We start from the raw sequence: 138662 nt of genomic DNA, 5'->3' as shown, positions 1-138662 counted from the left end.
GGATTCTCGTAAGATCTCCTGGTCACTTTCTTCAAATTACAGGGGTATGCAAAAATCACAGAGATATGCTAAGTAAAACTCTTTGTTACCATAAATTATAAACAATACACATACAGGATTCCAAATACAAACATCAGTTAAAACAATGACAGCTTAACACCATGTAATGCAACATAATGTTATGGATTGTATTGTGTCCCCCCAAAATATGAGTTGCAATCCTAATCCCCATATCTGTTCATGTAATCCAATTTGGCAATAAGATTTTCTTTGTTATGCTAATGAGGCTTTATCAGTGTAGGGTGTCTTCAGAAGCTAATTACTAAAACAAAAAACCAAATGTCATTGAGTCCATTCTGACTCACAGGGATAACATGGGTTGCAGAGTAGAACTTTGTTTTATGGCGTTTTCAAGGTTGTGAAATCTGATCCATACTAAGATATAGAAAGAGCAATGTAAACACTGAAGCAACCACAAATGGATTGAAGAGAGATGCCATATGAAGATATTCAAGGAACACCAGGGCTAAAAACGCTGAAAGAGGCAGCAATCTTTCCTGAGAGCCAACAGAGAGAGCCTTCCCTTAGAGCTGGTGCCCTGAATTTGGATTTCTAGCCTCCAAAACTGAGAAAAAAATTTCTGATCTTTAAAGCATTCATGTGTAGTATTTCTGTTATAGCAGCACTGGGGAACTAAGACACACAGATATGTAGTATTTTCAGGTAGCATATGGACATAGTTTTATAAAACATGAGACAAAAGGAAAACAAATGCACTTCTGAAAAATGTATATAAAGAGATAATAATAGAAAATAGGATGTAACACTTTTTGTACACTAGATGTATTTCTGAGATTGTAATTTGTTTAGGTTGTAACCCTGGCCACTGCTTGAGAGTATACACGATCTGTATTTTGGCAGAATTAGCCTCCATCAACTTTTCAAGTCTCCTACAGGTTAAACTGGGAGTCCCTAGGTGGCACAAAAGGTTAAGTGCTCAACTACTAGTCAAAAGGTTGGCGGTTCGATACCACCTAGAGGCATCTCAAAAGGGAGGCCTGGTGATCTTCCAAAAGACCACAGCCTTAAAAATCTTATGCAGCAGTTCTACTCTGTACACATGGGGTCACCATGAGTTGAAGTCAACTCGATAAACACCTAACAACAACAAGAACAGGTTAAGCTTAGTTGACCACTTTTACCTTAGTTAATTGTGGGACAAGAGTTTATTAGCTGTTGCTGGAGGTTCATAGTCATCATCAGTTTATCACTTGTCACATTCCATTCAGTGCATTCTTCCCATCTTCCCCTCTCCCCCCTAACCATTCTCTTTAAATGTTGGTGTCTTTAATAGCGGTCTAAACACTTTTTGACATTAAAAGTTCTTCCCATTCTCCAACATTACAGGAAATAAATGACCCTTTTCTTCAATATATTGGAAAGCATGGGATATATAACTTACTTAGTAAACTGGTGAATTTATAGAAATAGAGATGGTATGAATTGAATTGTGTTCCCCCAAAAGGTATGTTGAAGCCCTCACCCCTGTGAATGTGACCTTGTTTGTAAATAAGGTCATTCTGTGAAGATATTATCAGTTAAGTTACTGAAGTCATATCAGAGTAGTATAGGTCCTAATCCTATATGACTGGTGTCTTAAAAAAACAATGACAGATCAGAAACAAAAAGTGACTCAGGGAACAACACCCTGTGAAGACACATCTACAAACAGAAAAAATGACCAACCAAACAAATGAAAATAAATAAATAAAACAACAAAACAAAAACAATCATCAAATATTGCTGGCAAGACACCTGAAGGTAGGAAAGGGAGGAGAGATGCATGGAATATTTACTTTACTTTCTCAGAGTCCTCAGGAAGAATGTTGGTTTTTTTCCTTCAACCCTAGGAAACCACAACAGAAGAATTAGTATCAAACTGGTAGATGTTGGAAAGTGCACATGGAAGCTCGAAAAAACAATGTTAAGAAAAAATTATAAGTTTTAACTCTTTTGTTTTAGAATCTCAAAAGCATTTTATAATTATTTCCTGCAACATTTGTGTGGAATAAGCAAAGTAATGTCATAACTACTTGAAAATAAAAAAGTTTTGAAAATCACAACCAAAACCCAAGCCATCGTAGTATCTGAGATCATATCATCCCAGAAATTAGTAATTATAGAATATTCTAAGCACTGTTCATGTACAATAGGAAGAGAAAATAATAAGCACATCTTTCAAGTAGTTCTTCGTTCAAGGTTGACTATATGAATTGTAAGTAAGTCTGAATAAGGTCCAACATAGAAATAAGGCCTTAATTTTTCCCTAAATGTATCAGTGAAAGTATAGATAAGAGACTTATTATTCAGATTATAAAATGATACTTCTCCCAATTCATAGTCCAGAAAAATACCAACCCGTCTGGACTTAATTTCATTTAATGTACCAAAAGTATAAGACCAGAGCCGGATTCGCCAGCAGCCATCTTTTGGGGATGGCGATGTAATTGTACCTCTGGGAAAAGATTCCTTACAAATGCCTATGGCCCATTCACCCTTGCTTCTTACTTCTACCTGCCAATAATGCCTGCCAGAAACAAATCCCTGAGAACTCAGAAGAGCTGGGAGAAAAGAAAATTTCTTGGAATTTTGAAGATTGTTTGGTTTCATCTTTCGTAATGTCACACTTTTCTCTCTTCTGAGATAACAAGATGGAGGTGTGCAGTGTCAATCTCTAGTGTCAACTTTACCTTAAATAAGTTAATCTTTTTCTGTAGGTTAAAATATTGCTCAGGAGGACTGATGCACTTTTTCTTTCATTCATACGAAAAGACTGCTGGAGTGCTCAGGTTTTCATACTTGTTGTAAATACTTTCAATACCTGTGAGTAATTCCAGTTCTGACTGCACACACTTTTCTGCTATTTCAACCAGCAGATTTCTTAGTGTTGAAATATGCTCTGAGAACATCGCTTTGTTTTCACTTAATTTTTTTTGAACATCCTTCTCTTCAACCTGTAATGTGAAAAGAATTAAATCCTTCTCTTTTCCCAAAACGTCCCTAACTTGTTCAAAATCAGAGTATAGTTCTCCCACCTGACTTTCGACCTTCATCCTCAATTCAAACGATTTTGAAACTTGGGTTTCTAACTCCATTCCAGCATTTCCAACTTGCTTCTTAAGGAGCTCAATGTAGTATTTGAGCTTCCTCCTGTGACTAGTTGCAGCTTGGTCGATGGGCATGAAGTGGTGATTCTGGTTCTTGGAGACCTTGCACTGGGGACACAGTAGCTCCAGGTCCTTCTCACAGAAAAGGGACAGCTCCTGGTTGTGCTTCTCACACAGGGGTTTCTCTTCTTGCCATTTCCTCTTGCTCCTCATGATGGGAATTTGCTTAACAATATCAGTCCTGTTACATAACTGGGTGTTCTGCTTTCGATTCCCATTACAGCAGTGGTGGAGGCAGACAGGACAGGGGAAGATGTCCTGTAAACCTTCCCAGCTCTGGTGGATGCAGAGGTGACAGAAGTTGTGGCCACAGTCAATGGTCACTGGATCTTTCAGGTAATCCAGACAGATGGGGCAGCAGGCCTCTGCTTGGAGGTCAGCCAAAGAGGCTGCAAAGGCCATTGTGCAGTGAGAGCTTTGGTCTGGGGGAAACTAAGGTCAGAAAGGCCTGGTTCTCCAGGAACTAGAAAAAGTGAGAAGCTGATAACCTTAGTCCTCCCTCTCCTTCCTGGAATGCAGCACCTTTGAAGCTACACACCCTCAAGTGTGTTTCTGTCTTTTTCACATCAGTCCCAGAGGACACTACCAAGGGGAGACACAGCACACAACCAATCAGATATCTCTGGCACCTTCTTGTTTCTCTTTGTGCCCAGACAAATTTAAGCACAGTCCTGGAGTCCTATGAGTCAGGAAGCAGCCTGACCAAGTCACCAAGCAGTTCTGGTGGGCAAGAAAATATTGTCATCAAAAACTGAAGTTCAATCAAGAGTAAACTCCAGGAGAGGTGAGGCCAAGATGGCAGAGTAGTCAGACACTTCTGGTGGGCCTTATTACAACAAAGACCTGAAAAAACAAGTAAATCAATTATATATGACAATCTAGGAGCCCTGAACATTGAAGGCAAAGTCGAGGAATTAGACTGAACAGCAGAGGGAGGGAGAGATGGTTCAGAAGCAGTGAGGAGTTGCCAGACCTGATCTGGTAGGAACCAGCACCCTGTAGGCTGGACCTGCTGACTAGCGCAGTGAGGCAAGCAGTGGCATTCAAGACTCATTTCCCACATCGGGAGAGACCAGGCAGAGGAGAGTTGGCTCCACCCTCCAGAACCAGTGAGAAGCAGCTCTCAGTCAGCCAAAGATAAGTACATCAGTCTAACCTACCATGTGGATCAAAAAACACTCCATTTGGGAAGGACCTCTCTCACTGCTCCCTCCCTGCTCTGCATTGGTCCTGGGTTTACTTCAGTGATTGCCCATCACCACTTCCCTTGGGTCAGATGTAGGGCCCATCATGTGCCCTGAGCCATTCTCCTGGTTTGGGAGAGGGAAAAAATTAACAAACAGGAAAAAACAACCTGCCAGCTCTCCTAAGCCAGGAACTCAGGGCAGGTACAGCTCCTTTGCCTAGGCACAAGCATAAGGGGTCTGCGAGCTTTGAATGCCTTTCAGTCCAGCATAGATCTGTGTGGGCCCATTTCAACAGCATAGGCCCTCATTAGCACAGTACAACAGGGTATATACCTGAAGCCTAACTTCACTGCATCAGCTATATGGTGGAGTGGCAGGTTTGTGACATGTGACACTTCTCTGCCCATTAAGCAGGGTCCTCCCCTACCCACATCAGAAGCCTGAGAACTGGTGGCTCCACCCATACCACCTAGCAACAAGGATCCAATAATAAGTTGTGCCTCCCAGTCCTTACAGCCAACAGCATTGGGTGCCCATAGTCTGGCTGCAAAGCCCACCCACCTATGCACTCTAGGGAACAAGGACATGCTTTCCTGCCCGACACCCAGAGGCAGCTGCCAGCCCTCTGCCTTGCTTAGCACATGACCCCCTAATGCAACCAGATACCTGTGCCTACTCCAATTACCCCTTCCCATCTAGGACTGTAGGTAAAAGCCTGCAGCACACACTTGGTAACCAACTATCTGGACACCTGAGCTGAATCCATACTAGAAAAGTAAACAGACTCCTGGGCTCACATACTTAGTAACAAATCTAACCACCTCGTGACAGGACATTAGAGCTTCAAAGGTACCAATAATCAAACTAGCTCACACAAGCAGCCTACTTGGGAATATCAAAATAAAATAAAACAAGAAGCTAGGATGCAGTAACCAAACACAAAATAAATAAATATAATAACTTACTGATGGCTTAGAGACAATAGTAAATATCAAATCACATAAAGAGGCAGACCGTGATGGCTTCAGCAAGCTCCCAAAACAAAGAATAAAGAAACCTTCCAGATGAAGGGAACATCCTGGAATTACCAGAGGTGTAATACAAAAGATTAATATACAGAACTCTTCAAGAGATCAGGAAGGAGATCAGGCAAAACACAGAACAAGCCAAGAAACACACAGATAAAGCAATAAAGGAACATAAGAAGATTACAGAAGAACACAATGACAAATTTAACAGGCTGCAAGAATCCATAAAATGGACAGCCAACAGAAATCCAGAAGATTAACAATAAAATTTCAGAATTAAAGAACTCAATAGAAAGTCATAGGGGCAAAATTGAGGCAATTTAAGTCAGGATTAGTGACATGGAAGATAAAGCACTGGACACCAACTTATTTGAGGAAAAGTCGCATAAAAGAATTTTAAAAAATGAAGAAACCCTAAGAATTATGTGGGACTTTATCAAGAAGAATAGCCTATGAGTGACTGGAATACCAGAATAAGAGGGGATAACAGAAAATACAGGGAGAATTGTTGAAGATTTGTTGCCAGAAAACTTCCCTGATATTGTGAAAGATGAGACGATATATATCCAAGATGCTCATTGGACCCCATATAAGGTAGATCCCAAAAGAAAGTCACCAAGACATATTATAATCAAACTTAGCAAAACCAAAGATAAAGAGAGAATTTTAAGAGTGGCTAGGGATAAACAAAAAGTCATCTACACAAGAGACAGAAAGAGCCACATGAACCACAGACTACATCATCCTGAGACAAGAAGAACTAGATGGTGCCTGGCTACAACCGATGACTGCCCTGACAGGGAACACAACAGAGAACCCCTGAGGGAGCAGGAAAGCAGTGCAATGCAGACCCCAAATTCTCATAAAAAGACCAGACTTAATGGCCTGACTGAGGCTGGAAGGACCCCGGTGGTCGTGGCCCCCAGACCTTCTGCTGGCCCAGGACAGAAACCATTCCCAAAGCCAACTCTTCAGACATGGATTGGACTGGACAATAGGTTGGAGAGGGATGCTGGTGAGGAGTGAGCTTCTTGGATTAGGTGGACACTTAAGACTATGTTGGCGTCTCCTCCCTGGAGGGTAGATGAGGGGGTGGAGGGGGTTAGAAGCTGGCAAAATGGACACGAAAAGAGAGAGTGGAGGGAGAGAGCAGACTGTCTCATTAGGGGGAGAGTAATTGGGAGTATGTAGCAAGGTGTATACAAGTTTTTATGTGAGAGACTGACTTGATTTGTAAACTTTCACTTAAAGCACAATAAAAATTATTTTAAAAAAGTCACCTACAAAGGAGAGTCAATAAGACTAAGCTCAGACTACACAGCAGAAACCATGCAGGCAAGAAGGCAATAGGATGACATATACAATGCCTTAAAGGAAAAAAAAATTCCAACTGAGAATTATATATCCAGCAAAATCTCTCAAATATGATAGTGAAATTAGGACATTTCCAGACAGAAGTTTAGGGAATTTGCAAAAACCAAACCAAAACTACAAGAAATACTACAGGGAATCCTCTAGTTAGAAAATCCATGTCATCAGATAACAACCCAACACTAGAACACAGGACAGAGCAACCAGATATAAACCCGGATAGGGAAGTCACAAAAATAAATTAAAGCCAAGATGCTGAAAATAGGGAAACAGAGATGTCAACACGTAAAAGATGACAACATTAAAACAAAAGAGAGGGACTAAAAAATATAGTCATAGATCTTTCATATGGAAAGGAAGTCAAAGTGATATACAGAAATAAAAGATTGGTTTAAACTAAGAAAAATAGGGGTAAATATTAAGGTTACCACAAAGGAAATTAACAATCCTACACATCAAATAAAAAACGAGAAAAACACGAAGATTCAGCAAATACAAAATCAACAACAATAAAAAGATGAAAAGACAAGACACAAAGAAAAATGACTCAGCACAGAAAATTAAGTGGAACAAAGAAACTGTCAACAACAGCACACACACAAAAAAAGACATCAAAATGACAGCATTAAACTCATACCTATCAATAATTACTTTGAATGTAAATGGACTAAACACACCAATAAGGAGACAGAGAGTGGCAGAATGGATTTAAAAGAACACGATCCTTCCATATGCTGCCTATGAGAGACATACCTTAGACTTAAAGACACAAACTAAAACTCAAAGGATGGAAAAAAATATATCCAGCAAACAATAATCAAAAAAGAGCAGGAGTGGCAATATTAATCTCTGACAAAATAGACTTTAAAGTAAAATCCACCACAAAGGATAAAGAAGGGTGCTATATAACGGTTAAAGGGTCAATACACCAGTAAGACATAACCATAATAAATTTTTATGCACCCAATGACAGGGCTCCAAAAGACATAAAACAAACTCTAACAGCATTGAAAAGCGAGATAGACAGCCCTACAATAGTAGGAGACTTCAACACATCACTTTTGGTGAAGGACGGAACATCGAGAAAAAAAGCTCAGTAAAGACACAGAAGATCTAAATGCCACAATCAACCAACTTGACCTCATAGACATATACAGAACACTCCATCCAACAGCAGCCAATTATACTTTCTTTCCCAATGCACATGGAACATTCTCCAGAATAGACACATACGAGGCCATAGAGCAAGCCTTAACAGAATCCAAACCATCAAAATATTACAAAGCATCTTTTCTGACCATAAGGCCATAAAAGTAGAAATCAATAACAGAAAAAGAAGGGAAAAAAACCCAAATACATGGAAACTGAACAACACGTTGCTCAAAACTACTGGGTTATAGAAGAAATTAAGGACAGAATAAAGAAATTCACAGAATCAAATAGGAATGAAAACACAGCCTACCAGAACCTTTGGGACACAGCAAAAGCAGTGTTCAGAGGTCAATTTATAGCAATAAATGTGTATATCCAAAAATAAAAAAGAGCCGAAATCAAAACATTAACCCCACAACTCGAACAAACAGAACGACCAGCAAAAGAAGCCCTAGAACACCAGCAGAAAGCAAATAATAAAAATTAGAGCAGAATTAAATGAAAGAGTATAGAAAAACAATTGAAAGAGTTAACAAGACCAAAACCTGGTTCTTCGAAAAGAACAACAAAATCAATAAACCATTGGCCAAACTGACAAAAGAAAAACGAGGAAGCAAATAACCCAAATAAGAAATGAGATGGGCAATACCACAACAGACCCAACTGAAATTAAAAGAATCGTAACAGATTACTATTAAAAATTGCACTCTAACAAATTAGAAAACCTAGAGGAAACGGGCAAATTTCTAGAAACACACTACCTACCTAAACTAACACAAACAGAGGTAGAACAACTAAATAAACCTATAACAATAGAAGAGATTGAAACAGTAATTTAAAATCTCCCAACACAAAAAAGCCCAAGCCCTGACAGTTTCACTGGAGAATTCTACCAAACTTTCAAAGAGAGTTAACACTGCTACTACTAAAGGTATTTCAGAGCATAGAGAAGGTTAGAATACTCCCAAACTCATTCTATGAAGCCACCATAACCCTGATACCAAAACCAGGTCAAGACACCACCAAAAAAAAAAAAAAAAAAATTACAAACCAATATCCCTCATGAATATAGAAGCAAAAATCCTCAACAAAATTCTAGCCAATAGAATTCAACAACATACAAAAAAAAAAAATAATAACTCACCGTGACCAAGTGGGATTCATACCAGGTATGCAGGGATGGTTCAACGTTAGAAAAACAATCAATGTAATCCATCACATAAATAAAAGACAAGAGCCACATGATCTTATCAATTGATGCAGAAAAAGCATCTGACAAAGTTCAACACATATTCATGATAAAAACTCTCAGCAAAATAGGAACAGAAGGAAAATTCCTCGACATAATAAAGGGTGTTTATATAAAGGCAACAGCGAACATCATCCTAAATGGAGAGAGTCTGAAAGCATTCCCCTTGAGAACGGGAACCAGACAAGGATGCCCTTTATAACCACTCTTATTCAACATTGTGCCGGAGGTCCTAGCACAGTGATTAGGCTAAAAAAAATGAAAAGAAATGAAGGGCATCTGAATTGGTAAGGAAGAAGTAAAATCATCTCTATTTGCAGATGATATGATCTTATACACAAAAAACACCAAAGAATCCACAAGAATACTGTTGGAACTAATAGAAGATTTCAGCAAAGTATCAGGATACAAGATAAACATACAAAAATCAGTTGGATTCCTCTACACTAACAAAGACAACTTCGAAGAGGAAATCTCCAAATCAATACCATTTACAATAGCTGCCAAGAAGATAAAATACTTGGGACTAAATCTAACCAGAGCCATAAAAGACCTATACAAAGAAAACTACAAGACACTATTGCAAGAAACCAAAAGAGACCTACATAAGTGGAAAAACATACCTTGCTCGTGGATAGGAAGACTCAACATTGTGAAAATGTCTATTCCAATGAAAGCAATCTACAGATACAATGCAATCCTGGTCCAAATGCCAATGGCAGTTTTTAATGAGATGAAGAAACAAATCACTAACTTCATATAGAAAAGGAAGAGGCACCAGATAAGTAAAGCATTACTGAAGTAGAAGAACAAAGTGGGAGGCCTCATACTACCTGATTTTAGAACCTGTTATACTGCCACGATAGTCAAAACAGCCTGGTACTGGTACAACAGATACATAGACCAATGGAGCAGAACTGAGAATCCAGAAGTAAATTCATCCACCTATGAGCTATGAGCAGCTGATATTTGACAAAGGCCCAAAGGCCATTAAATGGGGAAAAGACAGTCTCTTTAACAAATGGTCTGGCATAACTGGATATCCATCTGCAAAAAAGTGAAACAAAACTCATACCTCACGCCATGCACAAAAACTAACTCATAATTGATCAAAGACCTAAATATAAAACCTAAAATGATAAAGATCATGGAAGAAAAAATAGGGACAATGCCAGGAGCCCTAATACATGGCATAAACAGAATATGAAACATTACTAACAATGCACAAACACCAGAAGAGAAACTAGACAACTGGGAGCTCCTAAAAATCAAACACTTATGCTCATCAAAAGACTTCATCAAGAGAGTAAAAAAGACAACCTACAGACTGGGAAAAATTTTTTTGGCTACGACAAATTCAATCAGCATCTAATCTCTAAAATCTACAAGATACTGCAAAACCTCAACAACAAAAAGACAAATAACCCAATTAAAAAGTGGGCAAAGAATATGATCAGGCACTTCACCAAGAAGACATTCAGGTGGTTACCAGATACATGAGTAAATGCTCACGATCATTAGCCATTAGAGAAATGCAAATTAAAACTACAATGAAATGCCCTTTCACCCCAATAAAGCTAGCATTAATCCAAAAAATACAAAATAATAAATGTTGGACAGGTTGTGGAGAAACTAGAACACTTATACACTGCTAGTGGGAATGTAAAATGGTACAACCAGTTTGGAAATCCATTTGGTGCTTCCTTAAAAAGCTAGAAATGGAAATACCATTTTATCCAGCAATCCCACTCCTTGGAATATATCCTAGAGAAGTAAGAGCTGTCACACGAACAAATATATGAACACCCATGTTCACTGCAGCACTGTTCACGATAGCAAAAATATGGAAGCAGCCTAGGTGCTCCTCATTGACAAATGGATAAACAAATTATGATATATTCACACAATAGAATACTATGCAATGGTAAAGAACATCGATGAATCCATGAAACATCTCATAGCATGGATGAATCTGGAAGGCATTATGCTGAGTGAAATTAGTCATTCACAAAAGGACAAATATTGTATGAGACCACTATTACAAAAACTCAAGAAAAGGTTTAAACACAGAAGAAAACATTCTTTGATGGTTATGAGGGTGGGGAGGGAGGCAGAGGGGTATTCACGAATTTAGATAGTGGAAAAGATTTATCTTAAGTGAAGGGCAGGACAGCACACAATACAGGGGAAGTCAGCACAACTAGACTAAACCAAAAGCTAAGAAGTTTCCTGAATACAACCAAACACTTCAGGGACAGAGTAGCAGGGGCCAGAGTCTAGGGACCATGGTTTCAGGGGACTTCTAAGTCAATTTGGCATAACGAAGTTTATTAAGAAACTGTTCTGCTTCCCACTTTGGTGAGTGGCATCTGGGGTCTTAAAAGCTGGCAAGCAGCCATCTAAGATGCATCAATTGGTCCCAACCCACCTGGAGCAAAGGAGAATGAAGAACACCAAAGACACAAGGAAAATATGAGCCCAAGAGACAGAAAGGGCCACATAAACCAGAGACTCTATCCACGTGAAACCAGAAGAACTAGATGGTGCCTGGCTACCACCAATGTGTGCCCTGACATGGAATACAACAGAGAGTCCCTGACAGAGCAGGAGAAAAGTGGGGTGCAGAACTCAAATTCACATGAAAAGATCAGACTTAATGGTCTGACTGAGACTGGAGGGACCCCAGAAGACATGGCTCCTGGACTCTCTGTTAGCCCAGAACTGAAGCCATTTCCAAAGCCAACTCTTCAGACAAAATCAGACTGGACGATAAGACATAAAATAATACTCTTGAAGAGAGTGCTTCTTAGCTCAAGTAGATACATGAGACTAAATGGACAGTTCCTGTCTGGAGGTGAGAGGAGAAGGCAAAAAGGGATAGGAGCTGGTTGAATGGACACGGAAAATCTAGGGTGGAAAGGAGTGTGCTGTCACATTATAGGGAGAGCAACTAGGGTCACATAACAATGTGTGTATAAATTTTGGCATGAGAAACTAACTTGAATTGTAAACTTTCACTTAAAGCACAATAAAGAAAAAAAAGAGTAAACTCCATCTTTATACAAACTTTACATTAGGGTAACTAAAGAGTTATTGAGGGGAAATGTCTCTAATTTGAATTAATTCCAGCTAAGAAATGCAGTAGTAATTATGAAATTATATACTAATCTTATTTGGGTTTTGCTTCAAATGGCTGTATAATAAAAACAAACATACGAGAACATCAACAACAAATACAATAACCCACAAGTGAAAACAACTCAAATGGCCAACAAATTGGTGAAAAGATGAATAAATTGTGGTATATACTTACAATGCAGTAGTATTCAGCAATAAAAATGAATAAAGCATTGATTCGCAGAACATGGAGGAAAATAAAAATATTTGTTTGTGAAAGGAGCCAGTCCCTCTATTCCCACAAGATAACATATACTTTATTATAACATCTATATATTACACCAAATTCTAGAAAATCCAAACTAATCTACAGTGACAGAAAGTAGGTGAGTGGTTGCCTATGTGGGTGACTGGGGAGAGCGAAGAATTACAAAAGGGCAAGAGCAAACATTTGGGAGTAACGGACATGTTCATTATCTCGATTGTGGTAATAATTTCATAGGAGCTCTTTTGACGCAGTTGTTAATCGCTTGGCTGCTAACAAATGTTTGAACCCACTAGCTGCTCTGTGGGAGACAGATGTGGCAATCTGCTTTACACCCTTGGAAAATCATGTGGGACAGTTCTACTCTGTCCTATAGGGTTGCTGTGAATAGTTTCATGGACATATACATTTGTGAAAGTTTACTAAATTTTACACTTTAATACTCGATAATTTCTTATATGACAGTTATGACTCAAAAAGTTGTTTTTTGTTTTTGTTTTTTTAATGGTAGCAAAACCCTTTCCTGTTATGCATATGAGTTGACATTCAATTAACTTTTGGTTAACTTCCTAGTTCTGTTCCTCTAGCAACCTCACAAGGTGGCATGTTACATAGGTTGCTAGACAACACGGCTTATGGCAAAAATAACCCCTCACTGTTAAATTATATCTGGACTTGGAGAAGCAAAGAAGACACTATAAATGCCTAATGGGGCCACCACAGTTTTGCCCCTTGTTGAGTAGGGTGACTCTTATAATTGGACATGTCTCTTGTAGGGACCATGGAAGCTATGTCTACAGAGTTACAACACCCATGATGCATGAGGCTTTTAAGCCATGGCGATTCCCGTTTTTACCCAGTGCATATATTGTCTCCTTGATCCTGAGTTGTCACTTGTTGGTGGTGTAGCAGGAACAACCCCCAGAAGAGAAGTGCTTAATGTTGCCCAGGTGACAAGCTATAGTTCCTGCCCCACATCTTTCTAAGTGAATATGATGCCAAGTGTAGCCTACAATACTCTTGTGAATCTCAAAGTTTGTTAATTGCCTGATGTGGGCTGCAGCTAGTAAATCATGCAAATGTAAACACTAACTGGATATTTGATGAAAATAAAGAATTTCACTGAATTGAGTGTTTCTTATGCATCTGTGTGTACATGCTGTTGGAATTTAAAAAATATAGTTTCCACAAGATTGTTTATGAGTTTCTAATTGTTGAAGCTACATGAGAGGTACGTGAGGGCTAATTTTGCTAGTCAGTCTACTTTTGAATATGTTTGGAATTTTGCATTATGAAAAGGAGAGAGGCTTCTACTTATGGCCGTAACTCTACGATTGAGAACAACTTTGAAAGGTGAATAAAATACACAAAGTACCTGATTTGGGGCAATGGAGAGCTAACAAGGCTGTCAGGACCTGAGCCACACATTGGATTCCCTTTGTATTCTTCAGGTTAACGAGTATTTCCCATATGGGGGAGGAATACATTCTATTTTCATATATCACATGTATATACAGTATATAAAGCACCTGCATCTGGGCATTCCCTCCCTATTCCTGCACAGAGCTTCAGCCATCACCCTCTCGCCCATGTCTATGTCTCTTTCCTAGATTATACCCACCAGCATACAAATGAGGTATTATTGCTCCCATTTCAAATAAATCCCCTCTTGATTGCAATTCTCCATCCAACTGCCATACCATTATTTCTACCTTTTTATAGAAAACTCTTTGAAAGAATTTTCTATACTTCCCCAGTTTTCTTCCCACACTCTCTTGAATCCATTACACAGCAGTTTCTCGGAGTCATCACAAACAGCTCTTTTCTTAAATGTACCAATGATGGCTAAATTCAATAAGTGTTTTCATTTCTCAACATACTTGACCTATAAAGAGCGCTTGACATAGCTGTCCTCCTGAAACACTTTCTTTCCTAGGTTTCCAGACCACAACACACTCATGGTTTCCTTTCTTTCCGGTCATGGGTTCTAGACTTTTTTGCTAAATTGTTCTTATCTCCCCTAACTCTAAAGTGTCCCAAAATTAGGGGTGACAGATTTTTCAAATAAAAATACAGGATACTGAGTTCAGACAGAAATACTGCATTGGGATATAAAAAAATCTATTGTTTGTCTGGGCATCTTGTATTTTATTTGGCAACCCTAACCAGAACACAGCCTCCGTCTCTGTTTTGTCTATATCACTCTTTAGGCAATCTCTTCTACTTTCAAGGTTTCTAATATCACTTAAATGCTGATAACTCCTAAATTTTAGCTCCAGCTTGGCTGTCTTCCCTAAACTGTAGACCCATGTACCCAATCACTCCTTGTCACCGCTACTTGGATGTCAAATAGGCATTAAAAAAACCCTGAATATTACTATCCAAACCAGATACTTGTGCAATCTTCTTCATAACCATTAATACAGCCTACCAGTTCCTCAGGCTAGACACACTGATTGGTATCATACTTGATCCTTCTTTTTCTCTCACACTCCACATCAAGGTCACCAGAGTATCGCGGAAGTTTCTAAAATACACCCATCATTCCACCACTTCTCATGATTCACAGAGCCATTACCCTGCTCTACATCATCAACATTTCTTTCCTAGATTATTGTAATAACTTTATAATGTTTCCCTGCCTCATAATTTTCCCATTTTCAACACAGTAGCTAATGTCCCTGGTAAAACATAAATTGATTTTTTTTTTTTTTTTTTTTGCTCTATATCTTCCAGTGGCTTCCCACTTTGCTTACTTTCCTGAGTACGTCTATATCACAACATACGGGATCGTACGTGAATTGTACTCCTACTCTTCACTTCCATGACTTCATCTGCTAAATAATCTTCCTCTGATTCTCTCTGCTCTAGCACATTGGCCTCTTTGCCATTCCCTGAACATGGTTCCCTCTGCCTGAATTATTGTTCCTTAGAGATCTTGAAGGCTAATTCCCTTGCTGCCTGTACATCGTTACTCAAAAGTCACCTTCTCTAATTTTTCTTGACTGTCCCCTGTAAAATTCCTGTTCACTCCCAAAATTTCATACCTCCTTCTACATTCATTTTTTTCACTGTATCACTCATCACTATAAGCTCCACGAGGGCAAGGATTTTTGTTCCTCTTTGTTTCACCACTATATTCACAAGGCTAGAACGATGCTTGGCACAGAGAAAGTGTTCAATAAATATTCCTAAAATGAGTGATTGCGTAGGAAAATAGATGCAGTTTAAATTGTTATTCCTGGGAGACAGGTAGGAAACTTTTAATTCCAATTTTCCACTGTTCTCTATTGCTTTTTATATACATTTATTCATTTATATATTTATTTATAAGCAGCATACATGCCTTTCATAATAGATTTCCATTTGAGGAAATGGAAGATTATATGATGCCACAGAATGTCATGTTACATATTGCAAGGTGAGAAAAAAACTGGCTAAAAAGGTCTGGGAGTCCCTGGGTGGTACAAACGGTTAAGGTATTCAGCTGCTACCAGAAAGGTGGCAGTTTAAGTCCATCCAGAAGCACCTCAGGAGAAAGGTCTGGTGATCTATCTCCCAAAAATCAGCCTTTGAAAACCCTGTGGAGAACATTTCTACTCTAACACGTATGGTGTCCCCATGAGTTGGAAAGGACTCAACACCAACTGGTTGAACAGGTCTGTGTAAACATAAAAATGATTTATATTAAATACACATAGGCCAAAAGAAGTTGACATGCACACAGAAATCTTAAAATATTGAATTGGAAACGTGAATCCTAGCTGTTTCTGGGTGGTAGGAGTTTTTAGTGAGAAGTGTTCTAAATTTTCAAATATTTTAACATTTATTCTGAAATAATAACAGTATTAATAATACCAGCTACATTTGAGAATACACTTTATGTTGTACTAAGCATTTCCTGTACATTCTGATTGAATTCTTAATTGAACATATATTGAGATTCTATCATATGCTAGCAATTTTGAGGCTACGATTTAGGAAGTATTATTTGCCTCTATTTTAATAGAAAACAGGATTCAGGGGTTATGAATAATTTTATATTTATAAATAATTTTGGATATATAAATTTGGTATAAATAAATATTAGAGCAAAATTGGAATAGTGGGTAATTTTTAAATTTATGTGTATATATCAATATACTTGTTTCTATGACTCTTTACAATATTTAGCAATTCCTCCTCTGAAGCAGTCTAAAGTATCCACTCTGCCAGTCAGATGGTATTTCAAAAATGAATCTAATCAACTCATCCTCAGTGAAATCTCTCAGAAACCCTGGTTGGGTTGTTGTCCCGTTACACGCCTTCACGCCCAAGTGGAATTAGACATTTCATTCTCTGACTTGGATTAAATCAGGTTTCCGCAGATAAGCTCCCAGAGAGTGGGTTGTGTCTGTTCCGCAGTGACTACAGCACCCTGAGACCTCAGCCCAGTGGGTCTCGGGGAGGAGTCCCAGAACCCAGGCAAACGTGGTCCAATGCAACTTCTTTGCACTCACGGCCTACTCCCAGGGGGTTGGGGTTGCTCGGAAGCTTGCTTTTCCCTGTTTCCGGGATGACTCTCAGGACTTCCTCCTTGAACCACAGGACTCAGGTGAGGTGCCCTAACCTAGTTACCCCACTCCCAGTCGTGGCAGGGGTCACCCTGCTCTGATCCATCTGAGGTTCTGCCCCTTCCCTGTGTCCCTGCTTACCTGCAACACGTGGAGAGCTCACCCCTGGCAGTCCGGTTCTGTGGTCGCTCTGGTCTGGCTGGGGAGAGACTTTATACGCTTAAGGCATGGGTGATTCTTCCAGGACCACCTCCCTAAACCTAGGCTCCACCCTTCTGTGCAGAGCCAACTTGTCTTCTTGATTCAGATCAGACGACCCAACACAGCGGAACTTCTAAGTTCACTGCTAAAGTTAGTACCTGAGCGGGTTCACCTTTAAAACCCTGTGGGGAGTTTCCTTTGTAAAGGGCCAGGGGAAGGGTGGGAGCCTTGGCAAGGAGTTGTAGAAGCAGACTTTTCTAGGGAGTGTCTAAGAATTTTGGATTTGAGAAAGACGTGGTGTATAATTTCCTAAACATCCTTATGTGTTGCAGATTCCTTTGTAATCTCAAACATACCCTGTTTTTTCAGCTACCACCTAAGAGGTGACAGTTGCTGAACTTTAACCTTCAGGCCTGAGCTTTGCCATGATCTCCTTACCAATATATCCAGTCTCTTGACAGCTCATTCATTCAGTCATCCACTCAACAATTTTAGTGCTAACTTAAGGAATTAAGCATTGCGAGCTTGAAAAAACAAAAGACAAAAAGGGTTGCCCTTGAGTCTGACTCATAGTGACCCTATAGGACTGAGCAGAACTGCCCCCAAGGGTTTTCAAGGAGTGGCTGGTGGATTTCAACTGCCAACCTTTTGAGCTCTTTAGCATTGTGTCACCAGGGCTCTGAACCTGAAACACAGAGATAAAAGTTGGTCTCTAAAACCAGGCCACTGGCAGGCCAGGGGGAAAAGACAAAAATAAAGTAATGCCATTTTTTTGCCTGTTTCAGTGTAGATGATGGTCCATTGAGAAGCAAGGATAAGGTTTCCTTTAATCAGGAACACAAATGCCTGTGCCACTGAATATCATCTAGAGCCATCTGCTGCAAAGGTTTTGAAAAATCGAAATGACAGGCATGTTTATATAACTTCACACAGTCAAAAAATAATGCAGTGATTTCCAGTTCTCTAGGTCAGTATTAGTCGGAATCAAAACTCTACAAAAAAAACTCTACAGCTGTGGGTTTTTTGTTTTGTTTTGTTTTTGTAGTTGCCACTACAGGATGTGCCAAGAGATAGCTTTGTATTAACAGATCCTAGTATATCCTGGAAGTTGTCTGTGTAAATAAATGTCCACCTTATTGAAATTAAAGTGGTATTAATCTGAACTAAATTGATATAAATTAAGGTGTTAATTCTTTTAAACTGAAAATAAAAGTAAAATTGTGTTCTACGACTTCTCCCTCCAACCTTTGTTCACTTTAACATATGGCCTTAGAAATTTTCCTCTATCAGCACAAGTATTTCTGTTTTTTGTCCAACCTTTGAGCAGAAGCCTAAGTGGAAAATACACTATTTAAGATGAAAAGATCTCTTTGAAGAACCTAGAGTATATCCTTTCCCCTGGATCAGTGTTAGATTGTCCAACAGAACATGTTTATCATGTTACTTTCTCTTGATAAATAGAGAGAGAGAGGGAGAGAGATAATTGTTTTGTTAATTTGTTTTCTAAATCATTTGAAAGTAAATTTCAGACACCATGGCAATTTCCCCCTAAATACTTCAGTTTCTTTGTTTTGCTTTGTTTTTAATATGGCTGAAGTGTTTTTAATTATTTCAAATATAGCAGTTCCAGAAGTGCTAAATGTCAATTTCTTTTTGGATAAAAAAAAAAAAAAAAAAAATTTTTTATCCTAGAGAGTGAAATAAAGGTTTTTTTAAGAAAAAAAAATCCACAAATTGAAACTATTATAAGTGTTAAAATTACCAGATTCTCAAAGTCTTTTTTATTCAATCTGTTATAGTTCTTCCTTTTTTAAGGCTCGAAATCTTCCAGATTTGGTCACTTGAGCCCCTTTCAGCTGTCTTCTGTGTCCCTATGACAAGTCCTCGTTAGTCCTTGAGCAAGTCCTTGCTCACTGACACAAGATGTTTCAAAAAGACGTGGGCTATTTGGTCACAGACAAAGGACTTTATCACTTATGTCAAGGCAGGTAGCATAAGTTTATGTTTACACTGGTTCTCCATGCTCCCCGACCCTCATGGGTGGGCCTGGATGGATGTTGCACACAGAGTGGGTTTCCATCACAGCTAAGGAACATCAAGCTTAAGATATCTCTTATAAAGGACTACAAGCAAATATGCCAACATTTGCTCCAGAGGGAACCATTATCTTTATTATAATGTACAGCAATCATACCTGCCCTCTGCTCTGGAGCGATATTCTATTCCAAATTTCAAGGCTGCTCCTCATACAAATATGGGGGTGAGGAAGGCAGCTAGTGCCTCTGTTCACAAGATGTACAGAAATACAAGAGAGCCATGGAAAATTTTCTCCTAACACTAAACAGATTGAGAGAAGGCAGTATAATAGAGGTTGAAATTTTTTATGCACTTGGAAACCTAGATCACTGATGAAATTATGAGGAACAGTTTCAGGGGAGTAGGAGATGCAGATGCGAAGGTCTAACAATGATAAAACTTCCAACCAGTCTTCTGGAACAGTGGTTCTCCACGTGTGTTCTCCAGACAAGCAGCCTCAGGAGCACATAAGAATTTATTAAAAATGCAAATTCTTGGGCCCCACTTCCTCCCTGCTGAATCTGAAACTCTGGGCAGGGTGTGGGTAGCCCAGAACAATTTGTGTTTTAACAAGCCCACCAAATAATATTGGTGTATTCTGAAGTTTGAGATCCACTGATCTAGAAGATGTGATCAAAGGAGAGAGACAATTCTCTCCCCACTCTATTGGATAATTCCATCTAGATTAAATCCCATGCAACAGACAAGGAGAAAATCCTATTTTAAGAAAGAAACTGAATTTTTTTTAGATTTTGAGTTTTGTTTTTTTTTTCCCCCCCAACAGGATGAACACTGACAGGAGAGACACTCTGGTTGTATATTGAATATTTTAAAAGAGTTAATTTACAACACTATAAACAATAATAAGACACATCAGAGCATTCTAAAGAGAGTCTTCTCTCTTGACTCCATGGTTTATGTCATCAACCCTAAGGACTTCAACAACCTTATCTTTCTTAAAGAGTCTCAAGTCAGTATTTTTAGCTTACACCTCTCTTTTTACTTCAAATCAGTTAGCCAACTGCCAACTAGATACTTTGATTTTTAATCTCTCAGTGGCACCAAGCTTTCACTGTGTCCAAAACTGAGCTCCCTTTGCCATCAAAACCAACTCTGCCCTAGTGTTTGCTATTTCGATGACTGGGAACACCAAGCCCTTCCTCTTCTCCTCCCTCTAATATCCAATCAATTACACGTTCCTGTTTATTCACTTCTAATCTCATTCCTACCACCCTGATTCAGGATAGCAAATTGTCTAGCAAAATCATCTGAACAACCCAATCTAAGAGCCTCTCCTTTCCCCACCTCATCCATCCAACTCCCACAATGCAGTGAGGGGGATCATATCAAATCATATTGCTGGTCATGGCATTCCTTTTCTTAAAATCTGCCAGTCACTTCCCACTGCTCTAAGGTTAGACTTCCAAATTCTTAACTTGACTACTCGCTTGTCTCCCTTACTTGCCTCAGAGAAGCCAGTTATGCCTGTGTTCCCAGCCTAGAAAGAAACTCCAGCAATGCAAAGAACCTGGTTTTTGAGGTAGACCTCTGACTTCTGAATTTACTCGCTACCACAGAGTCCCCCCAACACAGAAAAGAAGATGCCTGAGGTCCTGAGGGAATTATGCTTTATTGTTAAGTTTGCCACCTGACCTATTTTATTTTAGGTGCCTTTTGTGATTTCCCCTCAGGCTCTCTTTTCTCCATCTTTTTTATTTTCTGTTGGTAAGTTGTAGTGGACACTGTGATGCACTTCCCAGATCCTGGATTCAAAGAAACCACTCATTTTCCCAGCTGCCATGAGTGCTGGGGGCTGCCTTACCCACGATTACACCTCTCCTGAGTGCAGGCTGTATCTAATGACTAGTTCACGCAGTGATGCAAAGGTCCCTTTTCTGAAATTCGGGACAATTCTGAAGGACCGTTCCAGCTTCTGACATTCCAGTGAGATCTGCTGAGGTCTGTATTACAACTGCATTGTAGTTCAACTTCTCCCTCTGCCCAATTCTCCTTCCTTCACTTTCTTAAAGGTATTGTTCCTGTACACACCCTCTGATAGACGAGCAGCACACAAATTTCCATGGCTGAGTCTGTTTCCAGGGAACCCAAACTAAGACAAAATTGCTCAGCAGACCCAAAAGAATACTAACAATCACATTTATGTGTCATATGATTTTACAGCTTAGTTATCGAGGCATGTAGACCCTGGCCTCCATAATGGGATTCTAAAGATCTCTGTAAATGAAATGTGTGTGTTTGTGGAAGCAGAGAAGCAAGGTAAAAATATTACAACCATTCGGTGAGTTAAAGCTAGCTTTCCTAGGGCAAGAAGCAAGGATCTAGTACTAAATAGCCTCTGCTAGTCATAAGGACGGAAACCCTGGTGGTGTAGTAGTTAAGTCCTACAGCTGCTAACCAAAAGGTCGGCAGTGCGAATCCACCAGGCACTCCTTCGAAACTCTACAGGGCAGCTCTATCCTGTCCTATAGGGTCACTATGAGTTGGAACCGACTCAATGGCGAAGGGGTTGTGATAAGGACAAGCAAAGAGCGTAGAAGGAAGTGTGGTGAGGTATTTAGCCTTGGGGATCTTGAGCTAAAAATACCTAGGTTTGATAATTCTTTTGGCTCATTTAAATCTGTGGCTCAGTACTCTTAGCTATAAACTTAATTGTTTTTAGCTGCTGTCAAATTGCCCCGACTCATAATGATCCCATGCACAATGGAACAAAATGCTGCTGGGTCCTGTGCCATCTCCAAGATCTGTTGCAGATTGAACTTTTTTGATCCATAGGATTTCCACTGGCTGATTTTTTAGAAGTACATTGTCAGGACTATCATCCCAGTCTGTTTTAGCCTGGAAATTTCCCTGAAACCTGTTTGGCATCATAGCAGAAGCACTGACAGACAGACAGTGGCTGCACATGAGGCACATTGGCCAGGAATCAAACGGTGTCTTCTGTACGAAAGGTGAGAATTCTACCACTGAACGACAAATGCCCCCTGTCTATAAATTTAAAAAGAAAAAGTATTCATCTCTAGGGTGTGTTATTAGGACTATGGACTACTTTAAAAGAGAACACAGCTCTAAAATTCTTAGCACAATGCAGAACACACATTAGTTAAGATCCTTTTCTCAGAACCCAGGTTCAGCAAGCAACCCTTCCTCAAATTGGCCTTTCTCCTCCCACTTCCAGAAAGAAACTGCAATACCTCCACCCTCTGATGGAGTAAAACCTGCAAAAGCCAGAACTTGTATAAGGCAGAAACGTGTCAGAGAAGGAAAACTCAAATATCATCCACTAAGACGAGGGAAAAGTGGTGAGACTATACCTTGTCAAAGACAGAAAGCTTGTGAGACCCAGAAAAACAAGACAATCCTGTACAGTTCCAGCTTTCACAGATTTCACTGTATATATGCTTAGTATACCATGGACTAAAAGGAGTCTTGGTGGTGCAGTGGTTAAGTGCTTTAGGGTCGTTATGAGTTGGAATTGACTTGATGACAACGAGTTCAGTTTTGCTTTTTTTTTTTTTTCTTTTTATGCCATAAGCTGACAAAAGAATAAACAAATCAGTCTTAGAAGAAATACAACTGGGATGTTCCTTATAAATGAGGGTGGCAAGACTTCCGCTCGCTTACTTTGGACAGGCTTCAGGAAAAACTAATTGCTGTCTATATGCTGCCTACAAGAGACACACCTTAGAGACACAAACAAACTAAAACTCGAAGGATGGAAAAAAATATATCAAGCAAACAACAAGCAAAAAAGAGCAGGAGTAGCAATATTAATTTCTGACAAAATAGACTGTAAAGTTAAATCCACCACAAAGGATAAAGAAGGACACTACATAATGATTAAAGGGACAATTGAGCAGGAAGATATAACCATATTAAATATTTATGCACCCAATGACAGGGCTGCAAGATACATAAAACAAACTTTAACAGAACTGAAAAGTGAGATAGACACCTCCACAATTATAGTAGGAGACTTCAACACACCACTTTCGGAGAAGGACAGGACTTCCAGTAAGAAGCTCAATACAGACACAGAAGACCTAATTGCTACAATCAACCAACTTGACCTCATAGACTTATACAGAACACTCCACCAAACTGCTGCAAAGTATACTTTTTTTTCTAGTGCACATGGAACATTCTCTAGAATAGACCACATATTAGGTCATAAAACAAACCTTTGCAGAATCCAAAACATTGAAATATTACAAAGCATCTTCTCAGACCACAAGGCCATAAAAGTGGAAATCAATAACAGAAAAATTAGGGAAAAGAAATCAAATACTTGGAAACTGAACAATACCCTCCTGAAAAAAGACTGAGTTATAGAAGACATTGAGGAGGGAATAAAGAAATTCATAGAATGCAACAAGAATGAAAACACTTCCTATCAAAACCTCTGGGACACAGCAAAAGCAGTGCTCAGAGGCCAATTTATATCAATAAATGCACACATACAAAAAGAAAGAGCCAAAATCAGAGAACTGTCCCTACAACTTGAACGAATAGAAAGTGAGCAACAAAAGAATCCATCAGGCACCAGAAGAAAACAAATAATAAAAATTAGAGCTGAACTAAATGAATTAGAGAACAGAAAAACAACTGAAAGAATTAACAAAGCCAAAAGCTGGTTCTTCGAAAAAATTAACAAAATTGATAAACCATTGGCCAGACTGAGTAAAGAAATACAGGAAAGGAAACAAATAACCCAAATAAGAAATGAGATGGGCCACATCACAACAGACCCAACTGAAATTAAAAGAATCATATCAGATTATTATGAAAAATTGTACTCTAACAAATTTGCAAACCTAGAAGAAATGGATGAATTCCTGGAAAAACACTACCTACCTAAACTAACACAATCAGAAGTAGAACAAATAAACAGACCCATAACAAAAAAAGAGATTGAAACGGTAATCAAAAAACTCCCAACAAAAAAAAGCCTGGGCCCGGACGGCTTCACTGCAGAGTTCTAACAAACTTTCAGAGAAGAGTTAACACCACTACTACTAAAGGTATTTCAAAGCATAGAAAATGACGGAATACTACCTAACTCACTCTATGAAGCCACCATATCCCTGATACCAAAACCAGGTAAAGACATCACAAAAAAAGAAAATTACAGACCTATATCCCTCATGAACATAGATGCAAAAATCCGCAACAAAATTCTAGCCAATAGAATTCAACAACATATCAAAAAAAATAATCCACTATGACCAAGTGGGATTTATACCAGGTATGCAAGGCTGGTTTAATATTAGAAAAACCATTAATGTAATCCACCATATAAATAAAACAAAAGACAAAAACCACATGATCTTACCAATTGATGCAGAAAAGGCATTTGACAAAGTCCAACACCCATTTATGATAAAAACTCTCACCAAAATAGGAATTGAAGGAAAATTCCTCAACATAATAAAAGGCATCTATACAAAGTCAACAGCCAACATCACTCTGAAAGCATTTCCCTTGAGAACGGACACCAGACAAAGATGCCCTTTATCACCGTTCTTATTCAACATTGTGCTAGAGGTCCTAGCCAGAGCAATTAGGCTAGACAAAGAAATAAAGGGCATCCAGCTTGGCAAGGAGGAGGTAAAATTATCTCTATTTGCAGATGACATGATCTTATACACAGAAAACCCTAAGGAATCCTCCAGAAAACTACTGAAACTAATAGAAGAGTTTGGCAGAGTCTCAGGTTATAAGATAAACATACAAAAATCACTTGGATTCCTCTACATCAACAAAAAGAACATCGAAGAGGAAATCACCAAATCAATACCATTCACAGTAGCCCCCAAGAAGATAAAATACTTAGGAATAAATTTTACCAAAGATGTAAAAGACCTATACAAAGAAAACTACAAAGTACTACTGCAAGAAACTAAAAAGGACCTACTTAAGTGGAAAAACATACCTTGCTCACGGATAGGAAGACTTAACATAGTAAAAATGTCTATTCTACCAAAAGCCATCTATACATACAATGCACTTCCGATTCAAATTCCAATGACATTTTTTCAATGTGATGGAGAAACAAATCACCAACTTCATATGGAAGGGAAAGAAGTCTCAGATACGTAAAGCATTACTGAAAAAGAAGAAGAAAGTGGGAGGCCTCACTCTACCTGATTTTAGAACCTATTATACAGCCACAGTAGTCAAAACAGCCTGGTACTGGTACAACAACAGGCACATAGACCAATGGAACAGAATTGAGAACCCAGATATAAATCTATCCACATATGAGCAGCTGGTATTTGACAAAGGCCCAGTGTCAGTCAACTGGGGAAAAGATAGTCTTTTTAACAAATGGTGCCAGCATAACTGGATATCCATTTGCAAAAAAATGAAACAGGACCCATACCTCACACCATGCATGCACTAAAACTAACTCCAAGTGGATCAAAGACCTAAACATAAAGACTAAAACGATAAAGATCATGGAAGAAAAAATAGGGACAACCTTAGGAGCCCTAATTCAAGGCATAAACAGAATACAAAACATTACCAAAAATGACGAAGAGAAACCAGATAACTGGGAGCTCCTAAAAATCAAACACCTATGCTCATCTAAAGACTTCACCAAAAGAGTAAAAAGACCACCTACAGACTGGGAAAGAATTTTCAGCTATGACATCTCCAACCAGCGCCTGATCTCTAAAATCTATATGCTTCTGTTAAAACTCAACCACAAAAAGACAAACAACCCAATCAAGAAGTGGGCAAAGGATATGAACACACACTTCACTAAAGAAGATATTCAGGCAGCTAACAGATACATGAGAAAATGCTCTCGATCATTAGCCATTAGAGAAATGCAAATTAAAACTATGAAGAGATTCCATCTCACTCCAACAAGGCTGGCATTAATCCAAAAAACACAAAATAATAAATGTTGGAGAGGCTTCGGAGACATTGGAACTCTTATACACTGCTGGTGGGAATGTAAAATGGTACAACCACTTTGGAAATCTATCTGGCGTTATCTTAAACAGTTAGAAATAGAACTACCATACAACCCAGAAATCCCACTCCTCGGAATATAAAAAAAAAAAAATTTTTTTTTTTAAGATACCCTAGAGAAATAAGAGCCTTCACAAGAACAGATATAGGCACACCCATGTTTATTGCAGCTCTGTTTACAATAGCAAAAAGCTGGAAGCAACCAAGGTGTCCATCAACGGATGAATGGGTAAATAAATTGTGGTATATTCACACAATGGAATACTACACATCGATAAAGAACAGTGATGAATCTGTGAAACATTTCATAACATGGAGGAACCTGGAAGACATTATGCTGAGTGAAATTAGTCAGAGGCAAAAGGACAAATATTGTATAAGACCACTGTTACAAGATCTTGAGAAATAGTATAAACTGAGAAGAACACATACTTTTGTGGTTACGGGGAGGGAGGGTGGGAGAGGGCTATTTACTGATTAGTTAGTAGATAAGAACTACTTTAGGTGAAGGGAAGGACAATACTCAATACACGGAAGGTCAGCTCAACTGGACTGGACCAAAAGCAAAGAAGTTTCCAGGATAAACTGAATGCTTCAAAGGTCAGTGGAGCAAGGGTGGGGGTTTGGGGACTATGGCTTAAGGGGACTTCTAAGTCAATTGGCAAAATAATTCTATTATGAAAACATTCTGCATCCCACTTTGAAATGTGGCATCTGGGGTCTTAAATGCTAGCAAGTGGCCATCTAAGATGCATCAATTGATCTCAACCCACCTGGAGCAAAGGAGAATGAAGAACACCAAGGTCACACAATAACTATGAGCCCAGGAGACAGAAAGGGCCACATGAACTAGAGACTTACATCACCCTGAGACCAGAAGAACTAGATGGTGCCCAGCCACAACCAATGACTGCCCTGACAGGAAGCACAACAGACAACCCCTGCGGGAGCAGAAGATCAGTGGGATGCAGACCCCAAATTCTCATAAAAAATAGACTTAATGGTCTGACTGAGACTAGAGGAATCCCAGCAGTCATGATCCCCAAACCTTCTGTTGGCCCGGGACAGGAACCATTCCCGAAGACAACTCATCAGACATGGAAGGGACTGGACAATGGGTTGGAGAGAGATGCTGACGAAGAGTGAGCTACTTGTATCAGGTGGACACTTGAGACTATGTTGGCATCTCCTGTCTGGAGGGGAGATAGGAGGGTAGAGAGGGTTAGAAACTGGCAAAATTGTCACGAAAGGAGAGACTGGAAGACATGTGACAGACTGACTTGATTTGTAAATGTTTACTTAAAGCTCAATAAAAATTATTAAAAAAAAAAAAAGAGCAATATCGAACTTGGGGGATAGCCTGCTCTTCCCTAACTGGAGAAGACAGCCAAGCACAGTTTGCTATTTCCCCACTACTGAAAAGAAAGAAAGAGAAGTGCTTCAAGGAATTGATAGCACTAGAGGCATTCTTAACAAGTTGTTCTTGAGGCCTTTGAGCTGAGGAGAGAGGGGAGGGGGACTTGAGCAAAGTCAAAGGAATTTTTGTGTAAAAGGTTATCTCAAGAACTTAGCAGAATCAGTTATTCAGACTTAGTGAAATGTAACTGTTGACAAGTGGGCAATGTCCTTTGCAACTGCCCAAAAAACCTGTAACCCCATTGCTGTCCAGTCGATTCCAGCTCTTAGCAACCCTCCGTAACAGGCAGAGGAGGGGTGGATAGATGGATAACTCTACCGTGTTAACATTCATTAGATATGTTCCAAATTGGAAGGAAGAAGGGGGGAAGGGGAGGAGAAGCAAGAAAAAGGTTGCAGAGAGAGGAGAGAAACTCTCCAGCTCTCAACTGAAGGAAAGAACCTATTTCCTTTCTACATATCCCTTGTAGGTATTGTCAGTATTTTGTGGTTTTCATGTGTTTCATTATGAAAATGAAACTCCACATCCAAATGATCAGTGAAGAGTTTAGATATGTGTATTACCCTTTCCACAGTAGTTTATAAGTTAAGTTGCCTTGGTAACAGAAAAACCTGACCCAAACTGGCTCAGACAAGTGAATTTATTGACTCATGTAGGAGGATCCCCCAAATGAGGCTGTATCAAAGACTTCAACGCTGTGACTAGGTCCAAGTTCCCTCCCCTACTTCTCACCTGTGCCACCTTGATGCTTGGGGACTCTATTCTGAGACAGGTCCTCTTCTCCTGGTCCCCAAATGGCTCCCAGACTCAAGGATTTCATTTTACTTGGATTCACAATCAACACCCATGGAAGCAGCAGTCAAAAACTCAAATGATGTTTTGCATTAGGTAAATGTACTGCAAAAGACCTCTTTCAAGTATTAAAAAGCAAAGATGTCACTTTGAGGACTAAGGTGCACCTAACCCAAGCCATGGTGTTTTCAATTGTCTCATATGCATGTGGAAAGCTGGACAATGAACAAGGAAGACAGAAGAAGAATTGATGTCTTTGAATTATGGTGTTATCAAAGAATGTTGAGTACACCATGGACTGCCAGAAGAATGAACAAATCTGTCTTGGAAGATGTACAGATAGAATGCTTCTTAGAAGCAAGATGGCGAGACTTCATCTCACATACTTTGGATATTTTATCAGGAGGGACCCGTCCCTGAAGAAAGACATCATGCTTGCTTGGTTGGTTGAATCCATGAGTGTGGAACCCACAGGTACAGAGGGCTGACTTACAACAGAACAAAACGTTGCCTGGTCCAGCATTATCCTCACAATCACCAGCATGTTTGAGTCCACTGTTGGGGGTACTATGCCAGTCCATGTTACCGAGGGCCCCCATGACCTCATGGGCCCTCAACTTCACCAAACATGATGTCCTCCTCCAGCGACTGATCCTTCTGGATAATGTGTCCAAGCAGATGTTTTCCAGAAGGACCGACCAGATCTGGTCCCTGGAGCATGCGTCGACATCCACATGGTGACTGACAGATGACTTCTGCCTGATGCAAGTACCCGCCACAGCAGTCAAACAGGTGCCACAGAAGGGACTGAGCAGGTGTGACACCCCATAATAAGTCCTGCAATGACTCCCAGAAGCCACCAGGACAGGAGCCATCTTAAAGCCATCTTAGAAAGCTGCTGTGCGAGCACTGTAATTAACAAATCCCTGCCCAGATGGGCTATTTCCTGGAAAACCCCACCTATGTTCATGAATAAACTTAAATCCTTTCCTGCTCAAAAACCTTTAAAAACCCATGCAAGTTCTTTCTTTGGGGAGACAGGGGTAAGCATTGCCTAGGCCCTCTTCCTCTCCACATGTAAGCCTCTTCAATAAAGCTTTGCTCCTGTGGAAAATTCAAAAAAAAAAAAAAACTTAACCAGGTGGTGACTCCTAATCTAGCTGCTGTTCCAGGTGTGGTTTCATTGCTTGAGCAAATTAATTCATCTCCTGGGACCTGATGTGCAGCTATTGAGCTGGTCAATGCCTTTTTCTCAATTCTGGTTTTGAAGGAACACTGGAAGCAATTTGCCTTCAGGTGGCAAGGCCAGCAGTACACCTTTACTGTCCTATCTCAGGGGTATATCAACTCTCCAGCCCTGTGTCATAATTTAGTCCACAGGGGCCTTCGTTGCCTTTCCCTTCCACAAGACATCACACTGGGCAGTTACATTGATGACATTATGCTGACTGGACTGAGAAGAGAGAAGTGTCAATAACCATGGACTTATTGGTAAAAACATTTGTGTGGTAAACAAACAAATAAAAAACCCATTGCCATCGATTCCAACTCATAGTGACCCTATAGGACAGAGTAGAACTGCCCCACAGTTTTTCCAAGGAGCGCCTTGTGGATTTGAGTTGCTGACCTTTTGGTTCGCAGCTGTAGCTCTTAACTACTATGCCACCAGGATTTCCTTTGTGTGCTAGAGGGTGGGAAATTAATCCAATAAAATTCGGGTGCCTTCCACCTCAGTGAAATTTCTAGGGATCCAGTGGTGTGGGGCATGTCAAGATATTCCTTCTAAAGTGAAGGATAAGCTATTGCATCTGGCCCCTCCTACAACTAAAAAGGAGGCACAATGTCTAGTGAGCTTCTCTGAATTTTGGAAGCAACATAGCCCTCATTTGGGTGTACGACTATGGCCTATTTATCAAATAACTCAAAAAGCTGCTAGTTTGTTTTTTTTTTTTAATTTTTATTGAGCTTCAAGTGAACGTTTCCAAATCAAGTCAGTCTGTCACGTATAAGTTTATACACACCTTACTCCATACTCCCACTTGCTCTCCCCCTGATGAGTCAGCCCTTCCAGTCTCTCCTTTCATGACAATTTTGCCAGCTTCCAACCCTCTCTACCCTCCCATCCCCTCTCCAGACAGGAGATGCCAACACTGTCTCAAGTGTCCACCTGATACAAATAGCTCACTCTTCATCAGCATCTCTCTCCTACTCACTGTCCAGTCCCTTCCATGTCTGATGAGTTGTCTTCGGGAATGGTTCCTGTCCTGGGCCAACAGAAGGTTTGGGGACCATGACCGTCGGGATTCCTCTAGTCTCAGTCAGACCATTAAGTATGGTCTTTTTACGAGAATTTAGGGACTGCATCCCACTGATCTCCTGCTCCCTCAGGGGTTCTCTGTTGTGCTCCCTGTCAGGGCAGTCATCGGCTGTGGCCAGGCACCAACTAGTTCTTCTGGTCTCAGAATGATGTAAGTCTCTGGTTCATGTGGCCCTTTCTGTCTCTTGGGCTCATAGTTGTCGTGTGACCTTGGTGTTCTTCATTCTCCTTTGCTCCAGGTGGGTTGAGATCAATTGATGCATCTTAGATGGCCACTTGTTAGCATTTAAGACCCCAGATGCCACATTTCAAAGTGGGATGCAGAATGTTTTCATAATAGAATTATTTTGCCAATTGACTTAGAAGTCCCCTTAAGCCATAGTCCCCAAACCCCCACCCTTGCTCCACTGACCTTTGAAGCATTCAGTTTATCCTGGAAACTTCTTTGCTTTTGGTCCAGTCCAGTTGAGCTGACCTTCCATGTATTGAGTATTGTCCTTCCCTTCACCTAAAGTAGTTCTTATCTACTAACTAATCAGTAAAAAACCCTCTCCCACCCTCCCTCCCTAACCCCCTCGTAACCACAAAAGTATGTGTTCTTCTCAGTTTATACTATTTCTCAAGATCTTATAATAGTGGTCTTATACAATATTTGTCCTTTTGCCTCTGACTAATTTCACTCAGCATAATGCCTTCCAGGTTCCTCCCTGTTATGAAATGTTTCACAGATTCGTCCTTGTTCTTTATCAATGCGTAGTATTCCATTGTGTGAATATACCACAATTTATTTACCCATTCATCCGTTGATGGACACCTTGGTTGCTTCCAGCTTTTTGCTATTGTAAACAGAGCTGCAATAAACATGGGTGTGCATATATCTGTTCGTGTGAAGGCTCTTATTTCTCTAGGGTATATTCCGAGGAGTGGGATTTCTGGGTTGTATGGTAGTTCTATTTCTAACTGTTTAAGATAATGCCAGATAGATTTCCAAAGTGGTTGTACCATTTTACATACCTACCAGCAGCGTATAAGAGTTCCAATCTCTCTGCAAAAAAAGCTGCTAGTTTTGAGTGGGGTCCGGAACAAAAGAAGGCTCTGCAACAGGTTCAGGCTGCCATGCAAGCAGCTCTGCCAAGTGGGCCATATGATCCAGCTGATCCAGGGATGCTTGAAGTGTCAGTGGCAGATAAAGATGCTGTTTGGAAACTTTAGCAGGCCTCTTTGGTGAATCATAGCACAGACCCTTAGGATTTGGGAGCAAAGCCCTGTCATCCTCTGCACATAACCACTCTCATTTTGAGAAACAGATTTGGCTTGTTACTGTGCCATAGTAGAGACTGAACACTTAACCGTGGATCACCAAGTTACATGTGGCCTGAGCTGCCCATCATGAACTGGGTGTTGTCTGAGCCACAGAATCATAAAGTTGGATGTGCATAACAGCACTCCATCATTAAATGGAAGTGGTATATACGAGATGGGCCCAAGCAGGACCTGGAGGCACAAGTTGCATGAAGAAGTGGCTCAAATGCCCATGGCCTCCACTCTTGCCACATTACGTTTCATCTCCCAGTCTGCACCTATGGCCTCATGGGAGTACCTTATGATCAGTTGATTGAAGAAAAGAAAACTGGTGCCTGGTTTATGGATGGTTCTGCATGATATGCAGGCCTCACTCTGAAAGTCGATAGTCGCAGCACTACACATCCCTCTGGGGCCTCCCTGAACAACAGTGGTGAAGGGAAATCCTCCCAGTGGGCAGAACTTCGAGCAGTCCACTTTTTTGTTCACTTTGCATGAAAGGAGAAATGGCCAGATGTGCGATTGTATACTGATTCATGGGCTGTGGCCATTGGTTTGGCTGGATGGTTAGGGACTTATAAAGACCATAATTGGAAAATTGGAGACAAGGAGGTATGGCGGAGAGATATATGGATAGATCTCTCTGAATGGGCCAAAGAAGTAAGGTATTTGTGTCTCATGTGAATGCTAAGCAAAGGGTAACCTCAGCCAAGGAAGATTTTAATAATCAAGTGGATAGGAAACCATCCTCTTACCCCAGCCACTCCCATCATTGCCCAATGGGCTCGTGAACAAAGTGGCCAAGCTGGCAGGAATGGAGGTTATACATGGGCTCAGCAACATGGACTTCCACTCACCAAGGCCAAGTTGGCTACAGCTACTACTGAGTGCCCAATCTGCCAGCAGTAGAGACCAACACTGAGTTCCCATAAGGCACCATTCCTCAAGGTGATCAGCCAGCAACCCGGTAGCAGGATTACATTGGTCCTCTTCCATCACGGAAAGGGCAGCATTTTGTTCTTACTGGATAGGACAGAGTAGAGCTTTCCCATAGAGTTTCCAAGGAGCGCCTGGTGGATTTGAACTGCCGACCCTTTGGTTAGCAGATGTAGCACTTAACCACTATGCCACCAGGGTTTCCACACACACACATATATATATATACACAGACAGACACACACATATATATACACACATACATATACTTTAGTGGTTTTGCTTTAGAGAATCCAGCCTAAGACAGTTGCCACTGAGTCAATTTCAACTCACAGTGACGCCATGTGACAGAATAGACCTGCCCCATAGGAGTTTCTTGGCTGTAATCTTTATTGAAGCAGACTGCCCTGTCTTTATTCTGCAGAGATGCTTGTTGGGCTCCTTTTTTTTAGATTGGATCTGCTAAATAAATAAACACTGAATGGATATTTGATGCCTAGGATACAAATCTTTCATTGGGAGTTTGATCAGATGGTTTGCATGAGAGACAGATGAGGATGATGCAGTCATCTCTACTTCTTCCCCACCCCACCTCCCATCTGCCTCCCTTCACAGGTGCACAGGTGCCCTCCGTGTCAGGGACCTTCTCTGTGTAATGCTGGGACATGAGCAAGCATGGAGTGATCTTCTCATAAGTGGAGTACACACTCAGAAACAAGTTTAGATAAATGTGCTGACTTAATACCGCCTAATGTTGGAGAGAGCTTAACTCTTCTATGAGGGAACACCACAATAGTTTCCCATTATGCAACAGTGCAAAGGGCTTCGTGGTGCAAGCATTGCCTTCTGTCAGTTGAACGTTAACGCAAGGCCAGGACTATCTCTCGAGAATGAAGAATTGAAGACCTGTAAACTCGTGGAACCTATTTTAGAGTATTGCAGTAAATGATCCCTCAGCTTCAGACTAAACATTTACCAGTAAGAAAAATGGTTCCCAGGCACCCCCACCCAGTATCCATAAAATCCCCCTCATTAACTGCAACACCATATTTTTGTGATGCCGAAATTAATTAAATTAAAAAAATTTTAATTACTTTAAGTATACAACGATTCTTAAATTTCAATACTCAAGACTGAAATCCATGGTGTAAGCAAGGTCTAGTAATAGTTGAATAGAATTATTGTATTTTCTTCTAAAATAACATGACCACGTAAATAACATGACCACACATATAGCACACACAGGAAGCTAATGTGCAGTGTTGGCAGTTTGCAAAAATCACATAATGTATTATTTGAGTAAAAATAATCTGTGACAAAACAGTTAAGACTCTTGGATATTTTCCGCATAAGCAAATGGCCAGATGGGGTCTTAGGACTGAAAAACTGGTTTTGGAAGCTCGTGTCAGATGGTAGCGGCAGAATCTTGGGAACCCAAAGAGGAAACAAAACAGTTGAGTGGAGTTGGAAACAGTGCGGGGCGGGGGGGAAGGTAGAAACACACAGTGGGGACCACAGTGCGATGACACACTGTGCTGATAATGGAAGCTGCGCTGGGTGGGGGAGCACAGATTTCAGGAGGTGCTGTCCAACTGACTGACTCAAGGCAAAGTTAGAGGGTAACTGCCCAGTGTGGAGCCATGGATCCCCTGCACAGACTCCAGCAAACAAAGTGTGGCTGAGCCAGGGAAGCCCTGGGGAAAGGAGCCCAGCTGAGCTAAGGAAAGTCAAGGGGACATCATGTGGGAAATGAGGGAAGAAAGTGCACCCCAACCAAGACCAAGTACCTGGGCACGCTGTACCTTTGAACCAAGTGAGGACCGAGTAGAAGCTCAGGGAAACCAGAGGTAGGAACATGCTCTCAACCTCCAGGGACATGGTTGAGCTGTGGGAAAGGGAAAAGGCTCCCACCAGGGGAGACCCAAGAGGAAAGGCCTGAGTTGGACAACTGGGGTGAAAGTCAAGGTGCTTGACTGGTCCTTTTGATCTAAGTATCGCTTTTCAGGTATCGCCATCCTGGGGAGGGGTAATTGGGAGGTGGAGAGGAACCAAGAGGGGTACCTGGTGGGTGTCCCTCCACATGAAAATGATGAAAACAGTTGGCTTTAAGCAAAAGTAGGTGCCATTCGCCACCTCTCCCTGTGTCTGTATCTAGACTTTGTGCTATGTGACTTTGTGGCTTCACCCAACAGATGATGAATTGGTAGTGCACTGGTTAAGAGCTTGGCTTAAAACCAAAAGGTCGGCAGTTGGAATCCATCAGCCCTTCCTTGGAAACCCTATGGGAAAGTTCTACGCTGTCCTGTAGGGTCAGTATGAGTCAGAATCGACTTGACAGCAATGAGTTGAGGTTTTTTGGGTTTTCGTGACTTTCACAGAGTTCCTGAGTGATATCAACAGTTAATTCTCTCAGCTGCTAACCCATAAGGTTGGCAGTTCAAGCCCACCCAGAGGTTCCACAAAAGAAAGGCCTACCAATCTAATTCCAAAAAATCAGCCATTGAAAACCCAACTGCACACAATACTACTCTGATGCACATGGGATCTCTATGAGTCATATATTCAACTTTATGGGCAACTGTTTATTTGAGTGACTTGTTTTGAAGAATAGAAAAAACTAGTGTGCAGATTCCCATCTAGGCCTCAAGAAACACTGCCTGCTTCCTCTCACTCTGGGCACCCACCTCCACCATGTGAATAGCCTGGGCTGCCTGCTGGAGGAAAAGACACCTCGTGGAGCAGAGCCCAGTTATCTCATCCAGGGCATCCTAGACCAGCTGGCATGCAGCAGAGCTGGCATCTCATCCAGGGCCATTCTAGACTAGCCGGCAAGCTCGTGAGAGAACCCACTTTGAAGGAACAGCTGCCTCCCAGACCCATGGCTTACACAGATGCATGCGGGCGGCCTGGCCAAGACCAGAAACCTGCCTCGCTCACACAGAAAAAGGGGCTTCTTGTTTTAAGTCTCTGAGTATTTACACAGCCATAGCAAACTCATACAAGGAGTTTGTCCAATGACACTTACTAGGATGTAAAGAGAATGTGAACCCATGGATTTTTTTTTACCAGAAACTTTATATCAATACAGCTGGCAGGGACTACAAAAGGAACATCGTATAAATAACTAGTCCCAATGAAGTGAATCGACATGGTTAACCAAAATAATCAAACCCATTGTCATCAATTAGATTCCGACTCAAGGTAACCCCACGTGGTACAGAGTAGAATTGCTCCACAGTGTTTTCTTGACTGTAATCTTTATGGAAGCAGATTACCTTCCTTGGTGCTGCTAGGTAGGTTTGAACCACCAGCCTGTAAGTCTGAAGTCAAGTGCAAACGTTTGTCCCATAGACATAGTACAGCTTGTTATTTATTCTCACAGAACAGTTTCTGATTCCATGTAGCCTGCTTTGGCGAAAGACATTTGGGCCTTTAATGTTGCCTTTTGTTGCTGCTGTTGTTAGGTGCCATTGAGTAGATTCTGACTCCTAGTAACCCTATGTACAAAAGAACAAAACACTCCCGGGTCTTGCGCCATGCTCACAATCGTTGCTATGCTTGAGCCCATCATTTGCGGCCACTATGCCAATCCATCTCATTGAGGGTCTTCCTCTATTTTGCTGACCCTCAACTTTACCAAGCATGATGCCCTTCTCCAGAGACTAGTCCCTTCTGATAACATGTCCAAAGTATATGAAACAAAGTCTTGCCATCCTTGCTTCTAAGGAACATTCTGGCTGTACTTCTTCCAAGACAGATTTATTAATTCTTCTGGCAGTCCATGGTGTATTCAATATTCTTTGCCAACACCATAATACAAACACCTTAATTCTTCCTCGGTCATTCATTGTCCCGCTTTTGCATGTATGAGTCGACTGAAACTACCATGGCCTGGGTTAGGCGCACTTTAGTCCTCAAAGTGACATCTTTGCTTTTTAACGCTTCAAAGAGGTGTTTTGCAGCAGATTTGCCCAAAGCAATATGTCATTTGATTTCATGACTGCTGCTTCCCTGAGAATTGGTTGTATATCCACGTGAAATGCAATCCTTGACAACTTCAGCATTTTCCCTGTTTATCATGATGTTGCTCATTGGTCCAGCTGTGTGGATTTTTGTTCTGTGTTGGGGAGCAATTCATACTGAAGGTTGTGGCCTTTGATCTTCATCAGTAAGTGCTTCAAGTCCTGTTGGATTTTTGCAAGCAAGGTTGTGTTGCAGGCTGTTAATGAGTTTTTCTCTAATCCTGATGCCGCGTTCTTCTTCATATTGTCCAGTTTCTCAGATTATTTGCTCAGCATACAGAATGAATAAATATGGTGAAAGGATACAACTCCGACACACACTTTTCCTAATTTTAAACCATGCAGTATCCCCTTGTTCTATTTGAAAAACTGCCTCTTAGTCTATGTGCAGGTTCCTCATGAGCACAATTAAGTGTTCTGGAATTCCCATTCTTTGCAATGTTTTCCATCATTTGTTATGATCCACACAGTTGAATGCCTTTGCATAGTCAATAAAACACAGGTAAACATCTTCCTGGTATTCTCTGCTTTCAAACAAGATCCATCTGACAACAGCAATGATATCCCTCTTTTCACGTCCTCTTCTGAATCCAGCTTGAATTTCTGAGAGGTCCCTGTCAATGTACTGCTGCAATTTTTCTGTAATTATCTTCAGCAAAATTTTATTTGTGTGTGATATTAATGATATTGTTTGACAATTTCCACATTCTGTTGCATAACCTACCTTTGGAATAGGCATGTATGTGGATCTATTCCAGTCGGTGGGCCTGGTAGTTGTCTTCCAAATTTCTTGGCATAGACAAGTGAGCACCTCCAGCACTGCATCCGTTTGGTGAGCCATCTTGATTGGTATTCCATCAATTCCTGAAGCTTTGTTTATTGCCAATGCTTTCAGTGCAGCTGGACTTCTTCCTTCAGTACCATTGGTTCCTGCTCATATGATACCTCCTGAAATGGTTAAGCATTGACCAATTCTTTTTGACTCTGTGTATTCTTTCCATCTTCTTTTGATGATTTCCTGCATCATTCAGTATTTTGCACATAAAATCCTTCAATATCGCAACTCGAGGATTGAATTTTTTCATCAGTTCTTTTAGCTTGAGATATGCCAAGTGTGTTCTTCCCTTTTGGTTTTCTCACTCCAGGTCTTTGCATATTTCATTATAATAATTTACTCCATCTTCTGGAGCCATCCTTTGAAATCTTCTGTTCATTTCTTTTACTTTATCATCTCTTCCATTCACTTTAGCTGCTCTATGTTCAAAAGCAAGTTTCAGAGTCTCCCTTGACATCAGTTTTGGGCTTTTCTTTCTTTTCTGTCTTTTTAATGACCTTTTTTTTTCTTCATGTATGAGATCCTTGATGTCATCCCACAACTCGTCTGGTCATCATTAATTAATGTTCCATGTGTCAAATTTATTCTTGAGACCATCTCTGAATTCAGGTGGGATGTCATAATTTGGCTCTCGTGGACTTGTTTTAGTTTTCTTCAGCTTTAACTTGAAGTTGCATATAAGCAGTTGAAGATCTGTTCCACAGTCAGCCCCTGCCCTTGTTCTGACTGATGTTGAGCTTTCGGCTCTTTCCACAGTTGTAGTTGATCTGATTCAGTGGCTAAGCATTCAGCTGCTAACCAAAAGGTTGGCAATTTGAGTTCACCAGCTGCTCCTTGGAAACCTTATGGGGCAGTTCTACTCTGTCCTATAGGGTTGCTATGAGTCGCAATTGACTCGATAGCAATAGGTTTGGTTTTTGTTTTTTTGGCCCCAATGATGCACTGGTGGTCAGTAATGTCATGAATAAAATCCTTACACTATGTTGTGGTGGCCCAAGGGCTATTCACAGGAATATTAGTAAGAGAATTAATTTGCAGGTTATTTTAACCCTCAGCACAAATTTCTTGTATAGATAGATAGATAGATAGATGATAGATGATAGATAGATAGATAGATAGATAGATAGATAGATAGATAGATAGATAGATAGATAGATAGATAGATAGATAGATAGATAGATAGATAGATACACATATTTTTCTACAACATATTAAAAAAGTCACAAAGAATTATCCTATAACCCAGCAATTCCACTCCTAGGTATGTACCCGAAAGAACTGAAAACAGGAACTCAAATATTTGTACATGAATGTTCATAGAAATATTATAGTCATCAGTAGAAGACTGAATAATACATTTAAAAAAACCCAGTGCCGTCGAGTCGATTCCGACTCAGCGACCCTCTAGGACAGAGCAGAACTGCCCCATAAATGCAATATGTACCATTAGCTGTTTGTTAGAGAGAAAGGTCAATCCTGGTATGCTGTGTGAAATGATTTCCAAGACATGTTAAGTGAAAAAGACAAGAAAGTGCAATCAATATGTATGGTAATCTACTATTTGTGCAGGAAAAGTCATTTGTGTTTGTAAATGCATAGAACATCTCTAGATACACAAGAAAATGATGACAAAGATTCCTCTGGGGAGCATGATCGAGGTCAAAAGTGAGAAAGAAAGAGACTTTTGTGTGCCCTGTACTATCTGAATGTGTATTTTTTAATCATGTGCTTACATTTCTTTTACCAAATATAAACGACAGTAAAAAAATAAAATACATGGAATAAAAAAACAAAAGGACAGTTACAATTCAGTTCTCTGCCCTACCCTGAAATTAAGGTTTTTGTTTTGTTTGTAAATATATAACACCACATTTACCAATTTAATGTTTTTCACATATACAATTTAGTAATATCAATTACATTAATTATGTTATACAACCATCACCAGTATCTGTTGTCAAGTTTTCCATCAGCATAAACAGAAGAAATTCAAATGCCTGCCACAAGTCTGAGTTGACTCAAAGGCACCTTTTTTTTTTAATATAGAGTAGATTGGTAGAGGGGAGGGTCAGGATGATGGAGGGTCTGACAGTTACATCAGCATTGGCCAGGGACACTGAGCAGAGCCTGAGAGACAGAATCATCCTGGACTACTACATGAGTCCCACTAGCATAAAGGAAGCTGTATGTGATTTCTTTTATTAATTTTACAGTGTCCTCTGTGACTTGCCTGCTCCCTGTATCTGAATCTACTCTCTAAGTCAGGGGTCAACATGCTATACAGTCCCAGGCCAAATGTGCCCAACAGCTGCTTTTATAAATACAGTGTTATTAGAACATGGCCACGAGCATTCATGGATGTACTGTCTACAGCTGCTTTTGACCTACTATGGCAGCGTTAAGTCTTTGTAAAGGTGAATATATGATATGCAAAGTCTGAAATGTTTACTATCTAGCCCTTTACAAAAAATGTTGGCTGAACCCAGCTCTAAGTCACTGTCCAGAATGGATTTTATTTCCAAAGTAGACTTTCTTATTAGAAAGGAATGAATATCCTACCTGTGTATGGAGCCGAAAAATTGTCATGTCAGATTAAATATGTGAATGTGCTTACCCCAGATACATCCAGTGAATGACTGGACCTGAGGGAACATGTACCATGATAACATTTTGTCAAAAATGAGCCTTTTCGTCTGGGGTCTTAAATGCTAAGAAGCGGCCATCTAAGATGCATCAATTGGTCTCAACCCACCTGGAGCAAAGGAGAATGAAGAACACCAAGGTCACACGATAACTATGAGCCCAAGAGACAGAAAGGGCCACATGAACCAGAGACTTACATCATTCTGAGACCAGAAGAACTAGTTGGTGCCCAGCCACAACCGATGACTGCCCTGACAGGAAGCATAACAGAAAACCCCTGAGGGAGCAGGAGTTCAGTGGGATGCAGACCCCAAATTCTCACAAAAAGACCATACTTAATGGTCTGACTGAGACTAGAGGAATCCCGACGGTCATGGTCCCCAAACCTTCTGTTGGCCCAGGACAGGAACCATACCCCAAGACAACTCATCAGACATGGAAGGGACTGGACGGTGGGTAGGAGAGAGATACTGATGAAGAGTGAGCTATTTGTATCAGGTGGACACTTGAGACAGTGTTGGCATCTCCTGTCTGGAGGGGGGATGGGAGGGTAGAGAGGGTTGGAAGCTGGCAAAATTGTCATGAAAGGAGAGACTGGAAGGGCTGACTCATCAGGGGGAGAGCAAGTGGGAGTATGGAGTAAGGTGTGTATAAACTTATATGTGACAGACTGACTTGATTTGTAAATGTTCACTTGAAGCTCAATAAAAATTAAAAAAAAAAAAAATGAGCCTTTTTCCCCTCACCCATTTCTTCTAGAATCTGTCTGTAGGGTTCAAAACAGAAGTTAGGAGGGGGAGGCACAAGATGGCTGCACAGATAGCAGTATCCTCACGATCCCCCACAACAATGACAAAGAAAACAAGTAAAAACCTGTGAAACCAGCGATCTCAGAACTCTGGACACCAAGGGAAGGGCTGGAGAAACAGGTTGGGCATCAAATTAGGGAAGAATAGAAGTGGGGACCACAGGAAGGTGGGGATTCGCAGACTGTCCACACCCTGCTTGCAGCCCAGCTCGATGTGGCCATAATTACCAAAAAGCCTGGGACGGGAGCAAAACAGAAGACTCAGACTGAGACAGGTCCAGAAGGAGCAACAAGGTGGGCAAAGCATGTACTGGGACTAGGCATATCTGAGAGATAGTAGCACAGGACCACAGCACAGACTTGAGTCCCAGGAGCCACAGGAAAACACAGTCAGAGTAAAGTGGTACACACTGACCTGGGGGAAGTCATGGGCAGAGGGCAGGAAGGACAGAGCATGCACCTCTTGGGAGGGACACAGGGTAGGTGCAATAGTGCAGGCATGGGCAGTAGTATGAGAGTGCCAGGAATAGGATCCAGGATAACTTAGCAGCCACTGGACAGCAATCCATTGGGAAACACCGAGATACCCCCCTCCACCTGAGAAATGGCCCAATGCTTCAGAAATCAATGAGTCTGTCTTCAAAATATCAGCTTACCTCCCTAGAGCTTGACCTGCATCTATTCCTTGGTTAAGTAAAGCCTATACTGCAGTTCTTCCATCTCTTCTGGGCACTCCTGATTCTCCTGCTTTCAGACGCCATGAATATAATGTCATGTAGCCAATTATTTTCTGAAATCAAAGATACATTCGTTCCCTGGAAATGCCACGAAATGCTCTCTGCTACTCACCAGTGAACTTCGTTTAAAAGATAAAGAAATCAAGTTTACTGTGAATGTGTCCTTCTTAGGGAATCTCTGTTGAATTTTTTTAAGTACCTTTTTTTCTAAATTAAAAAAAGAAACAGAACATTTAAAGTATTTCATTTGGTTATGAATTCAGCATCGTTGTAGGAAACCCTGGTGGCGTAGTGGTTAAGTGCTATGGCTGCTAACCAAAGGGTCAGCAGTTCGAATCCACCAGGCACTCCTTGGAAACTCTATGGGGCAGTTCTACTCTGTCCTATAGGGTCACTATAAGTTGGAATCCACTCGGCGGCACTGGGTAGATCACATGAGCTTGGTCTGTATCCACAGAACTACATTGTTCTGAAAAGCAGTAGGACTGGTTTGACTATACTATTTAATGAGCATAACCTAACCTTGAATACTAGCTTTAATCTGCAAAGGGCATTGTCCATAAAAAGTGTAGAAAAAAAGCTAAGGGAGCAAAAGGCCAAACCGATACAGGTACAGACATTGGGATATTTAACCTAGAAACTACAAGACCTGGAGAATATCTGTCAGATTGACTATTTTAAGAGTTCCATATGGAAAAGAGATTACGTTTATTTTTCGTGTGCCTAGGAAGCAGATACAGGTTTGATGGGGGAGATTTCTAGATATGGAAGTCTCCTCTAAGAATATAACATTTGAATAACAACAGGTGCTACCATATTTAATTACTTCTTTTAGAAAATAAATGCCAGTCATTTGACAAAATTCAACAACGATAAACACCAAGGATCCCATCATTGTCTACCTAGGATTCTCTTTATCCAAAAAGACACCTTTAAACTTTTACTCTGATCCAGGCTGGACCCACATACATTTTGTGATTCATATTTCTGAAATTATTCTGGAATTGTGGTGCAGATGAGTGCACCACATATAAGAAAACAAAAAAAGACACATTCTGTTTCTGAGGAAGACCTCTAGTGGTTACCTGCAAAACCACTCTTCTTTCATTCCACTTAGCAGTCATTTGAAAATTCCATTTCATCATTATATTTTTAATTTTACCCATCCCACATTCATTAAAAGACTGCCTGACCTTTGATAGGCCCTATTCTTTGTGCTGGTGATACAAGAAGAACCCAATGTGTCTAAGTAATTAGCTCACTCATGCATTCTTTTCTTCAAGCGTTTGAGGGCCTTCTGTGTGACATGCACAGAGAGAAGCAGAGACTACAAGTTTAAGCTCTATCTCAAGAAACTCTATCTACAGCAAGCGAGACAGAGCATAATCAATGCTATCCAAAAAAAAACCAAATGCAGTGCCGTCAAGTCGATTCCAACTCATAGCGACCCTATCAGACAGAGTACAACTGCCCCATAGAGTTCCCAAGGAGTGCCTGGCGGATTTGAACTGTCAACCCTTTGGTTAGCAGCCGTAGCACTTAACCACTACGCCACCAGGGTTTCCATTAACGCTATACTAGGGGCTGAACAAGAGTACCAGGATTGTACAGAGAAAGGGCAGTTGGGGTGATGATAGAAGTGGAAACCTCACACAGGTGTCTTGATGTAAAATTAAAGAAACTTGAGAGAGAAGTGCATTTTATACAGGAGAGGTGAAAATACAGACGTTAAGTAGGTGAGTGATATAATTAGATGCTGAGTTTAAAAACCAACATTCTGCTGGCAGTAGTAAAATGGCTCAAGGATACAATAATAAGATAAACCCTTTGGACCCTATTGCAATGGTTATAGGATACTTGGTCCTTAAGCCTGGGAAAGAGATCTTTGCAGGAGATGTGGACATGTGGGAGCTGATTGGGTTGGTGGTTGAAGCCAAGAACATGAGTGGCTGTGGCACCTTTTTAAAGAAGCTTAAACATGAACACCATAAAAGAGCTGAAACATAGAAGGGGGTTCCATTAGGTTGGAGAGATTTAATACTAAGGGCAAACAGTCAGGAGACAAGATATATTAAAGATGCTGGAGAGTAAATGATTGATGGTGTGATGGATGAGAAAAGGGAAGGGAACCAGAGCTGAGGGAGAGGGCCAAATTTTTCACTGAGACATAGAGTATGGAAGTGTGATGGGTTTAGAAGCTGAAACTTTTGTGAGGAAAGGCAGTAAATTGAGGAAGTCCCTGCCTGATTGCTTCTAAAAGTATTTATTCATTCACTCATTCATTAACAAGTCCCTATTGAGTACTTACTACGAACAGACATCAGTCTGATTCAAGCTATTATCCAGCCCTCACTAAAATTCCACTAATAATATAATACAGTAGTAGAGACTTCAGTTTTAGGGTCAGATGGAGCTTAATCTCTTCAACTACTTACTATCTATGAGAAAGAGGCTAAGAAATCCCACTTCATATGCCAACTGCATCATGCGAAAATCTCAAATTCCTGTTCCACCTAGGGCTAGGCAGACCTCACAAGTTAAAAGAACACGATCCTTCAGACTGCCCAACAGACTGACACCTGCTTTAAGTTTGGAAATTTGAACAATTCCCAACTTCTTATCTCCTGGCTAAAAGTCTGGGGGTTCCCTCTAACCCCCTTAGAATACCAGCCTCAAGATCAGATCCCCAGCCCCCTTACTTCTCAGCCTTCTTTCAGTTCAATAACTCACTGGAATGACTCACAGAATTCACAAAAAGGTCATCATTATGATAATATAAGAAACAAACAAAAAAAAAATGATACAAATGAAGAGATGCATGGGGCAAGGTCTGGAAGGGTCCCAATGCAGAGCTTTCATGTCCTCAGGACATGCTACCCTCCACATGGATGGATGTTTCTCACCAACCAGGACTTTCCCTTAAGTCTCCAACTTCTGTGCTTTTATTGACCAGCCCTGCATGAATGTTAAATTATGCCTCAAAAGGTTAGCATCAGCCACCACATAGTCCCTCTGATCTTAACTGCCCTCACTCATTAGCTGCAGCTGCAGTCTAACTCACAGTTAGCAATTCTGAACTACTTTATGTTTATTCTAAGATTCAGCAAATAATGTACTGTGGATAACGAGAGCCAGGAGTACTAGAAACATGTAACATACACAGTAAGGGAAAAGGCTAAAACGAACCCTGTGGTGGCAGACTGGAATCAGAGATATGGGTATGATCTTGTGGTTTTTAAAAACATATAGAGATAGGTATAAATATGTACCTTTGTGTATGTAGGAAACCTTAGTGGCATAGTGGTTAAGTGCTATGGCTGCTAACCAAAAAGTCAGCAGTTTGAATCCACCAGATGCTCCTTGGAAACCATATGGGGCAGTTCTATTCTGTCCTATAGGGTTGCTATGAGTTGGAATCAACTCAACAGCAATGGGTTTGTTTTGTTGTTGTTGTTGCTTTTTTTTTGTTTGTTTGTTTCTGTTTGTATACTCACACACATATATTTCCTAGCTCTTTCTACTCTGACGGCCCAGCAACAATAAGCATACCTAATGCCCAGATTTTTGTTTCCAGATACCATTCTCTAATAAAAGGAACCAGGGTTTCTTGAAGAAAAATCTGATTCCAGGACTCAGCCAAGAAAAGGACAAGATGAACCTCGAACACTGGATGAAAGCAATGTACAAATTATAATGGGTCCATGCCAAAAAAAGAAAAATACAGGAACCTACTTAAAGGAGTAATTAATAACCAAATCTGGGACAATTTGAGCAAGAAAAGAAAAAAATTAAATAAATTAATATGGATAAGCCTATACACGCAGTCCCCACGTTACTAATGTCTGACTTCTGTACAGCCTGTAGTTACAAACTACCTCTGTAAAATCTATTACTAATTAAGAGCCCCCATTCCTGCAGGATCTCAAGGCTCACATCCCTTGCCTGCTGGCGGCCTGGTGTGCGCTGGCTGTTTGCTCTCAAACCTCGTAGTCAAGCGGAAGCCGTCACTCCTCCATAAGGCCACAAGCAGTGCCACCCAGCAGTGGGGTCCATGCTCTGCACTTCCCTCTCCCCCTCCCACCACACTAGGGGTTCGCATGTGCAGTGCCCAAGCGGGTGGTCTCCTGGCCTCCCCAAGTCAGGGCTGGGGTGTACCAAGAGAAAATTCAATGAAGCTACAAAAGTTCCTAACAGTAAACAGGTGGTACTTTGGGACATGCATCAAAACATTATTATTTGGTCTGAATGAGACTGGAGGAACCCTCGAAGACATGGCCCCTGGGCTCTCTGTTAATTCAGAAATAAAACCATTCCTCAAGCCAACTCTTCTGACTGGACTTTAAAACATAAAATAATACCTGTGAAGAATGTGCTGCTTAGTTCAAGCAGACACACAAGACTAACGGGCAGCTCCTGTCTGAAGGCAGGATGAGAAGGCAGAAAAGGACAGGAGCTGGTTGGATGGATACAGGAACCACAGGGCGGAAAGACGGAGTATGCTGTCACATTATAGGGATTGCAGTTAGTGTCACATAACAATACATGTATAAATGTTTGTATCAGAAAGTAACTTGAGCTGTAAGCTTTCACCTAAAGCACAACAAAAAAAAATTTTTTTAATTATTATTACTGTATTATGTTAAAGATGTTTTAGTGTATCTGGGAGTGTTTCTTTAATGTTTTTTATGCATACAAAAGTACACTATATGTCTTAGTTATCTAGTGCTGCTGTAACAGAAAATACCACAAGTGGATGGCTTTAACAAAGAGAAATTTATTCTTTCACAGTCCAAATTCAGGGTGCCAGCTCCAGGGGAAGGCTTTCTCTGTGAGCTCTGGAGGAAGGTCCTTGTCATCAATCTTCCCAGGTCGAGGAGCTTCTCAGTGCAGGGACCCCTAGTCCAAAAGACATGCCCTTCTCCTGGCTCTTGTTTCTTGTTGGTATGAGGTCCCCATGTCTCTCTGTTTGCTTCTCTCTTTTATATCTCAAAGAAGATTGGCTTAAGACAAAACTTAATCATGTAGATTGAGTCCTGCCTCATTAATGTAACTGCTGCTAATCCCACCTCATTAATATTATAGAGGTAGGATTTACAACACATGTGAAAATCACATTAGATGACAAAATGGTGGACAGTCACCTAATACTGGGAATCACGGACTAGCCAAGTTGACACACATTTTTAGGGGACACAATTCAATCCATAACACTATATACTACAACAAACATTTGACTGATATTAGATACTAATCATAACTAACTGTTTCAACTTACACACAAATTCAACTTAAAGGCAGACTTAGAAATAAAACTCATTCATAATCCAGGGACTGCCTTACTGTTATAAACAATAAAGAGGAGAGAAAGGAAATCTATTTTTTGTAAAATTCAAATTAATAAATATACAAAAAAATGATTGGAAAAGAAAATACCATTTTAGATCCCCAGGCTTCAGAAAATTCCACTGCCTCCAGCAGCTTTATTAGCTTGTCCCGCAGCTCTGCATTATTATCCTGTTCCCTTTGCCTGGCGCACCCCGCAACTTTAAGTTAAAATCCTGGTGATGCATGAAGTTATATGTTAACACCACTGTACCTCCGAAGTATGATTAAGAATGTTGCTGATGTAACCTGTATAAACTTCCTACTTGTAAACCCTTAAAAGTAACCTTCCCCTCACCCTCGATGAGCAGTCGTTGCAGCAGCAGCTCCAACTGTCTACTTTCCTTGTGCAATGAAATATAGGTACCTTTCCACTCTTCCACCCCGGTCTCTTGTTTACTGGCCAATACAAGTCACACTGAGCAGGACCTGAGGTTCCCACTCAGTAACATTTCGGTAAACACCACAGTAATAATAAGCATAGGTAATAATTATGAATGAATACTAAAATTAGTAGACCATAAAAAAAATACAATGAAAAACAGAGTATCTGCGGTCTCAAAGTTATCACCCTATGAGAAACTAATTATCAAGAGTAAAAAACTTTACAATAGGAAAGAATGGAAGGAAATGTGTTAAACATGAAAACAAAACACTCTTAAACCAAATACAAGATGAGTGTATTTAATTGTATGCAAAGTAACATCAATAACATTAAAAAATATAAAACCACATTTTCTCAAGGCTATTCCCTGTAGCCTTATTTGTAGTAGCCAAAGACTTTCAGAAAAGTACAATTTAGCTTTGACAGAGAAAGTAAAAAATATCGATGAGGACAGCCCCACAATTACAATGTTAACTATCATCTCTCCCAAAGGCACAAAGTAACTTTAATGACCCCTTCCTTGAGTTAGTATTGGTTTCTCACTCACAGAGAGACTCTGTTTTTTAATCGCAGACTTTCAGAAATTTGTTGAGATTACAGCAGTACGGATGAAACATCTCACTTTTAATATAGTCTCTCCACTGTGAGTTCTTATATGTGAACTGAGGGGTGAGCCATGACTAAAGGCTTTCCTGCATTCCTTACATTCCTAAGATCTCTCTCCACTGTGAGTTCTTATATGTTTAGTGAGGGATGAGGCCTGACTAAAGGCTTTCCCACATTGCTTACACTCATAAGGCCTCTCTCCACTGTGAGTTCTTATGTGTTTAGTGAGAGATGAGGAACAACTAAAGGCTTTCCCACATTGCTTACATTCATAAGGCCTCTCTCCACTGTGAGTTCTTATGTGTTCAGACAGGCAATAGGAATGACTAAAGGTTTTCCCACATTCCTTACATTCATAAGGTCTTTCTCCACTGTGAGTTCTTATATGTGTAGTAAGGTGTGTGGAACGACTAAAAGCTTTCCCACACTCCTTACATTCATAAGGCCTCTCCCCACTGTGAATTCTTCTATGTGTAGTGAGGTTTGAGGCTTGCCTAAAGACTTTCCCACAGTCTTTACATTGATAAGGCATCTCTCCGCTATGAGTTCTTCTATGTTTAGTGAGGGCTGAGGAATTACTAAAAGCTTTCCCACATTCCTTACATTCATAAGGCCTCTGCCCACTGTGAGTTTTTATATGTGTAGTCAGGTGTGAGGAACACCTAAAGGCTTTCCCACATTCCTTACATTTATAAGGCCTCACTCCACTGTGAGTTCTTATATGTTGAGTGAGTGATGACACCTGACTAAAGGCTTTCCCACATTCCTTACATTCATAAGGCCTCTGCCCATTGTGAGTTTTCATATGTGTAGTGAGGTGTGAGGAACACCTAAAGGCTTTCCCACATTCTTTGCATGCATAAGGCCTTTCTCCACTGTGAGTTCGCATATGTGTAGTGAGGTTTGAGGTCTGACTAAAAGCTTTCCCACATTCCTTACATTCATAAGGCCTGTCTCCACTGTGAGTTCGCATATGTGTAGTGAGGGATGAGGAATAACTAAAAGCTTTCCCACACTCCTTACATTCATAAGGCCTCTCTCTACTGTGAGTTCTTATATACTGACTGTGAGATGAAGCCTCATTAAAGGCTTTCCCACATTTCTTACATTCATAAGGATCATCTCTGTTATGAGATTTTTTCTGTAAAATGAGGGATAAAGGACAACTACAGGTTTTACGATATTCTTGACATTTGAGCTTATGACCTCTCACATGTATCCAACTGGATGAGAAACTACAGATATCCTTCCCACATTCATTACATTCATAGCATTTCTCACCTTTGAGTGTTGTCACAGGACTCTTAATGGTTGAGATACAAATGAAGTCCTTCCCACATACCTTACATTTATGGGGTTTCTTTCCATTAAGAGCTCTCATAGGAGTGTTTAGGTGAGAGGGACAACTGCAGGCTTCTCCACACGCCTTACACTGACAGGTATTGCATTCAGTGTGAGATCTGGTATGATGGTTATGTGATGAGTGATCCATGAAGGCTTTTCCACACACAGGGCATTCAAAAGGATTTACTTCTGAAGGATTTCTTTTTGGCATAGTAAGATCTGGAATGCCGCTGAAGGTTTTCTGACACCAAATGCCTTCATTACATTCACAGAGGTTCTCTATTGTATGACTTCTGTTAAAAACAGAAAACATGCTGTTGGAAATAAATCTGTCTCCATTTTACCACTACCAAACAGTGAATACTCATGGTTTTTGCCCTGACCTGTCTCATGTTTCAGAGTTAAATCATTTACCAGAAATACTACCATCACTGTCACAATTTTTCTAAAATATGAGGCTTTCCGGTAATTGTGTCCAAGTGAAATATGTTTCAAATACTCGGTATATGACTCACATTTATGAAAATGTATTGTGAAAACTCTTGGAACATTCAACACATAATTTTACAGCTAGGTTTATATATATGTATGTATATATGTATAATATGTACATATACGTTAATATATATGAGGGCTTTGAAACAGTTCATAACCGTTCAGCAATTGCCAACATAAATGAGGGCAGTGTACACACTGCAATGCAAACAAATCTGCTGCCCACTGAATTTCAACCAAGGTAGGAAACAGCAATGCCCCACTCAAAGTTGATGGCCAATCAAGCTGCTCTGAATGTGTGTCACTCTCCACAGTCCTGCCAATAATTCAATCTCCTGCATGAATTGCAAAAGTTTCAGAAGCCTGGTACGTGAGATCGGATTATTGGCAAGTCTGTGGAGAGCAACACACATTGAGTAGGGTATCATTATTTGTCTCTACTCTGGTTGAAACCCAACAGGCAACAGATTTGGTCACTATGCAACGCGTGCGCTGTCCTGGTTTACGCTGGCAATTGTTGAACTATTACAAACTGGTTTGAAGCCTGGGTATATATACACAAATACATATGTGTGTATTTTAATGTCATGACACCTTAGGACTTTCTCCTGAGGCACTGTTTCTCTTGTTTGAATAACACTCACCTCAAGTGTCTCTCCTGTTTTTTATGCTGATCTTTATTGCTATGCAATTTGGATATTTCTCCTAGCATGGAGGACCAGGTCTCATTCTTCATGAATTGCACTATTATATGTTCACTGGATAACTTTTCTCCATCATCAAGGTTTCGAGAGACTGACCCAATAATTCAAGTTGAAGTCCACAATATGAAACAAAAAGGAAAGGAAATTATTAGGGGAAAAAAAGGCTGTCGTGAACAAAGAAAGACTTAGTCACATTTCACTGTTTCAGCACTTTGGCAGTGGTTAAAAAGCAACATACTAGGAAATACTTTCATGAAGATTGACAGTTGTCTTAGTCATCTGGTGCTGCTATAACAGAAATACCACAAGTGAATGGCTTTAAAGAAATTTATTCTCTCACAGTCTAGTAGGTTACAAGTCCAAATTCAGGGGCCACAGCTCCAGAGGAAAGCTTTCTGTCTCTGTCGGCTCTAGAGGAAGGTCCTTGTGATGCATCAGTCTTCCCTTGGTATGGGTGCATCTCAGCACAGGAACCTCAGGTCCAAAGGACATGCTCTGCTCCCAGCACTGCTTTCTTGGTGGTATGAGGTCCCCAACTCTCTGCTTGCTTCCCTTTCCTTTTGTATCTCAAGGCCACACCGCAGGGAAACTTCCTTTACATTGGATAAGGGAGGTTACCTGAGTAAGGGTGGTGTTACAATCCCACCCTAATCCTCTTTAGCATAAAATTACAATCACAAAATGGAGGACAACCACACAACACTGGGAATCATGGCCTAACCAAGTTGACACATATTTTGGGGGGACACAATTCAATCCATGACAACAGTGATGGTGATACAAACAGATGTAATCAGGAGAGCTAAGTAGAAAGATACTGGAAACAATACACATATAACATTTAAAAAGGAACAGTGCCTCCATGACTGCAAGTGTGACATGATTGCTAAAGTCAGAAAAGTAAGTGCAGGTTATCTGTGAAGTTGGGTCCTCAATCCAAAAGAGACTTTTTCAAGCTGACTGGTTCAAATGTAATTCCATCCATGCAGGGCTGGTCCTTCAAAAAATTCTTGCTTTGCTGGTGCTTCCCAACACAGTGGCCCTTGATGAGTCCTATCTCTACTGTCCTCAGATATTTTCCTTGCTACTGTGGGAAAACTAATTGGTATAGCTGATATGGTGCTCACAGAGAAATGCATATCATGAGAGACGACAGTGAAGAGCAATGAGTATTTCCTTGACACTGAGACAATACTTTGCCCTTCAGGATCTCTGAAGATAGATGTGAGTCTATCTGCAGCAAAATAATTATGTCAAACTTGAAATAAACACAGTAAAACTCTTTACAACATCCCAAAACACACATCTCTCAGTGCCCCAAGTGACCCCTGAAGCCAGTGCTTACTAAACTTACTATAATTTAAAGAGTCTCAGGGCTTTTAATCACAAGAGAAATGAAAACTTGCTTTAATACAGAGAGCTTTATATTCACAAGGAAGCCAGAATATGTGAGCTCCACAGACCAAGGGCCTATGCCTATTTTATTTAACAATTTATTCCCGTTCCTCAGCCCCAAATATTGGAGCACAGTCAATAAGCGGAATATTTTTATTCACTAAAGGAATAAACAAGTCTAAAAAAAAAAAGATGCCATTCTTACCTACTGAAGTCAGGTTTCTGAAGGTTTCCATCATCACATGTCTATAGAGTTTCCTCTGAGTAAGATCCAGCAAAGCCCACTCTTCCTGGCTAAAGACCACAGCCACATCCTCAATGGTCACTGAGTCCTAAAACATCCCATACATTCTGGATCAGCAAGGTACCATGCACTTCAATGCGTACAAGAACGAGGGGTGAGGCTGATAGTCCTGGGGAACTGAGAATTCATAAGATTTAACCTAAGTTCTGTGTTCTCCCAAGATCTAATCTAGAGTATAGCCATCAGCCTCGTCCTTTCACTAACTACATTCACGTTCTCATTGATTGCATCCTGTCTCACAGCCTTCCAACACACTGAAATAACCTCTCCACAGTTTGACTGTGACGAACTGTAGTCTTATTCTTCTCTCTTCATGGTCTAGAACAGTTAGAAAACGTAGCAGAAATTAGAAAAATGCTCTCATTTAGATCATCATTTCCAGGTAAACAATTCCATCTCCTTCCATAAGACCCACCAGAATACTCAACAAAACATAAAGCACAGGGTGAAGGCAGGATGAGGTATTAACAACTGGGAAACACTGCAGAATGCCAGCTTTTCCTTTTGTCCTTCATAGCCATGGGAGGACCAGGGGCCAGCACAAATGAACCGGCAACCCAAAGCCCTGAGCTGTCATATTTCTTGAACTCTAGGAGATCAGAAGGTGACAGGTCCATCTGCTGAAAAAATAATATCCTTTTGGAAAATTACGAACTTTAACATGTCAATCACCTATTTTTCAAAAACTCCGTTGTTCTGTCTTCTCCTCTGTCCCTTTCATAGAGATCGGCAAAGGTAATAAAAATTAAAAACAGGTCACGGGAGACAGGAAACGTAAGAATCCAGATCTCGCCACAATTCTCAAATTTCAAGACCTGACGCGACTACACACCAATTATTAGTGACTGCTCTTCTCAACCAACACAAACTCATATACCCTAACATAAATAGTCTAATGTCGTAAGATGACAGAGTGCTACCCCCGCAGAAACAAGAACAGCATGCCCTTGTGTTTGCTGACTAACAAGATATTATGATTCCCATTTTGTAATGACTGCCACAACATGATGAATGTCATCAGCGTGACCAAATTATACATTTAAACATTGTTGAATTGGCAAATTTTTTTATATATATAATTCTTACCACAAAAAAATTAATTTTGTAAGTTGAAGTGCAGACTGTTTACTTGTCAGAATGCCCATAAAGCCTAGAGAACACAAACTTATATAAACAGCCCTCTAGAGGCTCCATTTCCCATTTTCTCACATTTGCAGCCCCTGGAAAGCACACAACCACACACAACCATAACTACCTGAATCCTGACCAATGGAATTCTCTGGTCTGTAACAGTGACCTCTGTGAAATTGTACCAATCCATTGGCTTACTCATGTAGTGAGGAGAGAAAAGGCTTCTAAACTATATTTTAGGTACTAAAACAGAGCAGCTTGAGAGTAAGAAGACTCCTTTTGTCCGGGAAGTGGGGAAATGAGTTGTCTATATCATCTCTAATCAATCCTGGTGTGATGGTGTCACAATGAACTTTGAGCTAGAGCCAAAATCCAAAAGTCTCCTCCACTGCAGTGGGCTAGATTACATATTTTAAAGTTTTCAAAAACCCTAACACTCATTATACAATACAGTAATGATAAAATGTTCCATGTATTGAGCAAGTATGAACTGTGAAAGATTTGGGAAAAAGTTTTCAACACACTTGCTCATTTATATCTCCTTAGTCTCCTAAGCAGGTACTATTTCAAACAGTTCATAGCTGTGTAAAGTTAGGGACAATTAATCATATGCTCAGTGTTGCCCACACAGAACTTTGCTGAACCAGGGTCAGAAGGCAGGTCAATTTGTCTTTGAAGCCTAAATTTCTGACTACGTTTCTGCTCATATGTATACAGTTTTGTTGTTAGTTGTTATTTTCCAATAACACCACAGATGATCTAGAGCCCTGCTGGATACTAGTGAGACATGACAAAGGGAAGATCCTATTCAATTCACATAACCCAGAGCTACTTCTCCTGGCAAAACCCTGTTTCTCAGACAAGACCTTTTCCCTCCAGACTTAACTGTGGCTACTTTCATTTATTAAAACTGATTTAGGTAATATTGACTCAGAGCCTACTGCTGCACATTGGCAAAACAGAAACAGCAGTGAACAAAACAGAGTATCTGGATGAACATGAATCGTAAGTTGAGTGTGGACAGTAAATTTAAATATATTGCAGTGCAATGAATTACTTAACATGGCCCTTCTAGCCATAATCTTTGTGATGACAGAAGATCTAGTTACACAGCAGATTAACCCAGAGGGGATAACCAGCCTGGTGGACTGGATAAATTTTGCAGTGAGATTTGTTTACCCTGAGAAAGGAAACTGCCCCTCTTCCCTTCTAAATACTCAATGGAATACTCCAGAGGAAGCAGTTTATGTGCTGCTCACAGAAGCCATGCTGGAATGTCTTTATGGTGATCAGGATATTCACCCAATGAATACGTCACTTACACAGGTCATGGCGGGTATGGTTATCAAGGGTGCCCCTTCTATATGGACACCCCACGTAACATTGCTACTGCAAAACAAAACAACAATTTGAGATGCCCTGTCAAATCTGTTGGCACAGCTTCCCAGCATGAGTCTTACAAATACAAGAAACATAGGGTGATTCACAGCAGAATAGGAAGAGGCAATGGGGAAAGAACTTACCCCAGCAGGACAGATTCTTTAGATAGTTACTAAGAAATGGGATGAATATAGTGGGCACTGATGGAGTTGAGACAAAGGTTCTACTGCAGCAGGAGGCTGGGTGGACAAATGCAAACTCCCACCGGCCCCCTCAACGTTAAAGAGACCTAAGCTAGTCCACTATATTCACCATGGTTGGGAGGAATTTAATGATGGGAACTCCTGATCACCATTTGAAGCACAGACTCAGCTAGCTGATCAAGATAAGAATTGAGGAGGGGGCCAGGGCCTTCTGGTCCAGCTCCCAGCAGTACTATAATTCCGAAACTTGTCAATAAAATCTTGAATAGACCTAAGGTTAGACTAGAGAAGCATATGGGGATGCAACAGTTGATGGGACTAAGGTGTAAGTTTGGATTAGAATCGGAAGATTGAAACAGATAGTGTATTAAGTAGTTGCATCTCCCTTACCTGAATGTATTACTGGTATAGATATTATGTTTAATTGGGGAATACTCCCTGCACCTAATAATGTAAAACTGAAGGCGTGTAAGTGTGCCCTTAGACCAGTATTGATTGGACATGCTAAATGGGAACCATTAGAATTGCCTAAACCCACTAAAGTTATTAATTTGAAACAGTATAGGGTGCCTGGTAAACAAAAGGGGATTACTACTTTGATTAAAGACATGCTTTTTTTTTTTTTTTTAAAGGCTAGAGTGTTGGTGCCAACAAACTCTCTGTATAATAGCCCTGTGTAGCCCATGAGAAAGGCAAATGGCTCACAGAGGCTGACAGTAGACTATCGAGGCCTAAATAAAGTAGTGCTACCTATGGTTTCAGCTGTTCCAGAAATGGTAGAAAATACAACAGGCTAAAGAAGACTGATACCCAATGACTAGTCTCGCAAATGCCTTTTTCTCAAACCCAGTCTCAGAAAAGAGCCAATCACAGTTTGCTTTCGCATGGGAAGGATCTCAATATACTTGAATTCACTGGCTTACTGTCATAGTTTGGTTAGAAGAGCCTTGGACTTGGTGCAAATCTCAAGTGTAATGATACAGTATACTGATGATATTATATTAATATCCAACACTAAAGAACGGGCTAGGGCTGATTTAAATACAGTGGTGGCCCACATGACCAACAAAGGCTGGTTAATAAATCCAGCAAAAATCCAGGGCCCTGCCCAAACAGTGAAATGCTTGGAAATAACGTGGGCAGGAGCCACCCACGACATTTCACAGGCAACCAAGACTAAGTAGGAGGACCAACATTTGATTGGATCATTTGGATTTTTGAGAACGCTTATTCCACATCTGGGAATATTGCTGGCGCCCATCTATACAACCACTTGGAAGAAAACTGAGTTCCAATGGGGGCCAGAGCAAGAGCAAACTATGTCTGAATTACCAAAAGTGATCTCACCATCCTTGCCTTTAGGCCCTTATGATTCACATTCAGACATGATTTTGGAGGTGTCTGCCACACGTGATTATGGAGACTAGAGCTTATGGCAAAAACTGGAGAATGCCACCCCATGGCAACCACTGATATTCTGGACTAGAAAGTTTACAGATGCTGCAGCACGATACACGCCATTTGATAGCCAATTACTCGCCTGCTTTTTAGGGCACTGACTGAGACTGTCTCAATGACAGAAGGATATGAAATCATCACAAGACCTGAAATACCCATAATATCTTGGGTGACGTAAGAGAAACACTCTAATAAGGAAGGCAGTGCCCAAAATAATTCCATAATAAAATGGAAATGGCTCATTCAAGAATAAGCTGCACAGAGGCAACCACTGTATCCACAAGCAGGTAGCATCTTTTCCCATAGGTCCTACCCTGGCCTGGAACCACCAGAGAAGCTGCCATAGCCCACTGCTACATGGACAGTGCACTATGAACAACTTTCTGCTGACCAGCAGAAGGCTGCTTGGTTCCGGGATGGCAGTTCCAGGGTACATGGGCAACATATGATGTGGAATGCTGCTGCATTAAGACCAGCAGATGGGAAAACTCTAATTGAAGAAGGTAAGAACAAGTCAGCTCAATGGGCTGAAATGCATGCTGTCTTCCTAGCCATGATGGAAGAAATTCACAATGGTGAGAGCCCATATGTCTGGGTTTTTACAGATTCATGGGTGGTGGCCAATGGCCTGGCTATATGATCACACAAATGGTCAATGGAAAATTGGACTATTAAGGGGACACCCATGACTGGCACGGACCTATGGAAAGCACTCTAGAAATTTAGAAGACACATTAAAGTACAACATGTTGATCCTCATCAGAAGAACCCCCCTCCTGAATCGGAAGGAGACTGGAATCAGCCAGTGGACCTGTTGGTATGCTCACTTGAGGTGGTCAATTACATTCATGAAATGAGTGGACATGGGGATGCTGCAGCAATGCAGAGATGGGCTGAATCTAGATACATCTCTCTTGCACCCTCTGAGGCACAAAATACCAAAAAGGACTGCTCTGTATGCCAGCAAGAAAGACAGAGTTTGCAGATGGCTATGGGGGAGATTCCCCAGGTGGAAAGCCCTGCACATAGCTGGCAAGTTGATTATATTGGACTAATGACACCAGAGATACCAAGTGGCTACAAATGGTTCCTCACAGGAATACATATTTACTCTATGCTGGGCTTTACATATCCTGTGACAGATGCAAATGGCAAAAACATCATTAAGGGATTAGAACAAAAGATACTGTACCAATATGGGCCACCAAGTTATATTTCATCAGACCAAGGAACATACTTTGGAGCCCACAGGGTGCAGCAATGGGCCAAGAAACATCATATTAAATGGACATACCATGTTGCATACCACCCTCAAAGTAATGGCTTAACAGAAAACTGGAATAGACAACTGAAATGTCTGTTATCTAAAACAAGGGCAGATAAAGGCACGAAGGGCTGGCTCACATGCTGTGATCATTAAGGCTGTGTATCAACTCTGCTGGGCCGTGATTCTCAGTAGTTTGGCAGTTGTGATGTAGTTTGGCAGTCGTATAATGATGTAATCACCTCCATGATGGGATTTGCTGTGAGTAGCCAATCAGCTGAAAGGGAGTTTCCTTGGGGGTGTGGCCTGCATCCAATACAGGTGGACTTTCTGACAAGACTCATGGGCTTTCGCAGCTGGCTCCTGTTCATCTGACCTGTGGTTGTTGGGACTTGAGCTAACAGCTTGCCTGTTGATCTTGGGACTCATCAGCCAGCCTCCGTAGTCTGGATCCTGGGTTCACCAGTCCCTGCATCTACGTGAGTCAGGAGAAGCCTCCATCTTGACCCATGGACTTGGGACTTTCTAGCTTCTACAACCACATGAGCCATTGCCTTGATATAAATTTCTCTCTCTCTCTATATATATATACACACACATATATTCATATATGTCACAGGATACGTATATGTATATTGACATTTCACTGGTTTTGCTTCTCTAGAGAACCTTGCCTAAGACACATGCCTCATGAGCGTGTGCTCACATTCAACATGAGGGGGGCAAAGGGAGAATCCCCACTGGACAGATTCCAACACTTCTCTGGGGGATCTGGGGAACAGAGGGTAGGAGAGGATGCTGGTACCACTGAATAGTTCTTCCCCACATGACCTAAAAATGCTTTTTTCCTGCCAGATGCTGAAGTCCCAGGACCAGGGATGTGGCTGTGGGTGTCAGAAGCAGGGGTGGTCCCTAAGCAAGAGACTGTAACTATACCCTAACTTTACACCTGAATTCCCAAGGGCCTGATCAGATGGATGTACCTTTCCCCTATCTGGCAAAACTGAGGTTGACAGTGAATACTGCCCTACTGCTTGGTGAGCAAGGTAGCTCACTAGTGTTGTATCTATGTAACCCTACCCAACGTGAATGGGAATGGTATAAGAGAGAAGCACTTGTTAGACTGGTCTTGCTACCAGCAATATGGGCTGGCACAGCAGCTAAACCTGCTGTCCCTTCCCAAGGTTGAAAAGTTTAGGTAAAAATAAATAACAAATGGAAGGAAGGGGTGCTTAACCATTTTCACCATCCATTAAATTATACATGTAAAAATTGTTGAATTGGTAAATGTCGTTATATATTTTTATTACGTTTAAAAAGAGTGAAGGAGAAGGTCGTTTCCAGAAAAATAAATATGGAGAAAATTTGTTACAGTAGAACTTCCTTGCAAGAAATGGTAGAAGAAGTTCTTCAGAGAGAAGGAAAATAATATGGACTAAAAACTCAGATCTACGTAAAAAAGGGAGAGCACCAGACAAGGAATACATAAAGGTAACACAAAATCTTTTATCTTTCTTATTCTTAATTGATCTAAAAGTTAACAGTTTTTTTCCAAATAGTAATAGCAAAAATCTATTATGTGATTACACTTTTTGGATAAGTGAAATGAATCACAGCAATGTTATAGGGACACAAGGGAAGAACTGAGAATACAGTTATAAGGTATTTATGCTACCCATGAAGTCACATAGCGTTACCTGAAAGTGGACTGGGATAGCAGTAAATATATACTGCAACCACACACACACAAAAAAAGTATAATTGATACGCCAAGAGGAAAGTATATGGAATCATATATAAAGCTCAATTAAAACCAGAGGAGGTAGGAAAAGACTGAAAGACAAAAATAAAGAACAAGGACAATGAATAGAAAACACTAACAAACATAGTAAGGAGCCCTGGTGGTGCAGTGGCTAAGCACCGACCTTTCGAACTCACCAGCTCCTCTGCGGGGAGAAACATGGCAGTTTGCTTCCATAAAGAAACCCTATGGGGCAGTTCTACTCTGTCCTATAGGGTTGCTATGAGTAGGAACTGACTCGACAGCCCACAACAACAAACATGAAAACATTAATCCAACTATATCAATAATCCCTTTAAATGTCCATACTCTATATACACCAATTAAGACACAGAGACTGCACTGTTACAACAAAGTCACTTAAAAAGCAAAGACACAGATTTAAAGTAAAAGAAGCTCAAAAGAAGGATGCAGTAACTATATCAGTAATTTCAGACAAAGCAGGTTCCACAGCAAGAAAAATGATCAGGATAAAGAGGGGCATTACACGATGAAAAGGTCAACTTTTCAAGAAGACATAATGATCCTTAATGTGTATGCACCTAAGAACACAGCAACAAAATATGTGAGGCAAAAACCAATATAACTGCAAGCAGAAATAAATGAATCTACTATTACAGTTGGAGACTTTGAAAACCCTCAGTAACTGACAGAGCCAATAGCCAGAAATTAAGAAAAGCCATAGTTGAACCAACAACACTATCAATCAACTGGATCTAACTGCCATTTATACAATATGTCATCCAAAAACAAAACAATACACAATCTTCTCAAACTAACAAGGGACATTCACCAAGGCAGACCACATCCTGGGCCACAAAACACAACTTAACAACTTTAAAAGATAAGAAATCACACCAAGTATATGCTCAGACCACAATGGGGTTAAACTAGAAATCATTAAAAGAAAGATGGCTGGAAAATCCAAACATACATAGAGATTAAACAATACATTTCTACATAACACATGGGACAAAGAAGGCCCAAGAGAAATTACAGAATATTTTAAACTAAGTGAAAATGAAAATACAACTTACAAAAATTTGTTACATGCAGAGAAAGCCATGCTGAGAGGGAAATTCATAGCACTGAATGCACATATTAGAAAATAAAACTGATCTAATATCAATAACCTAGGATTTCATCTTAGGAAACAAGAAAAAAATGAGCCAATTAAATCCAAAGTAGAAGAAAAGAAATAATAAAAATGAGAGAACAAATCAACAAAAATAAAACCAGGAAATCAACAGAGAAAGTCACCAAAAAGAAAAACTGGTTCTTTGGGGGGGGAAAAAAAATCAAGAAAATTGGTAAGAGAGAATACACAAATGACCAATATCAGAAATGAAAGAAGGACCATTACTACTGATTCTATAAACATTAAAAGGATAATAAAGGAATACTATGAATTCTACGTCCACAAACTCGATAGCCTAGATGAAATGGACCAATTCCTTGTAAGACACAATTTAAAAAAATGCACACAAGGAGGAAGAGATCGTCTGAATACACCTATATCCATTAAATAATTAATCAATAAGGAAAAACATCCAAAAACAGAAAGCACCAGATTCAGATGGGTTCAGTGATGAACTCCACCAAACATTTAATCAAGAAAGTATACCAAATTATCTATCTCTTCCAGAAAATAAAAGCAGAGCAAATACTTGCAAACTAATTTTAGAAGGCCAGTATCAAACGTCAAAACCAGACAAAGATATTACAGTATTACAAGAAAGAAAAACTACAGACTAGTATCTCTCATGAACACAAAGTCAGTAAGTTTGGTTGTTTTGGTACTTTATTCAAAATAAAAAACTCTTAAAACTCAACAAGAAAGCAAAAAACCCAATTAGAAAATGAGCAAAAGATCTGAACAAATAGGTGACAAATAATCATATGAAAAGATACTCAACATCATGTATCATTAAGAGATTGCAAATTACAACAACAATAAAATACCACTATGTAATGATTAACCAAAAAAAACAAACCCACTGCCATCAAGTCGATTCTGACTCATAGTGGCCCTATAGGACAGAGTAGAGCTGCCCCATAGAGTTTCCAAGGAGTGCCTGGCGGATTCAAACTGCTGACCTCTTGGTTAGCAGCTGTAGCACTTAACCACTACACCACCAGGGTTTTCATATAATGATTAGAATGGCTAAATGCCAAACCAGTGACAACACTAGGATGTGGAGCAACAGGAAATCCCAAGTCACTGCTGGTAGGAATGCAAAATGGTATACCTAGTGTCTTACTTATTTAGATCTACTATAACAGAAATACCACAAGTAGATGGCTTTAACAAAGAAATTTATTCTCTCACAGTCTAGTAGGCTAGAAGTCCAAATTCAGGATGCCAGCTCCATGGGAAGGCCTTCTCTCTTTGTCAGCTCTGGGGGAAGGTTCTGGTCATCAATCTTCCCCTGTTGAGGCGGTTCTCAGTGCAGGGACCCCGGGGCCAAAGGACCCGCCCTGCTCTCAGCAATGCTTTCCTGGTAGTAAGAGGTTCCCATCTCTCTGCTTGCTTCTCTCTTTTTTATCTCAAAAGAAATTTGACTTAAAGCACAACCTAATCTTGTAGGTTGAGTCCTGCCTCATTAACATAACTGCCTCTAATCCTACCTCATTAATATCATAGAGTTAGGATTTACAACACATAGGAAAATCACATCCAATGACAAAATGGTGGACAACCACACAACACTGGGAATCACGACCCAGCCAAGTTGACAGATATTTTTGGGGAACACAATTCAATCCATGACACCTAGTTTGGCAGTTTCTTACAAAATTGAACGTACTCTTGGAAACCCTATGGGGCAGTTTTAATGTCCTATGAGTTGCTATGAGTTGGAATTGACTCAACAACGATGGGTTTGAGTTTTTTGGTATTCTTATGAAAAGATCACTTAAAAAGTGTAAATTTCATACTATCTTTTGTGTAACAAACTATGGGAAATAATAAGTCCTATTTCTACTTGCTTGCTTTTATATAAACACCAGCAAGATGCTTCAGAAAGTAAAAAAGCTGGTTATTTAAAGATAGTTGAGGAAAGAAAGATTGGTTGGATGAGGACAAAAGTAGGAACAAGTCTTCATAAAGTATACTTTTAAAGTTCATATTGAGTTTCGAATTTTGAAGGTATCATGCTTTGGAAAAATACTATCTCAGTAAACTACGTTGTACTTGTAAACATAAGTCAAATGGGATATTAAGTGTTTTTACTAGGAATTCACATTTATAATAATAAAACCATTTAAAATTTTATCATTTAGGACCCAACTGTTATTGTACAAATCACAAACGTATAAATTTGAGCTCTCTTTCTAAACCCAGTAACCAGGGATACCAGAGTCTATACATCCATTTTCTCTTACCCAGGAGAATATTTCTAAAATGGCTACATAATTAAACACATTAGGGGTTCTGGCACGACTTATTGAATGTAATAGGAGTCTCAAGATATAAGTAAGCTTTAGAGTAACTTATACATCTGTTAAAAAAAGGCATTCCTCTGTGTTTGAAAAGTTTATACCCATAAATTGAAAAATTCTCAGTAGAAACACACCAATGATCTAGAATTTTTCTTCCAAAGTAAACTGTAAACCCAAGAGCTTAAATACACAGATCTCATATGCTGAGCTTCTCTACCAAAAGAGAACACTTAAATTTAAATTCTAATTCAAGACTATGGAGAACAGTCATAAATCAGCAGGATTAAGTACCAACTCTAGGCATAGGTGGGAGAACAAGGACATAGATTGAGGATTCATGCTTTCCATACCCCTGAAAGCCTCGAGGCAAAAGCATTCCCCACTAGGGAAAAAGAAAAAATGTGTCTGTGGACCCCACACAGGATCAAGCTGGACTCACTGTCCCCAGCTTCATGCCTTTGGTGACATCAGGAGAGTGCCAACTCTCTGCCCCCCTTTTTTAGCCCATAACACAATGTGAAAGGTGGAGCTGTAGTTTTAGAACTGCACAGAAAATGCTCCAGTGCCTGGGGGAAGTCAAGAAAACTGTTAAGAGAGACGGGACAGGGATGGGTCTGGAAGGCTGAATCTCAGCCTCCACAACCAGAGCTGCTCTGTCTTCAGGCTCTGAGGAGACTGTCGTTAACACAGAACACCAAGGCCCAGGGTGGGGATGTTCATGTCTGTGGTGCCAGTTCTGAGAGTTACATAAGGAATGTGACCCCAGGGATCCAAATCTTGAAAAGCCATATATGTATACAGGGACAGTGGAGCAGAGTCTCAGGATGCCTCCTAGGGCTCAGTCCCTTGGTCTCCTCTGCAACCTTTTTCCTTCACTGAGGAACCACAGTTTTGCAGCACATAGCTGGTCCCCGAAATTCATATTCCGCCTCACCCACTTATAATAACAATAATGTATTTCTCCATAAAACTCACCATTTCCTGGCTCCACTTTCTGGAAGTCTAAGTGGATGTTGTCTCTAAGCCCAAAAAACCACTTCAGAAAGAGCGATGGGTGTAGAAGCAGAGCACTGGACAATTTGGAGGCAGATAAATAACATTTGGTCCACACACCAGTCAGAACAGTTGAAATCCTTACTTGTGATTTACAGATGTGCAAGGTATAAGTGTGGTATAGTTCCTGTACCACACCTGGGACCTGAAATGGAAGGAGGACGGGGAGGAAACAGTGCTGAGTAAGCAGGGAGTGAGAAGGTTTTGGCTTCCTCCCAAACTCAGGGCAATGCTCCACCCTGAGGGCATCTGCACTTAAGGCAGAACAAGCCCCAGCCTCCAGAGCACACACCTGCATTCTTCATGCAGCATCATGGGCTTCTTCTTTCTGGCAACAAGATCACAGGTGGAGGAATTTACTTATCCCAGAGCATGAGAAGCAACCAGGCCTGGCCAGGCTGGAAAGCCTGAACCTGAGTTCCTCGAGGGAGTCAGGGGTCCAATGTTGAAGTTGTGGATTCACCTACGTAGGTCTGTCCCTTATAGATCAACACGTGCTGTTATTTGATATTAACATCAGTGAATTTTCAGGAAGAAGACATTTTTCAAGTTTTGTCAATGAACTCACCATGGTTCATTCACTTTTACTTATGTGCAGTCAAAATCCTTCTCGTGCTTTTAAAAATTTTTATTTCATTAATAGCATTGTAATATGTGATTGGTATTTTTCCTGTTGCTTTTGGAATTAACATATTTCTTTCTTTCCCTTGAGGTTTTTTCCCCTCTTCGTTCTTAAACCATGCCACTTCCAGTACCTAAGCTTTTGAGAAATCTGGGAGAATTCCTGAAAATTTTGTCTTTCAATCTTATAAGAAATTGATCAACAAATAAATCAGAAAATCATTAAGTTTTCTCTAAGGAGCTGTCTCCCGTCTCCATCCCCATTTCTTGCCACCCTGCTTCCTCTCTAAGCTGACTCCAATTCTTTCATATCTTGGTCTCAGTGTAAACGTTCTCGCTCTTGCTTGATCTTTACACCAATGTTTCCCCTTAAACATTTTATCCTTCCTTTTATTATTTTCCCTAATAGCACTCTCTAATTTTAATTCATATCTTTATTTCTAGCATAAACTAGGCACTTGTTAAGTATATAGAACCTCAAGCCCCACCCCAGAATTGCTGGATCAAAATCCTCATTTTAACAAAATTCCCAGGTTATCCACACTGACATTCAAGTATGAGAAGCGTTCACGGATCTATAAGCCTGTAACTCAAGGAATGAGCATTCTATAAATAGGTGCCCTTTGAACCATCTACATCTACATTATATCACTGTACTATCTTCCTGATTCACAACCAATCTCCACAAATAGGCCTCCTCACAAGCTTCTTTAACTTGTTCATGACAAACTCCTGCTGATATCATTCAATCACTGTTGTCATTTCCAAAATTTATTTTTAGCACAGAAACTGTTTAATGCCAGTCAGTGGCTATCCACTGGCCTTCAAAAAGCCCAGAGTAGTCAGCATGGTTCTAAACGACCTACTTCCTCCAATCTGGCTCACACAAACCCCCACACCCACCATCCACACTTCCTTTTCTCTGCTTCAATAGGCTCTGATTTCATCAAGGTTCTCTGCTGCCTCAGGGATTTACATACTCATTTTTCCCAACTAAAATACTCTTTCCACCCCCATCCATACCATATGCTATCAGCCCTATACAACCATGCTTATAGCTAAATAAAACTAATTTTCTGAATCTTCACATCAATAATTTTCCTTTTCAAGCAGTCTAATCTGACTCTCTGGTTAGGTCCTTTTATTACAGGTATCAGATGTCCCTGATTTTTCATTATTTATTTAAAACTGTCTCCCATGCCACACTATAAATCTATGGACAGATACCATGCATTTTGTTTTCTTGTTCCTTCCAGCCTATGACACTGATCATTGAGAACAAACACAGATTATCACCTGTTGTATATCTCTTGAGCGGCACTATCCAAGGAACTTTCTGTGAAGGTAGACATGTTCTGTTTTTGCTCTGTCCAATATGGTAGCCACTAGCCCCACATAGCTATTTAGCATTGAACATATAACTAGTTCAACTAAGAAACTGAACGTATCCTTTTAGTTTTAATTAATTTTAATTGAAATAACATCTGGACATCACAGCTCTAGTGGACTCACCAGAATGCTAAGCGACCAACACAGCAGAGAGGGTATGAAAGCTGCCATCAGCACAATGCAGAGCTTCAAAACTTTTTGTTTGCTGGAAGCTTATCACATAGGGAAATAGAAATGGTAAAAGCAAAGATAACATTCAACTCAATTTGCTTGTATTTACATGATTAAGATCAGTGTCAACCTAAATTGGATTTACCTCATTCTGAAAACTGCAATGATATGTGAACATCAAAATGAGTGGGAATAACTGAGGAGACAGGAGGGACATTCTCTGAGGAGGTGACATCTGAAGTGAGACTTGAATTACCAGAATTATCGAATTGCTATGGTTAAAAAGTCTTCGCCTGGTACAAAGGCTGAAAGGCAGTGAAAATCTTGGCATCTTTGAAAAAGTTTTTTCAAAATGTGTCAAGACTTATCTAACTTGAGGGAGTTATAAATTTAAGTCAGAGAGCTATACATAAGCCCAACCATGTAGGATCTTGTTGGCCAACATAAAATACATACATTTTGTTCTACATGTGATTGATAGCGTACTTGGTTTACCTTGTTTATTTAAACATGATTCTTGCTGCTGGGTGGAGATTATACCTTCTTGTGACAAGAAAAAAAGTAGAAGAAAGTTCAGAGGCTGCTTCTATAAGGTAGATCTCTCAGAGTACCTTGGACTATTTCCCCTAATCTAGTGAATGGATGCCGATGCCATTTACTGGTTGGGGAAGCCAGGTGAGAAGTAGATTTGCTCAGCTGAGACTTTAAAAGCTCTGTCTTAGACATGTTAGGGTTCAGAGCCATACAGTCCCTAGGGCCCCAGGTGGACAATGGTAAGGGTTTGGTGTCTGCGTCCATTGGTCCCCCAGAGTCCGTATCTCAACCTGCAGGTTGTCTCCTCCTGGCCACAAATAATCAAATTGTGACCTCTGAAACAGGCTACATTCCCACTTCTGAAGCTTCAAGCTAAAGGGAAGAAAGAGCATAGTTCTGGCATGTATTAAGCCTTTGGGAAATAGAAGTTGATATTGAAGTGTTATCTGAGGGGCAATTCTTAGATTTTGAACTAGGAAAATTCAGTAGTTTTACATGAAGGTTTGAATTTGATATATGAAGTGACCACATTACCAGTCATGTCTCCAAGGGGAACTCCAGTCCAAAAACAGAATACTTTTAGAATGTCTATCTCTAAGGAAGGAAAGGGAAAAATAAAAGGCACCATATTCTCCTACTGATGTTGAGATTACACCCATTACCCGTTGTTGTGGAGTCAGTTCAGAGCAGAACTGTCCCACAGGGTTTCCAAGGAGCACCTGGTGGATCTGAACTGCCCTCCTTTTGGTCAGCAGTCATAGCTCTTGACCACTATGATAGCAGGGTTTCCAGTGAGATTACAAGTGATGTGTAATGATCGTTTTTACTCTATGCATTGACACACGTAATATTTTGACAATTTAAAAAAATAAGAACATTTATTTTCTCCACAGACTAGTTTTCAAGGATGTATTCTTGTACATCACATAAATGAAGCATCTAGATAGGCAAATGTGTAGAAACCAAATGGTTACCAGGGGCGGATGAGAGGGAGGAGGGGGAGTTAATGACTAAGAGGTACCAAGTTTCTGCTAAGGGTAATGGAAAACCTTGGAAACTGACAGTGGTGATGGTTATACAACATGGTGAAAGTAATTAATGTTACTAAATTGTACATATAAAAGTTGTTGAAATACAAAAAGGTTTTGTTATACATATTTTACCACACACACACACAAAAGATAGCATGAGATGACACCATTAAAAAAGAAAGAAACTTAGTTTCTTGGTCTGAGTGTACATGTGAAAGGAGGGAAATTTACATACTATGGGGATATAGAGAGGCAAGTGGGTATTTCAAAGATTTAATGCCAACCTTAGGCTATATTAACCTAGAGAAATAAAATCACAGTTGAGGAAAGGCAGTGTGTAAAGAATGAACTTTTTAAGGTAATCGGATCTGGATCACCTTGTTATTAATACAAAGAAAAAAGAAAAAGGACTGCTTCCATGACAAAACAAAACAAAAATCATATGAATTATTCTAAGTAGTAAAAAAAAAAAAAAGATTATGCTAATGGCATTGGAGTTCCCAATGCTTTCTCAAATGTGACACTTAAATTTAGTTACTTTATCATGGAAGCTCCATAGACACAACCAACCTCTCCGAGGAACCAAATTACTGAGCTGAGGGCTGTGGGAATCACGGTCTTGGGGAACATCTAGCTCAACTACGATAACACAGTGTCTTAGTCATCCAGTACTGCCACAACAGAAATATCACAAGTGGATGGCTTTAACAAAGAGAAATGTATTTTCTCACAGTCTAGTAGGTTACAAGTCCAAACGCAGGGCGTCGGCTCCAGGGGAAGGCTTTTTCTCTCTGTGGGCTCTGGAGGAAGGTCCTTGTCCTCAATCTTCCCCTGGTCGAGGAGATTCTCAGGCATAGGAACCCCATGTACAAAGGATAAGCTCTGCTCCTGGTGCTGCTTTCTTGGTGATATGAGGTCCCCCACTCTCTGCTTGCTTCCCTTTCCTTTTATCTCTTGAGAGATAAAAGGTGGTACAGGCCACACCCCAGGGAAACTCCCTTTACCTTGGATCAGGGAGGTGACCTGAGTAAGGGTGGTGTTACAATCCCACCCTAATCCTCTCAACATAAAATTACAATCACAAAATGGAGGACAACCACACATAGCCTAACGGAGTTGACACATATTTTGGAGGGACACAATTCGATCCATTACAAATAGTTTATAAAGAAACATTCTACTACTTTGGTGAGTAGCATCTGGGGTCTTAAAAGCTTGGGAGCGGCCACTGGTCTCACCCCATCGGGAGCAAGGGAGAATGAAGAAAACCAAAGACACAAGGGAAAGATTAGTCCAAAGGACTAAGGGACCGCAACTACCACAGCCTCCACCAGACTGTGTCCAGCACAACTAGATGATACCCAGCTACCACCACTGACTGTTCTGACAGGGTTCACAGTAAAGGGTCCCAGGCAGAGCTGGAGAAAAATGTAGGACAAAATTCTAACTCCCAAAAAAAAAGAACAGACTTACTGGACTGACAAGAGACTAGAGAAATCCCAAGAGTATGGTCCCCAGACACCCTTTTAGCTCAGTAATGAAGTTACTCCTAAGGTTCAGCCTTCAGCCAAAGATTAGACAGGCCCATAAAATAAAAGGAGACTAAAGGGGCACACCAGCCCAGGGGCAAGGACTAGAAGGCAGGAGGGGACAGGAAAGCTAGTAATAGGGCACCCAAGCTTGAGAAGCGAGAGTGCTGACATGTTGTGGGGTTGGTAACCAAGGTCACAAAACAGTATGTGTACTAATTGCTCAATGAAAAGCTAGTTTGTTCTGTAAACTTTCATCTAAAATACATTTTTAAAAAAAATCAGTATTGGTACAATACTATTAACTCAATCACACACTTTTTCAACAGTTTAGAGTTGTGTTTTTCAAACTTCATGTTGTGACCCATTAGTGCAGTGATTCTCAACTTTGGCTACATAGTGAAATCACCTGGGGAGTTTAAAAAAAAAAATTAGCCACTTCAAATTTGCTCCACAGGGTTTTCAATGATGTCAGCTTTCAGAAGCAAATCACAAGGCCTGTCATCCAAGGCACGTTTGGGTGGGTTCAAGCCTCCAACCTTTCAGCTAGTAACCTTAACCTTTTCTGCCACCCTGGGACACCCTACTTGACTCTTTTACTTTGTAAAATAGTTATTGCAAAAGATGAGGTACTTTTTGCAACATTGTAGTGTGGCTGACCCTCTAAGATTTGAGTATTCTGATTAGTTTCATCATACATGCCTCTCATTCGTTATACCTGCTGTTCTGACATCGGGAATAGACCCGGTTTGTGGTCCACGAATTCTTCAACCTTGTAAGAAGTGTGTTTTTTTGGTAGTAAAAATTGTGGTTCAAATTACCAACATCCAATCCAGCACAGATCACACAGACACCAGGTGTGATCTCTATAAATCCCTCATCGTTCATATGAAGATTATCAAGCAACATCACATTTTATATTAGACCAACTAGGATTGTCCATATTGTTTCTCACACAATCCTGATGAAAATTTCTGCCTTAGAGCCAAAGAAATTCCTCCAAACGTGCCTCTTACAAAATGTTTACCTCCTGAAATTGGGATAAATATGGTTCTAAATGTATGAGTACTAGTTCCAACTCATTTTTCTTAATTCTTCACCTGCCTTAAATACTTACAACCATTAAAGGAGGGTGATATATTCCTCACCACAATCTTTATTTTTGTATGACCAGCAATACTCAACAAAAATCCTGCCTGATGAGCCATTTTAGGCAGGGAAATTATAATCAAGAATATGCCCCCTTGGTCTGGAGACCATGGTTTCAGGGGATGTTTAGGTCAACTAATAAAATCTACTAAGAACACATTCTGCATCCTACTTTGGTGAGTGGCGTCCAGGGTCTTAAAAGCTAGCAAGTGGCCCTCTAAGATCCATCAATTAATTGGTCTCAACACACCTGGAGCAAAGGAGAATGAAGAACACCAAAGACATAAGGTAATTATGAGCCCAAGAAACAGAAAGGGCCACATAAATCAGAGACTACATCAGCCTGAGACCACAAGAACTAGAGGGTCCCCAGCTACAATGGATGACTGCCCTGACAGGGAACACAACAGAGAACCCCTGAGGGAGCAGGAGAACGGTGGGATGCAGACCTCAAATTCTTGTAAAAAGACCAGACTTAATGGTCTGCCTGAGACTAGAAGGACCCCAGAGGACACGGTCTCCAGACCTTCTGTTAGCCCAAGACCGGAACCATTCACAAAGCCAGCTCTTCAGACAGGGATTGGACTGGACTATAAAACAGAAAATGATACGGGTGAGGAGTGAGCTTCTTGGATCAAGTAGACACATGAGACTGTGTGGGCAGCTCCTGTCTGGAGGGGAGATGAGAAGGCAGAGGGGGACAGAAGCTGGCTGAATGGACACCAGAATACAGGGTGGAGAGACAGAGTGTGCTCTCTCATTAGGGGGAGAGCAACCAGGAGTACACAGCAAGGTTTATATAAATTTCTGTACTTGATTTGTAAGCTTTCACTTAAAGCACAATTAAAAAAAAAAAAAAAAGTATGCCCCCTTGAAGTAGTAACAGACCAGAATTTCATTTCAGGTACTGCCACTTACTAGGTATTTGTCCATGGGCAAGCCATTTAATTTCTCCAAGACTATTACTTTTCTAAAATGCCACAAATACTCCCTACCTCACAGCGTTGTTTTGAAAAAAGGACTTGTGGTATATAAAGTACTCAACACAGTGCCCAACCCAAACCCAGTGCCGTCGAGTCGATTCTGACTCAACACACGCACAGTGCCCAGCCCTTCTTAAACAGCTCAATGAACGGTAAATACACCTACAGGCCGAGGGGTGACTGAGGCCTGATGGGGAGCTCACCGTAACTGTGGAGAGTGAGAGTGTCTACGTGTGTGTGTTAGCGAGTGGTGACAGATGTGGCCAATGAGTCTGGCTGCGTGCGGCTGGAATGGAAAAGAAAGGGAAGCCTGATGAGCGGCTGACTGGAGAAATGGAAGCAGGGCATTTAGACTCAAGCGAACTACTCCGGGCATCCGTGAGGCCCCTGACTCTTGATCTTTCACAAACTCGTAGGTGAAGCCGACGCTCCTGATCTGAGAACCACACTTTTGCTTAGCAAGGATTCACACCATTTTACCTGTTAATGCACCAGGAGACACAGGTCCTCCCACCTACTCCGCCGTCCGGAATCTCCGAGGAAGCAGCGGCGGCGGCGGCGGCTCCTGGGCTAGAGGAAGTCCCGAGGCTCTGGGAGGCGGAGGTGGAGAGACCAAGGGTGTGCAGGAGAGCGGGAGCTGTGCCCTGAGACCCCGGACACAGGGTCACCTGCTAAAGGATCAGGCCGACTGACAGAGGAAAAACCTATTCATAACGAAGCAGGACTGTGGCCAAACCCGGCCACCGACCAAGAGCGCACACTTCCGCTTCCGGTTTCTAGGACACTTGGTGCTGCAGGGGAGGGGTTCCGTGCAACAACACGGAGGGCTCTAACTCGAGACCGTGGGGTTCAGTGACTGCCCCTTACATTTGGGATCTGGCCTTGGCCGTCTTAATTTCCTCTGCAGAGAAAAGACTAGGTTTTCTTAAATGAGTGGTCGTACCACAAAATGAGACTCTTTACTCTGTGTGGAATAAAGAGGAGAGTTTTACTGAGGAATTAACAGTTCGAACGTTGCTAGAGAGGGCAAAAAGCTTATATACAGTAACTTCAGGAACTTGACAGAGAAAAGTTCTGATTGGTTGACATTTGGAAAGGTACATTTGGTTCCTGGTAAAACAACAAACATTTTAAAGTAATTTACTTCTTACTTCTGACTGGCTGACATTTAACTGTGTCCTGAGCATGTTCGGTACAAGTGTATTTTACAAAGTCCTGGAATTCTCTAACCAGCTAGCTTCCGAAAACAGTTTTTAAAAATGAGCAGTAAACAGTAAGATGGAGCCTACAAAAGAAAATGGAGTCTGAGGTACACCTATGTCTGTGCCTCACAGTCCTACCAAATGCCTTCATTTTGGATAAATGCTCTTCCACAGCATCTATGAACTGAAATGCAGATTTCAGTAATCAAAGATACCTTAGGAGAGTCAAGAAAGTTGGTATTTGCGTATTTTGCCATCTGAAAAAAAATTCACCAGGTTCTTTAGAGAAATACTTTTTTGCTCCTCATAAATATTTCCTCATCTTTAGAATTGTTGAAATTTCTAGTTTGGCTTCTGTTTCATGGTTTGTCATCTCTTGCATATCAGGTATCTTCCCTAGGAGCAGGGTACAGACTGTGCAAACCCTGTCTGATCTCTCCAAGTGATGAGGATCCTACAGAGAGGAGTTTTCCAGGGGGAGAGGCAGGAAGATATAGGTTGTTCTGAGGGCCAGTAAATAAAAGGTGAAGTACCATTAAAGATGACAATTATAGACAGTTTTTATTTTTTTTTATCATATATGTTGTTGTCAGGTATCGTTGAGATGGGTCCGACTCATATCGATCCTATGTACAACATAATGAAACACTACCTGGTATTGCACCATTCTCATCTCACAGTTGTTTTGCTTAAGCCCATTGTTACAGCCACTGCGTCAGTCCTTCTCGTTTAGGGTCTTCCTCTTATTCGCTGACCCTCTACTTTACCAAGCATGATGTCCCTCTCCAGGGACTGATCCCTCCTGACAACATGGCCAAAGTATGTAAGACGTAGTCTCACCATCGTTGCTTCTAAGGAGCATCCTGGCCATACTTCTTCCAAGACAGATTTGTTCGTTCTTTTACCAGTCCACAGTATATTCAGTATTCTTTTCCAACACCACAATTCAAAGGTGTCAATTGTTCATCGTCTAACCTTCACATGCATATGAGGTGATTGAAAACACCATGGCTTAGGTCAGGCCCACCTTAGCATTCAAGGTGACAGCTTGGCTTTTTAACACTTTAAAGAGGTCTTTTGCAGCAGATTTGCCCAATGTAATGTGTCTTTTGATTTCTTGACTGCCGCTTCCATGGGTGTTGATTGTGGATCCAAGTAAAATGAAATCCTTGACAACTTCAATCTTTTCTCTGTTTATCATCATGTTGCTTATTGGTCCAGTTATAAGGATTTTTGTTTTATGTTGAGGTGTAATCCCTACTGTAACCTGTGATCTTTGATCTTCATCAGTAAGTGCTTCAAGATCTCTTCACTTTCAGTAAGCAAGGTTGTGTCATCTGCATATCACAGGTTGTTAATGAGTCTTTCTCCAAGCCTGATGCCCTATTCTTCTTCATATAGTCCAGCTTCTCAGATTACTTACTCAGCATACAGACTGAATAGTTATCGTGAAAGGACACAACCATGATGCACACCTTTCCTGACTTTAAAACACGCAGTATCCCCTTGTTCTGTTCAAACAAACGCTTCTTGATCTATGTACAGGTTCCTAATGAGCAAAATTAAGAGTTCTGGATTTCCCATTCTTCGAAATGTTGTCCATAATTTGTTATAATTCACAGTCGAGTGCCACTGCATAGTCAATAAAACACAGGTAAACATCTTTCTGGTATTCTCTGCTTTCACCCAGGATCCATCTGATATCAGCAATGATATCCCTGGTTCCACATCCTCTTCTGAATCTGGCCTGAATTTCTGGCAGTTCCTTGTTGATACACTGCTGTGGCTGCTTTTGAATGATCTTCAGCAAAATTTTACTTGCATGCGATATTTATATTGTTCCATAATTTCTGCTTTTGGTGGGATCACCTTTCTTGGGAATAGGCATAAATATGGATCTCTTCCAGTCAGTTAATCAGTTAGCTGTCTTCCAAATTTCTTGGCATAGACAAATGAGTACTTCCAGTGCTGCATCCATTTGTTGAAACATCTCAGTTGGTATTCCATCAGCTCCTGGAGCTTTGTTTTTCACCAGTGCCTTCAGTGCAGCTTGGACTTCTTCCTTCAGTACCACCAGTTCCTGATCATATGCTACCCCCTGAAATGGTTGAACGTTGACCAATTCTTTTTGGTACAGTAACTGTGTATTCCTTCCATCTTCTTTTGATGCTTCCTGCATTGTTTAATATTTTCCCCACAGAATCCTTCAATATCGCAACTCAAGGATTGAAATTTTTTCTTCAGTTCTTTCAGCTTGAGAAATGCTGAGTGTGTTTTTCCATCTCTAGGTCTTCGCACATGTCATTATAATACTTTGTCTTCTCAAGCTGCCCTTTGAAATTTTCTGTTCAACTCTTTTACTTCACCATTTCTTCCTTCTGCTTTAGCTACTCAACATTGAAGAGTAAGTTTCAGGGTTTCTTCTGACATCCATTTTGGTCTTTTCTTTCTTTCCTGTCTTTTTAATGACCTATTGCTTTCTTCATGTATGATGTCCTTCACGTCATTCCACAACTCGTCTGGTCTTCCATCATTAATGTTCAATAAATCAAATCTATTCTGGAGATAGTCTCTAAATTCAGGTGGAATATACTCGAGGTCGTACTTTGGCTCTCTTCGACTTGTTCTCATTTTCTTCAGTTTCAACTTGAACTTGCATATGAGCAATCTATGGTCTCTTACATAGTCTGCCCCTGGCCTTGCTCTGATTGATGACATGGAGCTTTTTCGTCATTTCTTATCACAGATATAGTCGATTTGATTCCCACGTATTCTATCTGGTGAGGTACACATGTATAGTCGATGTTTATGTTGGTTAAAAAAAAAAGGTATTTGCAATAAAGAAGTTATTGGTCTTGCAAAATTTTATCACCGTCTTTATCACCAAGGCCATATTTCCAACTACTGATCCTTCTTGTTTCCAACTTTAGCATTCCAATCACCAGTAGTTATCAATGCACCTTGATTGCATTTTCAATCAATTTCAGACTGCAGAAGTTGGTAAAAGTCTTAGTTTCTTCATCTTTGGCCTTAGTGGTTGGTGCGTAAATTTGAATAATAGTCATATTAACTGGCCTTCCTTGTAGGTGTATGGATATTATCCTATCACTGACAGTGTTGTACATCAGGATATATCTTGAAATGTTCTTTTGACAATGAACACAATGCCATTCCTCTTTAAGTTGTCGTTCCTGGTATAGTAGACCAATTCAAAATGTCCAATACCGGTCTATTTCAGTTCACTAATGCCTAGGCTATCAATGTTTATGGGTTCCATTTCATTTTTGACCATTTCCAATTTTCCTAGATTCATACATAGTACATTCCATGTTCCGATTATTAATGGAGGTTTGCAGCTGTTTCTTGTCAGAGTTGTGCCACATCAGCAAATGAAGGTCCTGAAAGCTTGACTCCATCCAAGTCAGTAAGGTAGACTCTACTTTGAGGAGGCAGCTCTTCCCCAGTTATATTTTGAGTGCCTTCCAACCTGGGGGGCTCATCTTCTGGCAGTATATCAGACAATGTTCCACTGCTATTCAGAAGGTTTTCACAGGCTAATTCTTATCAGAAGTAGACCACCAGGTTCTTCTTCCTAGTCTGTCTTAGTCTGGAAGCTCAGCTGAAACCTGTCTGCCATGGGTGACCCTGCTGGTATTTGAATACCAGTGGCATAACTTCCAGCATCACAGCAACACTCAAGCCCCCACATTACGACAAACTGACAGACATATAATAAGCAGCATAATGTGTTCTAATCTTAAGTGTACAACTGGATGAATTTTTACATATCAGTCTACACTCACATAACCCCCTTTGAAATCAAGTTAGGGAAATTTTCCAGCACACAATAAGATTCCCTCTTACACTTTTCTCAGTTGATATTCACCCTAGGAGTAACCAGTGTTCTGACTGTTATTGCCAAAAATGAGATTTGCCAATTCTCGGACTTCATATAATAATACTGTATGAAGCATATTGTGTCTCACTTCATCTAGTCAACATAATGTCTGTGAGATTTTAGCTGTGTTGCTGGACACAGTGGTAATTCGTTTTGTCTTTGTATTTTATTCCAATGGATGAATATACCACAAAGATTTTCAAGATCAATTTTTTAAAAATACTTGTAGGCAAAGAAATGTGTGTCTTAATTTGGAGCCAAAGGAGGTCTATTTCTGTCTTGGTCTGTCATGTGTGGCAGGAGAAAGTGAGACTCATGTAAGAAGGTCAGATAATAGAATTTAGTACTCATAGGTGCCAGAGAGGAAACACCTCCACACAGGGTCACAACATTCCACCCACGGACAAAGCAGCAAGTTAGACCTATAAACAGGGCTAATGTATGGCAAGTACAGTGTACCTCTAGGAGTTAGCATGAGCTGAGGACTTCCTGGTCAGTTTAAAAGTTTCTACTGCTTTAGCAGGTGAAAAGGCAAGAAGAGACAAAAAGTATCATACCACAACTTCATCACACCTTACCCAGGAAAAGTACATTCACTGCGACAAAATGACAAAGGCCCTGGGCCCAGCAGCAGAATTGGTGGACACAAGCACCAGGGCCAACAGCAGCCTGGGTTGAGGGTGCTTAGAGGAACTTCCCTCAGAAAGACAAGAGAAGCCTGTCCTAAAGTAACCAAGAAAAGGTATGTATGTCTTCATGGGGCTAAGTAGGCCTACAAAGGTAATAGAGCTGCCTGTGACTGAAAACAGCAAACTTCGCATACATGATTTCTAAGATTGTGATCCTAAAATGCACCTTTATCTCTATGTTACCTTCAAGACGCCTGATCCCCTCTGACCTCTGGAGTAGGGACCACCATTATCAGCAAATGCATGGGACAATGCTTGGGAATACAAGTGCTGAAATGCTTCAAGTCCCCTACAGAGAACTTAAGAGGCTTTGCTTTGCTACCAAGCACAGTACACACGGACACGCAGACGAAGACATGGACACAACCAAAACAGGAACCAGTTCCAAGGGGCGCGGCCATAGGCCCTCCACCACCAGGAAACCTTTGGGAGCTACACAGGCAGTGTCGACGACGACTCCAAGAGCCAACAAAACTCTGCATAGGCCTCAGCGGGGCTGGGCTGCCAAAGCTGGAGGCTGCCGGGGCGGCCAAGGCGCGCTGCGCCGGCGGCTGGGGCCGCTGAGCAGGCTCTTAGGGCGAGCGGCGGCAGGCGCTGACGTCTACGGCCATACCACCCTGAACGCGCCCGATCTCGTCTGATCTCGGAAGCTAAGCAGGGTCGGGCCTGGTTAGTACTTGGATGGGAGACCGCCTGGGAATACCGGGTGCTGTAGGCTTTTACGCCTCCTTTTTTGCCGCCAACCCACGGGGCACAGGGACACACGGACACGGACAGGGACGCAACCAGGCCAGGAAGCCCGGCCCAGGGGCCCGGCCAGCGGCCCTCGGGCACCAGGAAAGCTTCGGGGGTGGCGGCGGCGTCGACGAGGACGACGACGGCGACGACGACGACGGCGGACGACGGCGGCCGACGGCGGCCCGGCACTCCAGTCCAGTCGGGCCGCAGCGCTTCCCGGCCGCCCCTACTCTCCCCCGCTCCCACCCCCCGCCCGGGCCTTCAGGTTCAGGCCCTGCGGGAGCGCGCCCTGCCCTCGTGGCGGTGGGAGACGCTCCCCGTGGCGCCAGAGCCTCTCCTTGGGGCCGGAGCTCTGTCCTTGTCCAGCGGGGGCAGGCCCCTGGCTCAGAGGGCCTTCGGGAGCCACCCGGGCCGCCTCCGCCCTGCCGCCCCCCCACCCTCCACCCCGACCGGCCTCTGCCCCAACTTGGCTGCTCGGCTGCCCTCCTTCCCTCGGGCTCTGCCCACCCTTCCTGGCTCTGCAGGCCTGCCTCCTGGTGTGCCGGGATGTCTGCCAGTGGATTGGGAGGAGAAGACACCCGGGGCGGGCGGGCCCCTTGCCCTCCCCGGGCAACTTGCTTCGTGTACTCTGGGGGTGGGGGTGGGGCTGGGGCTGGGGCTGGGGCTGGGGCTGGGGCTGGGGGTGCGGGTGTGGACGTGAGACGGCCACAACGGTGGTGGTGGCGGTGGCCGCCGGACACTCGGCCGACTAGCCAGCCTCTCTCTCTGAGGTGTGGCGTGGGGGGGGAGGGGGGTCGGGGAGGCGACGAGGCGGGCGTGGGGGCGGTGGTGAGGCGGCCTTGAGGTGGGGATCTCGTGCCCGGGAGGAACAGGTGCCCTCCTGCCCGGTGTCCCGCGCGGGCCTAGACGTGGCCTCAAGTGGCCTGACCCCGATGAGTGAGTGAGGACGGGTCCTCCTGGCCGTCGGGCACACAGAACTAGGGGAGCCGGGGCCAGTCGAGCTGGGGGCCTCCCCGAGAGGTGCGAGACCGCAGCAGGGGCGCGCGGGGGTCCAGGCCGGGTGGGGTGGTGCGGTGTTGAGCTGGAGGCTATGCGGGGGGCGGGGCGCCGGGCGCGGGGCGGGGACGGCCACGCACGTTTCCTGCAGGGCTGTGGCTCTGGACCGCCAGGGCCAGAAGCAGCCTGCCCGCGGTCAGCGGGGGGTGAGGTGCGGATGGCGGGGGCCGCCCGCCCTCCCCGCGCCGGTCGCCCGTCCCCACCCAGGCCCCCGCCGCCACCCCACCCCACCCCACCCCACCCCACCCCACAACCCGCCCTCCCTCCTCCCATCGGGGAAGCTCACCAGTGAGCTGGGCAGCTGGGCCAACGCGCCTGCCCGACCGCCCTGGCCCCCCACCGACCCTCCCGTCAGGCTAAGCGCCGCCTGCCCCACCTCCAGCCCCCCAGCAGGACCGGGAGCCTACGTGGGGTCCTGACTGGCCAGTGGGCAGGACGTCCCTCGTCGGTAGGCGTGTGGCTCGTGCGTGGTCTTTCGCCGCTCCCCGGTGCCCTCCCCCGCCAGCACCAGGGCTCGGGGGTCCGGTGGGAAGTACCAGAGGGCCTCCGCGGCACCTAGGAGCAGCCTGGCGCGCAAGGGTTCGCCGTGCTCCTCCGAGTCCCGCGTGGCCCTGGAGGGCCACGGCCGGCCAGGAGGGCGACGAGGGGCAAAGGCGGGAGGGACAGGTGGGCCGGGGACCGGGCCCGGGGCCGGGACTGGGGCCGAGAGCCGGGCCCGGCGAGGGCCCCTTGGAGGAAGGGGAGGCAAAGGGAGGCCCGGCCAGGGGACGGGCCGGGGGGTGGGGGGGCGAGTGGAGGCCGGGGCCACCCCGCGCTGGGCAGGGGGAGAGACGAGAGGCGCTCGGCCAGATGTCGGCGGAAGCAGGCGGCCCGAGTGCCTCCCGGTGCCGCCGGGGGCGAGGGGCGAGCAGGCGGCAGGAGAGCCCCGGCCGGACTGAGGGGGGCCGTGGGGCTTGGCAGGAAGGGCAGGGGGCGCGACCCGGGCGGCCTTCCCGCCTGGCTGACTGCCTTCCTCCCGGTCGCCGCCACCTGCCTGCTTGGAGGCCGGACTCTTGGGCCGGCTGGCCGGGACCCGCACCCTTGGCCAGGCGGGGCGGGCCGGGGCGGGCCGGGGCGGGCCGGGGCGGGGCTGGGCGGCCAAAGCTGGAGGCTGCCGGGGCGGCCAAGGCGCGCTGCGCCGGCGGCTGGGGCCGCTGAGCAGGCTCTTAGGGCGAGCGGCGGCAGGCGCTGACGTCTACGGCCATACCACCCTGAACGCGCCCGATCTCGTCTGATCTCGGAAGCTAAGCAGGGTCGGGCCTGGTTAGTACTTGGATGGGAGACCGCCTGGGAATACCGGGTGCTGTAGGCTTTTACGCCTCCTTTTCTCTTTTGCCGCCAACCCACGGGGCACAGGGACACACGGACACGGACAGGGACGCAACCAGGCCAGGAAGCCCGGCCCAGGGGCCCGGCCAGCGGCCCTCGGGCACCAGGAAAGCTTCGGGGGTGGCGGCGGCGTCGACGAGGACGACGACGGCGACGACGACGACGGCGGACGACGGCGGCCGACGGCGGCCCGGCACTCCAGTCCAGTCGGGCCGCAGCGCTTCCCGGCCGCCCCTACTCTCCCCCGCTCCCACCCCCCGCCCGGGCCTTCAGGTTCAGGCCCTGCGGGAGCGCGCCCTGCCCTCGTGGCGGTGGGAGACGCTCCCCGTGGCGCCAGAGCCTCTCCTTGGGGCCGGAGCTCTGTCCTTGTCCAGCGGGGGCAGGCCCCTGGCTCAGAGGGCCTTCGGGAGCCACCCGGGCCGCCTCCGCCCTGCCGCCCCCCCACCCTCCACCCCGACCGGCCTCTGCCCCAACTTGGCTGCTCGGCTGCCCTCCTTCCCTCGGGCTCTGCCCACCCTTCCTGGCTCTGCAGGCCTGCCTCCTGGTGTGCCGGGATGTCTGCCAGTGGATTGGGAGGAGAAGACACCCGGGGCGGGCGGGCCCCTTGCCCTCCCCGGGCAACTTGCTTCGTGTACTCTGGGGGTGGGGGTGGGGCTGGGGCTGGGGCTGGGGCTGGGGCTGGGGCTGGGGGTGCGGGTGTGGACGTGAGACGGCCACAACGGTGGTGGTGGCGGTGGCCGCCGGACACTCGGCCGACTAGCCAGCCTCTCTCTCTGAGGTGTGGCGTGGGGGGGGAGGGGGGTCGGGGAGGCGACGAGGCGGGCGTGGGGGCGGTGGTGAGGCGGCCTTGAGGTGGGGATCTCGTGCCCGGGAGGAACAGGTGCCCTCCTGCCCGGTGTCCCGCGCGGGCCTAGACGTGGCCTCAAGTGGCCTGACCCCGATGAGTGAGTGAGGACGGGTCCTCCTGGCCGTCGGGCACACAGAACTAGGGGAGCCGGGGCCAGTCGAGCTGGGGGCCTCCCCGAGAGGTGCGAGACCGCAGCAGGGGCGCGCGGGGGTCCAGGCCGGGTGGGGTGGTGCGGTGTTGAGCTGGAGGCTATGCGGGGGGCGGGGCGCCGGGCGCGGGGCGGGGACGGCCACGCACGTTTCCTGCAGGGCTGTGGCTCTGGACCGCCAGGGCCAGAAGCAGCCTGCCCGCGGTCAGCGGGGGGTGAGGTGCGGATGGCGGGGGCCGCCCGCCCTCCCCGCGCCGGTCGCCCGTCCCCACCCAGGCCCCCGCCGCCACCCCACCCCACCCCACCCCACCCCACCCCACAACCCGCCCTCCCTCCTCCCATCGGGGAAGCTCACCAGTGAGCTGGGCAGCTGGGCCAACGCGCCTGCCCGACCGCCCTGGCCCCCCACCGACCCTCCCGTCAGGCTAAGCGCCGCCTGCCCCACCTCCAGCCCCCCAGCAGGACCGGGAGCCTACGTGGGGTCCTGACTGGCCAGTGGGCAGGACGTCCCTCGTCGGTAGGCGTGTGGCTCGTGCGTGGTCTTTCGCCGCTCCCCGGTGCCCTCCCCCGCCAGCACCAGGGCTCGGGGGTCCGGTGGGAAGTACCAGAGGGCCTCCGCGGCACCTAGGAGCAGCCTGGCGCGCAAGGGTTCGCCGTGCTCCTCCGAGTCCCGCGTGGCCCTGGAGGGCCACGGCCGGCCAGGAGGGCGACGAGGGGCAAAGGCGGGAGGGACAGGTGGGCCGGGGACCGGGCCCGGGGCCGGGACTGGGGCCGAGAGCCGGGCCCGGCGAGGGCCCCTTGGAGGAAGGGGAGGCAAAGGGAGGCCCGGCCAGGGGACGGGCCGGGGGGTGGGGGGGCGAGTGGAGGCCGGGGCCACCCCGCGCTGGGCAGGGGGAGAGACGAGAGGCGCTCGGCCAGATGTCGGCGGAAGCAGGCGGCCCGAGTGCCTCCCGGTGCCGCCGGGGGCGAGGGGCGAGCAGGCGGCAGGAGAGCCCCGGCCGGACTGAGGGGGGCCGTGGGGCTTGGCAGGAAGGGCAGGGGGCGCGACCCGGGCGGCCTTCCCGCCTGGCTGACTGCCTTCCTCCCGGTCGCCGCCACCTGCCTGCTTGGAGGCCGGACTCTTGGGCCGGCTGGCCGGGACCCGCACCCTTGGCCAGGCGGGGCGGGCCGGGGCGGGCCGGGGCGGGCCGGGGCGGGGCTGGGCGGCCAAAGCTGGAGGCTGCCGGGGCGGCCAAGGCGCGCTGCGCCGGCGGCTGGGGCCGCTGAGCAGGCTCTTAGGGCGAGCGGCGGCAGGCGCTGACGTCTACGGCCATACCACCCTGAACGCGCCCGATCTCGTCTGATCTCGGAAGCTAAGCAGGGTCGGGCCTGGTTAGTACTTGGATGGGAGACCGCCTGGGAATACCGGGTGCTGTAGGCTTTTACGCCTCCTTTTCTCTTTTGCCGCCAACCCACGGGGCACAGGGACACACGGACACGGACAGGGACGCAACCAGGCCAGGAAGCCCGGCCCAGGGGCCCGGCCAGCGGCCCTCGGGCACCAGGAAAGCTTCGGGGGTGGCGGCGGCGACGACGACGACGGCGGACGACGGCGGCCGACGGCGGCCCGGCACTCCAGTCCAGTCGGGCCGCAGCGCTTCCCGGCCGCCCCTACTCTCCCCCGCTCCCACCCCCCGCCCGGGCCTTCAGGTTCAGGCCCTGCGGGAGCGCGCCCTGCCCTCGTGGCGGTGGGAGACGCTCCCCGTGGCGCCAGAGCCTCTCCTTGGGGCCGGAGCTCTGTCCTTGTCCAGCGGGGGCAGGCCCCTGGCTCAGAGGGCCTTCGGGAGCCACCCGGGCCGCCTCCGCCCTGCCGCCCCCCCACCCTCCACCCCGACCGGCCTCTGCCCCAACTTGGCTGCTCGGCTGCCCTCCTTCCCTCGGGCTCTGCCCACCCTTCCTGGCTCTGCAGGCCTGCCTCCTGGTGTGCCGGGATGTCTGCTAGTGGATTGGGAGGAGAAGACACCCGGGGCGGGCGGGCCCCTTGCCCTCCCCGGGCAACTTGCTTCGTGTACTCTGGGGGTGGGGGTGGGGCTGGGGCTGGGGCTGGGGCTGGGGGTGCGGGTGTGGACGTGAGACGGCCACAACGGTGGTGGTGGCGGTGGCCGCCGGACACTCGGCCGACTAGCCAGCCTCTCTCTCTGAGGTGTGGCGTGGGGGGGGAGGGGGGTCGGGGAGGCGACGAGGCGGGCGTGGGGGCGGTGGTGAGGCGGCCTTGAGGTGGGGATCTCGTGCCCGGGAGGAACAGGTGCCCTCCTGCCCGGTGTCCCGCGCGGGCCTAGACGTGGCCTCAAGTGGCCTGACCCCGATGAGTGAGTGAGGACGGGTCCTCCTGGCCGTCGGGCACACAGAACTAGGGGAGCCGGGGCCAGTCGAGCTGGGGGCCTCCCCGAGAGGTGCGAGACCGCAGCAGGGGCGCGCGGGGGTCCAGGCCGGGTGGGGTGGTGCGGTGTTGAGCTGGAGGCTATGCGGGGGGCGGGGCGCCGGGCGCGGGGCGGGGACGGCCACGCACGTTTCCTGCAGGGCTGTGGCTCTGGACCGCCAGGGCCAGAAGCAGCCTGCCCGCGGTCAGCGGGGGGTGAGGTGCGGATGGCGGGGGCCGCCCGCCCTCCCCGCGCCGGTCGCCCGTCCCCACCCAGGCCCCCGCCGCCACCCCACCCCACCCCACCCCACCCCACCCCACAACCCGCCCTCCCTCCTCCCATCGGGGAAGCTCACCAGTGAGCTGGGCAGCTGGGCCAACGCGCCTGCCCGACCGCCCTGGCCCCCCACCGACCCTCCCGTCAGGCTAAGCGCCGCCTGCCCCACCTCCAGCCCCCCAGCAGGACCGGGAGCCTACGTGGGGTCCTGACTGGCCAGTGGGCAGGACGTCCCTCGTCGGTAGGCGTGTGGCTCGTGCGTGGTCTTTCGCCGCTCCCCGGTGCCCTCCCCCGCCAGCACCAGGGCTCGGGGGTCCGGTGGGAAGTACCAGAGGGCCTCCGCGGCACCTAGGAGCAGCCTGGCGCGCAAGGGTTCGCCGTGCTCCTCCGAGTCCCGCGTGGCCCTGGAGGGCCACGGCCGGCCAGGAGGGCGACGAGGGGCAAAGGCGGGAGGGACAGGTGGGCCGGGGACCGGGCCCGGGGCCGGGACTGGGGCCGAGAGCCGGGCCCGGCGAGGGCCCCTTGGAGGAAGGGGAGGCAAAGGGAGGCCCGGCCAGGGGACGGGCCGGGGGGTGGGGGGGCGAGTGGAGGCCGGGGCCACCCCGCGCTGGGCAGGGGGAGAGACGAGAGGCGCTCGGCCAGATGTCGGCGGAAGCAGGCGGCCCGAGTGCCTCCCGGTGCCGCCGGGGGCGAGGGGCGAGCAGGCGGCAGGAGAGCCCCGGCCGGACTGAGGGGGGCCGTGGGGCTTGGCAGGAAGGGCAGGGGGCGCGACCCGGGCGGCCTTCCCGCCTGGCTGACTGCCTTCCTCCCGGTCGCCGCCACCTGCCTGCTTGGAGGCCGGACTCTTGGGCCGGCTGGCCGGGACCCGCACCCTTGGCCAGGCGGGGCGGGCCGGGGCGGGCCGGGGCGGGCCGGGGCGGGGCTGGGCGGCCAAAGCTGGAGGCTGCCGGGGCGGCCAAGGCGCGCTGCGCCGGCGGCTGGGGCCGCTGAGCAGGCTCTTAGGGCGAGCGGCGGCAGGCGCTGACGTCTACGGCCATACCACCCTGAACGCGCCCGATCTCGTCTGATCTCGGAAGCTAAGCAGGGTCGGGCCTGGTTAGTACTTGGATGGGAGACCGCCTGGGAATACCGGGTGCTGTAGGCTTTTACGCCTCCTTTTCTCTTTTGCCGCCAACCCACGGGGCACAGGGACACACGGACACGGACAGGGACGCAACCAGGCCAGGAAGCCCGGCCCAGGGGCCCGGCCAGCGGCCCTCGGGCACCAGGAAAGCTTCGGGGGTGGCGGCGGCGTCGACGAGGACGACGACGGCGACGACGACGACGGCGGACGACGGCGGCCGACGGCGGCCCGGCACTCCAGTCCAGTCGGGCCGCAGCGCTTCCCGGCCGCCCCTACTCTCCCCCGCTCCCACCCCCCGCCCGGGCCTTCAGGTTCAGGCCCTGCGGGAGCGCGCCCTGCCCTCGTGGCGGTGGGAGACGCTCCCCGTGGCGCCAGAGCCTCTCCTTGGGGCCGGAGCTCTGTCCTTGTCCAGCGGGGGCAGGCCCCTGGCTCAGAGGGCCTTCGGGAGCCACCCGGGCCGCCTCCGCCCTGCCGCCCCCCCACCCTCCACCCCGACCGGCCTCTGCCCCAACTTGGCTGCTCGGCTGCCCTCCTTCCCTCGGGCTCTGCCCACCCTTCCTGGCTCTGCAGGCCTGCCTCCTGGTGTGCCGGGATGTCTGCTAGTGGATTGGGAGGAGAAGACACCCGGGGCGGGCGGGCCCCTTGCCCTCCCCGGGCAACTTGCTTCGTGTACTCTGGGGGTGGGGGTGGGGCTGGGGCTGGGGCTGGGGCTGGGGCTGGGGCTGGGGGTGCGGGTGTGGACGTGAGACGGCCACAACGGTGGTGGTGGCGGTGGCCGCCGGACACTCGGCCGACTAGCCAGCCTCTCTCTCTGAGGTGTGGCGTGGGGGGGGAGGGGGGTCGGGGAGGCGACGAGGCGGGCGTGGGGGCGGTGGTGAGGCGGCCTTGAGGTGGGGATCTCGTGCCCGGGAGGAACAGGTGCCCTCCTGCCCGGTGTCCCGCGCGGGCCTAGACGTGGCCTCAAGTGGCCTGACCCCGATGAGTGAGTGAGGACGGGTCCTCCTGGCCGTCGGGCACACAGAACTAGGGGAGCCGGGGCCAGTCGAGCTGGGGGCCTCCCCGAGAGGTGCGAGACCGCAGCAGGGGCGCGCGGGGGTCCAGGCCGGGTGGGGTGGTGCGGTGTTGAGCTGGAGGCTATGCGGGGGGCGGGGCGCCGGGCGCGGGGCGGGGACGGCCACGCACGTTTCCTGCAGGGCTGTGGCTCTGGACCGCCAGGGCCAGAAGCAGCCTGCCCGCGGTCAGCGGGGGGTGAGGTGCGGATGGCGGGGGCCGCCCGCCCTCCCCGCGCCGGTCGCCCGTCCCCACCCAGGCCCCCGCCGCCACCCCACCCCACCCCACCCCACCCCACCCCACAACCCGCCCTCCCTCCTCCCATCGGGGAAGCTCACCAGTGAGCTGGGCAGCTGGGCCAACGCGCCTGCCCGACCGCCCTGGCCCCCCACCGACCCTCCCGTCAGGCTAAGCGCCGCCTGCCCCACCTCCAGCCCCCCAGCAGGACCGGGAGCCTACGTGGGGTCCTGACTGGCCAGTGGGCAGGACGTCCCTCGTCGGTAGGCGTGTGGCTCGTGCGTGGTCTTTCGCCGCTCCCCGGTGCCCTCCCCCGCCAGCACCAGGGCTCGGGGGTCCGGTGGGAAGTACCAGAGGGCCTCCGCGGCACCTAGGAGCAGCCTGGCGCGCAAGGGTTCGCCGTGCTCCTCCGAGTCCCGCGTGGCCCTGGAGGGCCACGGCCGGCCAGGAGGGCGACGAGGGGCAAAGGCGGGAGGGACAGGTGGGCCGGGGACCGGGCCCGGGGCCGGGACTGGGGCCGAGAGCCGGGCCCGGCGAGGGCCCCTTGGAGGAAGGGGAGGCAAAGGGAGGCCCGGCCAGGGGACGGGCCGGGGGGTGGGGGGGCGAGTGGAGGCCGGGGCCACCCCGCGCTGGGCAGGGGGAGAGACGAGAGGCGCTCGGCCAGATGTCGGCGGAAGCAGGCGGCCCGAGTGCCTCCCGGTGCCGCCGGGGGCGAGGGGCGAGCAGGCGGCAGGAGAGCCCCGGCCGGACTGAGGGGGGCCGTGGGGCTTGGCAGGAAGGGCAGGGGGCGCGACCCGGGCGGCCTTCCCGCCTGGCTGACTGCCTTCCTCCCGGTCGCCGCCACCTGCCTGCTTGGAGGCCGGACTCTTGGGCCGGCTGGCCGGGACCCGCACCCTTGGCCAGGCGGGGCGGGCCGGGGCGGGCCGGGGCGGGCCGGGGCGGGGCTGGGCGGCCAAAGCTGGAGGCTGCCGGGGCGGCCAAGGCGCGCTGCGCCGGCGGCTGGGGCCGCTGAGCAGGCTCTTAGGGCGAGCGGCGGCAGGCGCTGACGTCTACGGCCATACCACCCTGAACGCGCCCGATCTCGTCTGATCTCGGAAGCTAAGCAGGGTCGGGCCTGGTTAGTACTTGGATGGGAGACCGCCTGGGAATACCGGGTGCTGTAGGCTTTTACGCCTCCTTTTCTCTTTTGCCGCCAACCCACGGGGCACAGGGACACACGGACACGGACAGGGACGCAACCAGGCCAGGAAGCCCGGCCCAGGGGCCCGGCCAGCGGCCCTCGGGCACCAGGAAAGCTTCGGGGGTGGCGGCGGCGTCGACGAGGACGACGACGGCGACGACGACGACGGCGGACGACGGCGGCCGACGGCGGCCCGGCACTCCAGTCCAGTCGGGCCGCAGCGCTTCCCGGCCGCCCCTACTCTCCCCCGCTCCCACCCCCCGCCCGGGCCTTCAGGTTCAGGCCCTGCGGGAGCGCGCCCTGCCCTCGTGGCGGTGGGAGACGCTCCCCGTGGCGCCAGAGCCTCTCCTTGGGGCCGGAGCTCTGTCCTTGTCCAGCGGGGGCAGGCCCCTGGCTCAGAGGGCCTTCGGGAGCCACCCGGGCCGCCTCCGCCCTGCCGCCCCCCCACCCTCCACCCCGACCGGCCTCTGCCCCAACTTGGCTGCTCGGCTGCCCTCCTTCCCTCGGGCTCTGCCCACCCTTCCTGGCTCTGCAGGCCTGCCTCCTGGTGTGCCGGGATGTCTGCTAGTGGATTGGGAGGAGAAGACACCCGGGGCGGGCGGGCCCCTTGCCCTCCCCGGGCAACTTGCTTCGTGTACTCTGGGGGTGGGGGTGGGGCTGGGGCTGGGGCTGGGGCTGGGGCTGGGGCTGGGGGTGCGGGTGTGGACGTGAGACGGCCACAACGGTGGTGGTGGCGGTGGCCGCCGGACACTCGGCCGACTAGCCAGCCTCTCTCTCTGAGGTGTGGCGTGGGGGGGGAGGGGGGTCGGGGAGGCGACGAGGCGGGCGTGGGGGCGGTGGTGAGGCGGCCTTGAGGTGGGGATCTCGTGCCCGGGAGGAACAGGTGCCCTCCTGCCCGGTGTCCCGCGCGGGCCTAGACGTGGCCTCAAGTGGCCTGACCCCGATGAGTGAGTGAGGACGGGTCCTCCTGGCCGTCGGGCACACAGAACTAGGGGAGCCGGGGCCAGTCGAGCTGGGGGCCTCCCCGAGAGGTGCGAGACCGCAGCAGGGGCGCGCGGGGGTCCAGGCCGGGTGGGGTGGTGCGGTGTTGAGCTGGAGGCTATGCGGGGGGCGGGGCGCCGGGCGCGGGGCGGGGACGGCCACGCACGTTTCCTGCAGGGCTGTGGCTCTGGACCGCCAGGGCCAGAAGCAGCCTGCCCGCGGTCAGCGGGGGGTGAGGTGCGGATGGCGGGGGCCGCCCGCCCTCCCCGCGCCGGTCGCCCGTCCCCACCCAGGCCCCCGCCGCCACCCCACCCCACCCCACCCCACCCCACCCCACAACCCGCCCTCCCTCCTCCCATCGGGGAAGCTCACCAGTGAGCTGGGCAGCTGGGCCAACGCGCCTGCCCGACCGCCCTGGCCCCCCACCGACCCTCCCGTCAGGCTAAGCGCCGCCTGCCCCACCTCCAGCCCCCCAGCAGGACCGGGAGCCTACGTGGGGTCCTGACTGGCCAGTGGGCAGGACGTCCCTCGTCGGTAGGCGTGTGGCTCGTGCGTGGTCTTTCGCCGCTCCCCGGTGCCCTCCCCCGCCAGCACCAGGGCTCGGGGGTCCGGTGGGAAGTACCAGAGGGCCTCCGCGGCACCTAGGAGCAGCCTGGCGCGCAAGGGTTCGCCGTGCTCCTCCGAGTCCCGCGTGGCCCTGGAGGGCCACGGCCGGCCAGGAGGGCGACGAGGGGCAAAGGCGGGAGGGACAGGTGGGCCGGGGACCGGGCCCGGGGCCGGGACTGGGGCCGAGAGCCGGGCCCGGCGAGGGCCCCTTGGAGGAAGGGGAGGCAAAGGGAGGCCCGGCCAGGGGACGGGCCGGGGGGTGGGGGGGCGAGTGGAGGCCGGGGCCACCCCGCGCTGGGCAGGGGGAGAGACGAGAGGCGCTCGGCCAGATGTCGGCGGAAGCAGGCGGCCCGAGTGCCTCCCGGTGCCGCCGGGGGCGAGGGGCGAGCAGGCGGCAGGAGAGCCCCGGCCGGACTGAGGGGGGCCGTGGGGCTTGGCAGGAAGGGCAGGGGGCGCGACCCGGGCGGCCTTCCCGCCTGGCTGACTGCCTTCCTCCCGGTCGCCGCCACCTGCCTGCTTGGAGGCCGGACTCTTGGGCCGGCTGGCCGGGACCCGCACCCTTGGCCAGGCGGGGCGGGCCGGGGCGGGCCGGGGCGGGCCGGGGCGGGGCTGGGCGGCCAAAGCTGGAGGCTGCCGGGGCGGCCAAGGCGCGCTGCGCCGGCGGCTGGGGCCGCTGAGCAGGCTCTTAGGGCGAGCGGCGGCAGGCGCTGACGTCTACGGCCATACCACCCTGAACGCGCCCGATCTCGTCTGATCTCGGAAGCTAAGCAGGGTCGGGCCTGGTTAGTACTTGGATGGGAGACCGCCTGGGAATACCGGGTGCTGTAGGCTTTTACGCCTCCTTTTCTCTTTTGCCGCCAACCCACGGGGCACAGGGACACACGGACACGGACAGGGACGCAACCAGGCCAGGAAGCCCGGCCCAGGGGCCCGGCCAGCGGCCCTCGGGCACCAGGAAAGCTTCGGGGGTGGCGGCGGCGACGACGACGACGGCGGACGACGGCGGCCGACGGCGGCCCGGCACTCCAGTCCAGTCGGGCCGCAGCGCTTCCCGGCCGCCCCTACTCTCCCCCGCTCCCACCCCCCGCCCGGGCCTTCAGGTTCAGGCCCTGCGGGAGCGCGCCCTGCCCTCGTGGCGGTGGGAGACGCTCCCCGTGGCGCCAGAGCCTCTCCTTGGGGCCGGAGCTCTGTCCTTGTCCAGCGGGGGCAGGCCCCTGGCTCAGAGGGCCTTCGGGAGCCACCCGGGCCGCCTCCGCCCTGCCGCCCCCCCACCCTCCACCCCGACCGGCCTCTGCCCCAACTTGGCTGCTCGGCTGCCCTCCTTCCCTCGGGCTCTGCCCACCCTTCCTGGCTCTGCAGGCCTGCCTCCTGGTGTGCCGGGATGTCTGCTAGTGGATTGGGAGGAGAAGACACCCGGGGCGGGCGGGCCCCTTGCCCTCCCCGGGCAACTTGCTTCGTGTACTCTGGGGGTGGGGGTGGGGCTGGGGCTGGGGCTGGGGCTGGGGCTGGGGCTGGGGGTGCGGGTGTGGACGTGAGACGGCCACAACGGTGGTGGTGGCGGTGGCCGCCGGACACTCGGCCGACTAGCCAGCCTCTCTCTCTGAGGTGTGGCGTGGGGGGGGAGGGGGGTCGGGGAGGCGACGAGGCGGGCGTGGGGGCGGTGGTGAGGCGGCCTTGAGGTGGGGATCTCGTGCCCGGGAGGAACAGGTGCCCTCCTGCCCGGTGTCCCGCGCGGGCCTAGACGTGGCCTCAAGTGGCCTGACCCCGATGAGTGAGTGAGGACGGGTCCTCCTGGCCGTCGGGCACACAGAACTAGGGGAGCCGGGGCCAGTCGAGCTGGGGGCCTCCCCGAGAGGTGCGAGACCGCAGCAGGGGCGCGCGGGGGTCCAGGCCGGGTGGGGTGGTGCGGTGTTGAGCTGGAGGCTATGCGGGGGGCGGGGCGCCGGGCGCGGGGCGGGGACGGCCACGCACGTTTCCTGCAGGGCTGTGGCTCTGGACCGCCAGGGCCAGAAGCAGCCTGCCCGCGGTCAGCGGGGGGTGAGGTGCGGATGGCGGGGGCCGCCCGCCCTCCCCGCGCCGGTCGCCCGTCCCCACCCAGGCCCCCGCCGCCACCCCACCCCACCCCACCCCACCCCACAACCCGCCCTCCCTCCTCCCATCGGGGAAGCTCACCAGTGAGCTGGGCAGCTGGGCCAACGCGCCTGCCCGACCGCCCTGGCCCCCCACCGACCCTCCCGTCAGGCTAAGCGCCGCCTGCCCCACCTCCAGCCCCCCAGCAGGACCGGGAGCCTACGTGGGGTCCTGACTGGCCAGTGGGCAGGACGTCCCTCGTCGGTAGGCGTGTGGCTCGTGCGTGGTCTTTCGCCGCTCCCCGGTGCCCTCCCCCGCCAGCACCAGGGCTCGGGGGTCCGGTGGGAAGTACCAGAGGGCCTCCGCGGCACCTAGGAGCAGCCTGGCGCGCAAGGGTTCGCCGTGCTCCTCCGAGTCCCGCGTGGCCCTGGAGGGCCACGGCCGGCCAGGAGGGCGACGAGGGGCAAAGGCGGGAGGGACAGGTGGGCCGGGGACCGGGACTGGGGCCGAGAGCCGGGCCCGGCGAGGGCCCCTTGGAGGAAGGGGAGGCAAAGGGAGGCCCGGCCAGGGGACGGGCCGGGGGGTGGGGGGGCGAGTGGAGGCCGGGGCCACCCCGCGCTGGGCAGGGGGAGAGACGAGAGGCGCTCGGCCAGATGTCGGCGGAAGCAGGCGGCCCGAGTGCCTCCCGGTGCCGCCGGGGGCGAGGGGCGAGCAGGCGGCAGGAGAGCCCCGGCCGGACTGAGGGGGGCCGTGGGGCTTGGCAGGAAGGGCAGGGGGCGCGACCCGGGCGGCCTTCCCGCCTGGCTGACTGCCTTCCTCCCGGTCGCCGCCACCTGCCTGCTTGGAGGCCGGACTCTTGGGCCGGCTGGCCGGGACCCGCACCCTTGGCCAGGCGGGGCGGGCCGGGGCGGGCCGGGGCGGGCCGGGGCGGGGCTGGGCGGCCAAAGCTGGAGGCTGCCGGGGCGGCCAAGGCGCGCTGCGCCGGCGGCTGGGGCCGCTGAGCAGGCTCTTAGGGCGAGCGGCGGCAGGCGCTGACGTCTACGGCCATACCACCCTGAACGCGCCCGATCTCGTCTGATCTCGGAAGCTAAGCAGGGTCGGGCCTGGTTAGTACTTGGATGGGAGACCGCCTGGGAATACCGGGTGCTGTAGGCTTTTACGCCTCCTTTTCTCTTTTGCCGCCAACCCACGGGGCACAGGGACACACGGACACGGACAGGGACGCAACCAGGCCAGGAAGCCCGGCCCAGGGGCCCGGCCAGCGGCCCTCGGGCACCAGGAAAGCTTCGGGGGTGGCGGCGGCGTCGACGAGGACGACGACGGCGACGACGACGACGGCGGACGACGGCGGCCGACGGCGGCCCGGCACTCCAGTCCAGTCGGGCCGCAGCGCTTCCCGGCCGCCCCTACTCTCCCCCGCTCCCACCCCCCGCCCGGGCCTTCAGGTTCAGGCCCTGCGGGAGCGCGCCCTGCCCTCGTGGCGGTGGGAGACGCTCCCCGTGGCGCCAGAGCCTCTCCTTGGGGCCGGAGCTCTGTCCTTGTCCAGCGGGGGCAGGCCCCTGGCTCAGAGGGCCTTCGGGAGCCACCCGGGCCGCCTCCGCCCTGCCGCCCCCCCACCCTCCACCCCGACCGGCCTCTGCCCCAACTTGGCTGCTCGGCTGCCCTCCTTCCCTCGGGCTCTGCCCACCCTTCCTGGCTCTGCAGGCCTGCCTCCTGGTGTGCCGGGATGTCTGCCAGTGGATTGGGAGGAGAAGACACCCGGGGCGGGCGGGCCCCTTGCCCTCCCCGGGCAACTTGCTTCGTGTACTCTGGGGGTGGGGGTGGGGCTGGGGCTGGGGCTGGGGCTGGGGCTGGGGCTGGGGGTGCGGGTGTGGACGTGAGACGGCCACAACGGTGGTGGTGGCGGTGGCCGCCGGACACTCGGCCGACTAGCCAGCCTCTCTCTCTGAGGTGTGGCGTGGGGGGGGAGGGGGGTCGGGGAGGCGACGAGGCGGGCGTGGGGGCGGTGGTGAGGCGGCCTTGAGGTGGGGATCTCGTGCCCGGGAGGAACAGGTGCCCTCCTGCCCGGTGTCCCGCGCGGGCCTAGACGTGGCCTCAAGTGGCCTGACCCCGATGAGTGAGTGAGGACGGGTCCTCCTGGCCGTCGGGCACACAGAACTAGGGGAGCCGGGGCCAGTCGAGCTGGGGGCCTCCCCGAGAGGTGCGAGACCGCAGCAGGGGCGCGCGGGGGTCCAGGCCGGGTGGGGTGGTGCGGTGTTGAGCTGGAGGCTATGCGGGGGGCGGGGCGCCGGGCGCGGGGCGGGGACGGCCACGCACGTTTCCTGCAGGGCTGTGGCTCTGGACCGCCAGGGCCAGAAGCAGCCTGCCCGCGGTCAGCGGGGGGTGAGGTGCGGATGGCGGGGGCCGCCCGCCCTCCCCGCGCCGGTCGCCCGTCCCCACCCAGGCCCCCGCCGCCACCCCACCCCACCCCACCCCACCCCACAACCCGCCCTCCCTCCTCCCATCGGGGAAGCTCACCAGTGAGCTGGGCAGCTGGGCCAACGCGCCTGCCCGACCGCCCTGGCCCCCCACCGACCCTCCCGTCAGGCTAAGCGCCGCCTGCCCCACCTCCAGCCCCCCAGCAGGACCGGGAGCCTACGTGGGGTCCTGACTGGCCAGTGGGCAGGACGTCCCTCGTCGGTAGGCGTGTGGCTCGTGCGTGGTCTTTCGCCGCTCCCCGGTGCCCTCCCCCGCCAGCACCAGGGCTCGGGGGTCCGGTGGGAAGTACCAGAGGGCCTCCGCGGCACCTAGGAGCAGCCTGGCGCGCAAGGGTTCGCCGTGCTCCTCCGAGTCCCGCGTGGCCCTGGAGGGCCACGGCCGGCCAGGAGGGCGACGAGGGGCAAAGGCGGGAGGGACAGGTGGGCCGGGGACCGGGCCCGGGGCCGGGACTGGGGCCGAGAGCCGGGCCCGGCGAGGGCCCCTTGGAGGAAGGGGAGGCAAAGGGAGGCCCGGCCAGGGGACGGGCCGGGGGGTGGGGGGGCGAGTGGAGGCCGGGGCCACCCCGCGCTGGGCAGGGGGAGAGACGAGAGGCGCTCGGCCAGATGTCGGCGGAAGCAGGCGGCCCGAGTGCCTCCCGGTGCCGCCGGGGGCGAGGGGCGAGCAGGCGGCAGGAGAGCCCCGGCCGGACTGAGGGGGGCCGTGGGGCTTGGCAGGAAGGGCAGGGGGCGCGACCCGGGCGGCCTTCCCGCCTGGCTGACTGCCTTCCTCCCGGTCGCCGCCACCTGCCTGCTTGGAGGCCGGACTCTTGGGCCGGCTGGCCGGGACCCGCACCCTTGGCCAGGCGGGGCGGGCCGGGGCGGGCCGGGGCGGGCCGGGGCGGGGCTGGGCGGCCAAAGCTGGAGGCTGCCGGGGCGGCCAAGGCGCGCTGCGCCGGCGGCTGGGGCCGCTGAGCAGGCTCTTAGGGCGAGCGGCGGCAGGCGCTGACGTCTACGGCCATACCACCCTGAACGCGCCCGATCTCGTCTGATCTCGGAAGCTAAGCAGGGTCGGGCCTGGTTAGTACTTGGATGGGAGACCGCCTGGGAATACCGGGTGCTGTAGGCTTTTACGCCTCCTTTTCTCTTTTGCCGCCAACCCACGGGGCACAGGGACACACGGACACGGACAGGGACGCAACCAGGCCAGGAAGCCCGGCCCAGGGGCCCGGCCAGCGGCCCTCGGGCACCAGGAAAGCTTCGGGGGTGGTGGCGGCGTCGACGAGGACGACGACGGCGACGACGACGACGGCGGACGACGGCGGCCGACGGCGGCCCGGCACTCCAGTCCAGTCGGGCCGCAGCGCTTCCCGGCCGCCCCTACTCTCCCCCGCTCCCACCCCCCGCCCGGGCCTTCAGGTTCAGGCCCTGCGGGAGCGCGCCCTGCCCTCGTGGCGGTGGGAGACGCTCCCCGTGGCGCCAGAGCCTCTCCTTGGGGCCGGAGCTCTGTCCTTGTCCAGCGGGGGCAGGCCCCTGGCTCAGAGGGCCTTCGGGAGCCACCCGGGCCGCCTCCGCCCTGCCGCCCCCCCACCCTCCACCCCGACCGGCCTCTGCCCCAACTTGGCTGCTCGGCTGCCCTCCTTCCCTCGGGCTCTGCCCACCCTTCCTGGCTCTGCAGGCCTGCCTCCTGGTGTGCCGGGATGTCTGCCAGTGGATTGGGAGGAGAAGACACCCGGGGCGGGCGGGCCCCTTGCCCTCCCCGGGCAACTTGCTTCGTGTACTCTGGGGGTGGGGGTGGGGCTGGGGCTGGGGCTGGGGCTGGGGCTGGGGCTGGGGGTGCGGGTGTGGACGTGAGACGGCCACAACGGTGGTGGTGGCGGTGGCCGCCGGACACTCGGCCGACTAGCCAGCCTCTCTCTCTGAGGTGTGGCGTGGGGGGGGAGGGGGGTCGGGGAGGCGACGAGGCGGGCGTGGGGGCGGTGGTGAGGCGGCCTTGAGGTGGGGATCTCGTGCCCGGGAGGAACAGGTGCCCTCCTGCCCGGTGTCCCGCGCGGGCCTAGACGTGGCCTCAAGTGGCCTGACCCCGATGAGTGAGTGAGGACGGGTCCTCCTGGCCGTCGGGCACACAGAACTAGGGGAGCCGGGGCCAGTCGAGCTGGGGGCCTCCCCGAGAGGTGCGAGACCGCAGCAGGGGCGCGCGGGGGTCCAGGCCGGGTGGGGTGGTGCGGTGTTGAGCTGGAGGCTATGCGGGGGGCGGGGCGCCGGGCGCGGGGCGGGGACGGCCACGCACGTTTCCTGCAGGGCTGTGGCTCTGGACCGCCAGGGCCAGAAGCAGCCTGCCCGCGGTCAGCGGGGGGTGAGGTGCGGATGGCGGGGGCCGCCCGCCCTCCCCGCGCCGGTCGCCCGTCCCCACCCAGGCCCCCGCCGCCACCCCACCCCACCCCACCCCACCCCACAACCCGCCCTCCCTCCTCCCATCGGGGAAGCTCACCAGTGAGCTGGGCAGCTGGGCCAACGCGCCTGCCCGACCGCCCTGGCCCCCCACCGACCCTCCCGTCAGGCTAAGCGCCGCCTGCCCCACCTCCAGCCCCCCAGCAGGACCGGGAGCCTACGTGGGGTCCTGACTGGCCAGTGGGCAGGACGTCCCTCGTCGGTAGGCGTGTGGCTGGTGCGTGGTCTTTCGCCGCTCCCCGGTGCCCTCCCCCGCCAGCACCAGGGCTCGGGGGTCCGGTGGGAAGTACCAGAGGGCCTCCGCGGCACCTAGGAGCAGCCTGGCGCGCAAGGGTTCGCCGTGCTCCTCCGAGTCCCGCGTGGCCCTGGAGGGCCACGGCCGGCCAGGAGGGCGACGAGGGGCAAAGGCGGGAGGGACAGGTGGGCCGGGGACCGGGCCCGGGGCCGGGACTGGGGCCGAGAGCCGGGCCCGGCGAGGGCCCCTTGGAGGAAGGGGAGGCAAAGGGAGGCCCGGCCAGGGGACGGGCCGGGGGGTGGGGGGGCGAGTGGAGGCCGGGGCCACCCCGCGCTGGGCAGGGGGAGAGACGAGAGGCGCTCGGCCAGATGTCGGCGGAAGCAGGCGGCCCGAGTGCCTCCCGGTGCCGCCGGGGGCGAGGGGCGAGCAGGCGGCAGGAGAGCCCCGGCCGGACTGAGGGGGGCCGTGGGGCTTGGCAGGAAGGGCAGGGGGCGCGACCCGGGCGGCCTTCCCGCCTGGCTGACTGCCTTCCTCCCGGTCGCCGCCACCTGCCTGCTTGGAGGCCGGACTCTTGGGCCGGCTGGCCGGGACCCGCACCCTTGGCCAGGCGGGGCGGGCCGGGGCGGGCCGGGGCGGGCCGGGGCGGGGCTGGGCGGCCAAAGCTGGAGGCTGCCGGGGCGGCCAAGGCGCGCTGCGCCGGCGGCTGGGGCCGCTGAGCAGGCTCTTAGGGCGAGCGGCGGCAGGCGCTGACGTCTACGGCCATACCACCCTGAACGCGCCCGATCTCGTCTGATCTCGGAAGCTAAGCAGGGTCGGGCCTGGTTAGTACTTGGATGGGAGACCGCCTGGGAATACCGGGTGCTGTAGGCTTTTACGCCTCCTTTTCTCTTTTGCCGCCAACCCACGGGGCACAGGGACACACGGACACGGACAGGGACGCAACCAGGCCAGGAAGCCCGGCCCAGGGGCCCGGCCAGCGGCCCTCGGGCACCAGGAAAGCTTCGGGGGTGGCGGCGGCGTCGACGAGGACGACGACGGCGACGACGACGACGGCGGACGACGGCGGCCGACGGCGGCCCGGCACTCCAGTCCAGTCGGGCCGCAGCGCTTCCCGGCCGCCCCTACTCTCCCCCGCTCCCACCCCCCGCCCGGGCCTTCAGGTTCAGGCCCTGCGGGAGCGCGCCCTGCCCTCGTGGCGGTGGGAGACGCTCCCCGTGGCGCCAGAGCCTCTCCTTGGGGCCGGAGCTCTGTCCTTGTCCAGCGGGGGCAGGCCCCTGGCTCAGAGGGCCTTCGGGAGCCACCCGGGCCGCCTCCGCCCTGCCGCCCCCCCACCCTCCACCCCGACCGGCCTCTGCCCCAACTTGGCTGCTCGGCTGCCCTCCTTCCCTCGGGCTCTGCCCACCCTTCCTGGCTCTGCAGGCCTGCCTCCTGGTGTGCCGGGATGTCTGCCAGTGGATTGGGAGGAGAAGACACCCGGGGCGGGCGGGCCCCTTGCCCTCCCCGGGCAACTTGCTTCGTGTACTCTGGGGGTGGGGGTGGGGCTGGGGCTGGGGCTGGGGCTGGGGCTGGGGCTGGGGGTGCGGGTGTGGACGTGAGACGGCCACAACGGTGGTGGTGGCGGTGGCCGCCGGACACTCGGCCGACTAGCCAGCCTCTCTCTCTGAGGTGTGGCGTGGGGGGGGGAGGGGGGTCGGGGAGGCGACGAGGCGGGCGTGGGGGCGGTGGTGAGGCGGCCTTGAGGTGGGGATCTCGTGCCCGGGAGGAACAGGTGCCCTCCTGCCCGGTGTCCCGCGCGGGCCTAGACGTGGCCTCAAGTGGCCTGACCCCGATGAGTGAGTGAGGACGGGTCCTCCTGGCCGTCGGGCACACAGAACTAGGGGAGCCGGGGCCAGTCGAGCTGGGGGCCTCCCCGAGAGGTGCGAGACCGCAGCAGGGGCGCGCGGGGGTCCAGGCCGGGTGGGGTGGTGCGGTGTTGAGCTGGAGGCTATGCGGGGGGCGGGGCGCCGGGCGCGGGGCGGGGACGGCCACGCACGTTTCCTGCAGGGCTGTGGCTCTGGACCGCCAGGGCCAGAAGCAGCCTGCCCGCGGTCAGCGGGGGGTGAGGTGCGGATGGCGGGGGCCGCCCGCCCTCCCCGCGCCGGTCGCCCGTCCCCACCCAGGCCCCCGCCGCCACCCCACCCCACCCCACCCCACCCCACAACCCGCCCTCCCTCCTCCCATCGGGGAAGCTCACCAGTGAGCTGGGCAGCTGGGCCAACGCGCCTGCCCGACCGCCCTGGCCCCCCACCGACCCTCCCGTCAGGCTAAGCGCCGCCTGCCCCACCTCCAGCCCCCCAGCAGGACCGGGAGCCTACGTGGGGTCCTGACTGGCCAGTGGGCAGGACGTCCCTCGTCGGTAGGCGTGTGGCTCGTGCGTGGTCTTTCGCCGCTCCCCGGTGCCCTCCCCCGCCAGCACCAGGGCTCGGGGGTCCGGTGGGAAGTACCAGAGGGCCTCCGCGGCACCTAGGAGCAGCCTGGCGCGCAAGGGTTCGCCGTGCTCCTCCGAGTCCCGCGTGGCCCTGGAGGGCCACGGCCGGCCAGGAGGGCGACGAGGGGCAAAGGCGGGAGGGACAGGTGGGCCGGGGACCGGGCCCGGGGCCGGGACTGGGGCCGAGAGCCGGGCCCGGCGAGGGCCCCTTGGAGGAAGGGGAGGCAAAGGGAGGCCCGGCCAGGGGACGGGCCGGGGGGTGGGGGGGCGAGTGGAGGCCGGGGCCACCCCGCGCTGGGCAGGGGGAGAGACGAGAGGCGCTCGGCCAGATGTCGGCGGAAGCAGGCGGCCCGAGTGCCTCCCGGTGCCGCCGGGGGCGAGGGGCGAGCAGGCGGCAGGAGAGCCCCGGCCGGACTGAGGGGGGCCGTGGGGCTTGGCAGGAAGGGCAGGGGGCGCGACCCGGGCGGCCTTCCCGCCTGGCTGACTGCCTTCCTCCCGGTCGCCGCCACCTGCCTGCTTGGAGGCCGGACTCTTGGGCCGGCTGGCCGGGACCCGCACCCTTGGCCAGGCGGGGCGGGCCGGGGCGGGCCGGGGCGGGCCGGGGCGGGGCTGGGCGGCCAAAGCTGGAGGCTGCCGGGGCGGCCAAGGCGCGCTGCGCCGGCGGCTGGGGCCGCTGAGCAGGCTCTTAGGGCGAGCGGCGGCAGGCGCTGACGTCTACGGCCATACCACCCTGAACGCGCCCGATCTCGTCCGATCTCGGAAGCTAAGCAGGGTCGGGCCTGGTTAGTACTTGGATGGGAGACCGCCTGGGAATACCGGGTGCTGTAGGCTTTTACGCCTCCTTTTCTCTTTTGCCGCCAACCCACGGGGCACAGGGACACACGGACACGGACAGGGACGCAACCAGGCCAGGAAGCCCGGCCCAGGGGCCCGGCCAGCGGCCCTCGGGCACCAGGAAAGCTTCGGGGGTGGCGGCGGCGTCGACGAGGACGACGACGGCGACGACGACGACGGCGGACGACGGCGGCCGACGGCGGCCCGGCACTCCAGTCCAGTCGGGCCGCAGCGCTTCCCGGCCGCCCCTACTCTCCCCCGCTCCCACCCCCCGCCCGGGCCTTCAGGTTCAGGCCCTGCGGGAGCGCGCCCTGCCCTCGTGGCGGTGGGAGACGCTCCCCGTGGCGCCAGAGCCTCTCCTTGGGGCCGGAGCTCTGTCCTTGTCCAGCGGGGGCAGGCCCCTGGCTCAGAGGGCCTTCGGGAGCCACCCGGGCCGCCTCCGCCCTGCCGCCCCCCCACCCTCCACCCCGACCGGCCTCTGCCCCAACTTGGCTGCTCGGCTGCCCTCCTTCCCTCGGGCTCTGCCCACCCTTCCTGGCTCTGCAGGCCTGCCTCCTGGTGTGCCGGGATGTCTGCTAGTGGATTGGGAGGAGAAGACACCCGGGGCGGGCGGGCCCCTTGCCCTCGCCGGGCAACTTGCTTCGTGTACTCTGGGGGTGGGGGTGGGGCTGGGGCTGGGGCTGGGGCTGGGGCTGGGGCTGGGGGTGCGGGTGTGGACGTGAGACGGCCACAACGGTGGTGGTGGCGGTGGCCGCCGGACACTCGGCCGACTAGCCAGCCTCTCTCTCTGAGGTGTGGCGTGGGGGGGGAGGGGGGTCGGGGAGGCGACGAGGCGGGCGTGGGGGCGGTGGTGAGGCGGCCTTGAGGTGGGGATCTCGTGCCCGGGAGGAACAGGTGCCCTCCTGCCCGGTGTCCCGCGCGGGCCTAGACGTGGCCTCAAGTGGCCTGACCCCGATGAGTGAGTGAGGACGGGTCCTCCTGGCCGTCGGGCACACAGAACTAGGGGAGCCGGGGCCAGTCGAGCTGGGGGCCTCCCCGAGAGGTGCGAGACCGCAGCAGGGGCGCGCGGGGGTCCAGGCCGGGTGGGGTGGTGCGGTGTTGAGCTGGAGGCTATGCGGGGGGCGGGGCGCCGGGCGCGGGGCGGGGACGGCCACGCACGTTTCCTGCAGGGCTGTGGCTCTGGACCGCCAGGGCCAGAAGCAGCCTGCCCGCGGTCAGCGGGGGGTGAGGTGCGGATGGCGGGGGCCGCCCGCCCTCCCCGCGCCGGTCGCCCGTCCCCACCCAGGCCCCCGCCGCCACCCCACCCCACCCCACCCCACCCCACAACCCGCCCTCCCTCCTCCCATCGGGGAAGCTCACCAGTGAGCTGGGCAGCTGGGCCAACGCGCCTGCCCGACCGCCCTGGCCCCCCACCGACCCTCCCGTCAGGCTAAGCGCCGCCTGCCCCACCTCCAGCCCCCCAGCAGGACCGGGAGCCTACGTGGGGTCCTGACTGGCCAGTGGGCAGGACGTCCCTCGTCGGTAGGCGTGTGGCTCGTGCGTGGTCTTTCGCCGCTCCCCGGTGCCCTCCCCCGCCAGCACCAGGGCTCGGGGGTCCGGTGGGAAGTACCAGAGGGCCTCCGCGGCACCTAGGAGCAGCCTGGCGCGCAAGGGTTCGCCGTGCTCCTCCGAGTCCCGCGTGGCCCTGGAGGGCCACGGCCGGCCAGGAGGGCGACGAGGGGCAAAGGCGGGAGGGACAGGTGGGCCGGGGACCGGGCCCGGGGCCGGGACTGGGGCCGAGAGCCGGGCCCGGCGAGGGCCCCTTGGAGGAAGGGGAGGCAAAGGGAGGCCCGGCCAGGGGACGGGCCGGGGGGTGGGGGGGCGAGTGGAGGCCGGGGCCACCCCGCGCTGGGCAGGGGGAGAGACGAGAGGCGCTCGGCCAGATGTCGGCGGAAGCAGGCGGCCCGAGTGCCTCCCGGTGCCGCCGGGGGCGAGGGGCGAGCAGGCGGCAGGAGAGCCCCGGCCGGACTGAGGGGGGCCGTGGGGCTTGGCAGGAAGGGCAGGGGGCGCGACCCGGGCGGCCTTCCCGCCTGGCTGACTGCCTTCCTCCCGGTCGCCGCCACCTGCCTGCTTGGAGGCCGGACTCTTGGGCCGGCTGGCCGGGACCCGCACCCTTGGCCAGGCGGGGCGGGCCGGGGCGGGCCGGGGCGGGCCGGGGCGGGGCTGGGCGGCCAAAGCTGGAGGCTGCCGGGGCGGCCAAGGCGCGCTGCGCCGGCGGCTGGGGCCGCTGAGCAGGCTCTTAGGGCGAGCGGCGGCAGGCGCTGACGTCTACGGCCATACCACCCTGAACGCGCCCGATCTCGTCCGATCTCGGAAGCTAAGCAGGGTCGGGCCTGGTTAGTACTTGGATGGGAGACCGCCTGGGAATACCGGGTGCTGTAGGCTTTTACGCCTCCTTTTCTCTTTTGCCGCCAACCCACGGGGCACAGGGACACACGGACACGGACAGGGACGCAACCAGGCCAGGAAGCCCGGCCCAGGGGCCCGGCCAGCGGCCCTCGGGCACCAGGAAAGCTTCGGGGGTGGCGGCGGCGTCGACGAGGACGACGACGGCGACGACGACGACGGCGGACGACGGCGGCCGACGGCGGCCCGGCACTCCAGTCCAGTCGGGCCGCAGCGCTTCCCGGCCGCCCCTACTCTCCCCCGCTCCCACCCCCCGCCCGGGCCTTCAGGTTCAGGCCCTGCGGGAGCGCGCCCTGCCCTCGTGGCGGTGGGAGACGCTCCCCGTGGCGCCAGAGCCTCTCCTTGGGGCCGGAGCTCTGTCCTTGTCCAGCGGGGGCAGGCCCCTGGCTCAGAGGGCCTTCGGGAGCCACCCGGGCCGCCTCCGCCCTGCCGCCCCCCCACCCTCCACCCCGACCGGCCTCTGCCCCAACTTGGCTGCTCGGCTGCCCTCCTTCCCTCGGGCTCTGCCCACCCTTCCTGGCTCTGCAGGCCTGCCTCCTGGTGTGCCGGGATGTCTGCCAGTGGATTGGGAGGAGAAGACACCCGGGGCGGGCGGGCCCCTTGCCCTCCCCGGGCAACTTGCTTCGTGTACTCTGGGGGTGGGGGTGGGGCTGGGGCTGGGGCTGGGGCTGGGGCTGGGGCTGGGGGTGCGGGTGTGGACGTGAGACGGCCACAACGGTGGTGGTGGCGGTGGCCGCCGGACACTCGGCCGACTAGCCAGCCTCTCTCTCTGAGGTGTGGCGTGGGGGGGGAGGGGGGTCGGGGAGGCGACGAGGCGGGCGTGGGGGCGGTGGTGAGGCGGCCTTGAGGTGGGGATCTCGTGCCCGGGAGGAACAGGTGCCCTCCTGCCCGGTGTCCCGCGCGGGCCTAGACGTGGCCTCAAGTGGCCTGACCCCGATGAGTGAGTGAGGACGGGTCCTCCTGGCCGTCGGGCACACAGAACTAGGGGAGCCGGGGCCAGTCGAGCTGGGGGCCTCCCCGAGAGGTGCGAGACCGCAGCAGGGGCGCGCGGGGGTCCAGGCCGGGTGGGGTGGTGCGGTGTTGAGCTGGAGGCTATGCGGGGGGCGGGGCGCCGGGCGCGGGGCGGGGACGGCCACGCACGTTTCCTGCAGGGCTGTGGCTCTGGACCGCCAGGGCCAGAAGCAGCCTGCCCGCGGTCAGCGGGGGGTGAGGTGCGGATGGCGGGGGCCGCCCGCCCTCCCCGCGCCGGTCGCCCGTCCCCACCCAGGCCCCCGCCGCCACCCCACCCCACCCCACCCCACCCCACAACCCGCCCTCCCTCCTCCCATCGGGGAAGCTCACCAGTGAGCTGGGCAGCTGGGCCAACGCGCCTGCCCGACCGCCCTGGCCCCCCACCGACCCTCCCGTCAGGCTAAGCGCCGCCTGCCCCACCTCCAGCCCCCCAGCAGGACCGGGAGCCTACGTGGGGTCCTGACTGGCCAGTGGGCAGGACGTCCCTCGTCGGTAGGCGTGTGGCTCGTGCGTGGTCTTTCGCCGCTCCCCGGTGCCCTCCCCCGCCAGCACCAGGGCTCGGGGGTCCGGTGGGAAGTACCAGAGGGCCTCCGCGGCACCTAGGAGCAGCCTGGCGCGCAAGGGTTCGCCGTGCTCCTCCGAGTCCCGCGTGGCCCTGGAGGGCCACGGCCGGCCAGGAGGGCGACGAGGGGCAAAGGCGGGAGGGACAGGTGGGCCGGGGACCGGGCCCGGGGCCGGGACTGGGGCCGAGAGCCGGGCCCGGCGAGGGCCCCTTGGAGGAAGGGGAGGCAAAGGGAGGCCCGGCCAGGGGACGGGCCGGGGGGTGGGGGGGCGAGTGGAGGCCGGGGCCACCCCGCGCTGGGCAGGGGGAGAGACGAGAGGCGCTCGGCCAGATGTCGGCGGAAGCAGGCGGCCCGAGTGCCTCCCGGTGCCGCCGGGGGCGAGGGGCGAGCAGGCGGCAGGAGAGCCCCGGCCGGACTGAGGGGGGCCGTGGGGCTTGGCAGGAAGGGCAGGGGGCGCGACCCGGGCGGCCTTCCCGCCTGGCTGACTGCCTTCCTCCCGGTCGCCGCCACCTGCCTGCTTGGAGGCCGGACTCTTGGGCCGGCTGGCCGGGACCCGCACCCTTGGCCAGGCGGGGCGGGCCGGGGCGGGCCGGGGCGGGCCGGGGCGGGGCTGGGCGGCCAAAGCTGGAGGCTGCCGGGGCGGCCAAGGCGCGCTGCGCCGGCGGCTGGGGCCGCTGAGCAGGCTCTTAGGGCGAGCGGCGGCAGGCGCTGACGTCTACGGCCATACCACCCTGAACGCGCCCGATCTCGTCCGATCTCGGAAGCTAAGCAGGGTCGGGCCTGGTTAGTACTTGGATGGGAGACCGCCTGGGAATACCGGGTGCTGTAGGCTTTTACGCCTCCTTTTCTCTTTTGCCGCCAACCCACGGGGCACAGGGACACACGGACACGGACAGGGACGCAACCAGGCCAGGAAGCCCGGCCCAGGGGCCCGGCCAGCGGCCCTCGGGCACCAGGAAAGCTTCGGGGGTGGCGGCGGCGTCGACGAGGACGACGACGGCGACGACGACGACGGCGGACGACGGCGGCCGACGGCGGCCCGGCACTCCAGTCCAGTCGGGCCGCAGCGCTTCCCGGCCGCCCCTACTCTCCCCCGCTCCCACCCCCCGCCCGGGCCTTCAGGTTCAGGCCCTGCGGGAGCGCGCCCTGCCCTCGTGGCGGTGGGAGACGCTCCCCGTGGCGCCAGAGCCTCTCCTTGGGGCCGGAGCTCTGTCCTTGTCCAGCGGGGGCAGGCCCCTGGCTCAGAGGGCCTTCGGGAGCCACCCGGGCCGCCTCCGCCCTGCCGCCCCCCCACCCTCCACCCCGACCGGCCTCTGCCCCAACTTGGCTGCTCGGCTGCCCTCCTTCCCTCGGGCTCTGCCCACCCTTCCTGGCTCTGCAGGCCTGCCTCCTGGTGTGCCGGGATGTCTGCCAGTGGATTGGGAGGAGAAGACACCCGGGGCGGGCGGGCCCCTTGCCCTCGCCGGGCAACTTGCTTCGTGTACTCTGGGGGTGGGGGTGGGGCTGGGGCTGGGGCTGGGGCTGGGGCTGGGGCTGGGGGTGCGGGTGTGGACGTGAGACGGCCACAACGGTGGTGGTGGCGGTGGCCGCCGGACACTCGGCCGACTAGCCAGCCTCTCTCTCTGAGGTGTGGCGTGGGGGGGGAGGGGGGTCGGGGAGGCGACGAGGCGGGCGTGGGGGCGGTGGTGAGGCGGCCTTGAGGTGGGGATCTCGTGCCCGGGAGGAACAGGTGCCCTCCTGCCCGGTGTCCCGCGCGGGCCTAGACGTGGCCTCAAGTGGCCTGACCCCGATGAGTGAGTGAGGACGGGTCCTCCTGGCCGTCGGGCACACAGAACTAGGGGAGCCGGGGCCAGTCGAGCTGGGGGCCTCCCCGAGAGGTGCGAGACCGCAGCAGGGGCGCGCGGGGGTCCAGGCCGGGTGGGGTGGTGCGGTGTTGAGCTGGAGGCTATGCGGGGGGCGGGGCGCCGGGCGCGGGGCGGGGACGGCCACGCACGTTTCCTGCAGGGCTGTGGCTCTGGACCGCCAGGGCCAGAAGCAGCCTGCCCGCGGTCAGCGGGGGGTGAGGTGCGGATGGCGGGGGCCGCCCGCCCTCCCCGCGCCGGTCGCCCGTCCCCACCCAGGCCCCCGCCGCCACCCCACCCCACCCCACCCCACCCCACAACCCGCCCTCCCTCCTCCCATCGGGGAAGCTCACCAGTGAGCTGGGCAGCTGGGCCAACGCGCCTGCCCGACCGCCCTGGCCCCCCACCGACCCTCCCGTCAGGCTAAGCGCCGCCTGCCCCACCTCCAGCCCCCCAGCAGGACCGGGAGCCTACGTGGGGTCCTGACTGGCCAGTGGGCAGGACGTCCCTCGTCGGTAGGCGTGTGGCTCGTGCGTGGTCTTTCGCCGCTCCCCGGTGCCCTCCCCCGCCAGCACCAGGGCTCGGGGGTCCGGTGGGAAGTACCAGAGGGCCTCCGCGGCACCTAGGAGCAGCCTGGCGCGCAAGGGTTCGCCGTGCTCCTCCGAGTCCCGCGTGGCCCTGGAGGGCCACGGCCGGCCAGGAGGGCGACGAGGGGCAAAGGCGGGAGGGACAGGTGGGCCGGGGACCGGGCCCGGGGCCGGGACTGGGGCCGAGAGCCGGGCCCGGCGAGGGCCCCTTGGAGGAAGGGGAGGCAAAGGGAGGCCCGGCCAGGGGACGGGCCGGGGGGTGGGGGGGCGAGTGGAGGCCGGGGCCACCCCGCGCTGGGCAGGGGGAGAGACGAGAGGCGCTCGGCCAGATGTCGGCGGAAGCAGGCGGCCCGAGTGCCTCCCGGTGCCGCCGGGGGCGAGGGGCGAGCAGGCGGCAGGAGAGCCCCGGCCGGACTGAGGGGGGCCGTGGGGCTTGGCAGGAAGGGCAGGGGGCGCGACCCGGGCGGCCTTCCCGCCTGGCTGACTGCCTTCCTCCCGGTCGCCGCCACCTGCCTGCTTGGAGGCCGGACTCTTGGGCCGGCTGGCCGGGACCCGCACCCTTGGCCAGGCGGGGCGGGCCGGGGCGGGCCGGGGCGGGCCGGGGCGGGGCTGGGCGGCCAAAGCTGGAGGCTGCCGGGGCGGCCAAGGCGCGCTGCGCCGGCGGCTGGGGCCGCTGAGCAGGCTCTTAGGGCGAGCGGCGGCAGGCGCTGACGTCTACGGCCATACCACCCTGAACGCGCCCGATCTCGTCCGATCTCGGAAGCTAAGCAGGGTCGGGCCTGGTTAGTACTTGGATGGGAGACCGCCTGGGAATACCGGGTGCTGTAGGCTTTTACGCCTCCTTTTCTCTTTTGCCGCCAACCCACGGGGCACAGGGACACACGGACACGGACAGGGACGCAACCAGGCCAGGAAGCCCGGCCCAGGGGCCCGGCCAGCGGCCCTCGGGCACCAGGAAAGCTTCGGGGGTGGCGGCGGCGTCGACGAGGACGACGACGGCGACGACGACGACGGCGGACGACGGCGGCCGACGGCGGCCCGGCACTCCAGTCCAGTCGGGCCGCAGCGCTTCCCGGCCGCCCCTACTCTCCCCCGCTCCCACCCCCCGCCCGGGCCTTCAGGTTCAGGCCCTGCGGGAGCGCGCCCTGCCCTCGTGGCGGTGGGAGACGCTCCCCGTGGCGCCAGAGCCTCTCCTTGGGGCCGGAGCTCTGTCCTTGTCCAGCGGGGGCAGGCCCCTGGCTCAGAGGGCCTTCGGGAGCCACCCGGGCCGCCTCCGCCCTGCCGCCCCCCCACCCTCCACCCCGACCGGCCTCTGCCCCAACTTGGCTGCTCGGCTGCCCTCCTTCCCTCGGGCTCTGCCCACCCTTCCTGGCTCTGCAGGCCTGCCTCCTGGTGTGCCGGGATGTCTGCCAGTGGATTGGGAGGAGAAGACACCCGGGGCGGGCGGGCCCCTTGCCCTCCCCGGGCAACTTGCTTCGTGTACTCTGGGGGTGGGGGTGGGGCTGGGGCTGGGGCTGGGGCTGGGGCTGGGGCTGGGGGTGCGGGTGTGGACGTGAGACGGCCACAACGGTGGTGGTGGCGGTGGCCGCCGGACACTCGGCCGACTAGCCAGCCTCTCTCTCTGAGGTGTGGCGTGGGGGGGGAGGGGGGTCGGGGAGGCGACGAGGCGGGCGTGGGGGCGGTGGTGAGGCGGCCTTGAGGTGGGGATCTCGTGCCCGGGAGGAACAGGTGCCCTCCTGCCCGGTGTCCCGCGCGGGCCTAGACGTGGCCTCAAGTGGCCTGACCCCGATGAGTGAGTGAGGACGGGTCCTCCTGGCCGTCGGGCACACAGAACTAGGGGAGCCGGGGCCAGTCGAGCTGGGGGCCTCCCCGAGAGGTGCGAGACCGCAGCAGGGGCGCGCGGGGGTCCAGGCCGGGTGGGGTGGTGCGGTGTTGAGCTGGAGGCTATGCGGGGGGCGGGGCGCCGGGCGCGGGGCGGGGACGGCCACGCACGTTTCCTGCAGGGCTGTGGCTCTGGACCGCCAGGGCCAGAAGCAGCCTGCCCGCGGTCAGCGGGGGGTGAGGTGCGGATGGCGGGGGCCGCCCGCCCTCCCCGCGCCGGTCGCCCGTCCCCACCCAGGCCCCCGCCGCCACCCCACCCCACCCCACCCCACCCCACAACCCGCCCTCCCTCCTCCCATCGGGGAAGCTCACCAGTGAGCTGGGCAGCTGGGCCAACGCGCCTGCCCGACCGCCCTGGCCCCCCACCGACCCTCCCGTCAGGCTAAGCGCCGCCTGCCCCACCTCCAGCCCCCCAGCAGGACCGGGAGCCTACGTGGGGTCCTGACTGGCCAGTGGGCAGGACGTCCCTCGTCGGTAGGCGTGTGGCTCGTGCGTGGTCTTTCGCCGCTCCCCGGTGCCCTCCCCCGCCAGCACCAGGGCTCGGGGGTCCGGTGGGAAGTACCAGAGGGCCTCCGCGGCACCTAGGAGCAGCCTGGCGCGCAAGGGTTCGCCGTGCTCCTCCGAGTCCCGCGTGGCCCTGGAGGGCCACGGCCGGCCAGGAGGGCGACGAGGGGCAAAGGCGGGAGGGACAGGTGGGCCGGGGACCGGGCCCGGGGCCGGGACTGGGGCCGAGAGCCGGGCCCGGCGAGGGCCCCTTGGAGGAAGGGGAGGCAAAGGGAGGCCCGGCCAGGGGACGGGCCGGGGGGTGGGGGGGCGAGTGGAGGCCGGGGCCACCCCGCGCTGGGCAGGGGGAGAGACGAGAGGCGCTCGGCCAGATGTCGGCGGAAGCAGGCGGCCCGAGTGCCTCCCGGTGCCGCCGGGGGCGAGGGGCGAGCAGGCGGCAGGAGAGCCCCGGCCGGACTGAGGGGGGCCGTGGGGCTTGGCAGGAAGGGCAGGGGGCGCGACCCGGGCGGCCTTCCCGCCTGGCTGACTGCCTTCCTCCCGGTCGCCGCCACCTGCCTGCTTGGAGGCCGGACTCTTGGGCCGGCTGGCCGGGACCCGCACCCTTGGCCAGGCGGGGCGGGCCGGGGCGGGCCGGGGCGGGCCGGGGCGGGCCGGGGCGGGGCTGGGCGGCCAAAGCTGGAGGCTGCCGGGGCGGCCAAGGCGCGCTGCGCCGGCGGCTGGGGCCGCTGAGCAGGCTCTTAGGGCGAGCGGCGGCAGGCGCTGACGTCTACGGCCATACCACCCTGAACGCGCCCGATCTCGTCTGATCTCGGAAGCTAAGCAGGGTCGGGCCTGGTTAGTACTTGGATGGGAGACCGCCTGGGAATACCGGGTGCTGTAGGCTTTTACGCCTCCTTTTCTCTTTTGCCGCCAACCCACGGGGCACAGGGACACACGGACACGGACAGGGACGCAACCAGGCCAGGAAGCCCGGCCCAGGGGCCCGGCCAGCGGCCCTCGGGCACCAGGAAAGCTTCGGGGGTGGCGGCGGCGTCGACGAGGACGACGACGGCGACGACGACGACGGCGGACGACGGCGGCCGACGGCGGCCCGGCACTCCAGTCCAGTCGGGCCGCAGCGCTTCCCGGCCGCCCCTACTCTCCCCCGCTCCCACCCCCCGCCCGGGCCTTCAGGTTCAGGCCCTGCGGGAGCGCGCCCTGCCCTCGTGGCGGTGGGAGACGCTCCCCGTGGCGCCAGAGCCTCTCCTTGGGGCCGGAGCTCTGTCCTTGTCCAGCGGGGGCAGGCCCCTGGCTCAGAGGGCCTTCGGGAGCCACCCGGGCCGCCTCCGCCCTGCCGCCCCCCCACCCTCCACCCCGACCGGCCTCTGCCCCAACTTGGCTGCTCGGCTGCCCTCCTTCCCTCGGGCTCTGCCCACCCTTCCTGGCTCTGCAGGCCTGCCTCCTGGTGTGCCGGGATGTCTGCCAGTGGATTGGGAGGAGAAGACACCCGGGGCGGGCGGGCCCCTTGCCCTCCCCGGGCAACTTGCTTCGTGTACTCTGGGGGTGGGGGTGGGGCTGGGGCTGGGGCTGGGGCTGGGGCTGGGGCTGGGGGTGCGGGTGTGGACGTGAGACGGCCACAACGGTGGTGGTGGCGGTGGCCGCCGGACACTCGGCCGACTAGCCAGCCTCTCTCTCTGAGGTGTGGCGTGGGGGGGGAGGGGGGTCGGGGAGGCGACGAGGCGGGCGTGGGGGCGGTGGTGAGGCGGCCTTGAGGTGGGGATCTCGTGCCCGGGAGGAACAGGTGCCCTCCTGCCCGGTGTCCCGCGCGGGCCTAGACGTGGCCTCAAGTGGCCTGACCCCGATGAGTGAGTGAGGACGGGTCCTCCTGGCCGTCGGGCACACAGAACTAGGGGAGCCGGGGCCAGTCGAGCTGGGGGCCTCCCCGAGAGGTGCGAGACCGCAGCAGGGGCGCGCGGGGGTCCAGGCCGGGTGGGGTGGTGCGGTGTTGAGCTGGAGGCTATGCGGGGGGCGGGGCGCCGGGCGCGGGGCGGGGACGGCCACGCACGTTTCCTGCAGGGCTGTGGCTCTGGACCGCCAGGGCCAGAAGCAGCCTGCCCGCGGTCAGCGGGGGGTGAGGTGCGGATGGCGGGGGCCGCCCGCCCTCCCCGCGCCGGTCGCCCGTCCCCACCCAGGCCCCCGCCGCCACCCCACCCCACCCCACCCCACCCCACCCCACAACCCGCCCTCCCTCCTCCCATCGGGGAAGCTCACCAGTGAGCTGGGCAGCTGGGCCAACGCGCCTGCCCGACCGCCCTGGCCCCCCACCGACCCTCCCGTCAGGCTAAGCGCCGCCTGCCCCACCTCCAGCCCCCCAGCAGGACCGGGAGCCTACGTGGGGTCCTGACTGGCCAGTGGGCAGGACGTCCCTCGTCGGTAGGCGTGTGGCTCGTGCGTGGTCTTTCGCCGCTCCCCGGTGCCCTCCCCCGCCAGCACCAGGGCTCGGGGGTCCGGTGGGAAGTACCAGAGGGCCTCCGCGGCACCTAGGAGCAGCCTGGCGCGCAAGGGTTCGCCGTGCTCCTCCGAGTCCCGCGTGGCCCTGGAGGGCCACGGCCGGCCAGGAGGGCGACGAGGGGCAAAGGCGGGAGGGACAGGTGGGCCGGGGACCGGGCCCGGGGCCGGGACTGGGGCCGAGAGCCGGGCCCGGCGAGGGCCCCTTGGAGGAAGGGGAGGCAAAGGGAGGCCCGGCCAGGGGACGGGCCGGGGGGTGGGGGGGCGAGTGGAGGCCGGGGCCACCCCGCGCTGGGCAGGGGGAGAGACGAGAGGCGCTCGGCCAGATGTCGGCGGAAGCAGGCGGCCCGAGTGCCTCCCGGTGCCGCCGGGGGCGAGGGGCGAGCAGGCGGCAGGAGAGCCCCGGCCGGACTGAGGGGGGCCGTGGGGCTTGGCAGGAAGGGCAGGGGGCGCGACCCGGGCGGCCTTCCCGCCTGGCTGACTGCCTTCCTCCCGGTCGCCGCCACCTGCCTGCTTGGAGGCCGGACTCTTGGGCCGGCTGGCCGGGACCCGCACCCTTGGCCAGGCGGGGCGGGCCGGGGCGGGCCGGGGCGGGCCGGGGCGGGGCTGGGCGGCCAAAGCTGGAGGCTGCCGGGGCGGCCAAGGCGCGCTGCGCCGGCGGCTGGGGCCGCTGAGCAGGCTCTTAGGGCGAGCGGCGGCAGGCGCTGACGTCTACGGCCATACCACCCTGAACGCGCCCGATCTCGTCCGATCTCGGAAGCTAAGCAGGGTCGGGCCTGGTTAGTACTTGGATGGGAGACCGCCTGGGAATACCGGGTGCTGTAGGCTTTTACGCCTCCTTTTCTCTTTTGCCGCCAACCCACGGGGCACAGGGACACACGGACACGGACAGGGACGCAACCAGGCCAGGAAGCCCGGCCCAGGGGCCCGGCCAGCGGCCCTCGGGCACCAGGAAAGCTTCGGGGGTGGCGGCGGCGTCGACGAGGACGACGACGGCGACGACGACGACGGCGGACGACGGCGGCCGACGGCGGCCCGGCACTCCAGTCCAGTCGGGCCGCAGCGCTTCCCGGCCGCCCCTACTCTCCCCCGCTCCCACCCCCCGCCCGGGCCTTCAGGTTCAGGCCCTGCGGGAGCGCGCCCTGCCCTCGTGGCGGTGGGAGACGCTCCCCGTGGCGCCAGAGCCTCTCCTTGGGGCCGGAGCTCTGTCCTTGTCCAGCGGGGGCAGGCCCCTGGCTCAGAGGGCCTTCGGGAGCCACCCGGGCCGCCTCCGCCCTGCCGCCCCCCCACCCTCCACCCCGACCGGCCTCTGCCCCAACTTGGCTGCTCGGCTGCCCTCCTTCCCTCGGGCTCTGCCCACCCTTCCTGGCTCTGCAGGCCTGCCTCCTGGTGTGCCGGGATGTCTGCCAGTGGATTGGGAGGAGAAGACACCCGGGGCGGGCGGGCCCCTTGCCCTCCCCGGGCAACTTGCTTCGTGTACTCTGGGGGTGGGGGTGGGGCTGGGGCTGGGGCTGGGGCTGGGGCTGGGGCTGGGGGTGCGGGTGTGGACGTGAGACGGCCACAACGGTGGTGGTGGCGGTGGCCGCCGGACACTCGGCCGACTAGCCAGCCTCTCTCTCTGAGGTGTGGCGTGGGGGGGGAGGGGGGTCGGGGAGGCGACGAGGCGGGCGTGGGGGCGGTGGTGAGGCGGCCTTGAGGTGGGGATCTCGTGCCCGGGAGGAACAGGTGCCCTCCTGCCCGGTGTCCCGCGCGGGCCTAGACGTGGCCTCAAGTGGCCTGACCCCGATGAGTGAGTGAGGACGGGTCCTCCTGGCCGTCGGGCACACAGAACTAGGGGAGCCGGGGCCAGTCGAGCTGGGGGCCTCCCCGAGAGGTGCGAGACCGCAGCAGGGGCGCGCGGGGGTCCAGGCCGGGTGGGGTGGTGCGGTGTTGAGCTGGAGGCTATGCGGGGGGCGGGGCGCCGGGCGCGGGGCGGGGACGGCCACGCACGTTTCCTGCAGGGCTGTGGCTCTGGACCGCCAGGGCCAGAAGCAGCCTGCCCGCGGTCAGCGGGGGGTGAGGTGCGGATGGCGGGGGCCGCCCGCCCTCCCCGCGCCGGTCGCCCGTCCCCACCCAGGCCCCCGCCGCCACCCCACCCCACCCCACCCCACCCCACAACCCGCCCTCCCTCCTCCCATCGGGGAAGCTCACCAGTGAGCTGGGCAGCTGGGCCAACGCGCCTGCCCGACCGCCCTGGCCCCCCACCGACCCTCCCGTCAGGCTAAGCGCCGCCTGCCCCACCTCCAGCCCCCCAGCAGGACCGGGAGCCTACGTGGGGTCCTGACTGGCCAGTGGGCAGGACGTCCCTCGTCGGTAGGCGTGTGGCTCGTGCGTGGTCTTTCGCCGCTCCCCGGTGCCCTCCCCCGCCAGCACCAGGGCTCGGGGGTCCGGTGGGAAGTACCAGAGGGCCTCCGCGGCACCTAGGAGCAGCCTGGCGCGCAAGGGTTCGCCGTGCTCCTCCGAGTCCCGCGTGGCCCTGGAGGGCCACGGCCGGCCAGGAGGGCGACGAGGGGCAAAGGCGGGAGGGACAGGTGGGCCGGGGACCGGGCCCGGGGCCGGGACTGGGGCCGAGAGCCGGGCCCGGCGAGGGCCCCTTGGAGGAAGGGGAGGCAAAGGGAGGCCCGGCCAGGGGACGGGCCGGGGGGTGGGGGGGCGAGTGGAGGCCGGGGCCACCCCGCGCTGGGCAGGGGGAGAGACGAGAGGCGCTCGGCCAGATGTCGGCGGAAGCAGGCGGCCCGAGTGCCTCCCGGTGCCGCCGGGGGCGAGGGGCGAGCAGGCGGCAGGAGAGCCCCGGCCGGACTGAGGGGGGCCGTGGGGCTTGGCAGGAAGGGCAGGGGGCGCGACCCGGGCGGCCTTCCCGCCTGGCTGACTGCCTTCCTCCCGGTCGCCGCCACCTGCCTGCTTGGAGGCCGGACTCTTGGGCCGGCTGGCCGGGACCCGCACCCTTGGCCAGGCGGGGCGGGCCGGGGCGGGCCGGGGCGGGCCGGGGCGGGGCTGGGCGGCCAAAGCTGGAGGCTGCCGGGGCGGCCAAGGCGCGCTGCGCCGGCGGCTGGGGCCGCTGAGCAGGCTCTTAGGGCGAGCGGCGGCAGGCGCTGACGTCTACGGCCATACCACCCTGAACGCGCCCGATCTCGTCCGATCTCGGAAGCTAAGCAGGGTCGGGCCTGGTTAGTACTTGGATGGGAGACCGCCTGGGAATACCGGGTGCTGTAGGCTTTTACGCCTCCTTTTCTCTTTTGCCGCCAACCCACGGGGCACAGGGACACACGGACACGGACAGGGACGCAACCAGGCCAGGAAGCCCGGCCCAGGGGCCCGGCCAGCGGCCCTCGGGCACCAGGAAAGCTTCGGGGGTGGCGGCGGCGTCGACGAGGACGACGACGGCGACGACGACGACGGCGGACGACGGCGGCCGACGGCGGCCCGGCACTCCAGTCCAGTCGGGCCGCAGCGCTTCCCGGCCGCCCCTACTCTCCCCCGCTCCCACCCCCCGCCCGGGCCTTCAGGTTCAGGCCCTGCGGGAGCGCGCCCTGCCCTCGTGGCGGTGGGAGACGCTCCCCGTGGCGCCAGAGCCTCTCCTTGGGGCCGGAGCTCTGTCCTTGTCCAGCGGGGGCAGGCCCCTGGCTCAGAGGGCCTTCGGGAGCCACCCGGGCCGCCTCCGCCCTGCCGCCCCCCCACCCTCCACCCCGACCGGCCTCTGCCCCAACTTGGCTGCTCGGCTGCCCTCCTTCCCTCGGGCTCTGCCCACCCTTCCTGGCTCTGCAGGCCTGCCTCCTGGTGTGCCGGGATGTCTGCCAGTGGATTGGGAGGAGAAGACACCCGGGGCGGGCGGGCCCCTTGCCCTCCCCGGGCAACTTGCTTCGTGTACTCTGGGGGTGGGGGTGGGGCTGGGGCTGGGGCTGGGGCTGGGGCTGGGGCTGGGGGTGCGGGTGTGGACGTGAGACGGCCACAACGGTGGTGGTGGCGGTGGCCGCCGGACACTCGGCCGACTAGCCAGCCTCTCTCTCTGAGGTGTGGCGTGGGGGGGGAGGGGGGTCGGGGAGGCGACGAGGCGGGCGTGGGGGCGGTGGTGAGGCGGCCTTGAGGTGGGGATCTCGTGCCCGGGAGGAACAGGTGCCCTCCTGCCCGGTGTCCCGCGCGGGCCTAGACGTGGCCTCAAGTGGCCTGACCCCGATGAGTGAGTGAGGACGGGTCCTCCTGGCCGTCGGGCACACAGAACTAGGGGAGCCGGGGCCAGTCGAGCTGGGGGCCTCCCCGAGAGGTGCGAGACCGCAGCAGGGGCGCGCGGGGGTCCAGGCCGGGTGGGGTGGTGCGGTGTTGAGCTGGAGGCTATGCGGGGGGCGGGGCGCCGGGCGCGGGGCGGGGACGGCCACGCACGTTTCCTGCAGGGCTGTGGCTCTGGACCGCCAGGGCCAGAAGCAGCCTGCCCGCGGTCAGCGGGGGGTGAGGTGCGGATGGCGGGGGCCGCCCGCCCTCCCCGCGCCGGTCGCCCGTCCCCACCCAGGCCCCCGCCGCCACCCCACCCCACCCCACCCCACCCCACAACCCGCCCTCCCTCCTCCCATCGGGGAAGCTCACCAGTGAGCTGGGCAGCTGGGCCAACGCGCCTGCCCGACCGCCCTGGCCCCCCACCGACCCTCCCGTCAGGCTAAGCGCCGCCTGCCCCACCTCCAGCCCCCCAGCAGGACCGGGAGCCTACGTGGGGTCCTGACTGGCCAGTGGGCAGGACGTCCCTCGTCGGTAGGCGTGTGGCTCGTGCGTGGTCTTTCGCCGCTCCCCGGTGCCCTCCCCCGCCAGCACCAGGGCTCGGGGGTCCGGTGGGAAGTACCAGAGGGCCTCCGCGGCACCTAGGAGCAGCCTGGCGCGCAAGGGTTCGCCGTGCTCCTCCGAGTCCCGCGTGGCCCTGGAGGGCCACGGCCGGCCAGGAGGGCGACGAGGGGCAAAGGCGGGAGGGACAGGTGGGCCGGGGACCGGGCCCGGGGCCGGGACTGGGGCCGAGAGCCGGGCCCGGCGAGGGCCCCTTGGAGGAAGGGGAGGCAAAGGGAGGCCCGGCCAGGGGACGGGCCGGGGGGTGGGGGGGCGAGTGGAGGCCGGGGCCACCCCGCGCTGGGCAGGGGGAGAGACGAGAGGCGCTCGGCCAGATGTCGGCGGAAGCAGGCGGCCCGAGTGCCTCCCGGTGCCGCCGGGGGCGAGGGGCGAGCAGGCGGCAGGAGAGCCCCGGCCGGACTGAGGGGGGCCGTGGGGCTTGGCAGGAAGGGCAGGGGGCGCGACCCGGGCGGCCTTCCCGCCTGGCTGACTGCCTTCCTCCCGGTCGCCGCCACCTGCCTGCTTGGAGGCCGGACTCTTGGGCCGGCTGGCCGGGACCCGCACCCTTGGCCAGGCGGGGCGGGCCGGGGCGGGCCGGGGCGGGCCGGGGCGGGGCTGGGCGGCCAAAGCTGGAGGCTGCCGGGGCGGCCAAGGCGCGCTGCGCCGGCGGCTGGGGCCGCTGAGCAGGCTCTTAGGGCGAGCGGCGGCAGGCGCTGACGTCTACGGCCATACCACCCTGAACGCGCCCGATCTCGTCCGATCTCGGAAGCTAAGCAGGGTCGGGCCTGGTTAGTACTTGGATGGGAGACCGCCTGGGAATACCGGGTGCTGTAGGCTTTTACGCCTCCTTTTCTCTTTTGCCGCCAACCCACGGGGCACAGGGACACACGGACACGGACAGGGACGCAACCAGGCCAGGAAGCCCGGCCCAGGGGCCCGGCCAGCGGCCCTCGGGCACCAGGAAAGCTTCGGGGGTGGCGGCGGCGTCGACGAGGACGACGACGGCGACGACGACGACGGCGGACGACGGCGGCCGACGGCGGCCCGGCACTCCAGTCCAGTCGGGCCGCAGCGCTTCCCGGCCGCCCCTACTCTCCCCCGCTCCCACCCCCCGCCCGGGCCTTCAGGTTCAGGCCCTGCGGGAGCGCGCCCTGCCCTCGTGGCGGTGGGAGACGCTCCCCGTGGCGCCAGAGCCTCTCCTTGGGGCCGGAGCTCTGTCCTTGTCCAGCGGGGGCAGGCCCCTGGCTCAGAGGGCCTTCGGGAGCCACCCGGGCCGCCTCCGCCCTGCCGCCCCCCCACCCTCCACCCCGACCGGCCTCTGCCCCAACTTGGCTGCTCGGCTGCCCTCCTTCCCTCGGGCTCTGCCCACCCTTCCTGGCTCTGCAGGCCTGCCTCCTGGTGTGCCGGGATGTCTGCCAGTGGATTGGGAGGAGAAGACACCCGGGGCGGGCGGGCCCCTTGCCCTCCCCGGGCAACTTGCTTCGTGTACTCTGGGGGTGGGGGTGGGGCTGGGGCTGGGGCTGGGGCTGGGGCTGGGGCTGGGGGTGCGGGTGTGGACGTGAGACGGCCACAACGGTGGTGGTGGCGGTGGCCGCCGGACACTCGGCCGACTAGCCAGCCTCTCTCTCTGAGGTGTGGCGTGGGGGGGGAGGGGGGTCGGGGAGGCGACGAGGCGGGCGTGGGGGCGGTGGTGAGGCGGCCTTGAGGTGGGGATCTCGTGCCCGGGAGGAACAGGTGCCCTCCTGCCCGGTGTCCCGCGCGGGCCTAGACGTGGCCTCAAGTGGCCTGACCCCGATGAGTGAGTGAGGACGGGTCCTCCTGGCCGTCGGGCACACAGAACTAGGGGAGCCGGGGCCAGTCGAGCTGGGGGCCTCCCCGAGAGGTGCGAGACCGCAGCAGGGGCGCGCGGGGGTCCAGGCCGGGTGGGGTGGTGCGGTGTTGAGCTGGAGGCTATGCGGGGGGCGGGGCGCCGGGCGCGGGGCGGGGACGGCCACGCACGTTTCCTGCAGGGCTGTGGCTCTGGACCGCCAGGGCCAGAAGCAGCCTGCCCGCGGTCAGCGGGGGGTGAGGTGCGGATGGCGGGGGCCGCCCGCCCTCCCCGCGCCGGTCGCCCGTCCCCACCCAGGCCCCCGCCGCCACCCCACCCCACCCCACCCCACCCCACAACCCGCCCTCCCTCCTCCCATCGGGGAAGCTCACCAGTGAGCTGGGCAGCTGGGCCAACGCGCCTGCCCGACCGCCCTGGCCCCCCACCGACCCTCCCGTCAGGCTAAGCGCCGCCTGCCCCACCTCCAGCCCCCCAGCAGGACCGGGAGCCTACGTGGGGTCCTGACTGGCCAGTGGGCAGGACGTCCCTCGTCGGTAGGCGTGTGGCTCGTGCGTGGTCTTTCGCCGCTCCCCGGTGCCCTCCCCCGCCAGCACCAGGGCTCGGGGGTCCGGTGGGAAGTACCAGAGGGCCTCCGCGGCACCTAGGAGCAGCCTGGCGCGCAAGGGTTCGCCGTGCTCCTCCGAGTCCCGCGTGGCCCTGGAGGGCCACGGCCGGCCAGGAGGGCGACGAGGGGCAAAGGCGGGAGGGACAGGTGGGCCGGGGACCGGGCCCGGGGCCGGGACTGGGGCCGAGAGCCGGGCCCGGCGAGGGCCCCTTGGAGGAAGGGGAGGCAAAGGGAGGCCCGGCCAGGGGACGGGCCGGGGGGTGGGGGGGCGAGTGGAGGCCGGGGCCACCCCGCGCTGGGCAGGGGGAGAGACGAGAGGCGCTCGGCCAGATGTCGGCGGAAGCAGGCGGCCCGAGTGCCTCCCGGTGCCGCCGGGGGCGAGGGGCGAGCAGGCGGCAGGAGAGCCCCGGCCGGACTGAGGGGGGCCGTGGGGCTTGGCAGGAAGGGCAGGGGGCGCGACCCGGGCGGCCTTCCCGCCTGGCTGACTGCCTTCCTCCCGGTCGCCGCCACCTGCCTGCTTGGAGGCCGGACTCTTGGGCCGGCTGGCCGGGACCCGCACCCTTGGCCAGGCGGGGCGGGCCGGGGCGGGCCGGGGCGGGCCGGGGCGGGGCTGGGCGGCCAAAGCTGGAGGCTGCCGGGGCGGCCAAGGCGCGCTGCGCCGGCGGCTGGGGCCGCTGAGCAGGCTCTTAGGGCGAGCGGCGGCAGGCGCTGACGTCTACGGCCATACCACCCTGAACGCGCCCGATCTCGTCCGATCTCGGAAGCTAAGCAGGGTCGGGCCTGGTTAGTACTTGGATGGGAGACCGCCTGGGAATACCGGGTGCTGTAGGCTTTTACGCCTCCTTTTCTCTTTTGCCGCCAACCCACGGGGCACAGGGACACACGGACACGGACAGGGACGCAACCAGGCCAGGAAGCCCGGCCCAGGGGCCCGGCCAGCGGCCCTCGGGCACCAGGAAAGCTTCGGGGGTGGCGGCGGCGTCGACGAGGACGACGACGGCGACGACGACGACGGCGGACGACGGCGGCCGACGGCGGCCCGGCACTCCAGTCCAGTCGGGCCGCAGCGCTTCCCGGCCGCCCCTACTCTCCCCCGCTCCCACCCCCCGCCCGGGCCTTCAGGTTCAGGCCCTGCGGGAGCGCGCCCTGCCCTCGTGGCGGTGGGAGACGCTCCCCGTGGCGCCAGAGCCTCTCCTTGGGGCCGGAGCTCTGTCCTTGTCCAGCGGGGGCAGGCCCCTGGCTCAGAGGGCCTTCGGGAGCCACCCGGGCCGCCTCCGCCCTGCCGCCCCCCCACCCTCCACCCCGACCGGCCTCTGCCCCAACTTGGCTGCTCGGCTGCCCTCCTTCCCTCGGGCTCTGCCCACCCTTCCTGGCTCTGCAGGCCTGCCTCCTGGTGTGCCGGGATGTCTGCCAGTGGATTGGGAGGAGAAGACACCCGGGGCGGGCGGGCCCCTTGCCCTCCCCGGGCAACTTGCTTCGTGTACTCTGGGGGTGGGGGTGGGGGCTGGGGCTGGGGCTGGGGCTGGGGCTGGGGGTGCGGGTGTGGACGTGAGACGGCCACAACGGTGGTGGTGGCGGTGGCCGCCGGACACTCGGCCGACTAGCCAGCCTCTCTCTCTGAGGTGTGGCGTGGGGGGGGAGGGGGGTCGGGGAGGCGACGAGGCGGGCGTGGGGGCGGTGGTGAGGCGGCCTTGAGGTGGGGATCTCGTGCCCGGGAGGAACAGGTGCCCTCCTGCCCGGTGTCCCGCGCGGGCCTAGACGTGGCCTCAAGTGGCCTGACCCCGATGAGTGAGTGAGGACGGGTCCTCCTGGCCGTCGGGCACACAGAACTAGGGGAGCCGGGGCCAGTCGAGCTGGGGGCCTCCCCGAGAGGTGCGAGACCGCAGCAGGGGCGCGCGGGGGTCCAGGCCGGGTGGGGTGGTGCGGTGTTGAGCTGGAGGCTATGCGGGGGGCGGGGCGCCGGGCGCGGGGCGGGGACGGCCACGCACGTTTCCTGCAGGGCTGTGGCTCTGGACCGCCAGGGCCAGAAGCAGCCTGCCCGCGGTCAGCGGGGGGTGAGGTGCGGATGGCGGGGGCCGCCCGCCCTCCCCGCGCCGGTCGCCCGTCCCCACCCAGGCCCCCGCCGCCACCCCACCCCACCCCACCCCACCCCACCCCACAACCCGCCCTCCCTCCTCCCATCGGGGAAGCTCACCAGTGAGCTGGGCAGCTGGGCCAACGCGCCTGCCCGACCGCCCTGGCCCCCCACCGACCCTCCCGTCAGGCTAAGCGCCGCCTGCCCCACCTCCAGCCCCCCAGCAGGACCGGGAGCCTACGTGGGGTCCTGACTGGCCAGTGGGCAGGACGTCCCTCGTCGGTAGGCGTGTGGCTCGTGCGTGGTCTTTCGCCGCTCCCCGGTGCCCTCCCCCGCCAGCACCAGGGCTCGGGGGTCCGGTGGGAAGTACCAGAGGGCCTCCGCGGCACCTAGGAGCAGCCTGGCGCGCAAGGGTTCGCCGTGCTCCTCCGAGTCCCGCGTGGCCCTGGAGGGCCACGGCCGGCCAGGAGGGCGACGAGGGGCAAAGGCGGGAGGGACAGGTGGGCCGGGGACCGGGCCCGGGGCCGGGACTGGGGCCGAGAGCCGGGCCCGGCGAGGGCCCCTTGGAGGAAGGGGAGGCAAAGGGAGGCCCGGCCAGGGGACGGGCCGGGGGGTGGGGGGGCGAGTGGAGGCCGGGGCCACCCCGCGCTGGGCAGGGGGAGAGACGAGAGGCGCTCGGCCAGATGTCGGCGGAAGCAGGCGGCCCGAGTGCCTCCCGGTGCCGCCGGGGGCGAGGGGCGAGCAGGCGGCAGGAGAGCCCCGGCCGGACTGAGGGGGGCCGTGGGGCTTGGCAGGAAGGGCAGGGGGCGCGACCCGGGCGGCCTTCCCGCCTGGCTGACTGCCTTCCTCCCGGTCGCCGCCACCTGCCTGCTTGGAGGCCGGACTCTTGGGCCGGCTGGCCGGGACCCGCACCCTTGGCCAGGCGGGGCGGGCCGGGGCGGGCCGGGGCGGGCCGGGGCGGGGCTGGGCGGCCAAAGCTGGAGGCTGCCGGGGCGGCCAAGGCGCGCTGCGCCGGCGGCTGGGGCCGCTGAGCAGGCTCTTAGGGCGAGCGGCGGCAGGCGCTGACGTCTACGGCCATACCACCCTGAACGCGCCCGATCTCGTCTGATCTCGGAAGCTAAGCAGGGTCGGGCCTGGTTAGTACTTGGATGGGAGACCGCCTGGGAATACCGGGTGCTGTAGGCTTTTACGCCTCCTTTTCTCTTTTGCCGCCAACCCACGGGGCACAGGGACACACGGACACGGACAGGGACGCAACCAGGCCAGGAAGCCCGGCCCAGGGGCCCGGCCAGCGGCCCTCGGGCACCAGGAAAGCTTCGGGGGTGGCGGCGGCGTCGACGAGGACGACGACGGCGACGACGACGACGGCGGACGACGGCGGCCGACGGCGGCCCGGCACTCCAGTCCAGTCGGGCCGCAGCGCTTCCCGGCCGCCCCTACTCTCCCCCGCTCCCACCCCCCGCCCGGGCCTTCAGGTTCAGGCCCTGCGGGAGCGCGCCCTGCCCTCGTGGCGGTGGGAGACGCTCCCCGTGGCGCCAGAGCCTCTCCTTGGGGCCGGAGCTCTGTCCTTGTCCAGCGGGGGCAGGCCCCTGGCTCAGAGGGCCTTCGGGAGCCACCCGGGCCGCCTCCGCCCTGCCGCCCCCCCACCCTCCACCCCGACCGGCCTCTGCCCCAACTTGGCTGCTCGGCTGCCCTCCTTCCCTCGGGCTCTGCCCACCCTTCCTGGCTCTGCAGGCCTGCCTCCTGGTGTGCCGGGATGTCTGCCAGTGGATTGGGAGGAGAAGACACCCGGGGCGGGCGGGCCCCTTGCCCTCCCCGGGCAACTTGCTTCGTGTACTCTGGGGGTGGGGGTGGGGCTGGGGCTGGGGCTGGGGCTGGGGCTGGGGCTGGGGGTGCGGGTGTGGACGTGAGACGGCCACAACGGTGGTGGTGGCGGTGGCCGCCGGACACTCGGCCGACTAGCCAGCCTCTCTCTCTGAGGTGTGGCGTGGGGGGGGAGGGGGGTCGGGGAGGCGACGAGGCGGGCGTGGGGGCGGTGGTGAGGCGGCCTTGAGGTGGGGATCTCGTGCCCGGGAGGAACAGGTGCCCTCCTGCCCGGTGTCCCGCGCGGGCCTAGACGTGGCCTCAAGTGGCCTGACCCCGATGAGTGAGTGAGGACGGGTCCTCCTGGCCGTCGGGCACACAGAACTAGGGGAGCCGGGGCCAGTCGAGCTGGGGGCCTCCCCGAGAGGTGCGAGACCGCAGCAGGGGCGCGCGGGGGTCCAGGCCGGGTGGGGTGGTGCGGTGTTGAGCTGGAGGCTATGCGGGGGGCGGGGCGCCGGGCGCGGGGCGGGGACGGCCACGCACGTTTCCTGCAGGGCTGTGGCTCTGGACCGCCAGGGCCAGAAGCAGCCTGCCCGCGGTCAGCGGGGGGTGAGGTGCGGATGGCGGGGGCCGCCCGCCCTCCCCGCGCCGGTCGCCCGTCCCCACCCAGGCCCCCGCCGCCACCCCACCCCACCCCACCCCACCCCACCCCACAACCCGCCCTCCCTCCTCCCATCGGGGAAGCTCACCAGTGAGCTGGGCAGCTGGGCCAACGCGCCTGCCCGACCGCCCTGGCCCCCCACCGACCCTCCCGTCAGGCTAAGCGCCGCCTGCCCCACCTCCAGCCCCCCAGCAGGACCGGGAGCCTACGTGGGGTCCTGACTGGCCAGTGGGCAGGACGTCCCTCGTCGGTAGGCGTGTGGCTCGTGCGTGGTCTTTCGCCGCTCCCCGGTGCCCTCCCCCGCCAGCACCAGGGCTCGGGGGTCCGGTGGGAAGTACCAGAGGGCCTCCGCGGCACCTAGGAGCAGCCTGGCGCGCAAGGGTTCGCCGTGCTCCTCCGAGTCCCGCGTGGCCCTGGAGGGCCACGGCCGGCCAGGAGGGCGACGAGGGGCAAAGGCGGGAGGGACAGGTGGGCCGGGGACCGGGCCCGGGGCCGGGACTGGGGCCGAGAGCCGGGCCCGGCGAGGGCCCCTTGGAGGAAGGGGAGGCAAAGGGAGGCCCGGCCAGGGGACGGGCCGGGGGGTGGGGGGGCGAGTGGAGGCCGGGGCCACCCCGCGCTGGGCAGGGGGAGAGACGAGAGGCGCTCGGCCAGATGTCGGCGGAAGCAGGCGGCCCGAGTGCCTCCCGGTGCCGCCGGGGGCGAGGGGCGAGCAGGCGGCAGGAGAGCCCCGGCCGGACTGAGGGGGGCCGTGGGGCTTGGCAGGAAGGGCAGGGGGCGCGACCCGGGCGGCCTTCCCGCCTGGCTGACTGCCTTCCTCCCGGTCGCCGCCACCTGCCTGCTTGGAGGCCGGACTCTTGGGCCGGCTGGCCGGGACCCGCACCCTTGGCCAGGCGGGGCGGGCCGGGGCGGGCCGGGGCGGGCCGGGGCGGGGCTGGGCGGCCAAAGCTGGAGGCTGCCGGGGCGGCCAAGGCGCGCTGCGCCGGCGGCTGGGGCCGCTGAGCAGGCTCTTAGGGCGAGCGGCGGCAGGCGCTGACGTCTACGGCCATACCACCCTGAACGCGCCCGATCTCGTCTGATCTCGGAAGCTAAGCAGGGTCGGGCCTGGTTAGTACTTGGATGGGAGACCGCCTGGGAATACCGGGTGCTGTAGGCTTTTACGCCTCCTTTTCTCTTTTGCCGCCAACCCACGGGGCACAGGGACACACGGACACGGACAGGGACGCAACCAGGCCAGGAAGCCCGGCCCAGGGGCCCGGCCAGCGGCCCTCGGGCACCAGGAAAGCTTCGGGGGTGGCGGCGGCGTCGACGAGGACGACGACGGCGACGACGACGACGGCGGACGACGGCGGCCGACGGCGGCCCGGCACTCCAGTCCAGTCGGGCCGCAGCGCTTCCCGGCCGCCCCTACTCTCCCCCGCTCCCACCCCCCGCCCGGGCCTTCAGGTTCAGGCCCTGCGGGAGCGCGCCCTGCCCTCGTGGCGGTGGGAGACGCTCCCCGTGGCGCCAGAGCCTCTCCTTGGGGCCGGAGCTCTGTCCTTGTCCAGCGGGGGCAGGCCCCTGGCTCAGAGGGCCTTCGGGAGCCACCCGGGCCGCCTCCGCCCTGCCGCCCCCCCACCCTCCACCCCGACCGGCCTCTGCCCCAACTTGGCTGCTCGGCTGCCCTCCTTCCCTCGGGCTCTGCCCACCCTTCCTGGCTCTGCAGGCCTGCCTCCTGGTGTGCCGGGATGTCTGCCAGTGGATTGGGAGGAGAAGACACCCGGGGCGGGCGGGCCCCTTGCCCTCCCCGGGCAACTTGCTTCGTGTACTCTGGGGGTGGGGGTGGGGCTGGGGCTGGGGCTGGGGCTGGGGCTGGGGCTGGGGGTGCGGGTGTGGACGTGAGACGGCCACAACGGTGGTGGTGGCGGTGGCCGCCGGACACTCGGCCGACTAGCCAGCCTCTCTCTCTGAGGTGTGGCGTGGGGGGGGAGGGGGGTCGGGGAGGCGACGAGGCGGGCGTGGGGGCGGTGGTGAGGCGGCCTTGAGGTGGGGATCTCGTGCCCGGGAGGAACAGGTGCCCTCCTGCCCGGTGTCCCGCGCGGGCCTAGACGTGGCCTCAAGTGGCCTGACCCCGATGAGTGAGTGAGGACGGGTCCTCCTGGCCGTCGGGCACACAGAACTAGGGGAGCCGGGGCCAGTCGAGCTGGGGGCCTCCCCGAGAGGTGCGAGACCGCAGCAGGGGCGCGCGGGGGTCCAGGCCGGGTGGGGTGGTGCGGTGTTGAGCTGGAGGCTATGCGGGGGGCGGGGCGCCGGGCGCGGGGCGGGGACGGCCACGCACGTTTCCTGCAGGGCTGTGGCTCTGGACCGCCAGGGCCAGAAGCAGCCTGCCCGCGGTCAGCGGGGGGTGAGGTGCGGATGGCGGGGGCCGCCCGCCCTCCCCGCGCCGGTCGCCCGTCCCCACCCAGGCCCCCGCCGCCACCCCACCCCACCCCACCCCACCCCACAACCCGCCCTCCCTCCTCCCATCGGGGAAGCTCACCAGTGAGCTGGGCAGCTGGGCCAACGCGCCTGCCCGACCGCCCTGGCCCCCCACCGACCCTCCCGTCAGGCTAAGCGCCGCCTGCCCCACCTCCAGCCCCCCAGCAGGACCGGGAGCCTACGTGGGGTCCTGACTGGCCAGTGGGCAGGACGTCCCTCGTCGGTAGGCGTGTGGCTCGTGCGTGGTCTTTCGCCGCTCCCCGGTGCCCTCCCCCGCCAGCACCAGGGCTCGGGGGTCCGGTGGGAAGTACCAGAGGGCCTCCGCGGCACCTAGGAGCAGCCTGGCGCGCAAGGGTTCGCCGTGCTCCTCCGAGTCCCGCGTGGCCCTGGAGGGCCACGGCCGGCCAGGAGGGCGACGAGGGGCAAAGGCGGGAGGGACAGGTGGGCCGGGGACCGGGCCCGGGGCCGGGACTGGGGCCGAGAGCCGGGCCCGGCGAGGGCCCCTTGGAGGAAGGGGAGGCAAAGGGAGGCCCGGCCAGGGGACGGGCCGGGGGGTGGGGGGGCGAGTGGAGGCCGGGGCCACCCCGCGCTGGGCAGGGGGAGAGACGAGAGGCGCTCGGCCAGATGTCGGCGGAAGCAGGCGGCCCGAGTGCCTCCCGGTGCCGCCGGGGGCGAGGGGCGAGCAGGCGGCAGGAGAGCCCCGGCCGGACTGAGGGGGGCCGTGGGGCTTGGCAGGAAGGGCAGGGGGCGCGACCCGGGCGGCCTTCCCGCCTGGCTGACTGCCTTCCTCCCGGTCGCCGCCACCTGCCTGCTTGGAGGCCGGACTCTTGGGCCGGCTGGCCGGGACCCGCACCCTTGGCCAGGCGGGGCGGGCCGGGGCGGGCCGGGGCGGGCCGGGGCGGGGCTGGGCGGCCAAAGCTGGAGGCTGCCGGGGCGGCCAAGGCGCGCTGCGCCGGCGGCTGGGGCCGCTGAGCAGGCTCTTAGGGCGAGCGGCGGCAGGCGCTGACGTCTACGGCCATACCACCCTGAACGCGCCCGATCTCGTCTGATCTCGGAAGCTAAGCAGGGTCGGGCCTGGTTAGTACTTGGATGGGAGACCGCCTGGGAATACCGGGTGCTGTAGGCTTTTACGCCTCCTTTTCTCTTTTGCCGCCAACCCACGGGGCACAGGGACACACGGACACGGACAGGGACGCAACCAGGCCAGGAAGCCCGGCCCAGGGGCCCGGCCAGCGGCCCTCGGGCACCAGGAAAGCTTCGGGGGTGGCGGCGGCGTCGACGAGGACGACGACGGCGACGACGACGACGGCGGACGACGGCGGCCGACGGCGGCCCGGCACTCCAGTCCAGTCGGGCCGCAGCGCTTCCCGGCCGCCCCTACTCTCCCCCGCTCCCACCCCCCGCCCGGGCCTTCAGGTTCAGGCCCTGCGGGAGCGCGCCCTGCCCTCGTGGCGGTGGGAGACGCTCCCCGTGGCGCCAGAGCCTCTCCTTGGGGCCGGAGCTCTGTCCTTGTCCAGCGGGGGCAGGCCCCTGGCTCAGAGGGCCTTCGGGAGCCACCCGGGCCGCCTCCGCCCTGCCGCCCCCCCACCCTCCACCCCGACCGGCCTCTGCCCCAACTTGGCTGCTCGGCTGCCCTCCTTCCCTCGGGCTCTGCCCACCCTTCCTGGCTCTGCAGGCCTGCCTCCTGGTGTGCCGGGATGTCTGCCAGTGGATTGGGAGGAGAAGACACCCGGGGCGGGCGGGCCCCTTGCCCTCCCCGGGCAACTTGCTTCGTGTACTCTGGGGGTGGGGGTGGGGCTGGGGCTGGGGCTGGGGCTGGGGCTGGGGCTGGGGGTGCGGGTGTGGACGTGAGACGGCCACAACGGTGGTGGTGGCGGTGGCCGCCGGACACTCGGCCGACTAGCCAGCCTCTCTCTCTGAGGTGTGGCGTGGGGGGGGAGGGGGGTCGGGGAGGCGACGAGGCGGGCGTGGGGGCGGTGGTGAGGCGGCCTTGAGGTGGGGATCTCGTGCCCGGGAGGAACAGGTGCCCTCCTGCCCGGTGTCCCGCGCGGGCCTAGACGTGGCCTCAAGTGGCCTGACCCCGATGAGTGAGTGAGGACGGGTCCTCCTGGCCGTCGGGCACACAGAACTAGGGGAGCCGGGGCCAGTCGAGCTGGGGGCCTCCCCGAGAGGTGCGAGACCGCAGCAGGGGCGCGCGGGGGTCCAGGCCGGGTGGGGTGGTGCGGTGTTGAGCTGGAGGCTATGCGGGGGGCGGGGCGCCGGGCGCGGGGCGGGGACGGCCACGCACGTTTCCTGCAGGGCTGTGGCTCTGGACCGCCAGGGCCAGAAGCAGCCTGCCCGCGGTCAGCGGGGGGTGAGGTGCGGATGGCGGGGGCCGCCCGCCCTCCCCGCGCCGGTCGCCCGTCCCCACCCAGGCCCCCGCCGCCACCCCACCCCACCCCACCCCACCCCACAACCCGCCCTCCCTCCTCCCATCGGGGAAGCTCACCAGTGAGCTGGGCAGCTGGGCCAACGCGCCTGCCCGACCGCCCTGGCCCCCCACCGACCCTCCCGTCAGGCTAAGCGCCGCCTGCCCCACCTCCAGCCCCCCAGCAGGACCGGGAGCCTACGTGGGGTCCTGACTGGCCAGTGGGCAGGACGTCCCTCGTCGGTAGGCGTGTGGCTCGTGCGTGGTCTTTCGCCGCTCCCCGGTGCCCTCCCCCGCCAGCACCAGGGCTCGGGGGTCCGGTGGGAAGTACCAGAGGGCCTCCGCGGCACCTAGGAGCAGCCTGGCGCGCAAGGGTTCGCCGTGCTCCTCCGAGTCCCGCGTGGCCCTGGAGGGCCACGGCCGGCCAGGAGGGCGACGAGGGGCAAAGGCGGGAGGGACAGGTGGGCCGGGGACCGGGCCCGGGGCCGGGACTGGGGCCGAGAGCCGGGCCCGGCGAGGGCCCCTTGGAGGAAGGGGAGGCAAAGGGAGGCCCGGCCAGGGGACGGGCCGGGGGGTGGGGGGGCGAGTGGAGGCCGGGGCCACCCCGCGCTGGGCAGGGGGAGAGACGAGAGGCGCTCGGCCAGATGTCGGCGGAAGCAGGCGGCCCGAGTGCCTCCCGGTGCCGCCGGGGGCGAGGGGCGAGCAGGCGGCAGGAGAGCCCCGGCCGGACTGAGGGGGGCCGTGGGGCTTGGCAGGAAGGGCAGGGGGCGCGACCCGGGCGGCCTTCCCGCCTGGCTGACTGCCTTCCTCCCGGTCGCCGCCACCTGCCTGCTTGGAGGCCGGACTCTTGGGCCGGCTGGCCGGGACCCGCACCCTTGGCCAGGCGGGGCGGGCCGGGGCGGGCCGGGGCGGGCCGGGGCGGGGCTGGGCGGCCAAAGCTGGAGGCTGCCGGGGCGGCCAAGGCGCGCTGCGCCGGCGGCTGGGGCCGCTGAGCAGGCTCTTAGGGCGAGCGGCGGCAGGCGCTGACGTCTACGGCCATACCACCCTGAACGCGCCCGATCTCGTCTGATCTCGGAAGCTAAGCAGGGTCGGGCCTGGTTAGTACTTGGATGGGAGACCGCCTGGGAATACCGGGTGCTGTAGGCTTTTACGCCTCCTTTTCTCTTTTGCCGCCAACCCACGGGGCACAGGGACACACGGACACGGACAGGGACGCAACCAGGCCAGGAAGCCCGGCCCAGGGGCCCGGCCAGCGGCCCTCGGGCACCAGGAAAGCTTCGGGGGTGGCGGCGGCGTCGACGAGGACGACGACGGCGACGACGACGACGGCGGACGACGGCGGCCGACGGCGGCCCGGCACTCCAGTCCAGTCGGGCCGCAGCGCTTCCCGGCCGCCCCTACTCTCCCCCGCTCCCACCCCCCGCCCGGGCCTTCAGGTTCAGGCCCTGCGGGAGCGCGCCCTGCCCTCGTGGCGGTGGGAGACGCTCCCCGTGGCGCCAGAGCCTCTCCTTGGGGCCGGAGCTCTGTCCTTGTCCAGCGGGGGCAGGCCCCTGGCTCAGAGGGCCTTCGGGAGCCACCCGGGCCGCCTCCGCCCTGCCGCCCCCCCACCCTCCACCCCGACCGGCCTCTGCCCCAACTTGGCTGCTCGGCTGCCCTCCTTCCCTCGGGCTCTGCCCACCCTTCCTGGCTCTGCAGGCCTGCCTCCTGGTGTGCCGGGATGTCTGCCAGTGGATTGGGAGGAGAAGACACCCGGGGCGGGCGGGCCCCTTGCCCTCCCCGGGCAACTTGCTTCGTGTACTCTGGGGGTGGGGGTGGGGCTGGGGCTGGGGCTGGGGCTGGGGCTGGGGCTGGGGGTGCGGGTGTGGACGTGAGACGGCCACAACGGTGGTGGTGGCGGTGGCCGCCGGACACTCGGCCGACTAGCCAGCCTCTCTCTCTGAGGTGTGGCGTGGGGGGGGAGGGGGGTCGGGGAGGCGACGAGGCGGGCGTGGGGGCGGTGGTGAGGCGGCCTTGAGGTGGGGATCTCGTGCCCGGGAGGAACAGGTGCCCTCCTGCCCGGTGTCCCGCGCGGGCCTAGACGTGGCCTCAAGTGGCCTGACCCCGATGAGTGAGTGAGGACGGGTCCTCCTGGCCGTCGGGCACACAGAACTAGGGGAGCCGGGGCCAGTCGAGCTGGGGGCCTCCCCGAGAGGTGCGAGACCGCAGCAGGGGCGCGCGGGGGTCCAGGCCGGGTGGGGTGGTGCGGTGTTGAGCTGGAGGCTATGCGGGGGGCGGGGCGCCGGGCGCGGGGCGGGGACGGCCACGCACGTTTCCTGCAGGGCTGTGGCTCTGGACCGCCAGGGCCAGAAGCAGCCTGCCCGCGGTCAGCGGGGGGTGAGGTGCGGATGGCGGGGGCCGCCCGCCCTCCCCGCGCCGGTCGCCCGTCCCCACCCAGGCCCCCGCCGCCACCCCACCCCACCCCACCCCACCCCACAACCCGCCCTCCCTCCTCCCATCGGGGAAGCTCACCAGTGAGCTGGGCAGCTGGGCCAACGCGCCTGCCCGACCGCCCTGGCCCCCCACCGACCCTCCCGTCAGGCTAAGCGCCGCCTGCCCCACCTCCAGCCCCCCAGCAGGACCGGGAGCCTACGTGGGGTCCTGACTGGCCAGTGGGCAGGACGTCCCTCGTCGGTAGGCGTGTGGCTCGTGCGTGGTCTTTCGCCGCTCCCCGGTGCCCTCCCCCGCCAGCACCAGGGCTCGGGGGTCCGGTGGGAAGTACCAGAGGGCCTCCGCGGCACCTAGGAGCAGCCTGGCGCGCAAGGGTTCGCCGTGCTCCTCCGAGTCCCGCGTGGCCCTGGAGGGCCACGGCCGGCCAGGAGGGCGACGAGGGGCAAAGGCGGGAGGGACAGGTGGGCCGGGGACCGGGCCCGGGGCCGGGACTGGGGCCGAGAGCCGGGCCCGGCGAGGGCCCCTTGGAGGAAGGGGAGGCAAAGGGAGGCCCGGCCAGGGGACGGGCCGGGGGGTGGGGGGGCGAGTGGAGGCCGGGGCCACCCCGCGCTGGGCAGGGGGAGAGACGAGAGGCGCTCGGCCAGATGTCGGCGGAAGCAGGCGGCCCGAGTGCCTCCCGGTGCCGCCGGGGGCGAGGGGCGAGCAGGCGGCAGGAGAGCCCCGGCCGGACTGAGGGGGGCCGTGGGGCTTGGCAGGAAGGGCAGGGGGCGCGACCCGGGCGGCCTTCCCGCCTGGCTGACTGCCTTCCTCCCGGTCGCCGCCACCTGCCTGCTTGGAGGCCGGACTCTTGGGCCGGCTGGCCGGGACCCGCACCCTTGGCCAGGCGGGGCGGGCCGGGGCGGGCCGGGGCGGGCCGGGGCGGGGCTGGGCGGCCAAAGCTGGAGGCTGCCGGGGCGGCCAAGGCGCGCTGCGCCGGCGGCTGGGGCCGCTGAGCAGGCTCTTAGGGCGAGCGGCGGCAGGCGCTGACGTCTACGGCCATACCACCCTGAACGCGCCCGATCTCGTCTGATCTCGGAAGCTAAGCAGGGTCGGGCCTGGTTAGTACTTGGATGGGAGACCGCCTGGGAATACCGGGTGCTGTAGGCTTTTACGCCTCCTTTTCTCTTTTGCCGCCAACCCACGGGGCACAGGGACACACGGACACGGACAGGGACGCAACCAGGCCAGGAAGCCCGGCCCAGGGGCCCGGCCAGCGGCCCTCGGGCACCAGGAAAGCTTCGGGGGTGGCGGCGGCGTCGACGAGGACGACGACGGCGACGACGACGACGGCGGACGACGGCGGCCGACGGCGGCCCGGCACTCCAGTCCAGTCGGGCCGCAGCGCTTCCCGGCCGCCCCTACTCTCCCCCGCTCCCACCCCCCGCCCGGGCCTTCAGGTTCAGGCCCTGCGGGAGCGCGCCCTGCCCTCGTGGCGGTGGGAGACGCTCCCCGTGGCGCCAGAGCCTCTCCTTGGGGCCGGAGCTCTGTCCTTGTCCAGCGGGGGCAGGCCCCTGGCTCAGAGGGCCTTCGGGAGCCACCCGGGCCGCCTCCGCCCTGCCGCCCCCCCACCCTCCACCCCGACCGGCCTCTGCCCCAACTTGGCTGCTCGGCTGCCCTCCTTCCCTCGGGCTCTGCCCACCCTTCCTGGCTCTGCAGGCCTGCCTCCTGGTGTGCCGGGATGTCTGCCAGTGGATTGGGAGGAGAAGACACCCGGGGCGGGCGGGCCCCTTGCCCTCCCCGGGCAACTTGCTTCGTGTACTCTGGGGGTGGGGGTGGGGCTGGGGCTGGGGCTGGGGCTGGGGCTGGGGCTGGGGGTGCGGGTGTGGACGTGAGACGGCCACAACGGTGGTGGTGGCGGTGGCCGCCGGACACTCGGCCGACTAGCCAGCCTCTCTCTCTGAGGTGTGGCGTGGGGGGGGAGGGGGGTCGGGGAGGCGACGAGGCGGGCGTGGGGGCGGTGGTGAGGCGGCCTTGAGGTGGGGATCTCGTGCCCGGGAGGAACAGGTGCCCTCCTGCCCGGTGTCCCGCGCGGGCCTAGACGTGGCCTCAAGTGGCCTGACCCCGATGAGTGAGTGAGGACGGGTCCTCCTGGCCGTCGGGCACACAGAACTAGGGGAGCCGGGGCCAGTCGAGCTGGGGGCCTCCCCGAGAGGTGCGAGACCGCAGCAGGGGCGCGCGGGGGTCCAGGCCGGGTGGGGTGGTGCGGTGTTGAGCTGGAGGCTATGCGGGGGGCGGGGCGCCGGGCGCGGGGCGGGGACGGCCACGCACGTTTCCTGCAGGGCTGTGGCTCTGGACCGCCAGGGCCAGAAGCAGCCTGCCCGCGGTCAGCGGGGGGTGAGGTGCGGATGGCGGGGGCCGCCCGCCCTCCCCGCGCCGGTCGCCCGTCCCCACCCAGGCCCCCGCCGCCACCCCACCCCACCCCACCCCACCCCACAACCCGCCCTCCCTCCTCCCATCGGGGAAGCTCACCAGTGAGCTGGGCAGCTGGGCCAACGCGCCTGCCCGACCGCCCTGGCCCCCCACCGACCCTCCCGTCAGGCTAAGCGCCGCCTGCCCCACCTCCAGCCCCCCAGCAGGACCGGGAGCCTACGTGGGGTCCTGACTGGCCAGTGGGCAGGACGTCCCTCGTCGGTAGGCGTGTGGCTCGTGCGTGGTCTTTCGCCGCTCCCCGGTGCCCTCCCCCGCCAGCACCAGGGCTCGGGGGTCCGGTGGGAAGTACCAGAGGGCCTCCGCGGCACCTAGGAGCAGCCTGGCGCGCAAGGGTTCGCCGTGCTCCTCCGAGTCCCGCGTGGCCCTGGAGGGCCACGGCCGGCCAGGAGGGCGACGAGGGGCAAAGGCGGGAGGGACAGGTGGGCCGGGGACCGGGCCCGGGGCCGGGACTGGGGCCGAGAGCCGGGCCCGGCGAGGGCCCCTTGGAGGAAGGGGAGGCAAAGGGAGGCCCGGCCAGGGGACGGGCCGGGGGGTGGGGGGGCGAGTGGAGGCCGGGGCCACCCCGCGCTGGGCAGGGGGAGAGACGAGAGGCGCTCGGCCAGATGTCGGCGGAAGCAGGCGGCCCGAGTGCCTCCCGGTGCCGCCGGGGGCGAGGGGCGAGCAGGCGGCAGGAGAGCCCCGGCCGGACTGAGGGGGGCCGTGGGGCTTGGCAGGAAGGGCAGGGGGCGCGACCCGGGCGGCCTTCCCGCCTGGCTGACTGCCTTCCTCCCGGTCGCCGCCACCTGCCTGCTTGGAGGCCGGACTCTTGGGCCGGCTGGCCGGGACCCGCACCCTTGGCCAGGCGGGGCGGGCCGGGGCGGGCCGGGGCGGGCCGGGGCGGGGCTGGGCGGCCAAAGCTGGAGGCTGCCGGGGCGGCCAAGGCGCGCTGCGCCGGCGGCTGGGGCCGCTGAGCAGGCTCTTAGGGCGAGCGGCGGCAGGCGCTGACGTCTACGGCCATACCACCCTGAACGCGCCCGATCTCGTCCGATCTCGGAAGCTAAGCAGGGTCGGGCCTGGTTAGTACTTGGATGGGAGACCGCCTGGGAATACCGGGTGCTGTAGGCTTTTACGCCTCCTTTTCTCTTTTGCCGCCAACCCACGGGGCACAGGGACACACGGACACGGACAGGGACGCAACCAGGCCAGGAAGCCCGGCCCAGGGGCCCGGCCAGCGGCCCTCGGGCACCAGGAAAGCTTCGGGGGTGGCGGCGGCGTCGACGAGGACGACGACGGCGACGACGACGACGGCGGACGACGGCGGCCGACGGCGGCCCGGCACTCCAGTCCAGTCGGGCCGCAGCGCTTCCCGGCCGCCCCTACTCTCCCCCGCTCCCACCCCCCGCCCGGGCCTTCAGGTTCAGGCCCTGCGGGAGCGCGCCCTGCCCTCGTGGCGGTGGGAGACGCTCCCCGTGGCGCCAGAGCCTCTCCTTGGGGCCGGAGCTCTGTCCTTGTCCAGCGGGGGCAGGCCCCTGGCTCAGAGGGCCTTCGGGAGCCACCCGGGCCGCCTCCGCCCTGCCGCCCCCCCACCCTCCACCCCGACCGGCCTCTGCCCCAACTTGGCTGCTCGGCTGCCCTCCTTCCCTCGGGCTCTGCCCACCCTTCCTGGCTCTGCAGGCCTGCCTCCTGGTGTGCCGGGATGTCTGCCAGTGGATTGGGAGGAGAAGACACCCGGGGCGGGCGGGCCCCTTGCCCTCCCCGGGCAACTTGCTTCGTGTACTCTGGGGGTGGGGGTGGGGCTGGGGCTGGGGCTGGGGCTGGGGCTGGGGCTGGGGGTGCGGGTGTGGACGTGAGACGGCCACAACGGTGGTGGTGGCGGTGGCCGCCGGACACTCGGCCGACTAGCCAGCCTCTCTCTCTGAGGTGTGGCGTGGGGGGGGAGGGGGGTCGGGGAGGCGACGAGGCGGGCGTGGGGGCGGTGGTGAGGCGGCCTTGAGGTGGGGATCTCGTGCCCGGGAGGAACAGGTGCCCTCCTGCCCGGTGTCCCGCGCGGGCCTAGACGTGGCCTCAAGTGGCCTGACCCCGATGAGTGAGTGAGGACGGGTCCTCCTGGCCGTCGGGCACACAGAACTAGGGGAGCCGGGGCCAGTCGAGCTGGGGGCCTCCCCGAGAGGTGCGAGACCGCAGCAGGGGCGCGCGGGGGTCCAGGCCGGGTGGGGTGGTGCGGTGTTGAGCTGGAGGCTATGCGGGGGGCGGGGCGCCGGGCGCGGGGCGGGGACGGCCACGCACGTTTCCTGCAGGGCTGTGGCTCTGGACCGCCAGGGCCAGAAGCAGCCTGCCCGCGGTCAGCGGGGGGTGAGGTGCGGATGGCGGGGGCCGCCCGCCCTCCCCGCGCCGGTCGCCCGTCCCCACCCAGGCCCCCGCCGCCACCCCACCCCACCCCACCCCACCCCACAACCCGCCCTCCCTCCTCCCATCGGGGAAGCTCACCAGTGAGCTGGGCAGCTGGGCCAACGCGCCTGCCCGACCGCCCTGGCCCCCCACCGACCCTCCCGTCAGGCTAAGCGCCGCCTGCCCCACCTCCAGCCCCCCAGCAGGACCGGGAGCCTACGTGGGGTCCTGACTGGCCAGTGGGCAGGACGTCCCTCGTCGGTAGGCGTGTGGCTCGTGCGTGGTCTTTCGCCGCTCCCCGGTGCCCTCCCCCGCCAGCACCAGGGCTCGGGGGTCCGGTGGGAAGTACCAGAGGGCCTCCGCGGCACCTAGGAGCAGCCTGGCGCGCAAGGGTTCGCCGTGCTCCTCCGAGTCCCGCGTGGCCCTGGAGGGCCACGGCCGGCCAGGAGGGCGACGAGGGGCAAAGGCGGGAGGGACAGGTGGGCCGGGGACCGGGCCCGGGGCCGGGACTGGGGCCGAGAGCCGGGCCCGGCGAGGGCCCCTTGGAGGAAGGGGAGGCAAAGGGAGGCCCGGCCAGGGGACGGGCCGGGGGGTGGGGGGGCGAGTGGAGGCCGGGGCCACCCCGCGCTGGGCAGGGGGAGAGACGAGAGGCGCTCGGCCAGATGTCGGCGGAAGCAGGCGGCCCGAGTGCCTCCCGGTGCCGCCGGGGGCGAGGGGCGAGCAGGCGGCAGGAGAGCCCCGGCCGGACTGAGGGGGGCCGTGGGGCTTGGCAGGAAGGGCAGGGGGCGCGACCCGGGCGGCCTTCCCGCCTGGCTGACTGCCTTCCTCCCGGTCGCCGCCACCTGCCTGCTTGGAGGCCGGACTCTTGGGCCGGCTGGCCGGGACCCGCACCCTTGGCCAGGCGGGGCGGGCCGGGGCGGGCCGGGGCGGGCCGGGGCGGGGCTGGGCGGCCAAAGCTGGAGGCTGCCGGGGCGGCCAAGGCGCGCTGCGCCGGCGGCTGGGGCCGCTGAGCAGGCTCTTAGGGCGAGCGGCGGCAGGCGCTGACGTCTACGGCCATACCACCCTGAACGCGCCCGATCTCGTCTGATCTCGGAAGCTAAGCAGGGTCGGGCCTGGTTAGTACTTGGATGGGAGACCGCCTGGGAATACCGGGTGCTGTAGGCTTTTACGCCTCCTTTTCTCTTTTGCCGCCAACCCACGGGGCACAGGGACACACGGACACGGACAGGGACGCAACCAGGCCAGGAAGCCCGGCCCAGGGGCCCGGCCAGCGGCCCTCGGGCACCAGGAAAGCTTCGGGGGTGGTGGCGGCGTCGACGAGGACGACGACGGCGACGACGACGACGGCGGACGACGGCGGCCGACGGCGGCCCGGCACTCCAGTCCAGTCGGGCCGCAGCGCTTCCCGGCCGCCCCTACTCTCCCCCGCTCCCACCCCCCGCCCGGGCCTTCAGGTTCAGGCCCTGCGGGAGCGCGCCCTGCCCTCGTGGCGGTGGGAGACGCTCCCCGTGGCGCCAGAGCCTCTCCTTGGGGCCGGAGCTCTGTCCTTGTCCAGCGGGGGCAGGCCCCTGGCTCAGAGGGCCTTCGGGAGCCACCCGGGCCGCCTCCGCCCTGCCGCCCCCCCACCCTCCACCCCGACCGGCCTCTGCCCCAACTTGGCTGCTCGGCTGCCCTCCTTCCCTCGGGCTCTGCCCACCCTTCCTGGCTCTGCAGGCCTGCCTCCTGGTGTGCCGGGATGTCTGCCAGTGGATTGGGAGGAGAAGACACCCGGGGCGGGCGGGCCCCTTGCCCTCCCCGGGCAACTTGCTTCGTGTACTCTGGGGGTGGGGGTGGGGCTGGGGCTGGGGCTGGGGCTGGGGCTGGGGCTGGGGGTGCGGGTGTGGACGTGAGACGGCCACAACGGTGGTGGTGGCGGTGGCCGCCGGACACTCGGCCGACTAGCCAGCCTCTCTCTCTGAGGTGTGGCGTGGGGGGGGAGGGGGGTCGGGGAGGCGACGAGGCGGGCGTGGGGGCGGTGGTGAGGCGGCCTTGAGGTGGGGATCTCGTGCCCGGGAGGAACAGGTGCCCTCCTGCCCGGTGTCCCGCGCGGGCCTAGACGTGGCCTCAAGTGGCCTGACCCCGATGAGTGAGTGAGGACGGGTCCTCCTGGCCGTCGGGCACACAGAACTAGGGGAGCCGGGGCCAGTCGAGCTGGGGGCCTCCCCGAGAGGTGCGAGACCGCAGCAGGGGCGCGCGGGGGTCCAGGCCGGGTGGGGTGGTGCGGTGTTGAGCTGGAGGCTATGCGGGGGGCGGGGCGCCGGGCGCGGGGCGGGGACGGCCACGCACGTTTCCTGCAGGGCTGTGGCTCTGGACCGCCAGGGCCAGAAGCAGCCTGCCCGCGGTCAGCGGGGGGTGAGGTGCGGATGGCGGGGGCCGCCCGCCCTCCCCGCGCCGGTCGCCCGTCCCCACCCAGGCCCCCGCCGCCACCCCACCCCACCCCACCCCACCCCACAACCCGCCCTCCCTCCTCCCATCGGGGAAGCTCACCAGTGAGCTGGGCAGCTGGGCCAACGCGCCTGCCCGACCGCCCTGGCCCCCCACCGACCCTCCCGTCAGGCTAAGCGCCGCCTGCCCCACCTCCAGCCCCCCAGCAGGACCGGGAGCCTACGTGGGGTCCTGACTGGCCAGTGGGCAGGACGTCCCTCGTCGGTAGGCGTGTGGCTGGTGCGTGGTCTTTCGCCGCTCCCCGGTGCCCTCCCCCGCCAGCACCAGGGCTCGGGGGTCCGGTGGGAAGTACCAGAGGGCCTCCGCGGCACCTAGGAGCAGCCTGGCGCGCAAGGGTTCGCCGTGCTCCTCCGAGTCCCGCGTGGCCCTGGAGGGCCACGGCCGGCCAGGAGGGCGACGAGGGGCAAAGGCGGGAGGGACAGGTGGGCCGGGGACCGGGCCCGGGGCCGGGACTGGGGCCGAGAGCCGGGCCCGGCGAGGGCCCCTTGGAGGAAGGGGAGGCAAAGGGAGGCCCGGCCAGGGGACGGGCCGGGGGGTGGGGGGGCGAGTGGAGGCCGGGGCCACCCCGCGCTGGGCAGGGGGAGAGACGAGAGGCGCTCGGCCAGATGTCGGCGGAAGCAGGCGG

General features: G+C 55.8%; 1 protein-coding gene and 25 non-coding genes across 35 annotated transcripts; 25 read left to right on the top strand and 1 right to left on the bottom strand.

The window, feature by feature from the left end:
- Nucleotides 1-48284: 48284 nt before the first annotated feature.
- On the bottom strand, nt 48285-73096 carry LOC126064681 (zinc finger protein OZF-like). Of its 10 annotated transcripts, none has more exons than XM_049863872.1 (7): nt 72468-73096; nt 66714-66802; nt 64873-65077; nt 64503-64725; nt 52751-52966; nt 51091-51241; nt 48285-50244 (listed from the first exon to the last, which is right to left on the bottom strand). In XM_049863872.1, the coding sequence occupies exons 5-7, from the start codon at nt 52782-52784 to the stop codon at nt 48711-48713; spliced, it is 1719 nt and encodes a 572-aa protein (XP_049719829.1). In that variant the 5' UTR covers nt 52785-52966; nt 64503-64725; nt 64873-65077; nt 66714-66802; nt 72468-73096; the 3' UTR covers nt 48285-48710. The 10 variants fall into 10 exon arrangements, with proteins under 10 accessions (XP_049719829.1, XP_049719830.1, XP_049719831.1 ...); XM_049863873.1 differs by having other exon boundaries at nt 51091-52384; nt 52751-52877; XM_049863874.1 differs by having other exon boundaries at nt 51091-51743; nt 52751-52877.
- Nucleotides 73097-78375: 5279 nt separating this feature from the next.
- LOC126065271 (5S ribosomal RNA) lies at nt 78376-78494 on the top strand. The gene has a single exon (XR_007514816.1). It is a non-coding gene; the product is annotated as a 5S ribosomal RNA (ribosomal RNA).
- Nucleotides 78495-80802: 2308 nt separating this feature from the next.
- Nucleotides 80803-80921, top strand: LOC126065270 (5S ribosomal RNA). Its single transcript, XR_007514815.1, has one exon. It is a non-coding gene; the product is annotated as a 5S ribosomal RNA (ribosomal RNA).
- A 2313-nt stretch (nt 80922-83234) lies between these two features.
- On the top strand, nt 83235-83353 carry LOC126065269 (5S ribosomal RNA). The gene has a single exon (XR_007514814.1). It is a non-coding gene; the product is annotated as a 5S ribosomal RNA (ribosomal RNA).
- Nucleotides 83354-85633: 2280 nt separating this feature from the next.
- Nucleotides 85634-85752, top strand: LOC126065268 (5S ribosomal RNA). The gene has a single exon (XR_007514813.1). It is a non-coding gene; the product is annotated as a 5S ribosomal RNA (ribosomal RNA).
- Nucleotides 85753-88065: 2313 nt separating this feature from the next.
- LOC126065266 (5S ribosomal RNA) lies at nt 88066-88184 on the top strand. The gene has a single exon (XR_007514811.1). It is a non-coding gene; the product is annotated as a 5S ribosomal RNA (ribosomal RNA).
- Nucleotides 88185-90497: 2313 nt separating this feature from the next.
- Nucleotides 90498-90616, top strand: LOC126065265 (5S ribosomal RNA). Its single transcript, XR_007514810.1, has one exon. It is a non-coding gene; the product is annotated as a 5S ribosomal RNA (ribosomal RNA).
- Nucleotides 90617-92891: 2275 nt separating this feature from the next.
- Nucleotides 92892-93010, top strand: LOC126065263 (5S ribosomal RNA). Its single transcript, XR_007514809.1, has one exon. It is a non-coding gene; the product is annotated as a 5S ribosomal RNA (ribosomal RNA).
- Nucleotides 93011-95318: 2308 nt separating this feature from the next.
- Nucleotides 95319-95437, top strand: LOC126065262 (5S ribosomal RNA). The gene has a single exon (XR_007514808.1). It is a non-coding gene; the product is annotated as a 5S ribosomal RNA (ribosomal RNA).
- A 2308-nt stretch (nt 95438-97745) lies between these two features.
- LOC126065261 (5S ribosomal RNA) lies at nt 97746-97864 on the top strand. Its single transcript, XR_007514807.1, has one exon. It is a non-coding gene; the product is annotated as a 5S ribosomal RNA (ribosomal RNA).
- Nucleotides 97865-100173: 2309 nt separating this feature from the next.
- LOC126065237 (5S ribosomal RNA) lies at nt 100174-100292 on the top strand. The gene has a single exon (XR_007514783.1). It is a non-coding gene; the product is annotated as a 5S ribosomal RNA (ribosomal RNA).
- Nucleotides 100293-102600: 2308 nt separating this feature from the next.
- Nucleotides 102601-102719, top strand: LOC126065235 (5S ribosomal RNA). The gene has a single exon (XR_007514781.1). It is a non-coding gene; the product is annotated as a 5S ribosomal RNA (ribosomal RNA).
- A 2308-nt stretch (nt 102720-105027) lies between these two features.
- On the top strand, nt 105028-105146 carry LOC126065224 (5S ribosomal RNA). Its single transcript, XR_007514772.1, has one exon. It is a non-coding gene; the product is annotated as a 5S ribosomal RNA (ribosomal RNA).
- Nucleotides 105147-107454: 2308 nt separating this feature from the next.
- LOC126065213 (5S ribosomal RNA) lies at nt 107455-107573 on the top strand. The gene has a single exon (XR_007514764.1). It is a non-coding gene; the product is annotated as a 5S ribosomal RNA (ribosomal RNA).
- Nucleotides 107574-109891: 2318 nt separating this feature from the next.
- LOC126065260 (5S ribosomal RNA) lies at nt 109892-110010 on the top strand. Its single transcript, XR_007514806.1, has one exon. It is a non-coding gene; the product is annotated as a 5S ribosomal RNA (ribosomal RNA).
- A 2313-nt stretch (nt 110011-112323) lies between these two features.
- On the top strand, nt 112324-112442 carry LOC126065278 (5S ribosomal RNA). Its single transcript, XR_007514819.1, has one exon. It is a non-coding gene; the product is annotated as a 5S ribosomal RNA (ribosomal RNA).
- A 2308-nt stretch (nt 112443-114750) lies between these two features.
- LOC126065267 (5S ribosomal RNA) lies at nt 114751-114869 on the top strand. Its single transcript, XR_007514812.1, has one exon. It is a non-coding gene; the product is annotated as a 5S ribosomal RNA (ribosomal RNA).
- A 2308-nt stretch (nt 114870-117177) lies between these two features.
- On the top strand, nt 117178-117296 carry LOC126065255 (5S ribosomal RNA). Its single transcript, XR_007514801.1, has one exon. It is a non-coding gene; the product is annotated as a 5S ribosomal RNA (ribosomal RNA).
- Nucleotides 117297-119604: 2308 nt separating this feature from the next.
- Nucleotides 119605-119723, top strand: LOC126065244 (5S ribosomal RNA). The gene has a single exon (XR_007514790.1). It is a non-coding gene; the product is annotated as a 5S ribosomal RNA (ribosomal RNA).
- Nucleotides 119724-122031: 2308 nt separating this feature from the next.
- LOC126065259 (5S ribosomal RNA) lies at nt 122032-122150 on the top strand. Its single transcript, XR_007514805.1, has one exon. It is a non-coding gene; the product is annotated as a 5S ribosomal RNA (ribosomal RNA).
- A 2313-nt stretch (nt 122151-124463) lies between these two features.
- On the top strand, nt 124464-124582 carry LOC126065258 (5S ribosomal RNA). Its single transcript, XR_007514804.1, has one exon. It is a non-coding gene; the product is annotated as a 5S ribosomal RNA (ribosomal RNA).
- A 2308-nt stretch (nt 124583-126890) lies between these two features.
- On the top strand, nt 126891-127009 carry LOC126065257 (5S ribosomal RNA). Its single transcript, XR_007514803.1, has one exon. It is a non-coding gene; the product is annotated as a 5S ribosomal RNA (ribosomal RNA).
- A 2308-nt stretch (nt 127010-129317) lies between these two features.
- Nucleotides 129318-129436, top strand: LOC126065256 (5S ribosomal RNA). Its single transcript, XR_007514802.1, has one exon. It is a non-coding gene; the product is annotated as a 5S ribosomal RNA (ribosomal RNA).
- A 2308-nt stretch (nt 129437-131744) lies between these two features.
- On the top strand, nt 131745-131863 carry LOC126065254 (5S ribosomal RNA). Its single transcript, XR_007514800.1, has one exon. It is a non-coding gene; the product is annotated as a 5S ribosomal RNA (ribosomal RNA).
- A 2308-nt stretch (nt 131864-134171) lies between these two features.
- LOC126065208 (5S ribosomal RNA) lies at nt 134172-134290 on the top strand. Its single transcript, XR_007514760.1, has one exon. It is a non-coding gene; the product is annotated as a 5S ribosomal RNA (ribosomal RNA).
- A 2308-nt stretch (nt 134291-136598) lies between these two features.
- Nucleotides 136599-136717, top strand: LOC126065253 (5S ribosomal RNA). The gene has a single exon (XR_007514799.1). It is a non-coding gene; the product is annotated as a 5S ribosomal RNA (ribosomal RNA).
- The last annotated feature ends 1945 nt before the right edge of the window (nt 136718-138662 follow it).

Source organism: Elephas maximus, chromosome 21 (genome assembly GCF_024166365.1).
Source record: "Elephas maximus indicus isolate mEleMax1 chromosome 21, mEleMax1 primary haplotype, whole genome shotgun sequence".
In the NCBI taxonomy this organism is placed as follows: Eukaryota; Metazoa; Chordata; class Mammalia; order Proboscidea; family Elephantidae; genus Elephas; species Elephas maximus.
Note: the sequence above shows the minus strand (reverse complement) of the source record. Positions and strands in the feature narration are given on the sequence as shown.

Coding starts and splice junctions, on each gene's coding strand:
- LOC126064681 (XM_049863865.1), bottom strand. Junction 51,242..64,502: donor GAAAGTGGAGCCAGGAAATG/GTGAGTTTTATG, acceptor TTATTGGGTCAG/TCTCTCGAAACCTTGATGAT. Junction 50,245..51,090: donor AAACAGGAGAGACACTTGAG/GTGAGTGTTATT, acceptor TGTTTTTAACAG/AAGTCATACAATAGAGAACC.